The following is a 143371-nucleotide window of genomic DNA, read 5'->3' on the forward strand; positions in this document are numbered from 1 at the left end:
TATCATCTAGAGAATTACTCTCCGGTGCAGCAGTGATCCACGAACAAATTTAAACAGGATGATAGACAAGCTAAAGCTCCTTTTCTTTGTTTTTGTGCAAAAAAAAAAAAAAAAAAAAAAAAAAGCAAAGAGAGAGAACATGAAGGAGACAGAAGACACCCAAAAAACAGATAAAAAACCAATTCCTGTTTCAGTTCACTACATTGTTTGAATGCAGGGTCCACTATGACATTTGGAACCATACTCCATAAGAAAACAACTGTTTTTATTCTATTTTGCATCAGTGGACACATCAAGGATGAGGTGTAACGCTATATTTTAAAAAAAATAAATAAATAAAATAATCGAGAATCACATTTTCCATATGCAGACACTTACTCCCAAACAACACTGTGGTATGATGATTATACAACAACATAGATAACCTTGCAGCAAGCATGAAAACAGATCACATCTTTCACTGTTTTCTTCACATGGGAGCCAATTTCATTAGATCTTAGTTAATACTTACTTTACCCATATGTCAAAGTCTGCCCGAAACCATGAAACAATATCAGTCTATATATCTGAAGTCATAAAGTGGGATGAGAGTGCATCACTCAAATAAATAGCCTAATCAAGTCGATATACTATGTGCTCATTAAATGCTCTTTCTGCTTAATGCAGTCAGTCAGAAATGACAAATTTGTGTGGGAGTTTCATATTGCAGTACAATGGCTCTGTGCTGTGCTATCATCATCATCCACATGGTATCCAAAACACTGTGACAAAAATACAAGAGACAATAAACAATTCACAGCAATATTAATTAGCAACCTCCCTCTCACATAACAGTGACACCTTCTGTCAGATTCCACCAGGGTAAAGATCTCCAATTCAAATCTACAAATGCATAATGACCATCTGTCTGATGGTGCGTGCCTGGAGAGGTTGGAAATCCGAATTTTAGAGTTCCCAGTCGGAATTTGAATCTGGAACACCTCCTCAAGTGGAATTTCCCTCTCAGATAGTTGGAGCAGCCCGTGTAGACCGAAACTAAGGGTCCATGATGGCTGCATTAAATGTACACAGTAGTAAAATTTTAAACTTTTAATCTGTACTGCCACTATTGTATATTTGCGACTTACTAAATAAGCCATGAATGTCTTTTTTAAGCACAAAAAGCAATTATTATGTTATATTGCCTGTGATACCTGAATGACTCTACCTTGCTATGGACAAAAACAAATGCTGTTTTTCGTACACACTAACTTGGGAGTGAAGTCACTCCTGATTTCGCATTAGTGTAAGTATGTAAAGATAAATAACAGTTTGATTAGCATTGCAAATGAAAACTACATATTTTCAAAAAGACTCAGTAAGTACATGACCCTGTTAAACCCCTTTCAGATTGGACTTTTGTAAACAATGCATAGGTGAATTCATCATTAGTACACACTAGCTCTGCCTTCAACAATATAACAAGGTCCACGTAGACCTTCAAATCTCTGGTTAACCCAGTACCACTTATCAAGGCTATTGAATGCCTTGTATTCTTTGTGCCTTTGCAAGTAATCACAAGCCAGGCATGTGTGCTCTGCCCAAAAATAGGCCTTCTTTACTTTAAAGTGTTGCCGCCACTCAAAGTACCTGAGGTACATTTCCTCATTTTTGTCCAGGAGCAGCAGGTAATCAGCCAATTCCTTGGGCGAGCTGAAGTCGTCAACATGAATGAAGGAGTCTCGTGGTTCTCATAGTTCTCATAGTTCTTCCTGGGTGGGCCAAACACCACTGGCACTGTCCCCACATTGAGTGGGTTGTAAAGTTTCTCTGTAATATAATCTTTGTGGATGGAGTTCTCAAACGCCAGATAGAATTTGCAACTGGTGATGGTGGGGAAGTAGTCTTGGTCAGAGATGTATTTCCCGAAGGCCTGTCCATATGCATGAACCTCAATGTGTTGCTGGTTCCAGTTGTTTACAATCCAGCAAATCAGCTTGTTTTTGCTGGGTGGTACAAAATCCTCTTCCCCTTCTGCTGCTACGATGGACCCATAAGGCACTACAATGTCAGCATCTCGATTGAGAGTCAGATTAAACAGGTTCTCTATCCCAGGCAGCTGGGACGAATGTGTCGGTGACTCAAAGTTCATCCATATCCACTTCTGGAACGACGGTCGCTTGAACGGTGGCAGATTGGACAGGTCAGGGCTAATGTCACAGTGATGGATGACGACCCCATCAGACTTTATGTAGTGCTTCCTGTCTGCTGTGATGAAGAAGCCATCAATGTTAAAGAGAGAGCTGCCGAGGCATGGGTCGTACGTTTGTCCGAAGGGCCAGAGCCAGATCAGCAGAGTGGTCACGTTTTTATCGCTCTTGGTGGAGAAGAAGTTCTTGACCCAGTCTGTGGATACTGTTGACTCTACAGGACCTGATAACCAGCTTGTAGAGGGTTTACCATACATCCAAAAAAACAGAGTCACAAAGCATCCCAGTATAAAAGTACCAAGCAGAAGGAATTGCAGGATTCTGTAAAAAGTTGTAGATGCCATATTATGTCCTAAAAAGAGAAAACCAAAGAGAAAGAACATGATCTCATGGACAGCAGGACACAACATCAAGATTAACCATCATATCATATTAAGGTTTTACATATTACCTTACTTAGACTTAGACTTAGATCCTCCCATCGGGCGACAAGAGAACGCCATTGAACTCGGTCTATCGCGGCAGTTGTTGCTTCATCCCATGACAGTTCGACTGAACGTAAATCTTCAAGGAAAATCCTCCTCCGTGTTATTTTAGGTCTTCCTCGCCGTCTCTTTCCATTCTTCGGGTTCCACAGAACTGCAACACGGGCAGGTCTCGGGTCCGGTAGCCGAAGGATGTGACCAGCAAATCTGAACCGACGCTTGGTGACTTGGACATGGAGCGGCTCTACTCCCGCACAGCAATATACTTCTTCATTGGTAACGCGATCCCGATATGTGATCTTGAGACATTATTACATATTACCAACATGTAATAATGTCTGCTGGACCTCTGACTCTGAACAGAATCGATGGCTTTAAACACTTAGTGGTATGAATATCATAAATAAAAATGTGAAGCCTTTTACGCACTATCACAATACAAACCTGGTGGACACAAAGCACTTTGATGACTCTTCCCACACTGCGTAATCTCACCTTATTTGGCTACAGGTATGCTATCAACCCTGTTTGACAGATACGCTATCGAACTGGTTTCCCAGTTTCTTGGATTCCTCCTTTTTTTCTCTTGGGATGTATCTACTTTCCACAATAAACACGCCCGTTTCACTTAGTTGTAGAGTGCCTGCCTCTAAGTGAGCGCACTTTCTTCACACAAGGTTTGATTTCTCTAGCTTCCAAAAGTTTTGATAGCATTTTATGGTGAAATATTGTCAATAGTAGAAATATAATTGACCTGACTTATGACTTATGTAGTGACCTTCCACCCTGTTTTCACTGCAAATCCAAAACTAGCCCATTCTTTTCATTAGTGATGTGTGGATCGATCCTGAAATATCGATTCCTCCAATACCAGTCATTTATGTTCTAGAATCGATTCTCACATTAAAATATCGATATTTTAGTAATTTAGGGTAAATCTGTAGTTTATCATTAACAGGAACACAGTGGAAAGGAACTATAACATTCGGATTGTCTACATTCGAAGGAACTACTTCTTCTTCCGCCTTTCATAGTCATGTGCGAAATACGGCTGTATAAATGTGTGGCAGCCCTTGGCGTGCGCACTCATAACAATGGCTGAGCATAATTGGAGTCATGTGCAGACGTATTTTACCTCCACAAACAGCTGAGACGTGGTTTGCGATACATGTGGCAAAAAAGTGAGGTGTTGCCGCAACACCACTGACCTTGTCAAACACTTCAGAGTAAATCATATCACAGAATATGACGAGCGTATGTTGAGGCGAACTGAAGAGGAGGAGAGGGACAGGTGCTGCTAGGGCGAGACAGACGTCTCTCACGGAGTCCTTTAGTGCTGCAAGCAGGCAAGCAGTTCAAATAGCACAACTTCAGGTTTTTTATTTCTACATGATGAACTCTGCATTATTAAGTGATAAGAACAAGTAATCTGATGTCCTGTAATCATTATGATGCTATAATTTGAGATACCATAAATAAAAGTTTTTGTACAGAGTATCGGTATCGGATCAGTATCGTCGATACCACCCTGAATTTTATTTGGTATCGAATCGGAAAGGAAATCAGTGGTATCGCACATCACTACTTTTCATTCATTCATTTCATGTGTTAATGCTAAACAAGACTTTGTTTATGAAATAAGAGAAATGTGGAAACAATGTGCTTTAGTGCATAGTGTCTGCAGATAATTCCTCAATAATATAGCTGATGGTTGATTCAAACTCAAAATAATTGCAATCACACTTTAACTTTTCCCCACTGGATTAATTATACATGATTTTTCTGATCTTTTTATGATTTCTGAACTGTCAGAATTAGTGTCAAGACAACTACTGTTTGTGATACTTTTTATGAATTGTATGAGTAATGTGTTTATTTATTAATTTATTTATCGTCAATCTTAGGAAAGCAGGGAAGGGCCTCAGCCAGTTGTTGCATTTTAAAATGCAATGTGTTAACTGTCTAAACTGTCAGAATGTGCTGTTTTTGCACTTATAAAGATATTTATATAATACATACAGTACATACATATATAGACACATTTATATATCCATAACTACTGCGGTATTAATTTAGTGACTGAAAGATTGGGCACTTTTTGTGCAGCAAATATATGTTGTTGTGTTTGGAGTATACCTTTTAAAGCATATAAGTATTAAAATGTATCACACTGAGGTGATACACTAATATTAGTGGCAGACAACTGCATCGAATCTCTAAAGCAAGCATGTTGACTGTGACTGATGCTCCTAGGACTTTTAATCGTTCTGATTCCATACATGAGAGGATTGCCTTTAGTTGCAAGTGCAAAGCTCTGGTTCTCTCTACTATAATGCCTCACCTCACCCCAGATTTATTTTTAGACTTTAGAGGTTTTATTTGATTTAGTGCTTAGTTCTGATAAAATAATTATAGTGTGTGATTTTAATATCCATTTAGATGCTGAAAATGACAGCCTCAACTCTGCATTTAATCTGTTATTAGATGAATTGGCTTCTCTTTATCTGATCATTTTTATTAACATCTAAATTTTACAATAATAGATTTCCCTAAGGTGAGAAATAAATTTCATTAGTAGATGTCGTTCTGAAAGTGCTGTGACTAAGTTGAAGGATATAATTCCTCCACTTTTATCTTCTTCAATGCCATGTGCCAACACAGTGCAGAGCAGCTACCTAAACTCTCGAAAGTCACTGTACTCCCTGGTTTAACTCTCAAAGGTTCACCTTAAAGTAGATAAGCTGGAGTCAAATTGGCATGTCAGTAGTTTAGAAGACCTGGAAAAGAGCTTTTTGCCCCTTTTTTTTAAAAAAAGGAAAAAAAACCCCTCTAGTTCTCTTTTCAGCACTGACAAAAATTCAGAGCTCTATGAATTTATTCACAAATAAAAATTCAACCATTAGAGAAAAATTACTAGTAACCATCTCACAGACTCATCATTACGTACAGCTGCTTTAAACACTATTAATATTTTTTGGACTCTTGCACTCTGATTAATTCTTCTGAGTTAACTTCAATAACTACAAATGCTTTAATCCCAAATGTCACCTATCTCTAATAATAGGCTACATCCATTAAGGTGCCAGTAATTAAACCATTACTTAAAAAGCCATCACAACCCACCTGCATGGACTGCTCTTTAAACTTCCCTTTTCTCTAACATTCCTGAAAGAATAGTTATTAAACAGCTAACTGATCATTTTCAGAGGAACGGTTTATTTGTTTTCTCTGTAATATTTTACGTCACAATAAAAAGCCCCTTGAGGCACCTTGGGGTTGTGTTTTGACGCTGTATGAATTGAAATCTTATTAAAATTTTAGAACAGACCCCCCACATATTTCTTTTATATTTATTTAGAACAGAATACAAACACATACATTATTGGTGCGCAGTTTGAGTGCTCTTTTTCTCACTTGCCCTTGCGTCACATCTAAAATACACCTGTCACTGACAATTCAAGTTTAAATTTTGACTACACTTTTTGTATAGAAACATGTGACAGTGAAGTTAAATAGTGGGCATTAAGGCCAGTTTTGAGATCCTTTCCCAGGCCCCTTAACGCCCACTCACATCCTGGGCCATTTGACCTCAGGAAATCACATGATAGGGTGGGGCTAGGTTTCACTGCGGGTTCACCCGAAACCTTGGCTGTATCCCAATTCAGGGTCTGCAGCCTTAAAGTACGCAGCCTCAACGATCCTCAAGGGCCGCGTACTCAAAGACCGCTAAGGCTGGAAGTGCGAGGCTTGTGAAATGGGACGGTCTAGCCTCCGTTGCGCTGCCCAGGTTGCCTAGCAACCATGATACTAACAGCTGATAACGTGTCATACAGCTTTGTTTGACAGAAATGAAGGAGAAAATCTTTGGTTCATTTGTTTGTTTGTTTCTACATGAGCTTTGATCATTCTCTGTAAGATTAAGCTCAGCTATTGAACGGCGTATATTTTAAAGTAAAGGCTTTAAAATCAAGTTAGTACAAACGTCACTAATGTCACATAACTTTGCCGACATGTGGCCAACAGTAATGTTTAATGTTCTTCGTTATTAAACATTTGCACATAAATAAGTGACATAATATTCAGTACTTACTTAAAGTTTACTCTTCGGCCGCCCCTCATCCGCCGTTTTTTTTCAGCAAAATTGTCCACACCCACCGCCGCGCTATGCATTCTGGGATATGTTGGGCCACGAAGTCTACACTGCCACAGCCTTAAAATTCAGGGAAATGTAGGACACATTTCAGGGCCGCATTTCGAGCAGGCTTTGAATTGGGACAGCCTTCGGCGCGCCGCTGTGACATAATCGGCCTTGAAATGAGTACTTTAAGGCTGCAGACCCTGAATTGGGATACAGCCATAGGCTGATTGTGGCCTACACCTGTTTTCACACCTGGGCTCGTCTGATTAACGTAGAGGATCAACAGGGGGTTCTTGACTGACTTGGGGGACACTCCCCTAGGACTTACATCTGGGACTGTCCACCATTTGACCTTAGAACTGAAGAAGCTGTTTGGATGAGAGGTGAAACATCTTCAAGCAACTTAAAGAAGTCCAGATGCTTTTCTTTCCAAAAACTCGTTAGACATCACTTTTTGTCTTCTGCTGTATGTCGCTTGTTCAGTGTGTACAACCTCTAAATTGTATGCTGCCAATTAGCCTATATCAGTGTTTTGAATTATAGAACCCTTTAACATAGAATGGATTAATAAGCAGTGTAGAAAGATGTAAATGAATGAGCTTCCATTGTCACTACCTCTACTGGTGTATACATAAGATATTAGCACTGGTTTTCCTCAGTGCTGTTTAGGGGCATTAACACTTGTGGTGGCTTTATACATATCACAGGCAGGGGATCTCATTGGTCAAGAACCAGCCGAGGATCCGCCAAGGATCCACCATGGTGTTGTCAAGATCAGCTCACCATTTTAAGTAACTGTATTTGTATGTCAATCAGAGATATCCTGTGTTCTCACTGGTAGTCAAAAAAATTTATCTCGGATCCCACACAGTGATCATTTCACTCATAGTCACTGAATATCCTTGACTTTCTGTGGGTTCTGGTTGCCACATTGCAGTAAATTGCTTCCAGTGTGGACATACGCTCCTAGAAATATCAAGTGTGCAGAAAGGATAACTGACAGTACTAGTAGAGGTAAGATAAAAACTTTTTAATAAGTCTACTGTGTCTTTCAATCTACAAGGTTTAATGTGACCCTTTTTGATATTTTGGCTGTTTCATTATTTGGCTAAAACTGGAACTTTTAGTAGATTACAAAATAATATATGTATATGTGGGAGGTTTAGCTGCAGTGATCAGATCAAGCCTGTTAAGTTATAATGTGTGGCTCCACTGTGATTATCATAAGAGGGAGCACTTTTTTTGCATTTTATTTTGATCTGCCTTTTTATCTCTAAACCACCAAACTGTGACTACATGTAGCTCATTAACATTTTAGAATTAAAATATTGAATGCATTGTGATGTATTTTGGACACAGAAAGAGCGATGCATGAATAGTCTTCCATTTCACTCCATCTCTGGTAAGAATTACTTTCCAGCTACTGAAGGTCATTTCAAAATGTGATGCTATAGTAGAGCCACTCATTAAAATGGTTGCCTTTGACACTGCATTGAAGTTGATCTAAAGGAACCCCTTTATTGCCCCTTTACTGTAATAGGAAATATTTTTTTTGCTATCCTACAATTAAAGAATTATGCAACTGATACCAATGTGATTTCTGTCCAAAAAAATGAACCTACAGTCAGCAGCTGTTTAGCTTACATTAGCTTGGCTTAGTTTAGTTTAGCTTAGCTTAGCTTAGCTTAGCTTAGCTTAGCTTGGCTTAGCTTAGCTTAGCTTAGCTCAGCTTAGCATAGCATAGCATAGTTACAGGGGAAACCAATGTATGGTTATTAAACAGCCATTTTAAAATGGCTGTTCTGCTTTTTGTACAGCTCAGCTCAGAGTTGTCCTGTTTTCAGCCATTATGCTAAGCTATGTTGGCTAGCCAAGTTTATATATAAATCCACTTATATATAAACTTGTTTAAAATGTTTAAAAGCAAGCATCATACATGTTTTTTCCAGACAGTTTCAGCATAATCCAGCCTATGTCATGTAATACACATCAGGCATCTCTTTAAAAAACAAAAATAAAGAAATACTACAGTACACTTTACAAATGTTTGCTCATTTGTCCATATCTTTATTTTCATTTTGACACTATCAGACATATACAGTAAAACACAACATTTGGCAAAATACAATGATTTGGCAAAAAAAAAGTATTGATTGACTAACAGATTATTTCAGTGAACTGGCATTAAAATCAATTTTTTTTGGGATACCCAGTCATATAGCATCCAGAGAATCACTTCTGGGTGCATCAGTGAACCTCTCACAGATTCAAACTGGACAACAGAGAAGCCACAGCTCCTTTTCTTTGTTTTTGTGCAAAAAAAAGAGAGAGAAGATAAAGAAGACTTATGCGGCCCAAAAAGATAAAATGAAAAAAACTTTTTTTCTTAAAGTCACCAACCACATTGGACAAGAAAGCTTTGTTTTCATACATGAGATTGGACTGTACAATATGAAACCATGACTGGCAGCTTCATAGTTATCCTGTGGGACGTGCCAAGGTCTTGGAGGACAGTTTATAAACTCACAATAGCTTCATCTAAGACGACAACTGGCACAGTGAGTCACACTACTCGAAATGAATAAAAGTGCTGTATTTCTGCTGCATTTTGGCACAACTTTTTCAATTAGGTCATGCCAACAGGATTGCCACCAAATATAAACAAAGAAGAAAAAAAAATCACTCCTCAAATGTAAAAGTGCCTGCCTTGATGAAAATGTCCACCTCAAAACCGTTAAAAGCATCATTTCAGATGCTCTTAATTCTTTTTCAAGTGTCTCTCCCTTTAACTTAATTCACAGCCACTCAAAGCACCGGGCATTACTTACAAATGTACAGCGCAGTCACAGTCACTTCCAGACAACAACTGCATGATATAAAGAGATTTACCATGAAAAATATATACAATGCTGCTGGAGTTCCCACTGTCTGCTAGACATAAAGGAATGATCTGTGTTTTGGGCTGGTTTGATCCAATTCCTGCTTCAGTTCACTACAGTGTTTATGTACAGAGTCCACTATGGCATTTGGAACCGTACTCCATAAGAAAAATAATTGGTTTCATCCTATTTTACATCAATGGTCCCTTTGAAATTGAAGAAATGTTAACCTCACTGTTTTTATACTTTGACACAGAAGCTCATCTTGCATAAAATGTTGACAAGAATTTGTACAGTACTTTCTGTAAAAAACATAAATCTCTGTTAATAGCTGCTGAGTGCTGTTGCAATGCATTGTTCAATGAATTAGCCGTTCCAACAACATCTGAATGTGATGCAATATCTGCGATATATGCAGATACCGAGCTGTCTTTTTGTAGTGTGGTCTCAAGGGTGTGGTGCAGTGCTAAAACAATCAGAATCACATGGAAACACTCGCTCCCAGACAACACTGAGGTATGATGATTCATACAAAAATACGGGTAACCTTGCAGCAGCCATAAAGATCACATCTTTCACATCTTAAGTTATAATGTGTGATGAGAGTACAGCACCTAAGTGAAGAGCTTAAGCAAATGCTTGTACTACGTGCTCATTTTGTGCTCTTTCTGCTTAATGCAGTCAGTCAAAAATGACAGACTTTCCAAATTAAGATGCAATGTGAGGAGGTGTGTGTGGGAGTTTCATATTGCAGTACAATGGCTCTGTGCTGTTCTATCATCATCATCCACATGGAATCCAAAACACCGTGACAAAATTACAAAAGACAATGAACAATTCACAGCAATATTAATTAGCAACCTCCCTCTCACATAACAGTGACATCTTCTGTCGGATACCAAGGTAAAGATCGCCAAATCCAATCTACAAATACATTGACCATCTGCCTTAGTGTAAGTATGTGAAAATAACAGTTTGATTAGCAGTTCAAATGCAAACTTATAAAAATATGGGGAAAAAATTACAGCTACATAATTCCAAAAATACACAATATGTACATGACCCTATTGAACCATTTTCACATTGGAGTTTAGTAAACAATGCATAGGTGAATTCATCACTAGCACAGATGAGATTGTTTTTTATCATATAATGCCTCATTTGAATAAATATTACATAAATATTTTCACTTTTATGTCAGCCCCTCTTCTCCAGCTAACACTTTCCCCAATGTCAGCTTGTGCCACTTCATAAGCAGGGGATAATAAAAAACAAAAACTTGCATCATGAATGTTATCAGAACATTTATACAATCATGCAATCACACTAAAAAATAGGACAAAATCATTTAAAAAAATAGCAGCAGATGAGGTTATGTTAAGTAAAACATGGTCAGAAATAATTTTAAAAAAAACGGTGCACTTGTAAATCATAAAAAATAAATTAAAAATTATAAATTAAAAACTCAAAAGGCAAAGTAAGGCTTAACTAAAATTCAAAGGACAAAAAAAGAACAAGCTAGATGTGTCACTGGGCCTCTGAACCAATAGAAAGACACCATTCAGCTGCTCACGACAGAACAGCAACGAACCTTTGTGTTAACTGAAGGACAAAAATTTTACAGTACTGCCTTCAACAACATAACAAAAATCACACAGTGTGATGGCATCAGCCACACATGGGTAAATCAGTCCATTTGTTCACTTTATTAGTTTGTTTTGCAGTTTTCTTCATTAATATAATTCATTAATCATTTGGTTAAACCTAACACTGATATTATGAGGCGCGCACATAATAGCGTTGTGTGGTTTTTCTAAAAATGTTTTCTGTTATATTAATTATGTTTTTTTTTTTTTTTTGAGTTACCTGGGTTTGGGCGGTGGCTGTTTCCTGTCTGGGAAAAAGGGACCTTCTTCTTCTAAATTTTTATTGTTGGCCAACTGGTTGTGGGGGCAAAAGGCATGGCTGAGGACTCTGAGAACAATAGGCCTGCTCAGAAGGACCAACCATGTGCTCATCAGGAACAGGGATGTTTTAGGTTTACTTAGGTTATTCTGTGCTTAGTTAATATTAGAGTGTGTTTTTGTTTTCCCCCTATTGTGTGTAAACGGCCAAACCACTATAAAAGCTACTCTCTTGTGTCTTTGTAATTAGGGTGGTTTGTGAGTTAAGTTATGTCCACTTTGTTTGTTTAAGCTTCTGAAAATTACTTTTTGTAGAGTTACATTTAGTTGACCTCTTTTATGGGCTTGCTACTTATGTTTTTGAATTTAGTCTTTTTTGAACTTTTTGAGGGTTAAAATAAAGAAAACCCTTTTTGAAGAAATTTTTTTACCTGTGTTCTTGGCTGCTTAGCCCCTCACACACAGCCCTTCAAATCTCTAACCGCCCCAGTACCACTTATCAAGGCTATTGAATGCCTTGTATTCCTTGTGCCTTCGCAAGTAATCACAAGCCAGGCATGTGTGCTCTGCCCAAAAATAGGCCTTCTTTACTTTAAAGTGTCGCCGCCACTCAAAGTACCTGAGGTACATTTCCTCATTTTTGTCCAGGAGCAGCAGGTAATCAGCCAATTCCTTGGGCGAGCTGAAGTCGTCAACATGAATGAAGGAGTCTCCCTGGATAAAGTTCTCGTAATTCTGCCTGGGTGGGCCGAGAACCACTGGCACTGTCCCCACTGAGAGTGGGTTGTACAGTTTCTCAGTAATGTAATCTTTGTGGATGGAGTTCTCAAACGCCAGATAGAATTTGCAGCTGGCGATGGTGGGAAAGTAGTCTTGGTCAGAGATGTACTCCCCAAAGGCCTGTCCATATGCATGAACCTCAATGTGTTTGTAGAGTTCATTATAATATTTCACCCGCACGTGATCCTGGTTCCAGTTGCTTACAATCCAGCAAATCAGCTTGTTTTTGCTGGGTGGTACAAAATCCTCTTCCCCTTCTGCTGCTACGATGGACCCATAAGGCACTTCAATGTCAGCATCCTGACGGTAATTGAGAGTCAGATTAAACAGGTTCTCTATCCCAGGCAGCTGGGACGAATGGGATGGCGACTCAAAGTTCATCCATATCCACTTCTGGAACGACGGTCGCTGCAGCGGCGGCAGATTGGACAGGTCAGTGCTGATGTCCCGGTGATGGATGACGACTCCATCAGACTTATTGTAGAAGTTCCTGTCTGCTGTGATGAAGCAGCCATCAATGTTAAAGAGAGAGCTGCAGACGCTCAGGTCGTACGTTTGTCCGAAGGGCCAGAGCCAGATCAGCAGAGTGGTCACGTTTTTATCGCTCTTGGTGGAGAAGAGGTTCTTGACCCGGTCTGTGGATACTGTTGACTCTACAGGACCTGATAACCAGCTTGTAGATGGTTTAAAATACATCAAAAACAGAGTCACAAAGCATCCCAGTATAAAAGTACCAAGCAGAAGGGGTCGCAGAATTCTGTGAAAAGGTGCAGATGGCATACTCTGTCCTAAAAAGGGCAAACCAAAGAGAAAAATACCACACAGTCAGCAGGACACAACATCAGGACTGATCATCTTATCGGGCTTTACATACTACCAACATGTAATAATGTCTACTGGATCATTGACTCTGAACAGAATCTGTGCCTTTAAATACTTAGTGGTATGAATATATACTGTGTGGTGTGTAAGGCAATAGTTTGCATCGGTGCTCAAATAAAACTGCTAAATAAAACTGTGATGCCTCCTACAACATATTGCAATACAAACCTGGCGGATTTTACTGAATGCTGAAATCCAAGCAAGAGTAGAGGTTGTGGGAATTTGAGGGAACAGCTCCTACATCGGATCGAAGCTTGGGTTAACCTCCTCTGTGATTCGGTGCTCATAGGAAAACAAATTGCAGGATGGAGCTAGAAGATGCTTCTTTGCTCTTAGGCTGAATAATAACGATCCTTAATGACTGAATGAAGTGTGTTTGATCTTGAATTTACTGGTCTTCTTAATGATGCCTCCTTTATACAAGCAAAAAGAGAAAATGAGAGAGAATCTATTAAGCCAGAAAAAGAGACAAAAAGCAAGCACTTTGATGACCCCTCCCATTTTGCCTACTCTCTCCATACTTGACCACAGGTATGCTATAATCAGTCTTGGCATAACAAATTAGTTTAGTGGCTTTTTTCCTAGTTAGTAGTGATATGAATTTATTTTGGACTTTCCTGTTAGTTGGCTCCTATGAAAGTTTATTTTTTTGGTTTTGGCTGTTATGCTCTTTTGTTCTGGATATCTTACTATTGTCTGTGTCCAGCATAGAAACTTTGTCATCCTTAAGCTGTGTACACACTGGAACTGATTCTCCTGTTGCGTGTCGCTTTAAAGCTGGCAGCTGGTGGCTTGCGGATGTTTCAAATTCTGGTTGCCATATTTACCACCAGATCATATGTTAATTAGTGATATCCTGCATTCTCATTAGTAGTCACTTCAGTCAGTTGCCTGGGATTTGAAAAATGTTTACTCCAGGCTCCACTAACTTCATGCAGTGATAATTTCACCCATAGTCACTGAATGTCCTTGACTTTTCGCCATGTTGCACTTCCGGTTTGAAAATAGCTTTTTTCACATGTGGAACCATATGGAGGTTTGGGATATGACTGTCCAGTTAAGCTACCTAGCATGTCACTGTTTGCTTTCTAGTTATTCCTCCTCTGTCTTGGTCTGTTCTGTTCTCTTAAAAATGCTCCTAGAAGTATCAAGACTGTAGAAAGAGTAGCTGACAGTACTAGCAGAGTTGATATAAAACTTTTTAATAGGCCTATAGTATTTGTCAGTCTATAATCTTTAACATGACAAGTGCCAGAGAAATGGCTTTTTGTAAAAAAGAAGCATATCTGTCATCGCTTGGCTAACTGTCAAATACCTGCATCCACACACTCACCATGACTGAGCTAGGCATTGTACAGTTCTTAATTCAATTGTGGTTCTTTCAAACTCCATTACTTTGTGGGTTTCCCTATGTTCTGTGCCCACTGAGCTACTTCATAGCGCCACAGAGAAAGCTTGTATTTCCAGCATGCATGCAGAGATGAGCTTAATCTCTACAAACAAGTGTATAAGGCAAAACAAAACTTCTCACACAAATAGTCAGGTAGTCCTAGATAGTCCTAGATATCTTTTAAAAGTTTCCAGTTAGGCATGGATGTAGGTTGTTATTTTGGGTATCCACTGTGTGTTGTAAGAGAATGCTGCCATCTTAAGGCTGAGAAGAATAGAAGAGCTCTCTGGGGCTCAGCACACCTGCATTTGGCACAGAGGCCACACAAGCCTGACATGCCAAGTGCAGAATCAAAGCTTGAGAGACGATTTTTCTTCCATGCATCCCTGAAGCATATCTGAATCAGTAAAATCAAAGGAAAGGGTAACATGCATCCATGCTTCATCCAAATCTTTGACTTTGTTACACAGATATGCACCAAGCGGACACACAAGTCAGAGATGGATTGAGATAAGAGCCAAATGAGTGCCACTCATTTTAAAGGCTTATGGTATCAATACATTTTCATGTAGGGACAATCCTCTTACAGCACTCAACCGTGCCTCCTGTGAGCTGCAGTGATAAGCTCTGTGGTTAACAGGATGCATCCCATGCATGCCATGATGTGCTGGTGTCAATTATATAAAACACCCCATAGGATGGAGGTTGACCTGTATTGCAGTGATCAGGTCAGGCCTTTGAAGTTCCAGTGTCTCCAATGTGATTATTTAAAGAAGGTGCACAATGTTTTATTTATTTATTTAGATATGTCTTTCTATCTCTAAACCACCAAAATGAGACTAAGGGGAGACTCCTGCAGCTCATTCACATTTTAAAAAAAGCATAGCTGTGATTTTGTTAAATGCATTGTGATGTATTTGGGACACAGAAAGAGCACCGCATGGGTGAGTAGTCTGCAGCGAGGCCACGTTTGAAGTGGCTGGAGAGCAGTAAGGGGAGGAAAAAAACGCAGTCACACATTTTCTGTGGCAATATCAGTCACAGAAATCTCAAATCCCAAACAGCGTTTTGTAACGGGTATGCAAAGGCTAAAGCTGCACATGTACACCAAAATTGTTGTCTTTAGATTGCAACTCATAATTTCTGGAAGGAGCTCCGCACTGGCTGAAAACGGACACTCCATCTCAGGTGAGAATTAATTTCCAGCCACCGAGCACTGAAGGTCATTTCAAAACGTGACGCTGTAGTGGAGCCACTCTTTAAAATGGTTGTCTTTTGGCGTGACACTGCATTGAAGTTGATGGGAATAATAAAGATACACTGGAATATTTTCCAGTGCTGACTAACAGAACCTAGATAATAGCGCGCCGTGGGCATAATATTTGCAGCTATGAGGGCAAGGTTTGAAATACAAGTCACATTCACGGGAGAAAAACATCCATGTCCCCTGCAGTGTGTGAACTGTCTAGTGCATTAAACATTTAAAAATGCAGTGTACAATCAAACACCCCGGGGAAAACGAGAAGCGGTCTATATTTGTCACATTTGTTTTGCGCATTTTCTTTTTGGCGTTTGCAATTAGCTACAGATGATTTGCCTTTAAAATCAGGTAGAAGATCAGACATAGGATGCAAGAATGGGGGGGAGAAAGACTCAGCCAAGCATTTTACTCACCATCGCGACAGGCGTGAGTCAAAATAAAGCTTTCTTCTCATTTCCTCCTCCTCACTTTCAAAGACACATAGGAACATACGGAAGATGTGGATGCGTTTGGAATAAAAAATCGAGCCCGCACGCCGTGTTTGCAGCAATAGAGCCCGCATCCATCGTCTTGATCCCGAAAAAATGATGATACCTACTGTAGTAATGTGCGCTGAATCTTCTCCGCTACTGCACACCGACGCAGAGAATGATGGCTGCAAGTGAAAAAAAGGGGGGAAGAAAGAAAGAAAGAGGGGGAAATCGCGACTACCTCGTTCGCTTGCACACTAAATTCATATCTCGGTGTGCGAGGGCGCCATGTATGCTCAGGGATGTGATGCGATGTGGAATAATTCCCTGCTGGCTGCCCATGCGCTACCTTGCTCTGTTTACCGTGGATGCAGCTGCAGGCTGTGGCGGAGCGCTAGTTTGAGTGGGATGCTGCGATTCCGCTTTAGTACCATATTACACTTTAATCGTTTGTTTAAGGTTCTCATTTGAATAAACAGGTCAGTCATCTCTGAAGGATTCACCTCAATTGGTCTGTACAAATTAATCTTTCAGTGATGTAAAAGCTGAAGTCTGATTGCCAGTTAGCGAGGATAATGCACCACAGCCACCTTCAGAGGCCCAAAAACACAATTCTGTTAATTTTCAGCGAGTTTATTTAATATTTTTCGCATTCTTAAATCACATGCAAAAACAACTTACAAAAAAAGTAGGTTCAATTATCTATACAGAGGCTCACAGATGCAGTTTGCCCCATTAAACCTTGTGATTTCTTTTAGCCAGTCAATTAATCATTTACGGGGTTGCTCTAGTGGTTTAATGTTGTAATTCAAAACAGCTGGAGTCATCATCACAGGGTTCATTTCAAAATTAACGACTAAATTTCAGAAGTGCATCAACACGATTTTGCATGGGTCAAACTCCAAAAAACTTTTCTTACACAGCGTCGGATTAAAGGCAGCCTTGCACAACAGCAAGGCAAGAGGACATGAAGACGAGATCTTTGAGTTTGACTTCAGTAGGCAAAGCAACACCTGGATGAGCCAGAGCCAATTGGAAAACAAGTGCTGTGTGCAGGTGAAGCTCATTTGGCTTTTTTGGCCACAATCACCAAAGGTACCGTTTAAGAAAAACTAGTAAAAAGCATTTAATTGAAAAATAAAGCAAACACACACACACATAACTTGCCAACTTTTAAGCATGAAAGCTGTTGCAGTAATATTCTGATTTGGGAGCGTCGGGAAAATTGCCTGGATCGAGGCAAAAATAAATTCCAATAAAAGTCAGCAAATTCTGGATGCAAATGTTCCGCAGCCAGCCAAGGACGTACAACTGAGAAGATGCTGGGTTGTACAATTAGACAGTGATCTATAGCAGTCCTTAAAACTTGCTGTGAACTGCTCCAGGAATCCAAGCTGAAGCTGAATGGCTTTCACAGCCATGCTTGCTTATAAACCTGTGGGTAAACATGCTGCATGGCTGCGGAAGCCGAAACACCACCAACAAAAATTCTCACAAGTTCAAGTGATCTGGAAGAAGGACTGGGCTGAAAATTAAGAGGCAAGAATAAAAAGACCACTGTATGTTTTCAGTGGAGAGATGGCTTTGCTGCGGGGGCAGTTTTAACATAATGCGTGATTTGTGCAGATGCAGCCAAACAGCTGTGGCCACGCAGCTGTATGCACTGATAGCACGTCTAGTAAGAGAAGTATCTGTTAGACTTGTACTGTACCATGGCAACAGCTCATAAATAAGAAGGCAATCTACTGCACAGATAAAAACCTATCTTGATTTTGCCCTCCATTCCCTCAGCTACAAATCTGTTTCAACAACTGAACTGCTATCCTTCCATCCCGCCGCTGTTTGCATCATTATGACTCATCTCAGATTTTAAACTGACATGTCTTTGAAATGTCAAAATCTATGTTGCAGGGTTTTTTTATTTTCTTGTACTGTATTTTGGGCTGAAGCCGAGTTGAAAGCAGAATGAGGCAACAGCTTTATTCCACCAGACTGCTTTGTTTACTCGTGTCTCTGCCTCGTTCCAGAGTGCACTTTATTTCTATTCGGGTCTAATATAGTCACAGATCACAGAACTGCAAAACATGCCTATGCTGTTTCGGCTGGTGAAAATCCAGGAATAGCAAAAATGCACAAGGGTGTGCAAACAAGCGTTAATAAGACATCAGTTAAATTCACAATAATTCGTTCAAGTGCAACAAAACGACATACATCAGCGCAGCCAAAATTAGGATAATTAAGTGGTTCACTTGCCTACGGCTTTGCAAATCATTTGGCTTTTCTCATAAAGTTGGTCTTCATTTGCATTTTGCTCTGCGTTCAGCAAGCAGAACTCCATTTAGCTTTCATTTTGTTTATACCCCCATGAATAAACATCTGCTATGGCTTTTAGTCATTTTCATTCCTGCCACTTTCGTCTCTCACCACCAAATATCGCCGCCCATTTGCGAGTTATTTCCAGGTAGATTGATGGTTTGTTGGGCAGATAGTCCAGATACACCGTCTGGCTTGTTTTTGGAATTGCCATTTCAATCTGAGTCCCCTCGTGCCACTCGTTAAAGGATGTGATAGAGATAAAATCAGGCCTGGCTTCCAGTGCTGCACTCAGCGAGGTTTCGTAGTATTTGCCATTGATGCGGTTTCGAGTGTTTTGGAAATTCCAGGGTCGAATGCTCGTGTCGATATATCCCGGGCCTACACTTGGAATGAACATCAGGTTGTTATCTTCACAGAAAGCTTTTATAGAGGCCCAGTTACGCTGTGTGGAACCGTAGGAAAAACCATTAGTGGCAAAGTAGGTGTAAACGCCGTCGAACCCTGCTGTCAGGATATCTCTCTTGTCTTTCTCCTCCACCAGCAGCGCGATGAAGATGGCGTCATACGGGGTATCCCTGATGCTGTTGGTCTCCGTGTGCTTTAGCAGCTTGGCCCACTGCTCCGAGTTCAACAGATATGAGTCATACACATAGAAGAGCGGAAGAAGTTTGCCAGTGTTTGTCAAGTACTTGAAAAAAGCCGGGTGCTCTCCGTATCTGTGGAGGATGGGATGGGAAAAACAACCAGATGTCAAAGGAATAGAAAGATGAATCTAAATATGCAGATAACATTAATGATGACATCTGAATGACTCTGTGGACGAAATCACTACTCACTTCTCAATGATGTATTTAACATTAGTAAACATGTTGACTTCATCCCTTCCTTTGTATGGCTCAATGTGAAAAGCTACCTATAACACACACACACACACACACACACACACACACACACACACACACACACACACCGGGGATCACAATCACAAATCCTTTCATTAGGAATATAATGACGTTTCATTCAAGCAACTGCTGCAATCTCTACACACACACCTTAATGTGGTATTTATGAGCCACCTCAAACAGCAAAGGCACAATGTCGTCTGTTGAGTCCCCGTTGTCATCCTTCATATTGGGAGGATACCAGGAAACAGCAATGACACCTTAAAATAAACAGTTACAGTATCAATATGAAATCTAAAAGAAAAACACCCAGATGGACATTCATAAAGATAACTGGATTCATTTAATGTAAATGTGTAATAAATCTGTATTAAATGTGTGCCTGGAGCAATATTATTAGGCTTTCCTTGTATCAGTGTGTCACTATTATCATAGCTGCCGACACAATTCAATTAGAAGAGTTTTTGTTTGATAGTTGGGAACAATATGTTTATTTTGTGTGAAAAACTAAACACTAACCTATAAATGTCTGCAGCTCACTACATAGATTCAGAATGATCCAAAGAATAGGCAACATGTCATTCCTGTTTGAGCTTAACTGCATTGATTTATTTGGCCTCCTGGTCTCTGAGGTCATCCTCCATCAGCTTATCTCAGCGCCACCTTTTCGCCTAAAAGCCAAAGGCGAACAGGCTTTTCCAGCTGTTACTGCCACCAGGGCAACAACAGCTGGAATTTTCCGTGAACCCACATAAGCACATGTCTAACTGACAATAAACCACTTCTAAAGACATACAGTGTGGTGAAAAAGTATTGGCTCCCTTATATGCTTCAGACTTCAAATACATTTCCACACCAGGATAAATGCAAAAATCAGTTTTTAAAAAAATGATTTCATTTATTAAAAGGGTGAAATAATAATAAAAAAAGCTATCCAAACCTAACTGGCCCTGTGTGAAAAATGTTATTATCTCCTAATTCTAATAACTGGTTGTGCCAACCTTGGCAGCAATAACTGCAATCAAGCTTTTGCAATAACTAGGAATGAGTCTTTCACATCCCTGTGGAGGAATTTGGCCCTCTCTTCTTTGCATTTAAAAAAAAAAATTCAGACACATTAGAGGGTTTTCCCGCATGGACGGCCTGTTTAAGGATTTGACTAGACCACTTCAAAACCTTCATTTTGTTTTTGTTTCATTCAGAGGTGGACTTGCTGATGTGTTTAAGATTATTTTCCAGCTGCAAAACCCAAGGTTCTTTGAGCCTCAGGGAAAAAAAGGATGGCCGGGCATTTTGCTTTAGGATTTTCTAGTAGAGAGCAGAGTTCATGGTTTCGACAATTACAGCAAGTCATCCAGCCGCCCGAGACCACCACACTACCACCGCCGTGTTTGACTGTTGGCATGATTTTTTTAAAATAAAATAATGTGTTAGTTTCATGCCAGATGTAACTGGACTCAAACCTTCCAAAAAGTTCAGTCCACAGAATATTTTCCTGAAGGTTTTGGGGATCAAGATGTTTTCTAAGAAATGTGTACAGTGTGAAAAAAATTAAGACATCAGGAAGGGAGCAATATTTTTTATACAGCACTGTATATATTTTCACTAGCTTTTAGTCAAGTACGCGTTTAAATTTTTCTTACTGGTCTTTTATTTCTAGTGTTATTTCTATTGTTATACTTTATTTATGACTTCTTTTTATTCATATTTTGCCATCATTGCATTGCCTGCCTGGAAAGCACTCTGGCTCAGCTCCTGTTGTTTTAAATGTGGTATATAATTAAAAGTGACTTGATGTCTTACCGATGGCTGCTGTACGCAGCTGCTGCATATGAGCCTCTATAACAGAGGGGTCTCTAGAACTGTAAACCCCTAAAGCAGGGTAAAAGTTGGCTCCAATGTCATCAGGTGGGCTGTGTCTCCCTTGTGGATATCCCTGAGCTACCTTAACGTCCCAGTGTGGCAGCTGTGGATGGTCCCAGTGTATGTATTTTCCATCAATCTTTGGGTTTCCATACCACGTGTAGTAGAAGGCATGGAGGTAGTAATTTGGAGGAGGGAACTTCCTCAGTGTCGCTTCCAGTTCTGCATCCTTGTCTGACTGAGCTGCGCTGCTCATTTTGATCTCCTCTGGTTTTTTGTTGCGGTTTTCCTGGCTCTCTGGTTTGGGAAACCCCTTTATATCGGCTGGGCTGCTGAATGGAGAGTCCCGTGATATTAGCTCACTTAAGAACACAGTTATGGCGAGTATAAGCAACACCAGAGCAATTAATGTGATGCAAGGCTTGCGCTTAAATCTTGCCATTCTTCAGTTAGTGCTTGAGGCTTTCCATAGTTCATTGTTGAGACACCAGTGAGTGACTGTGGTTGGATGGGGAGCCAGTAAAGCTCAGCCGGAGAGTGTTTACCCAGCCTAGAAATTGAATGATATAAGAGATGTGAGTACGTCTGTTGATCTTCCCAGAAGTGCCCAGTCATTAAATAATAGACAAAATTGCAGCTTTAGTTATTTTTGCAATAATGTAAAGCTAAGTAATTTCCCATCTATTAATTAATAAAGCAAATAAAAAAGTGGAAATACCAAGTTTTATTTACACTATAAATACAATAGCTGGTTACAGTACGTCCATTACTGCAGCTTAGCACCACACAGTTAAAAAGCTAGCAGCATTAGCCACATGAACTCTACCTGCACTGAACTTCAGACTTGTCAACACCACACAGGCACCACAGGGCTGACACGACATCCGTTTTATTCGTCTACAGCCTAACAGTTAGCTTCTTCTTGCACTAAAACTATAACATTTTCATATCTCACATGAAACACACCCAGTCCAATGGCTCGACCCAGTCCTCATAAATTATTTTCGCTGCTGGGATGCAGAGGACGAGACACAACCTGCACTTCTGGTTTATTGCCTGTCCTGGAAAACGTCACAGATCTACAAACACACTGACCTGAGACTGCTACTGCACTGTTACCCATCCATGCGGTATAGGAAGCTGCCTCCTCTTTAGCTAACAACAGTCATAGAGGCGGTTTAACTGAATGACAATGAGTGACAGCGCCCCCATCGCCGTGGAGGGTTCATTACAGAAAATAATAAAATTAATACCACAGGAATGAATGATAAGATAAGATAAGATAAGATAAGATAAGATAAGATAGAACTTTATTAATCCCTCGGGTGGGTTCCTCTGGGAAATTCGATTTCCAAAAAGCACAGCACCGACAGAAGTTACAGTTACAGAATATTATATATATATATATATATATATATATATATATATATATATATATATATATATATATACACACACATACACACACACATATATAAATACAGAGACAAATATAAATAAAATATACGAAGGGGATAAATAGAATAAATAGGAATAAAAATAAAAATACAAGTGAATTGCACATTTCAAGTATTGAGGTCTATTTGCACCATTGACTATTTACAAAAAAGTATTGCACAAGGTATTGTACAGTGAGGTGAAGAGGCACTACAGCTTAGTTGTTCCCCCCTCCTTTGTCCTCCTGTTTCCCCTCCCTCTCCCCTCCAGAGAGGAGTTAAACAGTTTGATGGTGTGTGGGACAAAGGAGTTTTTAAGTCTGTTAGTTCTTGTCTTGGGGAGAAGCAACCTGTCACTGAACAGACTCTTCTGGTTGTTTATGGCCGTGTGCAGAGGATGCCCAGCATTGTTCATAATGTCCAGCAGCGTTTTTAGTGTCCTTTTCTCTGCCACTGTCACCAGAGTGTCCAGCTTCATGCCGACCACAGAGCTAGCCTTCCTGATCAGTTTCTCTAGCCTGCATGAGTCCTTCTTTGCTGTGCTGCTCCCCCAGCACACCACAGCATAGAAAAGTACTCCAGCAACCACTGACTGGTAAAACATCCTCAGGAGCTTCCTGCAGATGTTAAAAGACCTCAGCCTCCTAAGGAAGTACAGTCGGCTTTGGGCTTTTTTATACAGGTGCTCTGTGTTGCATGACCAGTCCAGTTTATTGTCCACCCACAGCCCGAGGTACTTGTACTTGTTGACCACCTCCACCTCCTCCCCCTCTATCTGAACCGGCAGTGGACCTTCTCTGGACCCCCCGAAGTCCACAACCAGTTCCTTAGTCTTTGAGGTGTTGAGTTGCAGGTGGTTTGTGTGACTCCATGCGACAAAGTTCCTCACCAGACTTCTGTACTCCTCTTCCTGATCATCCCAGATACACCCCATGATGGCTGCTGTCTACAAACCAAACATCACAGCAGGTCTATCGTCTTGTCTTCATCCACACCGCGCTGCCTGCACTCCCTTAGTCCTCATGTGTACTGTCCATTGCTTTAGATGGTTGACAGGTTTAAACTCATTTACCTTCACTGACTCCACTCCTTGCATATTCATTGTTAATTATATATCATATTGTAATGTTGTGTAAATCAAAGCATTTCTGTGAATGCAACATCACTATTCAAACCAACAAACCTCATTTGAAACAGTGGTTTAACTTCAAAGATCAGATTTGTTTCAGTGAATAATCTTAACATTTAATATGTACAATAATTAGTTTGGAGTGATTATTCAATCAAATGTTATTCCAGAATTATCTGGGTAGTGACATTTTGAATGGAAAAACCAGTGACACAACCAAAGGAGAAACAGAGGACTCCTCCTTATCTGACCTTTTCCTATGTGAAGTCTGTGGACAGTGAATATATCCAGTGATGATGATAGCCTCCAGCAGTGTTTCCACAGGTTATGATTATTTTGTGCACATGTTTACAAATAAATAAAAACCCCATTGCTATTTCTTTATTGTTCTGAAAGTGGTACTATGGCTCATTGTTGCTTGGCTCTCATCTCATCTCCACTTGGACCCTCACTGTTTTCTCTGTCACTGACCTCATTGTGTTCAGGCCTTTTTTTCCAGAGGGCTCTGAAATGGCCTTAGAGTTGTTTGGCATTTTTAGCTGCCTAAACTGCCACACTGGTTCACTTCTGCTGCATACAAAAGGATGGAGATGGAAATGTATGAATGAGTGAAGAGGGTGTGTTGAAAATATGAAAGGAGTAGAGCACTTTGAAGAGCTGTTGAATGAGGGAAATGAGAGTGAGAGGAGGACAAATTAAGGAAAGTTAGTTAGTGCATAGGATGAGTGAAGGGAAGCGAGGCCAGCTATGAAGAAGATGAAGAGTAGGAATGATGGTTGATTCAGATGACATACTTGTGGAGGTATGAAGATGTCTTGGAGAGACTTGGAGAGAGAGCCGTGGACTTTTTTTCCAGATTGTTTTTTGTTTGGGATGGAGAAGTGTGTTAGCACTGACTTTCAAGAAGAAGCACAATGTTCAGACCTGTAGTAACTACAGAGGGATGATAAGCTATATCATGAAGCCATGGGAAAGAGTTGATGAAGCTTTGTTAAGCAGAGGTGGTGATCAATGAGCAGTAGCATGGCCTCATGCTGAGAAAGAGCACCACAGATGTGATGTTTACTATGACAGTGCTGATGGAGAATTACAGAGAAGCTCAGAAGGAGTTGTACTGTGTATTTTTGTAGATCTAGAGAAAGCATTTGATAGGGTGCCAATAGGAATTCGGGAGTGGCAGTGAAGTATCTGAGGGTGGTGGAGTACAGTGAGACAGGGGTGAGGTATGTGGAAGGCGTGACCTTTGAGTTCAAAGTAGGGTTGGGATGACATCTGGGATTGGCTCTGGAGGTTTTCTGGTTTGCAGCAGTGATGGATAGGCTGAAAGATGAGGTCAGGCAAGAGTGGACAAATATTAATGTTTGCAGACAACATTGTGATCTGCAGTGAGAGGAGAGAGTAGGTCTAAGAGAGACTAGAGAGGTGAAGGTATGCTCTGGAGAAGAGAAAGGAAAGTCAGTAGATGCAAAACAGATTATGTGTGTGAATGACAAGGAGGCAGGTGTAACAATATAGATACAAAGAGCAGAGGTAGTGAAGGTGGACGAGTTTAAATACTTGGGGGTCAAATGTCCAAAGCAATAGATATTAGACCAGAGAAGTGAAATACAGTGCAGCTAAGGTGGAGTGGGTAAAGATGAGTGCCAGGGGTGATTGGTGACAGAAGGATAGCAGCAGGAGTAAGAGGAAAGGTTTACAAGAGGGTAGTGAGGCCTGCTATGATGCATGGTTTGGAAACAGTGCCCTTGACAAAAAAAAAAAAAGATATACTGCACAAAGGATGTTGAATATTGACCTGCCAGGCAGGAGGAGTAAAAGAGGAAGGGCACAGACAAGATTCATGGATGTAGTGAAGGAGGGCATGAGAGGGTTGGTGTGACAGAGGATATTAGATATAGGGTAATGGAGGAGGAGACAAAATGACCACGCAAATGTGGACCCTCTCTTATTTAAGCCAGGAGAATATAAAACTTTAACTATATATTGTGACAAATAAGTGTACAGTGTGTAAAAGCTGCCCACACATTACAGTCAATAATTTAAAAACAGCGTTTAGGTTCCATCCATTTTATTGAATTTAAAGACTTTCAAACAAACTTGTACAAATTGCAAAACAGATTTTGGTAACACCTCATTTTATTCTTATTATCATTATTAGGAAATAAATTAAGTGAAATGAAAGTAAACAATGTGAACAGACAACATAAAAATACAACAAAGAGCAAAACAAAGTAGAAAGAATGAAAGAAAAGAGGCAACTGTTTTTCACAAAATTTCAACTGCACCTCATGTGCAGCACACTAAAGCTGACTCACCAACCAAGCTTATTGCTGGCCAGTGTCTAAGTACTTTCTTGTAGCAAAGGACACCCCATGTGTGGACTGCTAATATGATGAAGCTCCATCCTGAAGTGTCTAATTTGAAATCTTATCATTTTTTTAACTGTAGTACTGTATTTACACACCAGGTGGCAACACAATCGTACAGTGATGCTAAAACTGCCTGCTCCGCCACCCACTCCCAACTCGATCAGTTTATCCTGGACGGCTGGCATTTTCCCACAAAGCTTCTAAAAAGCTTTGTGTTTGTTTTCACTGTGCTACATGCACGTTGAACTAAACACTTGTAATATTGTGGGGCATTTTGTCAAGCTTTTTTTTTTTTTAAACAATGTAAGAGCTTATTTAGAATCCTGTGAAATTGCAGCCAGTGGTTTAACATTTCTTATCTTTATTCTCTCCATACAAAGATCCAGCTTTGCAGAGCACAATCTCCTTATATTAGCTGCTCCCATTTAAAACCCACCACTGTCATAAATGCTTCTGCAAGAACTTAACCCACCACAGACATTCAAACATTCAAAAAGTCTCTCTCGCTCACCTTTCACTATAAATCAAGATCTTTTTTTTTTTTTTTAATGAAGGCAAATTATCCTAATCAGAACAAATATTAAATACACCAAAGAAAAGGTTAATGCCAGCTTTCTGTGGAGAGCGGCATGTTTTTGTGTGGGAGTGGAGCTGTGGCGCAGGGAGGCATTAACAGAGTGGAGAAATCGATGCCCAGAGGGCGTTGTTTTCGGGTAGAGCGTGTCACTGCCAGCAGCATCTGATTTAGCCTCTATATTTCATTCAAGTCGGTCTGTTCACATTCTCTGCTACTCATTGGGAGTTGCGCTTTCTCATTGGTTAAATATATAAAATGGGCTTGTGCACAACAACCACAAAGTGCACTGCACATGCTGTAACGAGTTTAAGATGTTAAACTGGATTAAAAGAAATGTTATTTGTGTCTAGGGAACTATCATTGCACAGAAACCGCAGTCTGAACTGAAACACACGGAAAAGATTCTCTCGGCTTTTTCAGAGGTCAAGGCAAAATAACGTTGAACCTTCATTTTGTTTTGAAAAAGATTTATGGTGACTTGGTCATGTTGCCGCTCTAAACAGAGTAGCCATTCCTTTACACAACACAGAAGCCCAGAAAACCAGAGAAGAAAGAAAACAAAGCATTAGAAATAAAACCACCAAAAAAGATTATTTGTTAATAATATCAAAAATACCAACAAACAGGCAAAAAAAGAGAAAAAGATTGGTCACAGCAAATTTATGTACACGTACACATTAAGAAAAGAGCTGTCAGTGGAGTTGACGGGGGGTTGGTTGAGTGGGGAAGGAGGAGAAAAAAAGATTCGGGCAATTAGATAAGCCCTGTATCTTCACTATACAGGGGAGTTACAGAGGGGTGCCATGACGGCAGACGGGGGTTGTATGAGGTGAGAAGGAGGAGGGAGAGCCACGGTTGTATGTTCACCTCTTCTTGGGGGCTTGGGTGGTGCGGGGTGGGGTGACGGGCCGGCCAGAATTTACACCACCGTACTGATACTTGGCCTTCTTCTCTGAGGGCTTTAGGATCTTTAAAACACAAACACAGAGAAATGTGTCACTGTCAGTTCACACACACACACACACACACACACACACACAAACACCCGAAAAAGGCAAATGGTTTTCACACTACCTGGAAGGAGCACATGAGGGATTCATCAACACTCATCATACCGCCTGCATTATCAAACTCCCCGCAGTAGTTTGGAGCAGAGAAAAGTGTGACCAGTTGGCGTTTGGCAAAGAACTCGTATCCATCCTCCACAACCTGTTAAAAGAAAGATGACATTATTCCAGCGCCTACAAAAAAATCAATACCAAGAAACAGGCCTTCAGCTAGTTTCACAATCCAAGTTTGCTATCAAGGTTGAGTGTACGTAACCACCTACATCTGAAATCAATAAGAAAAACCAAATGCAGAGCTGAAATAACCGTGGGTAACTTAGGAACCAGTCTCCTGATTGTTCAGTTGTATGATCAGTACTTTGAGAAAGTCTTATTTGTGACAATCAACAGGCAACAGTGTCATAAGTGGATGACTCTTTATACTACAAGTGTTGCTCCTGTTTACCTTTCTCCATGCACTCCACTCCACTGGTAGGAGATCAAGTTAAGCAAGAGACATCTATTCTATCTCCAGGCCGTAAATGAATAAAGTGCCTCGTCATAGTTTGCATAATAATATTTTAAACAAGAAAAAATATTATAAACTGAGTGCCTGTATGTACAATACATGGGAGGAATACAGAGAACGAATGGGAGCAGGAAATTAGAAAGCTTCTATTAATAGATGTTTTCTGCTCTGTTTTCTGTGTCCTCTCATCAACAACATTAATTAAAATTGAGGATGGACATAACTGAAGCAAATGGATAAACAATTTTAAATCACAGAAAAAAAGAAAGAAAAAGGCTAATCAATATCCTAGCTTTGTGCCTACAGGAACTTTCACTTCACAATCAGACTCGTACCCAATTCCACTCCCAATTACCTGGTGGGCTCTGCAGATGAGGTCCAGGTCATGCCGGTTTAGGAACTTACTGACCACATCTGCTCCGAAGGTGAAGGAGACCCCGCGGTCGTTCTCTCCCCAGCCTTGTACATCCTTGTCTGGATCTGACCACAACAGGTCACACAGCAGACCTGGGATACACACAGGTAGAAGATAGATGGACCCGAGGAACACAAAGCGGGGAAAAAAGTGGAAAGGAGAGAATAAACAGACAAATGGAAAAATCTGCTAAAACCTTGGCTGATGTAACAAAGATGATCTACTGATGAAACAGTCATACACTCAGGAAGAGCGAGGCTGTTTTTTCTATTTAAAAATAAACTTAAATTCCTGGGAGGAATCCAGAGGAAGTGAACATGTTCAGTGTCAAGTACGAGCATACATCTAAGAACATGCAGGTACACACAGTACCTGTGTCGGGCACGTCTGTGGGCCTCATGATCCTGCGGATTTGCTCCATCGACTGCAAGTCCGGTGACAGCCCTGGAACAAAAAGGCAAAAAGATTGCTTTTGATTAAAGAAACTATAGAGCTATTTCAAACACGGGTTAATAAAAAGCTGCAGTTCAGATTCAGGGCAGCGAGTGTCGACGGTAGCTCCCTCACCTCCATGGCAGCAGAAGATTTTCTCATCAATAATAGCAGCAATGGGGAGGCAGTTAAAGCAGTCAGTGAAAGTCTTCCACAACTTGATGTTGAACCTGCGCTTGCCTGGTGAAAGAAATCAAAAGATATTCTCAGAACTGAACTGCACCTGTGTAAAGCCTCAGTTTATTAGTACTTACACTCGTCGTAGAACCCATAGATGCGGTTGATGGAAGCACACTCATGGTTGCCCCTGAGCAGGAAAAAGTTCTCTGGGTATTTGATCTTGTAGGCAAGCAGAAGGCAAATGGTTTCCAGGGATTGTTTCCCTCTGTCTACATAATCACCCAGGAAAAGGTAATTTGCCTCTGGAGGGAAGCCACCATATTCAAACAGCCTCAATAGGTCTGTGTACTGCCCATGAATATCACCTGAAACAAAGGTAAAAGGGATGAGGGGACAGGCAAGTAAGGGTGTTAATTTGACAGTTTAAAGGCAGGATGTTGTAGTTAAACAGAGACAGGCAGGAGGAGAATTCTGCCTAGAGGGAAATAAGACTGAGCCTATATTAGGACTGCGTGAGCAAGCCAAACAACACACACACACACACACACACACAAAAACCATTAAAACTGTCACCAGAGCACGCAAAGTAAGCTACTGAGGCAAAGAACGCTCGCAATCCACATTAATTACAAAAGGACATCCATCCAAAAATCCACACACACACACATATCTACACAAACTTGCTTTAATTTTAACCACTCTCTGAGGATTAACGCTCAATCTCCTTCCTCTTTGACATTTAGACAGGCAGTGATGAGCGGTAGTCGCTCTCACCAGAGCACAGGGTCTCTGCAGAGGAGACTCACTTCATCACCTAGCCAAGACCTGCTTCCTTTTATATCCTCTTGCACCAGCTAAAGAGATGCTCTAATTTGGGCTAAGTGCTCCAGACACAGATGACTACAGAGAGGCCTACCAGAAAAGCGTTGCAATAATAACAGGCTTTATTATGACCAAAACGGAAAGCCAATTCATGCACCACACTCATTACAACATGGCACAAATTACAATGAAATGACAGCCCTTGTTAAGCAGTCCAGCTGTCTGGCCTTAAAATAAAATGACCAATGAAAAAGTAAATTTTATATTGAAGTCATATTGAGGTTGGCTGGCATGATTTTTTCCCCTATTTCACGGTGCCCATCAGGCATCCATGCACCAAAACCCAAACCAAGGCTGGCACCAAATCGTATATGGCTACAGGCCTACACTTAGGACAGCATGCAAAGGCACATTCTTCCATGCAAATAAATAATTTATGGAATAGCTTTAAGTCTGGCAGTATGTTATTTTCTGTTTTTGGTGTTCTTAGCTGGCTGGCTTGTGTTTCACAGCCTCCTACTTTATCTATTTATTTAAAGTTTTGCTCCAGACATGCAGCCCACTGGTCAAGATCTAAGGCATTTACACTGTAGTAACAACTTCATAATCCTTCACATTAATATTACAATATTGAAACGTGAGCGAATTACATATTAATGCAGACATTAATGCACAAAATCCAGGTCACAAGCTGTCAGTATGAAATCAGCAAAGCTTCTTAAAAGTCCAAACTACCACTTTAATTGCTGTTTTTAAAGTGATATCTGGAGTTTAACCTGCTCATCAGAGAGACATGAGGAGTTGGTGGGTGGGCTGGGGTGTAAGAGAGGGATCAGCATTTTTTTTGTTTGTTATTTTCCCATTTTGAGTTGTGGAGGGTGGCATAGTGACATGGTGGTTAGCACTGCCTTTCTGGATGGAAATTGCATGTTCTCCCTGTGCCTGGATGGTTTATAACTGAGTTTTCTGAAGTTCCCAAACACATGCATCCTAGGTTAACTGCTGATTCTAAATTGGCCATAGGCATGAACGGCTGTTTGTCTCTGTTGTGTCTGTTTAGGGTGTTACCTCTTTCTTGCCCTATGACAGGGATAGGCTCATGACCTTGGACTGGATAAGAAGAAGAAAAATGGATGGATGTCTGATGGAGGTCAACTATAGCTTACTATTATGTTAACTTTAGCTGAGGTGTGATACTATGGCAACTTTTTATTTCTCCCTTCTCCACTGATGATGCTGAATATCCAGATTTTACCTGTACAAGTTTAATATATTTTAAATTACTATTAGTACAAGTCACAGACAGTATTTGTTTTGCTCACAAAGGTCTGCCAGGTTCATTTTACACTCGGTATGATCAATTCCACACTAAGAGCTACTGTATGACTAACATGAAAAAAAAGAAAAAAAAATGAAATGAAACATACTGATATGAATGTGAATTTGCAGGATTTTTTTTGGTTTGTTTGTTTTTTTTTAAAAAAAGGGCAGCCTCTGCCTGCACTCTTACAAGAAACTGTAGGATGTCAGTGAGTGAATTATTTACTTGGCCTGTTTCTGTTCCGTCAAAACAAACAGACAGTAGAAGCACAGAGATTATGGGTTCAAAACCAGTGCAGAAAAAGGAAAGCTAAAAACAAAACAAAACACAATGCAGAACCACAAATTAGCAGGATTTATCTTCCAAGAGGACGCAATATAAAAGTTCATAAAACATTTTTAGAAAAACAACAGTGCACAACAGCATGGGCTATGTTGTCCATTTGTGGTACAAGCATTAGAGTACAGGTGTTTTAGGAATACTGAATAATACCGCTCAGAGTATATTTGTAAACACTAAGCTAACAGGGTTATTGTCTCGAACGATAGTATAGTGTGTTCAGGTAAGAATATCACCTTGGGGATCATGACGCACACGTCAAATTTAAAGAAAAACAACAAATGTAAATAAAACAGGTACAGTACACAGATCAAGTTTTCGTGATCTTTAAAATATTACAGTAGCCTAATACAGCAATGTTTCCTCCTGCTTCTAGAAACACTCTTGCTCCACTGGCTGAGGCCAAACCCTGTCACATGTTTTTTTCCCTTCTTCCTTAAGTTTGTCCTTTACCACTTTCCTTCAACAAAAACAAAATAAACAGCTGTCTGGTTAAAGACTGACCTTGCCGAATTCTGTGATTTAACGATAATGATGGTAAATGCAAGAAAAGAATCTATTTTAGCATCGCAGACAGACTTGCAATCAACTTAATCCAGGGTCTTTAATCAAGAAAACTAGAGACGTCTTAATTAAAGGAAAAAGTCTACAATTGAAACTGATTTGTGGTGCAATCTTGTGTTCTGTTCTAACTAACTATCAACACACACCCGCCTAATGTGCTCCCTACTTGGGACAAACACCACAGTCTCGTTAAGAGCAAAATTGCACCAAATTAAAGTGAAGTTTATATTGCACCTTGGCAGAATTTGTAAAATCTTAGTGATGTTTTGCAGTTCCAATAGCTTTAGGTCCTCTTTATGTTTCCATGGATAGTGTGAGAGTTTATTCTAGCTGCAGCAAAAGGATAATAAACTTACTCTATAACTAAACTAAACAGGGGCTCAAGTATCCTCTATCACTCTCATTAAAAACACACAAGGATAGCATGTCTTTGGGCAAGTATGGAAAAGAGAGATAATTATCGTAAGCAATTTCTGTTTCATAGTTCATATCATAATACTTTCATATTATTCTCTTCAATTTGTGAACTGTTTGTGCTGCTTCTCAATCACTCCTTGTAGTCAAGAAGTAATAAAAGGTATCTTATTTGCTAGGGGTATAATAATTCTGAAACTGAGGCTCATAATATAAACCAAGGATTTGGAGAATTGTTTCACATTTACGATTTACCTCAGGCCTGCTCATACACAGAGCACACAGCATTGATGTTTGTGGTCTTTCTTCAACTAATTCAACTGATTAACAAATCTAACCCTTTGGTTATTTTGCAGACAACTCTAATTACAAGATGGTGGGTTGTTTTTTTTTTTTTAAATCATAGATTATTTTTTTGTAGCAAAAAAAAATAAAAATCCTCACCCTCATAATGATGGTTATTAGAAGTCTGTGTTTAAGTTTACACAGTGGCAAAGCTGCAAGCTTGGGAAACATTCACTAGTAGAATTACGATAAGCAGATGAGATCGTGTGCAAGTAAGTTCAGAACCTGATCCATGTGACCTAAGTAAATAATTGAAGACATTCACTGTTTGGTCTTTATAGTCAGTGCTTGCCTGCCATCACAGCTGTGGGTTAAAGGCAGCTAATTAGCCTGAGGTTATAGGTTCAAGAACTAAACATATAAAGTTACAATTACAAACAGCACCATCTAGAACTCATCAAAGTTAGACCTGTATGGAGAAAGGCAGACATGGCCTTTGTAAAGCTAGCTGTACTGATCACTGAGATGTTAGACATATAGACACCACCAATGTCAGCATTCAATTAAAATTCCTTACTGCTTCACTTACAATATAAATAGCGCTATCTGAGGCTGAGTGTTTAGGTGGTATACAGTATTACTTTCAAGGGCAGACACATGTAATAGACAGTTCAGAGTTGTTTGAAGTTGCTGCAATACACTGGAGGAATGAGATAAAGCATGTGGGAGTGTGCAGAGATATGCAGGAGCCAGTTAGGCACAGCAACAGTGATGGCTATTTCAAACGCAGAAAGAAGAAGCTCACTTGTAAAAGTGTATTTCTCTGCTTGTTTTTCATTTATCTATAGTATGTGTGTAATCTGTGCATATGTGTGAATGTATTCTCTGTTACATACATGGAGCAGCTGAGTCAAGAGAGTAACAGTGACTTACTATATGACCCAGGATAAGACAGTGTTACCCGGTCTGGTTACATAAGTCTGAGCTGCATCAAAGAAATAGATTGCTGCTATGCAAAGTTTGTGGTCTGTGCTTTGCAGAGTGGGGGTTTGCCATCAGTGCACCCAACCCTTTGTAGAGTACGTGTTAAACCAATTATTGGACCAAAGGGAAAACAAACAGAGAAAATATCAATGGTGCCCATGTTTTTAGGTTCCTTTAATTTTCTGTGTTCGTAAACAATTTAATTGAGAGTTAGGTCAGGGCAGAAAACACTGACCACAGATCTTCAGGGGCGCTTCCAGCTCCAGCAGGATGGGTTGGCTGAGGAAGATCTCCCTGGATTTGATGCAAAGACCCCGCACCTCCGCCTCTGTCATCTGGACTATCTTCCCCGGGCGACATCCCCGCACTAAGGAGGAGACAAACTACACAGTCAGTGCTATTGTCAAGTGAGTGAGTTATCAACAATCAGTGTGTAAAAAAACTCCCAAAAAACAAAACAACACCAGCAACACAAACTTCATCAAAATTAGGCCATGACAGAATAATGCTTCACCTAAGGGAAAAATACTTGTGGCAGTATCACAAAAGCCAATAAACTGAGGGCGTAATGATTCTGTAGCCTATAGCTGCTTATTCTCAGCCATACTTTAGAAACACGCTGCTTATTCTGTGAAAGCAGCTTGCATCTCAGCACTGGTGTGGGTTTATTGGCTGTGTAGCTGCAGTAGCTTAAGCCTACTTTCTGGCGTTCCGCCACAGCTCTGGGTGAAGATTTATCTTATAACGATAAAAAAGGGGAGTGAGAAATGCAAACGCTGGTTATAGTCAGCAGCTGAAACAGACAAAGATATGAAAAGTGAGATTATAACTTAAGAACTACTTGCTTGCCATCTTATCTGGAGGCTGGAATAGACAAAAGTTAAGTTTTATATTGTTTGAAATAGTCTGTGCCTGATATATTTGACATTTTCAATTTCAGGTCTGAAAAAAAAATGTAATATTTCTGAATATTTCTTAAAGATTGTCTATAAAGAGCACATTATCAGTCACACAGCATTATAGCTATGCAAAATCATACCAGTAATCAGAGTCATCCCTGGCTTAGAATCAGCCTTTGGGAGATGACTACGCACGACAGTAAGCGTGACTAGTCTATGTAAAGTAAAGGCAATTGGACTGTAATGTCCTATTTGACAGAAATCTATGCATTTTCTTATTATTACTGACAATCTGATAAAAATGAAACTTAATTTAACAAAAGTAGTTAAAATTATTTAATTGCAACAGTGGAAGAGAGCATAAGAATGCGTTTGAGGGAGGCAGCTATGGTTAAATGAGAGTTGATGAAAGTCAAGATACAAAGTATTTAAGTGTACGTTCTGCTTGTTAAATGGTAATTTGCTGAACTGCTATACAGCTCATGCAAAGAGGGTTTCAACTGCTATTTTTATTCTCAGTTCTTATCATTCTGGCGCTAGTCATGTTCCTTTGGCATTGGCTAAAAACCCTGTAGGCGAGGCAAACATTTCTTTACGCAGGAAAAACCACTTGTTATGGTAGTAACTGTGAACAAAAGCTGAAATGAATATAAATGGATAACAGACTCAATAATGATCTCATAATACTCTCTTTTAACTCCTAGGTTGACATTACAAAAAGCAAATCAAAGCAAGGCATGAAAATATTCTCTGCATGGAAACAAAAGTGATGAACAAATCCACAACAGAGGAATTATGCAATAACTAACCATTTTGTTATTGCCTTTAAGCTAGACGCCCACAAAAGAGCCCAATAAAGGGTAGCTGAGCCTAGTGAAGCGAATGCATGTTAGTCAGAGAATGAGTTTCTATACCCTTTTTCAATGTAGCTTTTTCTGTTGTATTTAATGGATACCATTACAGAATGACCACAGAATGACCCCACAAGGGAGCAGTTCAAATTGATGTGTTTGTGTGGAATTCCTAAAGCTTAGTGCCTGATGTTTCTGTACATATATAAACATTTATATGCATTCTGTTTACACTGAGAGTGAAACTCCCTGACTCTCAGTGTTTCATTAGCTAAGAAATCCAACCAAATCTGAGTTTAAGCGAGTAAATCACAGGAATATAAACCAAATCCACAGTGTCAAAAACCGTTCAACGGCTCCTCCGTTAATATTTCTTATTCTCCATCTACTGAATCAGCACTGCTACATTTCCCATCTGCTTCTCAGAGTGCGGAGCATGAAATCGCAGAAGTAAGGCTCTTTCCTCAACAGCCCAGCCTCATCAGAGCAGAGCAAGTTAAGCTTGGATGTTTAGCCTGCTCAGCTTTAACAGTGAACCTTTTACTGTTCGCACTTGCACTCTGCAGGCTGGCACTTTTAAAAGAGATTATGTACTTAATACTACTGAGGGGGCAAAGGCCAAACTGAAGCAATGACAAGGATTTTGCAACAATCAGAATCAGAATCATTGTTTGTTTGTCTTGCTAAACTGTGCGAGCGTTCACATGTTTTATAAGAATGAATAAGCAGTCTCAATGACACTTTTTCTCACACAGAAAAACAAACAGTAAGCTACTTTGTTATGCTGGAATGCAGAATAAAGGCATTTCAAAGGGCTTTCTTCAGAAACTTGACACAAGACCATTATGAGTCTCTTGATATATAACTGGGAATCTGTGGTAAACACTGGGAAAACAGAGTTTGTGTTTTGTATTACTTTAGTATTCTAATCAGCTCTGAGGCAAAACCTTTGATTAAAGAAGATGTGTCATGTATTTATTGCTTAATTAATACTCAGTTATAACTATTTATGATGCTCACATCAGTAACTGAAAGGGTAACCAAATACTTATCTATGAGACAATAACATAATAATAAAATAAAAAACTTTTGTAGACCGCAAAGATTATTACCAAACTAATCACTTACGAAAGACGTCAAATGCCAAGTTCAACTGGCATTACAAATATGAGCAATGTAATCAACAAGTCACAGTTGGAGCTGAGTGCCAAGGAAAAGTGCGTCAGCGGAGGACTTTTGAGCAGAGATAAATGGTTGGCCAAAAGTCACACACACAGCTGTCTCAAAGTCACCTTTCTGTATTCAAAACAACTCTTTAAATCTGAAATGGTAAGAAACCCAGGGAGATGCAGTTACCACCAAGAATTATCCTAGCATCCTCCACCAGAGTCAAAGACAGCAGTGGAAAGTATGCCAAGGACAGCTGAATTCGCTGTAGTGGTCTGCTATGACTCAAAGGATATCTCAGGGGAACAGAAAACTCACGGTCTTCTATGAAGCAGCTGGTCAGCCATCATCCTTCTTTCTGCTTGGCCCAAATATCCTCATTCTTAGACATCACCAAAATTCCCCAAAGTATAAAAGCAAACAACGTCATTGTGAACACAGTATGACTTAAACATCCCTGTAGATGAGCCAAAGAAACACATATTTCACTAATATTCTTTTATCACATGTGTGTTTCTTAATTCTGATGTACCTTTAGTGCGAACAAAGATATATAAAGGTAATATGTGAGCATGAGTGTCCTGAATCACACCAACCTACCCACTAAAAAAGACACCTCCAAACCAAGTCACTCCAAAAAAGGTAACTTTATTTAAAAAAACAACCCAATAGTTAACCAGCTATGATTCATTCAGGATCTAGTGATAAACGACACCCATTAAAGCTATTTGTGTTTTATTATTATTATTCTTTTCCACTTATTTATAGAGCACACCTAATAACCAGGTCACTAATACACAAAAATTTGTGGGGGCAGCAAATAAAATAATGACAACCGTCAGCACCGCGGATGTGGGGCAAACGCGTTTAAACCAAAGGGAGCTGCAATACTACTGCGTAACAGTACAACGATTCAACCTACAACAGTAACAATGACTTTATACTATGCACGCAGGACGAGGAGGAAAGAAAACGTCCCCGCCCCTCCTTCTTGACATCAGCCCCACATAATTTGGCAAATGGGGTAAAACGAAAAATGCCGCAAACACAGCAGACCGAAAGTTTAATTACACACTAAAGTAAAGGCCACGACACGATACGTTATCTGCCAAACGTAACCGCAGATTACTGCTGCGCAAACACACGCTAGGCTTTCAGCGCTTGCAGTGTTTATAAACACGACCAGCTAACGGTAACGTTGGCCGAAGCTAGCCGGGCATAGCGTTAAAATGGACTGACGTTAGCCCTACCAGCTAACACTTTCCTGCATTTTGCGAGGCAACCGCGACAGTTACCGGATATTATTTAAACCCCATTTTTTGAACACCGAACCCTTCACCTGTTCCCCACAAAACACACAGTAAATATAACTCAAATTGTTCACCTTCCAACAGCCGAGAGATGAGGCTATCCACGTTCAATTCACCCTCCGCCATCTTCACACTGCTGTTGTACGTACAGTGTTGGCCGCTTCAGTTCCCCCAGCCGACACCAGGGGGGGTTGTTGCTCACAAACCGGTTGCCAAAGACCTTGACCAGGGAGCAGATTAGTGAATAATCCACTTTATTTTTTATTTTTTACCTCCTTTATGTACACCTACCATCTACTATAACTATACAAAAATATTAATAAAATTACAATTGTTTAAATAGGAATTGGGATGAAATCTAAAAACGTACGAAAAGTATGAAAGGTACAGTAGCATGTTCAAGGTTCAAGGTTCTTTATTTGTCACATGCATAGTTATACAAGTATAACACACAGTGAAATGTAGCCTGACACGCTCCTCGACATGTGCAAAAATGGGGGGGGGGGGGGGGGGGGTAGAGGAAGAACATTATATATATATATATATATATATATAGTATATACATTGGGTGAATGTGCAGTAGTAGCAGCAAGCAGGCGAATTTTGTACATTAATATGAATAGACATCTGACTATTTTACAGGATAGACAATATAAACATATTTAAAATTAAAGGAATTTGGAATGTACATTGTTCCTTGGTTTAGAGTGTCTGGAAGAGAATCTTGTCTCAGTCAATTATAGATGATGTGAGAGGGCGGGTGTGTGTGTTTAGGGCCCGGATGGCTTGGGGATAGAAGCTCCTCTTGAGTCTCTCTGTCCTTGCCTGGATGATGCGGAAACTTCTACCAGATTGCAGAAGTTTGTTGCCAGGATGGGACGGGTCCTTCAGTATCTGCGCTGCTCTAGTCCGGCATCTCCTGGTGTAGGTGTCCTGGAGCGGGGGGAGAGCAATCCTGCAGCAGCGTTCTGCTTTACGGATCACTCTCTGGAGAGCTTTTTGGTCCTTCACACAGCTGTTCCCAAACCACGATGTCATGTTCTGTGTGAGGATGCTCTCCACAGCACCTGTATAGAAAATCCTGAGGATCTTTGGAGAGACCCTGAACTTCCTCAGTTGTCGTAGGTGATACAGGCGCTGCCTAGCCTTTTTGGTCTGGACCTGAATGTGGGCAGCCCATGTCAAGTCTGAGGAGATGTGCAGTCCTTTAAGATACTTGAAGGACTGCACCCTCTCCACTTGATGATGATAATGGGCTTGTAGTCTCTGTGCTGACCCCTTCTGAAGTCCACCACCAGCTCTTTGGTCTTGCCGACGTTCAGCTGGAGGTGGTTGTCCTGGCACTATGATGCCAGATTCTTCACTTCATCCATGTAGGCCGCCTCATCGTTGTTGGAGATGGCACCCAACACCACTGTGTCGTCAGCAAACTTCACAATGGTGTTGGAGCCATGGGTGGCCACACAGTCTGAAGTGTAGAGGGAGTAGAGCAGTGGCGAGAGGACACATCCCTGAGGTGCTCCTGTGTTGATGGTGATGCTGTTAGAGACGCATCCACCCAATGTAGATGTGTAAGCAGCCACCCCTGTATAGACTTGCTACATTATTACTGATTAAAAAAACAAACAAAGTAAAGGTTACATCAGGTTACACATAGTAAACTGATCTGGTTTGTAATTATGTCTGCAATGTGTCAAAATAAATACGTATGTAAGTGGCGTAAAGTATAGAAGAAGAAGAAGAAGAAGAAGAAAGTGTACTTTATTGGTCCCCGTGGGGAAAATCCCTCTCTGCATTTAACCCATTCACTCAGTGAAGCAGTGGGCAGCCACTGGGCGCCCGGGGAGCAGTGTGTAGGGACGGTACCTTGCTCAGGGGTACCTCAGGGTAGCTGTTCAGGGGAATCGTATTTCAGGGGAATAGTATTTCAGCTTGTGCTGAATGAAGGGGGAAACCGCAGAAAATGTTTCTCAATGCTTGAGTAAATGTACTTTTCACCCTGTCACAAGTTTGTGACATAATCAACAGAAGCTGTCGGCATATTTCATCACTCTAAAGGGATCATAAACCATTCCTGTGTATATTTTATCAGCAGGCTCGGCCTTTGGAGGTAATAATCAACCTAACCAGCTGGAGCATTAGTAGTTTCTGTTTTGCAGTGCTTTTTCTGCACAAACAAGTGTATTAAGCTGGGTCAGGATTGAGCAGTCACACTACAGTACACTGTTTCATGAATTATTGCCAATTAACCCTCCATTTCCCACCACCCACACCATACAGTCCCACTAGTATTTGTCTCAAAATGAAAACACATTACAAGTATACACAAAATTACCACAGAAACTTAATTCAGTGTTTATTTTACTGCATATATTTATATATACATAGACATATGTATTTAAGTTACAACATTAATTTATCAAAGCAAACAGGATCATATATAACATTGTACAGTTTTGAAAAACAGCCTCATTGTCAATGTTTGAGTAGCTCTTTATCCCCCCCCCCTCCCCCCCCTAGTTAGTCCCATGAAAAAACATAACAAAGTTAAAATTCTGTGCCCTTCATCTGCCCCGAAGTCATCATCTTCTTCTTGTTCTTCCTGGCTTTGTAGGAGAAGAGGAGCCAGGTGACAGCTGAACCAATCAGAAGGCCAACAACCGCCAGCACAGCAGCGAGCCATGCTTGCACAGTGTTAGGACACTTTGGATTGCCCGAGGCTTGTGGTGTGATGTCAGTTATGGGTGGTGTGGCTGTGACTGCAGGAGCCACACTGTTTATCTTTGTGAAGATGTAAGGATGTTCCTGGAACATATAAATAGGATGTCAAAGTTCAATTCCATAAACCTGTAAGAAAGCTGCAATAAGAAGTGCTTCTGCAGCTGATTCCTTACCTCAGTGGGACACTTGATTCTGTCTCTGCCATTTGAAAAGGCGTTATATGTCTGTTTTTCCCCAACTGGTTCCATCTAGAGACAAAACCACAAATGCATGTCTGTTCAGCATAAATTGCAGGGAGATGTTGTAATTATAAAGGCAAACAGTTATCCCTTTACTACCCACATTAAAAGACTCACCATGTTATTCCACACAGCTACAGCCATGTCAGCATGTCCCCGTTCACTGAAGTGGAAACAGTCCTGGGAGAAGTATGTGACATCAGGTTGGCCTTCCTGCACGAGGGAAAACACACAATCATCCCTGTTTGTGGGTAAAATGCATCCTGAGCACTGACAGACGTGTTACTGTCCGCAAACTAAATGTTTACATATAAATACATGTAGAGCGTAGTGGAGGGTGATGCGCACACGGAAGACTTACAGCATTGAAAGGTAAGATGGTGCTTTTAAAAAAAGGCTGGAGAACCACAGCAAAATCCTCTTTGTCGTCATAGCGACCTCCATCCAACAATTTTTCGGTTTCAGTCTGGGAGTAACAGATGGCTGATGTTATTAAGGTAATGTAACAATCCTGATTCATCAACACTTGTTCAGAATCAAACATTTTACTATCAAGGCTCCAGCCTGCTAACCTGGTATTCCCGATTGATTCGTTTTGCTTCTGCCAGCTCTGGTGAATTCTCTCCCGGGTCCAAGAAGCATCGGCAGACAAACCTGGGGATACACAGGGAAAAATCACTGATTTGTTATTCATTCTGGTATGAGGCAGTTGTGTCATACAATACAAATTATATCTGATATTCTAGTTTTTCTCAATAGACAGTGCAATGAAGAGGAGGGGATCTACAGGAAAGGGCCTCAGGTCGGAGAACCTCGGCTGTTGTATTTAGCCTTACAGCATATAGTCGCTTGCTCAATCTATCACCTAGACCTGATGTCTTATGACAGATTCCCTAGATATAGACGAGAAGTGATTTAGACTGCCTTGTAATCAATGGTCTTATTCATGAAAAGTTGCTTAGATTGATGAACATACTGTTGCACCACACTGCACCCTAGGGTGTCCTTATTGATCTTGCGAAGACCTTCAATTTCCAGGATCCCCAGCACGTTCACAATCGTCCTGGGAACCTACAATTAAAAAAAAAATCATAGAAGAGTGGAGCTAAAAAACTGGATGAACCCAAATATTTTTTTGGTTCAGAATCTCTTAAAGGTATCTTCACTTATGAGCTTACTATATAATATTATTCTTTTTACGTCAATAAAAATAGTCTCACCTCATTGTACAGCATGTCCAAGCTTGTCATCATATGATAGCTGTAGTTCTTAGGTGAGTGCATGGCCTGTAGTTTGGAGAGATGCAATCAATAAGGCTATTTATTAACACATGAACTTAGTTCAGTTCAGCCACGACTTTTTGCCCCACCCACCACACCCCATTAGTGTTTTCTTTTCTTTTTGTTGTAGCCAGCAGCATAATTAAGGCAGATATGAGGGGAATGTGGCCAAGTTTGAATCCACCAAGAGAGAGCCATGCAACATGTAAGAGCGCACTAGCAACAACTAACCCTAAGCTGTCACTACAGTCTCAGAGCTCATCTTAAATTGATGCTGCACTTTGATATTCTGCTTCAAAGCACAAACATTAAAAGAGAGACTACCCTGACAGTGGAGCTTGAGGGGTGTAATGGGAGAGGGGGCGAGCAAGCAAGACAGAGACAGGAAGAAGAGAGTCTCGGTTGACTTCTGTGTTGTTTATGCCTCTTAGAGAACAAGGCCTGTCACTGTGTTCTGTGTGCTTGTTCAACGCAGACATAGGCCGGGGTAGAGGAGGGAGGGGGTGATCTGTGTTGCAGGGCTAAAGCGACAGAATGTGCTTATTGAAAACAAACCATGTCTGCTCTCATCCCTGTCTGACACAATAAAACAATAAACGGGGGGGTGCTCACAAGGCTTAATTATTCTGCTCCAGTGCTTAGTTCCATTTGGGGAGTGATGATATCTCGAGAGGGCGTTTAACACCACTGGATGTTTAAGCACTACACTTGCAGAGGGAAATAATTTTTTCCCTTAGAAATGCCCTTCAAACCACATTTCCTGTGACGACTTAAAGCAACTCACCCGATCGTTGCAGTATTGACACAGGTCATTCCCTCCGATGAAGAGGGTCACAAGCTTCCAGTCGTTCTCAAAATCCACGGCCTAGTTTGATTGGTGGTGACAGATTCAGAGAGACAGGTTTAATTACATGTGTTTTCCCGCAGAAAACGTGGCAAGGCTTGAGACAAGGCTACATTAAAAATCACTTGGTAATGCATGTTAAACTCACTGGGTCCTCTTTCATGGCATCAATAAGGCTTCTGACCTGTGCAGGGATTTGTCTGCATGGAATTGCACATAATTAGCCCATGCAATGCTTCCAAGATAGCATAGTAATAAAGCCGTTTATATATCTGATAACACGTCAACGTCAGAACTCACGATATTTTAGCGCCCGATACGGCCACATTGAAACCAGCCTCCTTTTTTCCTGTCCCCTTTGACATTCCTTGGACATCAGGATTAAACTTCTTAAGGATATCTAAAGTATGTATTATAAAAAAGTTAGGGTACAGAGTTTACTCAGTTAAAGACAAAATACAATTTTTTGTCAGATTATTTCTGCCATCTAGTGGTGCTTATGTGCACTACAGTTCAACACAGGAGGTTTCTGACTTACTGGGTAATGTTGTGACAGTCTCAAGAGTATCATCACCTCCAATGCTAATAAAAAAAATAGGCAAACAAAGAATGTGTGTTTAGAATGCAACGTTTATACTTTATAATGTGCAAAGTATTGTTTTGGTCTCTCACCTCCACGACACTCCTCTGTACTCAGTACTTAGCTCCACCAGACTTTGTGATTTAGCACCAAAGGCGGCCTACATTTGGGAAAAGGTGATTTTACAGCTGAATCATTAACAGAATTCCCCCGTTTCAACCACTCTCTCATTAAGTTGATATTACTCTATCTGTTTATACATTAACTGATTTATAGGTACCTAGAAAAGGTGTGATGTGTAACACTGTTATTACCATTATAAATTATTACAGATTAATCTACTCGCTATTGGTCCCAGAGACCAAAAAATGTGCCAGTGAGTATTTTTCAGCTCTTAAGTACTTGAAAACAAAGAAAATCCGTCCTTTAGACAGTAACTCTGTTACTTTGTCTATTAGTGACGTGATTTATGAAATATTACAGTATTAATGGGTTTTTCTGGCATTCAGTTTTTATTGTAGAAGCAAGTACGTTTGATTTATTTAGAAACTTTGAAATAAATTAGATTTGCAAGAACTGAGAACAAACAGAGAAGAAAAAACAAGACGCATAAACCACAGGCAGATAACTGCATAGCTGCCAAATAGTTGACTATGGCTGTGAGAGGCAAATGAAGGATTTGGATGAAAAACAGTGAGCGGAAAATTTTGGGAGTTATTTAGAGGATTTATTCAGTTATGACAAAATTTCAGTCACGCTCTTGAGCTTACCGTTAAAGAGTCTCCCAGAGCAGCCACTACCTTGATGTCTGCTGGTCGCACCTTGTGAGCTATTAAAAAAGTCAACATGAGTATATTTGACATGTAATCACTGTATTTCAGAACTGAATTATAACACAGGATGAGCACCTGAAGTGGGCACAGAGTTGGACGGTGCCGTGTTTGAACAGGAGAAGTCACTCCCCCAGTTCTGTAATATGATAAAGATATATTTCATAATTAAGACTCAATCATTTTCCATTGTGCATAATGTAAATAATAAATGTTTGCCACAAGTGTTTGGGGGGTATGAAACACCTAAATTATAACATACCTGGACTGGAGCAGGAGTGGGTGGTGGGCCTGGAAAGGTGTAGCCGCTATTAACAGCCGTCCTAATGAATGGGACTGTCTGTATTTGGAAAGAAAAATGGAAATTAAAAAAAAAAAAAAAGCTAATGAAAGCATAAAAGTAATAACATAATAATGCAGAATGTTGAGATTTAGATTCATTTTTACCTCAGAGGGACAAATCAAATCAACACCAGCTGTGAAGTTTTGTGTAGAAGTCTTGCTGCCCAGTGGCTCAAGCTAAAAGAGCATGAAAGTCGGTTACTTAGTATCAGAGAAGTTAAATAACAAAACAAAACAAAAAAACCCGCATGGAGAAAATTTTGATGTCATAATGGCCGTAGAAACTCCTACCATATTGTTCCACAGACCACGGGCCATGAGTGTGTGAGCTTTCTGGCTGAGATGAAAACAGTCAGGGGCAAAGTAAGAGCGATCGGGCCGGCCGTCCTTTTATAAAGAAGCCAAAGAAAGGAAGACTTTTTTTTTTTCAAGTTAAACAAATTCCTAAATGAAAACAAAAATATTGTAAAAGTGTGGTGTTTCACATTTGTAAGACATTACCTGTAACTTGGGAAGAGAAAGCCCTCTAAGGAAGGGCTGCAGTATCACAGTGAAGTTACCATGCGTGTCATACCGCCCAGAGTCAACGAGCTGTTGCATGCCAACCTGAGAGGACAGACAGTCATAAGATGACCTCACAAGAATAAAAAGCAAATAAAGTTTTTGACTTTGCAGTGACAGTTATATTCAGTGGACAATGACATCATAATATCGCCCTCTTTAGCCTTTAAAAAGTCCACTTATTTGTTGTAGCAAGCTTTTAAACCTCAAGATAAATTCATTATGACCTCATGAAATTGTTTAAAATACAGAGGTGTCTTTAATTTTTAGTCATAATTATTCAGTTACTATACAATGCAGCTATTAAACCAAAGAAACAAAGAATCTGTTATTATAATTGAAATCTACTTTCATTCCTTAATAGACTGACTGTAGAGTCAGTCTATTTATGCCTTTGAAAATGCTGCTGTCAGGTTTAGTAAGCTTGAGAAATGTGTAATGCACATAAGAAAGCACAGAGAATTGTAATTATTTAGTTTATTTATTTTCTTTCTGTATTCATCTCTTATTTTATCACTTTACTCCAGAGCCATTATTGTAAGCAGTGGAGGAGTAAATTTTGTTTTTTTTCTTCAATTTTTTAAAATTGTACAATGACAAATAAAGGAACCCTGAACCTTGACATGTGGAAATTATGGAAAATCCTTCTTTTTAACTTCTTTCTCTTTCACACCTGGTAGCCTGTGTTGTAGGTCTCAAGCATCTCGAGTTCAGCTGATCCGTCTTTAGGACTCAGGGCACAGGAGCAAAACATACTGGAACATAAATGCACAGAGTGTCAATTAGTGCTTTACGATTTTTGGTCAAACTGTTTGTCCAACACAAGAAAATATTGCTTACTTTGCAAGCCAAGTTGGACACCCCAAAGTCGAATCACTGTGCAGATCACGTAGCTGTTTGACGCTAAACAGCTCTACCAGATTAACAACGGCACGAGGCACCTGGAAAGATTTCGACATTGAAAACATTCAGGGATACTGAATGGCTGTGGCAGCAAGGTGCAAGAAGATGAGAACATACTTCACGGTGGAGTATGTCTAGACCTTCACTGATCCGACGGACCACGTTCCTGGGTGAGTAATAGATCTGTAGGGGGGAAACAAAATCTCTATTACAAAAGATCCCAAGCATAAATGTGAAAAACAAATATCTGGTAAATTATTGAATTAGTTATTCCACTGAAACGTACAATTAAACTATTTTGATTATAATTTGAATGCCGAATAATTTCTTCTAGCTTCACTAATGCAGGAGTTGGCTATGATTACTTGTCTTTAATGATTATTTTGGACTGTTGATCAAGTAAAGCAAGCAACTTTTGAGGCTTTTGTCTCTGAAAGATTGTTATGATAATGAGGATAATTTTAAGTTGTCATTAAAATAATAAAATATTTTGGATGAACAACATGAAAAATATCTCTAAATTTGATTTCGACCAAAAATTGACATTTGAAATTTAAACTATATTTCTAACAGCTTTTTTTCTTCTAATTCAGCAGTTTATGGCAGTTCAATGGTATGAAACCGCCTGATTATGATGGCAAAGTAAGTAAGTACAATATATAAAACAACAAAGACAACATGTGGAGCGCTTACAGTGTCCTTGCAGTAGTTGCATATGTCATTTCCACCAATGAACATGGTGATAACTTTCCAGTCATTGTTGAAATCGATACGCTGGAGGACATAAGAGGTAAAGTTCTGTGTTTAATTTGTTCATTATTAACTTAAAGCTGTGACAAAATACACATGACACTGTGTCTGAATGTACACCCACCGGCCACTCTATTAGGTACACCTGTTCAACTGCTTGTTAAGACAAATATGTAATCTGCCAATCACATGGCAACAAATCAACATGTGGCCAAGGTGATCTAACTGAGTGTCAGAATGAGAAAGAAAGGTGATTTAAGTGGCTTTGAATGTGGTATAGTTGTTGGTGCCAGTTGGGCTGGTATGAGTATTTCAGAAGCTGCTGATCTACAGAGATTTTTACACACATCCACTACTAGTGTTAACAGAGAATGGTCCAATGAAGAGAAAATATGCCATGTTGATGCCAGAGATCAGAGGATAATGGCCGGACTGCTTTGAGATGATAGAAAAAGGAACTATAGCCACTTGTTACAACCAAGGTCTGCAGAAGAGCATCTCTGAATATACAACAAATCAAACCATGAAGCAAAAAGGGCTACAGCAGCATCAAAAGATCTCACAAAGTGCCACTCTTGTCAGCTAAGAACAGGAAACGAATGCTAATGCTTTATGAAAACATGGATCCATTCTGCCTGGTATCGACAGTCTTGGCATTTTCTTGGGTCGGCTTGTGCTCCAATCCAATAAACCATCTTTGTGATGTGGTCGAGCAAGAGATCATGGATCATGGATGTAAACCAGACAACTCATGATGCTGTCAATATGGAGCAAAATCTCTGAGGAGTGTTTCCAGCATCTTGTTGAATTCATGCCACACAGAAATAAGGCAGCTCTGTTGGGAAAAAGAGGTCCAACCTGTACTAGGAAGGTGTACCTAATAAAGTCCCCAGTATGCATATTTCTCCTGCAGTTATTGCTGACTTACCGAATCGCTTTTCATTTTGTCCACTAGGATGCGCACCTGTCCTGCCATGTCACTAGAAATAGCAACAAATGTTATCTTTAAAACTTGCTGATTATGTTTTTTTCGTATAGCATGCTGCAAATCCTGCTAAGGTTGAAAGTAAGTACAAATGTGACTTACTCGCTCTTTGCTCCTGGAACAGCCTGGTTGAGAAAGGCTTTAGCATTGTTCTGTCCACTGATTCCTGTAGAGAATCCAGTCAGGGAGGGGGAAAACTCCCTCAGGATGTCTGAAAAAATGATTAGAAGTTAAAAAAACAACAACCCTCAAATAATGATTTAATTGTTATACTCTTATATTGTAATTTAGTCATTGTGACAGCATTTAGATTTCTTAAGTATACAAAAGTGCCCTTTCATTTTAGCAACCAAACTCATTTTGTTGATTCAGGTCATTAGATTGCATAAAAGATAGGCCTGTTCAAGCCTATATCCTTTAGTGATGGTGATGAGAACCACAATTTAGTTTAATAAGTGAAATACAACTACCATTTTTTCAACTTCAAAAACATGAGTGCAAAATAGAGACATACTGGCCAGAGTTGTCACAGTGGCTATGTTTTGGTCACCACCAACGCTGAAAGTTGCAGAAATTTAGTTAGTTTTATAAAGTAACTCTTCCAAAATGTAAACAAATTTGTATTTTAACTTGTCTTACCTCCATGACAATCCTCTGTACTGATTAAGCAGTAACAACAAGTTATCTGATTTTGCACCTACGCCATTGGCCGCCTGCAGGAAACATCAGATGCAAGACAATAAAAAGCCGGGCTAATAAAACCCAAAGGAATGAATTGGTTGGTCCTGCAAGGTACTATACCATAGGTGTTAAACATATGGCTCCTGGGCCACAACTAGCCTGCCTTGCATCCTATTCTACCCCAAATGTATAAAGATTGCAGAGAAGTCATTAATAACTGCAATTTTTCAAGAAAATCCAACGTGATTACAAAAAATTGTAAAAGTATGACAGTAAAAAAGTTAAAAACATAAAATCATAAAATACTTTTATGATTGTTTACTTCTAAAATATTTTTTAATGAAGGTTTTATGCCTTTTTAGATCTAGTGGGTCTGTAAATTAAGTGCAAATGAGAGATAGAGTTAATTATTTTTCTTAAGAATCAGACTGCTCACCCTTTCCTACCTTTGAAATTATTTGTTTATTAAATTTTAATGTTTTTGAAAATTATTAGTATTATCATTATTATCATTACCAGTAGTAGTAGCAGTAGTATTATTGATTTTACTGTTTGGACTCCCATTAGATGAAATTGGGCTGTAGGAGAAGGGAAACACTCACTGTTAGAGAGTCACCAAGCGCTGCCACCACCTTGATGTCTCCAGGTTTGAGCTCATTAACTGTACAGTGGAAAGAACAATGTGACTGAGCATGACTGGACTGAGAAACATATCCCTCAGTGTAGTAGTGGAATTTAAAAATCATTTCTCACCCGATGTGGGTACGGTGTTAGACGGGTTACGGTCTGTGCAAGGTATCTCGGTACCCATCTCCTAAAAAAATATACTCAGGTCAGTTTATCTACAGATTTAAATTATCTTCTTTACTTTATTTCTTTCTTTTCTTTCTTCTTCTTCTTTTTTTTTTTTACATATCTGACTCTTACTTGAACTGCTGCTTTGTTGTAAAATTCCCCCACTGTTTCAGGAGGGGAATTAATCTGTGTACGCAGGAAAGGACGCTCCTGGGATGAGAACAGAAAATTCACAGTTTTAACAGTTTAACATTGAATTTTATAACTTAAAAAGTCTACTCTATGAGATGAAAGCATAACACATTAACACTTCAAAGGCATTTTTCAATAGACTGCAGTGACTCACCTGGTTAGGGCAAGGAAAAGTTATGGCATTTCTGTCTGTAACCTTGGGCTCACTTGTCAGTGGCTGAAGCTGGAGAAGAAAAGGTCAATGAGTGGTTAAGATTTGGGGTTATATGTGCAGCTATTTTGCATCCAGCAGCCTACAAAGTACAATCCACTCATCTGTGCATTCAGAGTGAACAACATTGAGAGGAATCATCGTGTAGATAATCCCGTGAAGTAAATCATTAAATCTTTTGTCAGGCATATTAACACTTTAATCTGTGTTTAATCTGACACTTGTTATTTCTGGCCTTTAAATTGAAGGGATGGTTTTAATGTCAGAATAAAATGAATTTCTAGAAGTCTGCTGCTCTTTCACACTGCCTATTTTCATTTTATACATTTTCCTTTTTGCATCTAAGTGTGGTTTAAGAACTTACCAGGTTTGTCCAGAGTTGAATAGTCAACTGGTCAAGGCTAGACTGTGTGGAAGCACATTACATATGCAAGGTATACATTAGTCAGCAATATTTGATGAGTTGTTAATAAAGGAAAGATTATGCAACGTAGCTGATAGGAACAATGTTACTTACAGAGTCTGATTGGGGCTCAAGGATAGTGGGGGCTGAATGCAACAAAACAGTGAAGTCTGCACCGTTGTTATTCCACTTTGGATTTTTGAAGACATGGCTCAGAGTATCCTGAAAACAAATCCCAAATAAAATAGTCAGTTAGGCAGGAAAATATGTCAGAGAGAAAAAAAAAAGGATGCACAGAAAATGCATTTATTTACAAGTAGTTTACCTGCAGTGCTTTCAGGAGAGTTGCTTTATATAGGCGTTTGGCATTACACTCACACGTGCTACAAAATTAAAAACAATCCTATAACTGTACATGCATAACACAGAACAGACTTGAAACATGTTTTACATGAGTTTTTAACACGTTGCTTTTGGTAGACTTTTATGGGAAACACTCACTTATCTTGCTGATGATATCCACTCCAGGTGACCACATGAACTAAAGTACGATGCAGCTGTAAGCATACACCCAGAGTGTTATTTTTGATTGCCAATCCATATGTTCATGGAAAAACTGAATCCAAAAAAAGGACCATACCCGTTTCTGCAGTATCTGCAGAGCTGCTTCCACTTCTTGCACTGCAGCCTCAATATCTTCTTCAACCTGAAGAACAAAGAAATGGCAACATTTTGTATTTTTTCCTTTTCGTCACATGCGGCACCAAAAATAGAGCCTCAGCAGAAATTAAACAAGAGATCTTACATGTGACGAACAGGCACATATGAAATCTGCGGGCACAAACAGCAGCACAAGCTTCCAGTCTTCCACCTGAAAGGACATGCAGTATAATGTATGAGTGTCTAAGTTATTTCTTTTTCATGCACACTTTGTTAGATTTGATTTTCTTGGATAACACAGTGCGCCTCAGTTGGGCGAATGCTTGCAGTTTATGAACTTAACCTGTCATTGTTCACATCTACCCAGAGAAAACGTAACAGTTTCCATCAATCTCACGTTGACTTTCTGTTTCTGTTTGATGCTTTTGTTCATTCCTCTCGTTGTGCTTCATAGGATTTTATATATGACTGATTTTCACTCATGCGTTAAAATGTCTTAAATTAAAGTGGCCTCATTTATCAATACGTTTTTATGCCTGTGAAGCTCTTTGAACCTCTGTATGTGATATTGGTTATAAAAATGAAACTTAAAATTAATTAATAACTGTGGCATTTCACCACCAGAGACATTCCTGAATAACCATGACTGGGGGATTTAAATTAGTTAGTGATTATGGGAGTACCCAAGCACACCATGTCTCCTTGTTGAGATATCAAGCTGAGATTGAGGTTTTAGTGAAAGTATCCTGTCATCTGTTTCATTTGTATTTATGTATATGCCATTGTTTTAATAGTGGATAAGCTCATTCACTGTAAAGGTCACAGAAACATTCAGATGTTTAAAATGCATAAATTAATATGACAGGGGTTAATTCTACCTGATGTGAAAGGGAGAGTGAAAGATCCTCGGCTTCTTCCAGTAAACTCCTGCAAACACAGAAACTCTCATGTAAAGAACCCTGCATCTGTCTTCTTAAACAGTATTTATCTGTAAAATGGGCATAATGTGTTTTACCTGGACTGTGATGAGCTCTGAGCTGATTGTTGAGCAATCACCGTGGGGTTAAACATGGACAGCAACTCTATTCAAACCACAAAGACATTACAGTGAAGACTGTGGTAGGCGTTAACACACAATAATAATGTACAGACAATGTACATTATGACATAGATGATAACTGACGATAAAAAGAAAGCTTGCTTTCTTTTATGTTCATGTGAAATCAGGGTCACTAACCAATGTTTATGGCCCCTATCTTATCCTTACAGATAAAGGAAACTATATGTTTATTAACCCTGACCTTGAACTGAACTATTAACTGTAAAAGTACATAAAACATAATCACAAAGGCCTTAATGATTTGATAAGCATTTTTAAAAAAAGCTTTAATCCACTTGAAGTTGGCAGTGAAAGGTGAAATGATAAAGCAGGTTTATAGTGGTTAACTAAAACAAGATTAATGGTCAAGTTCTAGGCCTGATAACATAATTGTCAGGTTCGACGGTGCCCCGACCGGCGACCTGTGTGTGTGTGTGTGTGTGTGTTTGTTCTCCCGCTCTGTTTTTGTCTCCGTTGTAGTTGTTACGCGGTTGCGTAGCAACGGGAGATGTCCGACCCGGAAGTTCCGCCACTCTGAGTGGTCCCACCTGCAACTGATTCCTCGCCAGCTGCTGCCAATCATCCACCATTGTGACAGAACTATTTAATGGTGTGGCTGAGTGACAGACAGCGCTGGAGTATTCCACCAAGCCGGGTAGTGACTCGAATTCAGCGAGTGTTAGACAAACGTTTGATAGCGGAGGGAGGCTAACCGCATCTGTTTGCCTTTTTTCCAGGCTACGAGTGAGACGGAGATACGAGAGGAGAGACGTCACTGTTTACAAAAGTCGTATGGACACACGAGGGGAGCACGGAAGGGACTTAGCACTATGGATTACTTTGGATTTGCTTCACTGTAAATAAAGACACTGTTCAATCTTAACGAGCGATCCGCGTCTGGGTTCTCTTACTCATCACTCCCGTAACAATAATAGGAGATTTAAATGATATAATAATAATTAGTTGGGAAATTATTAACTTTGAAACCATGAAACCGAAGTTCAGTCATAAAGTAACAAAGTATTTTGGGAAAACAGTTTTGTGATTACAAATACTACATGTAAAAGTAATTTCAAAGGTTAACAGTTGATAACCAATGTGATTATTTATATTAGATTGCATTGTACATTTTTCATTTTATACATTCATCTCTTGATATTTGAAAATAGTACAACTGGCTGTAAATGAGACTTACCAGCTAGTCTACTGATAATTCTGGAGGCTTCATCCCTAAAAATGAAGACATACACATTGTATAAGACGGTGGTTGTGTTCAGTTAGGTTTACTTTTAAAGCCATAGTACGTGCTGACCCATTCAGTGTTCATTCGTCAGTATTACTTAGATTTGTGCTTTTTTTGTTTTGCAATATACCTGTTTGAATCTGGTATTCCCAAGGTATAAACAGTGGTGATATCAGTAGGTGTCAGAGCATGAACTGGTGTTGGAAAAGCAAGGAAATGAAATGTCAGCAATCTCATAATGCAACACTAGAAAATATATTTAAAAGCAGACCTATTATAGAAGGATGAAAGTAGTGACTAAGCGCCTTCAGGCAACTGTTGTTGTGATTTGATGCTATAGAAATTGAATTTTAACTCAGTGCCGTCACTGATTATGTCTGCAGGGAGCATTACCTGAAGAAGATGGAGACAAGTGCGGTGGTAATGGTGAGCAAAGTATGGACATGTACATTTCCGTCTGAATCACATAAAAAAGTCTGTACATTAGTACATTACAAGAGCAATATACAGATGATAGTATAAAATATGAATGTGCAGACAAAAAGGTGTGATAACTGGCAAAAAGTACCTCTTCTGTTTTTACTTTTGTCTGGTCGCCACCTTCAACACCATCTAGATGGGACGTAAGTCAAAATTAACACGTTTAAATTTCTAAAATACTGAAATGAAACCAAACCCATGAAATTAATCAGTAGAAGTTAGGCGGTTTATAAAAGTTGAAAATCTTAAATTAAAAAGAGTTAATTAGGTTAAAAAATATTAGCAGGTAACAATAAAAAAGTTGCATTTTTCTTATTTTAATTTTGTAAAACTCTTTGAGATTTTTAGTGAATAATCAACTAAATTAATGTTTGCGCACTCCAAATCTAAGCCAGGTGGAGAGATGACTGATTGGCAAAAAAACTCATTATATTTATTTGAGTTCTACTTTATTTAAAACAGAAAGATAAAGTATTAGCTTTGCTGGGATAGCTAATACACTCTCTCTGAGTGCCCTCATAGATGCTTCTCAGATTTTAAAATTGCAACTTAACAAGACTTCTGTGTAATTTACTACATTTGCATTTTCAACCCAAACATTTTATACTCAGTGTATAAAGTGTACATCAGCAAACACGAGATAATTCTAGTATAAAACACAGCTTAAACACAAGGCACTCTGTAAAGGAAACAATGCTGTCAAACTGGTCAAATTAGGTAAATCATGCATGAGCCAGCAGTGACCGCTCAGTCAAAAGATCATTCTTATTTCAGCTCATGCTGTGCCTTCTTGCCCTTAAAATTCGCTACATAAGTGAGCACATTAAAGTAGTCCAACCTGTTCAGTACTTACCTGAATATGTCATGCATAATCCAACAAGGATAGCCACAATCAGGAGCGCAGCTCGAGCCATGATGTGGTCAGAGTGTTTTCCACGCTGGGGAATTTGTGCAGTTCTTCCTTATTTACCTTTGAGACTCAGAGAACGAAACTCTCACTCGCTGTAAAAGTGCAGCATATCAATAAAGAGTGTGGAAAAGACCGGGATTCCAGAGAGAGCAAAGTTTTAAAAGGCAAAGAAGGGAGCCAGAGAGGAAACCCTGTCAAACAGAAAAGAAAAGAGTCCTCCCTGCTATGTTTGTCCTTTACACATCTGCTCTTATTCTCTTTTATAACCCCTTCTTATCAGTTTATCCAAATGACAATCGATCACATCCCTTTCTCTATCTCTACAGCTATAATTGTGCTGTGTCACCTATTGGGACACATAAATCAAAGGACCATGAAATGAGTATCAGTTTTTGGACTTCTAAGTCAGAGATTAAATACCTTTATATAACAATGACTGGCATATTAGTGAATCAACTGAATGAATAAAATCCATATGTCGTGATTTTAGGTAATTTTTTGTGTGTAATTTGCTTATTTTAAACCAAATTACCAGTTTCTGTTCCATTATGTCATGGAAGGGGTTTGTGGACACAATGACACATCGTGAGGATCACATTAGTGATTCACAGTAAAACTCACGTGGGTGTAAAGACACAACTAAGAAAATTATTTGCAGGTTTATAGTTTTCTAGCTTTCAGGGATGATTTCTGTGTATTTTAAATATGCTGCCCCACAATTTATAGTTGGACTAATGCTTCACTTTGTTGGAAGACGGTTCTTAACCAATAATGATGAATGGGAGTTCCTGGTGTTGTATGTGTTTCACCCAGGTTATATAATTTTATGCTAACAACCAGCAAGTTCGCTTTTGGAGATGTTTTGAGATAAGATTAGATTGCTAAATACTTTATGAGTTGTGTCCTTTGAGATGGCTGTGCAGATAGACCCGACCCTTGGAATCAGTGCAGGATAATCATCAAGCAAAACATTTTAGGTTTATAATGTTATGACATGTTGTATCAAAACAGGCATAAACAGCCAGGTTATAAATAAGGACAAACTGAATAACTAAGCAGAAAAAGATAAGAAACAGCTTCACTAGAGATCGGGACTTTTTTGATCTATGAAAAATGGAGCTAGTCCAGTTGACTGATATCTTACTTACACACACTACATATGTGTTACAACTGCTGATTTAAGGATGTTGCATTTTGGAGAGCCTGAAGGTGTATTGGGAAGGAGCTGAAAGAGCTAAGGTCTACAACTTCAACACAACTGCCTTCTTTTTTCATGTTCACCCAGTTCTCTCGCTGCTGCAGCTTCTCATATTCCATATCAGTGGAATATGGTAGCTATTGGATCTGCAGAAAAGTGTGACAAAGAAGGTGCTTAAGAAGTACAGCCTTGGAAAGACTCACAGCTTTGGCCAGCCGCTTGAAGAGATACACCAGAGAGATTGAAGGTGTTACAGAGTATAGCATGGTGGAAAAGGATGGAGAGAATCCCCCACTAAGCTTTTGGGTTGGCATTTCTTTAGATTTTGTTTTGTATTAATTGCATGCTTTGGTGTTTGTTTGTGTTTGATGTGAGGTGTGGGCCACACCCATGTGGGAGTGGAGATTCTACTCTAGTCCAGCTGCCAGCTATTTGGAGTTGAATACAGGGAGCAGCTGATTGGGGAGGATTGGAGCCCTTCTCTATAAAGGGGAGAGGAAACAGGAAGTAGGGGTTGTCGTTGTTTTTTTTAGTAGGACATTAGTGTAGCAGGGAAGCCTCGAAGATCCAGGATGAAGTGTGCACATTTTAATGGAAAAGATTTTTAACCTGGCCTGGTTTTGCTTTTAAAATAAACTGAGGATGTTGGAGGGAGGACTCATTCTTATTGGGATGTGAGTGGATGTGCTGGAAGGCAGGAAAACAAACACTGGACTGGAGACTCTCTGTGCCCCTGACAAGGAAACTGGACCAGTTTTGGGGAAGTTCCAGCTCCCAGGATGTGATGTGGAGACCCAGCCTCGAACGAAGTCAGGCCTGAAAAGGCTAACAACCCTGACCGTGGTGGCTTTGGGCCTTGGATTCCTGGCCAGAGTTGTGTCTTCAGCCAGTAGTTTTACCCGGAGAAAGAACAAATAAATCTTGTGTAACCCATTACAGTGTGCGTGTGGTGGTTCGTTACTGGTCAATATTAGAGCTACTACTTTCTTGTACGGAGGCCATTTTGGGCCTTACGTAACAAAGGCATGAGAATAAACCAGCTGTTCTCCACAGAATACTAAAAGAGCATATGGGAGAAGGACACAACCCAATACTCAGTGGATGGTGGATCTGAGAGCAGACCACAGCAACCACCCTGAACAGGGTCCAGTAGCCATCACAGTGGCAGACATCCAAGAAAGGGTCTCCAGTATGAAGAGTTGGACAGCACCAGGCGCCGATGTGGTTCACGCCTACTGGCTGAAGAAGCTGACTGCACTCCATGAGCGTATGGGAGCACAAATGAACCAGCTGCTAATTGACGAGAGACCCCCGGAATGGGCAGCACGGTGGCACGGTGGTTAGCACTGTTGCCGCACAGCAAGAAGGTCCTGAGTTCAATTCCACCATCAGGCCGGGGTCTTTCTGTGTGGAGTTTGCATGTTCTCCCCGTGTTTGCGTGGGTTCTCTCCGGGTACTCCGGCTTCCTCCCACCGTCCAAAGACATGCAACTTGTGGGGATAGGTTAATTGGATAATCCAAATTGCCACTAGGTGTGAATGTGCGAGTGAATGTGAGTGCGAATGGTTGTCTGTCCCTATGTGTTAGCCCTGCGACAGACTGGCGACCTGTCCAGGGTGTACCCTGCCTCTCGCCCTATGACAGCTGGGATAGGCTCCAGCGCCTCCCATGACCCTGAAAAGGATAAGCGGAAGCGAATGGATGGATGGATGGACCCCCGGAATGGCTAACTGAAGGCAGGACAGTCCTGATGCTCAAGGACCCCCAGTACGGTCCGGTCCCATCCAAATACCGGCCAATAACCTGCCTCAGTACTACATGGAAGCTCCTGTTGGCTAAAATGAACAGGCACATGGGTCAATACGTAAGCGGGGCACAGAAAGGAATTGTCAAGAAAACCAGAGGCGCGAAACCTAGCAGTCAGCCAAGACTGCAAGACTAGGCTGACCAACCTGTGCACTGCCTGGATTGATTACAAGAAGGCCTATGACTCAATGCCCCACACCTGGATCCTGGAATGCCTACACCTATACAAGATCAACAGGACCCTAAGAGGCTTCATCAGGAACTGATGCACAATCCAGCACATAACAGCAGGGTGCAAGATGCAAGCAGGCAGGGCATACATTGAACGCCATTACCAAGTGGCCGGCATAGTGTACAGAAACATCTGTGCCGAATATAGCTTGGAAGTCCCGAGGTCAAAATGGGAGACGCCCCCAAGGGTGGTGGAGAATGGCCGAGCTAAGATCCTGTGGGACTTCCAGATACAGACGGACAAAATGGTGGTGGCTAACCAACCGGACATAGTGTGTCACGGTTCTGGGTCCGTTGGACCCAGTATTTTGAGTTTATTGTGTTTTGATTTAAGTTTGCATCAGGGATTGTGTTCTTGTTCTCTTGTCGTGTTATGGTGATGATTATGATGTCTATTATTAGAGTTCCATGTTTCTGTTTATCTGGGTTTAAGATGTGGGTTTAGTTTCATATGTCATTTCCTGTCTGTCTCTCGATGTCGAGCCTGCGTGTGATGTTTTATTGTGAAGGTCTGCGTCTCATGTGAGTGTGTTCAGTTTTACCTCTGTCTCATCTTACTGATTGTTCCCAGCTGTGTCCACCACCTGTGTGTAATTCCCGTGTTTCTCTGTGTGTATTTAAGTCGTGTCCTCCGTCATTGTAGTTGCTGGTCCGTCTGTGTAACCACCGTGTCTCACTCGTGTGTTCACCCTGCTGTCTACCATCGTCTGCCTCTGCTCGCCCTGCTTCATGTTCATGTTCTGGTTTCTGCGCTATAGTTTAGTTGTTTCCCAGTATAGTTTAGTTTGAGCTCCATTTGCTGATTGTCCTTATTTTGTGCTCAATAAACCACCCTCACTTCTCCACTACTGCCTGCGTTTGGATCCTCCTTCATTTCCTCCACATGGCTCATCCCACTCACCGTGACATAGTGGTGGTAGACAAATAGAAGAAGACAGCCATATTGATAGATGTAGCGATTCTGAGTGATAGAGACATCAGGAAGGAGGAGCACAAGAAGCCTGAGAAGTACCAAGTGCTCAGAGAAGAGCTCAAGAAGATGTGGAGGGTGAAGGTAACAGTGGTCCCCATGGTAATAGGAGCACTAGGTGCGGCGACTCCCAAGCTAGGCGAGCGCAGTCCTAGGTACAGCTAAGATACAGTGCATGACCCTCAACCTTCCAGGCCTCTGGTAGAGGAACCGAGCTTGAAGGATAGACTGCTGGGGGGCTGGGGCGACCGTGGCTCAGGGGGTTGGGAAGCGTATCTGTAACCGGAAGGTCGCCGGTTCGATCCCTGGGCTCTCTGTCCTGGTCGTTGTGTCCTTGGGCAAGACACTTCACCTACCGCCTACTGGTGGTGGCCAGAGGGGCCGATGGTGCGATATGGCAGCCTCGCTTCTGTCAGTCTGCCCCAGGGCAGCTGTGGCTACAACCGTAGCTTGCCTCCACCAGTGTGTGAATGTGAGAGTGAATGAATAGTGGCATTGTAAAGCGCTTTGGGTGCCTTGAAAAGCACTATATAAATCCAATCCATTATTATTATATTATTACTGCCCGCAGATCAGAGTTACTGTAGTTTAGCTTTTCTTTATTTATTTGGTATATTAAAATTTTTTGTTATATCCAGATATTATGTTTGTTTTTAAAAAAAAATAAGCTTCAATATTATTTTTTAACGATTTTAATGAGAACGGAGCATATTTTTCAGAAGTTGAGAATAGATGTTATATGCTGACACCTGGCGGAAAACCCGTATGTCGCTGCTGCAGAGGGAGCTACGTCACAAACCGGATGTTGATACTAGTTTGGAGCTCAGCTCAGAGGACAGGAACAGCTGAAAAAGAAAAACAAAGCCACGACGACGACAACGGTATAAACAGCAGATGTGCGACTGAAATTTACTTTAAAAAGTCGGTGACACCATCGCTGGGCACGACATTTTGTGTCACCAGACCGAATTTGAAAAGGTAGGCAGCCGTCATTTGGAGTTTAGTAGAATTATCTGTTTTGTGGTCGCTTGTTGACTCTGTTAGCTGAATGGCTAACCTGGCGTTAGCTTCCATTCACACGCTGGCTCGGTGCATTTTTACGAAACCAGTCGGTTAGGTTATCTAAAATCCCAATGAAAATCCTCTGAAGTATTCTCTTTAGGTAGCTGGGAAAATCTCTGCTTCGTTTGTTTTCCATTATTCATAATTGCATCGACACCATGCAAAGCCCAGCTGCCATCTACAGCCAGTATTACTCATAACAAGGCATCCAGGAACAAGAAGTACTTCTGTGGTTGTAACGACTAAAGTGTTGAAACAGGGAGAAACTGTGCCAAGGCGACTGGAGTGCTCTTTGTTAAGATTATTTACACCTTAGTTTCCACATGTTCCACTGACAAACAAACAAAAGAAACCAAATTTTATACAAAATAATGGGAATTGATGAGCATTTTTCAGAGGGCTGGGATGATGTGCCACTGATCCCGGTTCTTACAAAGCCTGACCTGAGATGAGAATAGAAAAGACGAATGAAAAATTAATGAAATGAAAATGTTTTTATCCTATTTATAGGAATTTTTTAAAACATAGACGGATGTATTAAGCTTCTGTAAGCAGTTATATAAAGGACAGTATTTTTGATAATAAATTAGACAAATGGGCAAAGGCAGCTGTTTGTAATCAAAGTAACAATAAGCAAGTTGAAAAAGCCATTTGATTCTATTTTTTGTGGCTTTTTGTCTCTTTGCTCCTTCTTTTTGTTTATCTCGATTATTATTATTATTAAGGATTATATTTGTGTTTTAAGGGAACTGAGAAAACAGTACTTTTTCTCAGTATCAGTAGAAACATTCATGTTTTTACTGATACTCTTTCAGTGGCTGTGCTATCAATTTTACCAAAGTATTGTATTATGTGTACAATTCAAAACATAGTTAAGAATCGTAAGCTAGTGCATTCATCTTCCCCAGTCCATATAGAGAGAATGCATAATAGATTTTTGTGATAATAACAGAAACTGTTTTTTTGTTTGTTTGTTTGTTTGTTTGTTTGTTTGTTTTTCCATAATCATGCTTAAATTATGCTTATGCCTTAATATCTCTGAGAACAACCCTCTTTTTTTATTTGGTACAATTATTTTGGATATTTCAAGTTTCTTTCTTTCTTAACTTGTAAAACAGCTATGATAAGTGAGTGACTGAGCTCAGATAGTTTTCCACATATTCCTAAACAAACAAATCTTTAAAAAACCCAAGTTTTAATGTATTTATTTTTATTTGATGAACAGAGATTGAATGACTCCTTTATATATGTGTATTCAACTTGTATTGTTAATGATTGATTAAAAAACAATTCTGTGTTGTGGAACATGCCAGAAAAAAGTTAGAGACTGATGTGCATTATTACTTTGGCCAGCTAAAGGGTATTATTTTATAAGGGGTCACTTTCTTCATACTGTTTACAATCAGTCCAGAATACAGTCTTAGAATACATAGCGTACTATTTAATTTTCTCATGTTTTAGCCTTAATTTAGTCAATCCCGGTAAACAGACAATGGGGCGCATCTTCTTGGACCACATCGGCGGAACACGTCTCTTCTCTTGTGCCAACTGTGACACAATCCTGACTAATAGGTCTGAGCTAATCTCCACACGATTCACAGGAGCCACAGGCAGAGCTTTCCTCTTCAATAAGGTACAGTGAAATTAGCCATGAACACACCATCTGTGACATGTTTCTCTAAACCAAATGAAATACAGGCATTCATTAGTTATACTTTAACTTAAACTCCTCCCTATAGGTGGTGAACCTCCAGTACAGTGAGGTGCAGGACAGAGTGATGCTCACCGGCAGACACATGGTGAGGGACGTCAGCTGCAAGAATTGCAACAGCAAGCTGGGTTGGATCTATGAGTTTGCTACTGAGGACAGTCAGCGGTACAAGGAGGGCCGGGTCATCCTGGAGAGGGCATTGGTTAGGGAGAGTGAGGGCTTTGAAGAGCATGTCCCCTCAGATAACTCCTGAGTCCTTGAAGTGGTATTAGGTTGAGTGGGAAGGCTCAGTCCTGTGCCCTCCTTTCCTTCTCCTTTGCCCCCTTTGCCTCTGTGCTGCACACCACCACCTGCAGACTTAGTGGTCAGTGAAGTTCTGGCTTCACCCTCCCACTCCCCTTCTCTCTCTGGCCAATGATCTTAGATCTTTGCTGACTAAAAGATTGGTGTGCTTGATCTATTCTTGCTGAATAGACTTCCCCAAAATACCTTTTGATTGATGTATCACAGGGCAGTCAATTGAAACAGCTGGAAATGCTCTTAGAGAGTTCGCTAAAGCATTTAAGCACTGTCTCACACACAGTTGTCATCACTGATCCACAAGGCATGTGCCACACTTTCATGGTAATTAAAATACATTCATGATAATACGCAGATCAGTCACATTTTAAAGAATATTTGCTAGCTGTTTTATTTGTTTGTGTAACAGGAGCTAGTGGAGCTTAGTATGATCATTATCCAGGCATGGGCAAAGCGACCAGCCAGTGCTCCATACCGCTGTTAAATGAGCCGAACATACTGGTTTAGTGGTATTTGTGTTTCCGTATTGTGAATGTTGACCCAATGTATCTGTTACTGGTTGCACTGAATGCATTCAATATCATGATAGTTGATTATGTGTCAGTTACCTTTTCTTCGCTTGCAGTGTAGTGGATGTAATTGTGTTCTCATCCCACTGATACAGTGAGGACTGCACAGATTGATGTCATATTTAAGTATTCATTGTTGTGCCTGAACAGTAGTTTTCTTTAGATTAGGCTCATTATTTTAAACACATGACGTATTTCAAATGAACAGAGTAGACAACCTGTTTACTTCAGTTCCACCTGTGTTTAGCTTACCATGGATTCTGTGCCTCTGCGTGTGAAGAGCAGCATGCCACTTTAGTGACTTGTCAGGAGCATGTTCCTTTCAGCCGTTCGCCTTCAGTGTGACACAGTGCGTCTGAAAAATGATGGAGACATTCTCTGACTGCGTGGCAGCTTAAAGGAAAGGATTTTTAGAGAATAGGTCAAATTTGAAAGTCGCTCAGTGATTGTGTGGGACAAGTGTACAGGTTTTGAAGGAATAACTAAAAACACAATGCAGTGGGCATTCATCAAACAGCATTTTCTTGAATCTAAAAATATGTTCAGTACTGTATTTGACCATCGTACATGTATTTAAACCGTTAAACATATCAATGCAAATGCTGCTGAGCTACTTTCAGGTTTGTGACACATCCTCTTTATAATCCTAGGCTTGGGGCATGTTTGGTCATAAGATGAATCGCTTCTTAGAACACAAAGCCAGGCAAGCTTTGAGTATTTATCTTCAAAGTCAAGCCCTTGCTGTTGGAGTAGGCCAGAGCCTGCATTTTATATTGTCAAACTGTAAAATAAAATAATTTACTTGACATTTGAGGTTAATTTGGGACTGGGTTGGAGCACAGCCACCCAGCCCTGATGTTACCTTGTTTATGCTTTGGGCGTTACCAGAATGGTCCAGCCTTCACTAATGACACTTAATGTTTTGCTTGTTTTTTGCAAGGTCATGCTTGACGGTGCAAGTTTTAATTTCCAGAAGACAAAAAAAAATATCCAGGACACTGAAACCACTCATGTTCCAAAGTCAGTGCAGTGTACAGCTAGTGGCCACAATTGAATATCATCATTTTGTTGTTCACGTTTAGCATTTTATTGATAGCAATTGTCTTTACTTTATATTATCTGATTATTGTTTTATTGATCAATTATGTTTATGTTATGACATATTTTCTTGTTTGGGGGATTAATATGATACTTGTTTTCCTCTATGGCTATGGCTAGATTTTCTCTGATGTGATTTCTAAATAAAGATGTAGTACCTGGGTTTAAACCTTATGACAGTATTCACTGAATATTTTAATGTATTAATGCTCTTAATAGAAGGCAGGTGTGGTTGTAGTTGCTATCAATTGGCAAAACCTTCTTACGTTAACATTTCTGAAAATGAAAGACACATTGGGACATGAAAATACCAGGATTTGGTAGGTGCCATCATGATCAAAACCTAAGCATTTCTCCGCTAGGTGGCAGCAGAATACAGAGAACCAGGTTAAAGATGTTTTCCTTGGTAGGGTGATGCTGAATCCCTTGCCTGCCTCTGACGTAAACCTGCTTGGCAAGATCTGTAGAGCTTCACTGCAGTCTGGCAAGACATATTAGAGATGTTATTCCCTGAAGCAGATAAAAACAAATAAGAGAACTCAAAAATGATATATTTGATTAGATGTCTGACACTTGAAAATATTTACTTAACCGTTAGAGAAAATGTCATTTAAAAAGGAAATCAAGAATGGACCACATCAAAACAAGTCCCATTTTAATCCCAGCTATTCACCACTCAGTATGAATCACCCACGATGTAAAATTTGACTGCATTTGCTTTATAAATAGGAAGTGACGACTAACTTCTGATCCACCCACTAATATTGCATCTCCGCTGTAGAGTTATTTATAGCTCAGCTCCTGTAGGAGGGCTTCTTTGTTGGTGTGTCTGTAATGGTCTGTGTCACTGTGGTGGAATCAACAACAGGTCTGCTTTTCTGCAGTCACTCCTGCAGGCACAATGCACTAAACCCAGCTCAAACAAATATTAAGTTAGCTGAACACAATATACTTTTCTGATCACGGCTATTTTCGTACCCATCGTAGTTGCTTGTTCTCCATTTTTTGATGGATGTGCGAGGCTTTATGGTTTCCACAGCTATTTACACCCATTTAAAAGCTGGATAGAACCAGAGGCAAAAGTGAGACTCCTAGCTCCAGAGAAGTCACAGTGCTACTTTATAATTCAGTGACTTCGGCTGTGCCTAACCTCTGGATTGTCTGCTGCAGTCGTTATTGAAAAAGCTATCCGGCTAGATAAGGATAATTACACTGTCTTGATCCTATTAGCCTGCATGCAACTAGATAGTCTAGATGTGACAATCTTTATGTAAGATGGCTGTATTTCTATTTGTACAAGTGCTCTAGGGGAGAAATTTGGGATACTGAGTTTCCTGAAAACTTTGACCCCAGATGCCTCCTACATATCCATCAAAGTACTGTTCTAATAAAAGAGTCCGACTTTTGGAAGCTAATCTAATTGAGAGAAAAAAGGTAGATGATAGCCTATGCGAATCATCCATCTTCCTTCCACCCACTGTCAAACCCATCAGGGCAATTTTGAAGTTATATTCAGATACAGACGAAGATACATTCAGATGAAGAGGTGGAAAAGCGAGGGGTGAGGCAAGAGAAAAAGTGGGTGGATAAATGCATCTGTAATTGTCCAATGATTCATCATCTGCGGACAGCTAATTTAGTATGTCCTCACTTTTTGTCTTTAATTCGACTGGATGTGTCTGCCCGCTCTCCCGTGCCCACAGGAGAGCAGATATGTATAATATAGAAATAAACTTTTCTTTCCAGCTCTCTCTTCACACACACAAAAGGAGTGACATCATTCTGTCACTGGGAGAAAATGGCATGCTTTCCACTGACATCACTCCACATACTGTTGCCAGGAGACAAGGGAGTCAACATTAGTTACTATGGCAACTGCACTTCACCTTCAAAGCTCCTGACCTTTTTGGTTGTCTATGGTAGACTAGAATGTGTGTGACATGTATATTTGTGACATGTATATGAGTGTTTGTGTATGCGCACAAAACACACAAGGCAGGACGGTCTTCCATCCTTAGTGTTGTGCAACATGAGCATTCAAGGTCTTGTTGAGTCATCCACTGCAATACAGTAGTTGTTACAGGACATGCAAGATTAAAGGACTGCAGTGGAAAAAAAATGCAATGAATGAAACTGCCGATCACATGACACTGGGGCACCAAAAGCGCCGTTACTACTTAAGTTGGGAGTCAACATTTCCTAAACTTAAAAAAACAAAAGATGACGGGAGACATCAGTGAGTCGATACAGCATATTTATTTAGATATATATCTCTTCATTTAAAAGACTGACTCATAACAGTGTCCACTGCGTTTACCTGAGGACAGTGATTTTTAAAGAGGTCCAGCATCGACAAGTAAATGTAAAAATGAGCAACACAAAACGGCACAGGTGAAAGAGACAGATTTCCAGCTGGTTTGGGAGTTTTAAGTGGTTTGAAAAAACAAAACATTTATATAGTACCATATTTGGTAAACAAACATGCTGATGATCGAGTTGTTAACAAAACTATATCACAGTGACTAGAAACAGCCCCTTTTGACATAAACTCGAGGAGCTTCGGATTTGCATAAACCAAACAAAACAAAAAAAGACCCCATTGTCGACTCTGTTGTGTGCCAGACAATTAGTACTTCAAAAGTGGATTGAAGTCGTCAGCTAGATCACACATTTCACAGTGTTACAGAAACTGCTGTAGACCTCCAAACACAAAAAGCTTCTTTACTCACTCAAGTAAAAATGTAATTGAGTTTGAACAGAGAGCAAAGGCAAAGAGAACAAGAGGTGAAACATGCAGCTGAAGAACTGCTTCAATCTTCTTTCAATTTCACTCCTTTTTTGGCACAACTGGAGTCGCTTTCTCAGCTGTCATTTGCTAATTGAGTTTAGCCGGCGCATCAATGCCAGTCCTCTGGAGAGGGATACCAGCAGTGGTGGGCATTACAGGGCTTTTTTGGATTAGGTTGAGTTCAGGGCCAGTTTTCCACTCCAAGTCTGGTTCTCTGTGCCACCCTGCACATTGAGGGGTAACGTTGTCCCAACAGGACATTCTTCCACCCCAGCACCACACACATCCCGTCTCTACAAGGTGTCTCTTCATCCCCAGAAAGGGCACAAAGCCCATCTGCTTCTACAGTAAGCCAGACTTATCAGTCAGATCTTTAATTTTGATAATAATACAAGTGCTGCCTCAATATAGCTACAGGCAACCCTGCCACTGACATGTAGATCTACCGCTTCCTCACATGACAGACTACTTGCTTTTGATTGCTTTTTGTTTTTAAAGTTGACATTTGCTTTTCTCACTGCTGGGTTTACATGGAAAAGCTGCATTGTCATATTGACTTGAGCAATTGAGACATATACAGTGAAACCACCATATAGGCTAAAAGGGTAATTATACCCACTAAACGTAAACAGTTTTACTCATATGTGCCTTAATAACTCTCTGGGAATTACATCTGTCCTTTTTTTCCCCTTGCTGAACACTTCTAACAGAAGCTGATTGATTTAAACAATCCAGCTTATACTGCTAATGTGAATATTAGCAGAAGTCAAATCATCATACATACACGTTCTGTACTATGGCTCTGCTCCATTCATGATTTAAAAAAATTATTACAGCATACAATAAAATACATTTCAAAAATATGAATATCTAACAAGTATGACAAATACCAACAGCAGTATTTTCTGACACAGGTCCATACCGAGGTCCCAAACAACAAACCATGATAAACACCTACTACATGAAACGGATAAAAATGGACAGACGGCAAGCTAAATAACAGTGATTACACAAGAAAAGTCACAGAAAGGGCAAGTGATACATCATTTACGATGAATTCCCTAAACCCAACACAGTTTAATATGGTTAACATTCCTTCCCCCCCCCCCCCAGAAAGCTCTTTCCACTGAAGCCATGCATACCATCGTGGGTGCACTTATTTTTGTCTTTCTAAGGCATGGAGCACTAGGTCCCACCATGGGATCCTTTAGCTCACTGGACTGAACAAGTGTAGACAAATGAGTCCTCAGTCTTTGCTGAGTACAGGTGGTAACACGTCATTGTTCATTCGCAACTGTATTTCCTCACTTCATTTTTCCATCTAGCAATTTATTGTTCTCACTGACGTCAGCAGACATCGACTTCCAGTATCGATGGCAGGCCATCTCCAGCATCTCAAGCCCTCCAAAGCGCTTGTGCTGAGCTATGTACACTCCAACCATGATCAGGAAGTAAAGCCTGAAAGGAGCCCAGAGCCACAGGCCAGTGAAACACAGAGCAATGAAGCTGCTCCAATACAGCAGCGAGGCCGCTTTGATCAGAGTAACTCGCAGCTCTGACTTACAGGGTGGTACTCGTGCAATGCCATCCCTGTCAAAGGCGCGGGGCTGCCCTGAGTAAAAGTCCCGTAACCGGACCTCCTTTTCAGCCCAGCGCTCCCGACACCAAGATTCTAAGTCAGAGGAAGAGGTGGGAAGTGCAGACACTGGATAGCGCCGGACATGGAAATGGATCTCACGTGGGAAATGGCCGGATATGAGGTGGCGTTCTGTCTGTGGGATGTTCTTAGGGTAGGCGACTGTAATGTCATGGACGGCATCCAAATTATCACCTAGGAAAAAAGTAAAAAACAAGTACAATTTAAAATGATGAATGGGAGAATAACACGACTTACTATTTTAAAAAGATGAAAGCAAATTCATTTAGAAGTGTGAAAAACTCTACTTCCGATCCAGAACCACAAACAGTAAATCTTTTAGACATGAAGACAAGCCACTGCAGGGAGAATTATTATCTCTCTTACAAAACCACACTAGTTCACTGGCCCCGTTACTCAGACACCTCCAATTATCCAGTAACTCGCCGTTTTAAAACTACCGTCATCACTGATCTACAGTGCCCTTGTATACACAGGGGGAACAAAATGGATTACCAAAAGCACAGGATGACACCCGCAAGCGCCTGCTCTCACAGTAAAAATAGAGCTTAGAGGGGCACAGTGGATATGGACAGGGAGAACATGATCAGCATGAGTATGTCAGTCAGTGGCATAAAGAAAGGGAGATGAAAATTGGCTTAGTCTGACGATATCACAGTGTTTCACAACACCTGCTTGGAGAGTCTGTGTCACTGCTGAGCATGCAGGGTTGGTGGTGGGGGGGGGTGAGACAGCAGGACCAGAGATGGTATTTATTTAAGACCTTTGGAAGACTGCCAGGTTGAGCTCACACAGAAATATGATAATATCGGGTAGCTGTAATGACTGGCATTGGGATGAAAGCATATGTCTGAGACTCTGAAGAATAATAGGTATAATCCCTCCTTGTATGAACAGCGTCAGTGGAATAAGTACAGTCATCGTAGCAGCGTGTCATTTTCAGTTGGTTTTAGAGATAAAATATTTCCATCCTCATGACAGGCTTTGTGTCCTGGTTATTTTCATGTGAACGCATTACACTGTCTGGCTGCCAACTATCCTTAACGTGTCTATTACAAGTAAATCGGTCACGTGTTTAATGTAGATGATTTCAGAAGCTGTTAAAGTCCTTCAAAGCTGACCTTTTCGTAGTCGGTCCACAATGAAGGTGAATCCTGTGGTGCGGGGATGAAGAACATACTCAAACTTCGGCAGGCTGTTCTGTGCAGCAAACGCGTCGCTCTTTGCCCTTGTATTTTCTGCAGAAGACACACACCATAAAACTTGAGTAAAAACTCTGTAAAAACATATCATGTTACTCATTCTCTCCAGGATAAATGTTTTTACTGGGATGCAATCAAGACTCTAAGTTTGTATCATATGACTGCTTTAAGAAGAGTGCATAAACCTTTATGTAGGCACAAAAAATAAGGTAAATAAACCAAGAATTGTTTTAAGATGCTAGGAGTATTAGCTGTCTGTATTCATTTTGACTTTGTACTTTAAAACTATTAAACTTAGAGTACCTTTACGATGAAATTTATACTGTCAAACCAAAATACCATGGACAAGATTAACTGTTGCATATTAGATAGCCTTAATAATAACAACAGCCGAACTCATGGGGATACATAATCAAAAAATTCCAGTGTACTATTATAAAAATAGAAGTAACAATAACAACATGGGTTACGGGATATGATTAGATTCATTAATACACCCACTAAAGATAAACATTTATCCATTTATAAAAATCCATGGGGGGGCATAAACACAGGAAAGGTGACTATTTATTAGCCAAACATTCCTCGGGAACTTGTTGCTGGAACATGTAAACTATATCATGACTCATAAGTTATATTATGCAACAAGAAGCAAATTCAGACAGAGTACTCAGACAACAGACAGCTCTGTTGATCACACCTGTTCTCTTAAACAAAGCTGTTTGTCATTCCTACACAGTCTCTTATTCAATTCAGTTTTAAAAGCTTTATTAAAAAGTTTGCTCTGACCTTGATCCTTTAGTCTGTATGCCTCTAGGATAAGCAGTGTGGGACTAATGAACTTCCACGTAAGAAGTCAACATACCGTGTATATATATCCCCTTGTTTCTTGCGTCAAATCAAGCCTTGAAGTCTAAGAGGCTTACTTGCAAACACACTCGCAAGGGTGCAAACATAACACCAACTGTAAAGTAATACTTAGACCCTACTGGCTAATTATGATGTAACTACATTCAGCTCAACATGACATCATGATATGTAAATGGGAGTTAAGCTTCTCCCAGTAATGCTACTCAGGACTTTGACTGGCTCAAATGGGATCTGAAGGGCCTTTAGGCACAAGTGTCACTCTTGCTTAGACCGAGAGATCAGAGCATTCTTGCAGAAATGGCAGTGACAAGAGATTTAGATATGTCTTATCACTCTGAAATTGTGTTTGCATAACAGTGTCGAGCGCAAAGGCATGCAACAGGTGGAGCGCTACGCTGAGCTCTGGAAGCCGACTGGTGGGTAACACATTTTCAGAGTAATAACTGAAATATGGACAGACTGCCCCATGAATGAATTAAACACTGCAAGGTTTACACTTCACCGGTAAGGTCGGTGCCTTCTGGGAAGAGCAGCAACTGTAAGGGCTCTCTGATGTCACAAAAGTAGTCCAGCATGTTCTCCAAATGCTTCTTGTCCTCCTCCCAACGACGCTGAATGAAGACAAAGCAGGCAACCTGCATTGCCCAACCTGCAAAGCAAATATTAAGTTGTCACATGTCTGCTTATCAAGGTAAACTGGCTAACATCTTAAAGTAGGAGCTGAACTTGTATAACACATTAGTGCTCTAACTTTACATCATAATGTTCCTCTTTTATATTTACATTCAGCCAAGTCAGTCTTAATGGTTTTATCTCCTCTTTCAGCATATATTACATTATAGTTTGTGTAAGTGTACACGAGTGTCTTTGTGTGTAGGAAAGGGCAAGGCACCCACTGTATACCCACCAAAGCCAGGAACAGCCTTAAGCGCAGCCTTGAGGCAGATCTTTTCCAGACGAAGGTAGCTGTACCTGAGCAGACAACACCAAAGGAACATCCAGTCCAGGCGGGTACGGTGGTTCATGATGATCACGCTCCGCTCTCCGGGAATGAAACCATCACCTGTTATTACCACCTTCACTCCAAATACTAGCTCCAGCAAGGACTAGAAAAGAGAGACAAGGATGGAGGGAGCATAAAAGAACCGAAAGGGAAGCGAGGGTGACAGATAGGAAGGTGGTCAAGGATGATGACAGGAAAATCATAGAAAGGGAGGAGGCGGAACTAGGAAGAGGTAAAAGAGCCAAAAGAATGAGAAGATAATAAGATACTGGTACTGGTTGGATATTATTGCCATTGTTCATGGTCATATAACCAATCACAGGTGATTTTACATGGCACCACCTTGTGTTTCATCTGATAACGAGCAGGTATACGATCATCAATTGTTGCAGTCATGATACACAAGACCTTTGCCTTGTTCTCAGGCATAATTGGAATAAATGAAGTATAGTTTTGACAAATTAAGAGAAAAGGCATATTTTCATCAGCCTATGCACAGGTAACTTAAGACCATCTGTCGCACACAAGTAGGTTAAGAAAAGGGTAAGCTGGTGTACGCACCACAGGTAGGGTGAGCCAGGTAGCCACAATTCGATCACTGAGCCAGCGGTACCAAGCAGGAGACAACAACATGAGGGGTAAAACTGGCCCCAGCATGAAGACGCTCCCGAAGAAACTACCCAAAAACAGGGTCACCACAAAGTACAGGCCCCGCACTGACACAGCCATCTGCAAGAGATGAACAAGACAAGATTAGCTGAGTACAAGTCCATACAGAATAAACATAACAGTTTTAAAGAAACACTGTTTTATTAAGTGGGTGGATGATGACAGTCACTGTATTCCAGACTTGGATCTCTGCTATGGAAAGAAGCTAAGAAGAAGAACATTGATAATATGAAACAAATGTGGTTTTTAGCGGTCTCGCCAAAAGCAAAGATTGCAGTTCTGTTGCTCTTTTAATATATTTACCCACAAACAGTGGAAAATCCAGGGCAGACATTCCTAGGGTGGAATGTAAATGGGGGAACCTTTTGGTCTGTGGGTGACAGATTGTGGGTGCACAGTCACTAAATCACGTTTTGTTGTGGTTTTGGAATTATTCACTGAATGTACTGCTGGAGAAACTTTCTGTTATTCTTAATAAAATGGCTTTGTTGAATGAAGATCTTAAACTATCACTCAAGTATAATCAGGAACAGAACAGAAGAATTAAAATATTGTAACAGGAACTTGGATGCAATCAATATGGCAATATATGGAGTGTTAAGACACTGAAAGCAAAAAAGCCTGGAAAATGATACTCTTACATTGAAAGTCTCAACTGATTAGGAATGCTAGGTATGTTTTTACTGCATTGGGTGTGTGCTTAGGATCACTGTCATGCTTAATAATGAAGCTATTGCTAGTCAGATGCTTTCCAGATGGTACTGTATGATGGATGATGGAAAACCTGACAGTCCTTTTCAGTGTTCATAATCCCATCAGTTTTGTCTACATACCCAAATCATGACAAAGCCTCCACCATGTTTAACAGATTGCTGTAGCTGCTTGCTGTTGTACCTCTCTCCTTAACCTCCAAACTGATGACTATTTGAACGAAGGTGCTATAAGATTGATTGCCACCGATTTTTCCAGTGATTGCTAGTGATCTTTGGTTCAGTCCACTGAGACCATTTCTGATGGGGCAAACAGTGGATGGACTGGTTCATATATTGTACTTTTCTGCTCTTTTCTACTCTAGCATTCAAAACGCTTTATACAACATGCCTTATTCAATTCACACAAGCACTTTTTTTCTACAGCTATGTGCCTTTCTATCTAACATTCCTACTCCGATGGGGCAATTTAGGGTTCCGCATCTTGCCCAAGCGTACTTAAGCCCCTTTCACATAGAAAGCAACATGTGCTGCGCTGCCCGCTAGCTGGAGAAAATGGCCCAAAAATTGTGTTACACTCCACTTTTACTTGTTTCTTCATCCCTTGCATTAGGGACCTTTTTTATGCTTGAATTATTTTATAAGTTAGTGTTAACTGGTCTACCAAGGAATAGAATGGAATGAAATGAGTGAAAAAGTAGCCAGTGTATAAAGTAAAGAACCTAAAGACTACTTTTAAAGGTTAGAAGTAATGAGTACAAATACTTACTTACTTAGAATTTTCTGTAATTGAGTAGTTATTTTTCTGACAACTTTTTACTTTTACTCCCTACATTTTTAAACAAATATCTTTACTTTCTACTCCTTACATTTTCAAAACAGGCTCCTGGTTTTTGGTTTAACATTTAAGGGGAGTTATTATTTCACGTCACTGCAGGTCTTCAAACAGCAAACTGATTTGAGCCTAAACAACACATGAAAGCCAGTCCTATTTGTATATTAATCACCAGGCGACATTGCATAAAAAGGGATCAAAGAGGCAAAACGGTGTGCCATAGTTAGGAGTTAAAGTGGGCCTGGAACAAGTGCAGATGTCCATAATTTGCAGTTGTGGTACTTCAGTATTTAGCTAGCTCTAAGAAAGAGGAGTGAGTATAAAGGGAATACCTTTTTTTACGTGGCAGGTAAAAAAATGCAAAATTTCTATCACCTCAACAAACATCAGCAAACCCACAAATTGTTTCTGTGCAGTTTGTCACAATATGCCTTCTACCTTAAAAGCTACAGCTGCTATATTTCACAGGGGAGAGAATGAGAACTAAAACCACTCAAGATAGAGAAAGACGGGACCGGAGAGGAAGAAGAGAGAATTCTATTTAAAGGTAATAACTGCTCATGATAGTTGATCAACTGGAACTTGAAAGCTTACATGCAAGTCCTGATTTTTTTTATGTCAGATGTTATCTGTATATGTGAAGCAATGACTTTTCATATTGTGAAGCGTTCTGCAAAACAAACTGAGGTATGCCAAGTTTGTGTTATTCAAAAGCGGCATGAAAATACTCTGCAGCTTAGTGCAGCATAAACAATTTAGATTTGCCGTACTGTGATGGATTTAAAGCAAAGAACGTTGGGTTACTTAACGTAATCCCTGGTTCTTTGATAACAGAGTGAGGTGTTTCACTATGGGAATCGCCTCGGCGTGACCAACTACGGAAGCTCCAATGACACCACGTCTGTCTATGACAGACCTGTCGAGCCGTGCTCAGGGCTCCGCCCCCTCGTACTAACACGGCCGACCAGCTCCTAACTCATTCCAAGCAGATTTCTTTCCGTGCCTAAGCAAGGAGGGAAGTGTTGGTGAAACACCTCACTCTGTTATCAAAGAACCAGGGATTACGTTAAGTAACCCAACGTTCTTTTTCTAACTTCGCTCGGTGTATCACTATGGGAGATATGGCCCACTCCCGGATTGCGCCAGCTCCCGAAGCTACTCTCCAGTGCTACTCCAGGATCTCAGGTCGAACCTGAGGCACCAGAATCCAGCACCGTCTGAGCCAGGGATGACTGTGCAACATCCAGCCGATAAAACCGGACAAACGTGTGCGGCGTAGCCCAGCTTGCTGCCGCACAAATATCCTGGACTGATACACCTCTGAACAACGCCCAGGATGTGGCCACACCCCTAGTGGAGTGTGCTCGGAGTCCCGGGGGGGCCTGCAAGCCCTTACAGCTATAAGCCAGAGCTAAGGCCTCTACAATCCAATGAGCTAGTCTCTGGCGTGATACGGGCCTGCCCTTGTGAGGGGAGGCCCAGGAAACAAACAGCTGATCCGACTTCCTGAATCCAGCTGTTCTGTCAACATAAGTCCCCAAGGCCCGGACAGGGCACAAAGTGTTCAGCCTCTGCTCCCTCTCGGAAGAGAATGGAGGGGGGTGAAAAGCTAGGAGCTCTACTGTAGGGCACCTGTATGATGTTTCCAACACTTTAGGGACAAAGGCTGGGTTAGGCCTCAGGAGTGCTTTAGTGAGTCCCGGGGCCAACTGTAGACAAGAGGGGTGAATAGACAGAGCCTGTAATTCACTAACTCACTTGGCTGTGGTTAGAGCCAACAGCAGAGTGGTTTTAAGAGAGAGAAACTTCAACCCCACTGCCCCAATAGGCTCAAAGGGGTGGTGGGAGAGGGCGTCTAAAACGACTGACAGATCCCATAAAGGGACCAGTGGTCTAGAAACTGGGAGCGTTCGACGCGCTCCTCTCATGAAGTGACCTACAAGGGGGTGCTGCCCAGCAGGTTTATCACCAAACCCCACGTGGCAGGCTGAAATAGCTGCTAAATAGACCTTTATAGTGGAAAAAGCTTTCCTTTTGTCCAGCAAGTCTTGAAGAAAACACAACAGCTCCACCACTGAACACTGAAAAGGGATAATCTGCTTTTCATGGCACCACTCTTCAAAAACACGCCATTTACTGCTGTAAATGGAACGGGTGGAGGAGGCTCTGGCATTCTGAATGGTTTCAATAACCTTCGGAGGCATGCCTGCTGCCTTCAAATTCCACCTTTCACGGGCCAGGCCCAGAGAGCAACCTGGTCTGGATGGGGATGGTATATCTCCCCACGCGCCTGAGACAGAAGGTCCCTGCGGATGGGGAGTGGCCATGGCTCGTCCACCAGAAGCTGGATGATTTCTGCTATCCAGTGTTTGGATGGCCACCGTGGAGCTATTAAAATCAGAGACAGCCCCTGATCCCTCACTCTGATCAGTGTTGGGGAGATCAGGCTGAGGGGAGGGAAAGCATACAGCAGAGTTTTTGGCCAAGGATGGGCCAGCGCATCCACGCCCAGTGGCGCGTGTGCGTCTGACAGGGAGAAAAACAGGGGGCACTGCGTGTTTTCTCGCGAGGCGAAGAGATCTACGGCAGCCCGGCCGTATCTCTGCCAAATCTGCTCCACCACCTGTGGGTGAAGCCTCCATTCTCCGAACAGTGGATTTCCTCTGGACAGGAGGTCCGCCCCCCTGTTCAGAATTCCTGGCACGTGAGTTGCCCGAAGGGAGAGGAGCCGAGTGCTGCTCCACATAATTATTTCCCTGGCTAACCTGTGTAGCTGCCGGGAACGGGTGCCGCCCTGGCGGTTGATATAAGCAACTACAGTGGAGTTGTCTGTTTTCACTAAAACATGTTGACCCCGGAGATACGGCAGAAAATGCCGTAAGGCTAGGAGCACCGCGCGGAGCTCCAGCACATTTATGTGATTCAGAGTGAGTCTCTGTGACCAAACGCCATTCACTGCTCTGCCCATCATAGTTGCACCCCAACCTGACAGGGATGCATCTGTGGTCAGCGTCACCCTTGATGATACTGCCCCGAGCGGTACCCCCGCCGCGAGAGCTGTCGGGCTCCTCCAGGGCCGGAGAGCCGCAATACACGGCTGCGTTATTTTTACACCACGACTGAGATGTCGGCGAGGGCACAGCTGCAGAGAAGCGACCCACCGCTGAAAATCTCTCATCATAAGCAGCCCCAAGTGTACCACCGATATCACCGAGGCCATGAGGCCGAGGAGGCGGAGACAGAGTCGGAACCGCACGACTTTCCCCAGCTGAAAACGGGAAAGACAGTGAGTGAAGGATACGATCCTCCGCTCTGAAAGTGCGATACGATAAGAGATGGAGTCTATTCTGAGCCCCAGATACTCTGTAAACTGTGCGGGTTCCAAGTGGCTCTTTTCCAGGTTGATAGTGAACCCAAGCTCCGTGAGGTGATTCACCACCACCTCGGAGTCTTTGATCGCCTGCTTGCGCGATCGTGAGCATATTAGATAATCGTCTATGTAAGAAAATATTCTGATGCCGCTGTTCCTTAACGGAGACAGCGCTGCCTCCACACATTTGCTGAACACCCTCGGAGCTAAGGATAGCCCGAATGGGATAGTTTGAAACTCGTACGCTACGCTCTGATAAGCGAACCTGAGATATTTCCTGTGTGGAGGATAAATGGCGATGTAAAAATATGCTGATAGGTCGATTGTAACAAACCAATCGCCTGTGTGAATTGAGCGACAAAGCATCTTGTGTGTGAGCATTCTGAACGTGTACTTTCTCAAATGCTTGTTTAACACACGCAGATCCAGAATAGGACGGAGCGACGTTCCGTCCTTTTTCGGGATGAGGAAATAGCGGGAGTAAAAGCCCTGCTGAGCTTCTTCGCTCGGAACCGCTCCGATCGCCTGTTTGTGTAACAGGGAGGATATTTCCTCCTCCAGCACATTCGCTGAATCGCGACTGGCCACAGAAGCTAACACTCCGCCGAATCTCGGTGGTTTTGCCGCAAACTGTAGTCTGTAACCATGGGAAATGGTTGACAAGACCCAGGGATGAACTGCGCATGCGCGCCACCGCTCCAGCCGCTCTGCGAGCGGGCCTCTGAAGAAGCGGTAGCGTGACGTCACCCCTGTCTCCCGGAAGGAGTTGGGGCTCTCCCCCTCGGGAAGAGCGTGAGCTCCCCCCGCTGGGAACAAAGACAAATTGCAGTGATTTTCTTTTGTTTTTATTTTGAAACTGGGGGGACATTCTGCCCTTGGCAAACTGCCTGGCTGCAGAAATGCACGTTTTATTTCTTTTGTTACCCCCAAACCACAGTGAAGTGTCTGGTGACTCTGGGCAGTGCTTGGTGACACAGACAGAGTGTTTAGAAGTGTTTGGTGACACTGCGCCATTTGTCCACAAGTCTGTCCTCCCTGAACTGGAGGAGGAGACTGAGAGGGTGCTCCTGGTGAACTGGAAACTTCCGGAGACCCTGAACTTTGGAGTGATTTGGTTACCCCTTCTAACACCTTCCTTCTCTTTGGGGAAGAAAAGAGGGGTGACACAGAATGCTGCAGGTGTGGTAGGCTGACCGCTTCTTTTTCCCCTCTCCGGGGTGTGACGGCTTGTTCTTTGCAGCAACTGCTGCAAAGGAATGCTTGCCCCAAGGTCTTCGGTTCTCTACCTTGGCCTGGTGGGCACCCTGCTGGCCATGAGGCGATCTATCTTGTTGGGCAAAGAAATGCTAGAAGAAGCTGAGATTGCCCTGCGGTTAGGGTGAAGGTGATACGCCACTGAAGGCTCCACTGCTGGGGGTTCAGTCAGCCCCAGTTCACCCATCCCCTGGATCTCAAGCTTAGAGCAGCCCTTGGTCGGAAGCTTGCTTTTAAAAGGGCTTGACCAATAGCGACTCATTTCTTTCATGCAGGCTGGGACTGCTGGCAGAAGCTGCTTTGATGGCGGCAAGGCTGGTGGGAGCCTCTTGCCGTCATACAAGTCACGTTCTGCCCCTTCGGCATCCTGGGCGGCTGGCCTTGGATGAGGGTCCCTGCCCGAGATGGTGGCACCGCATGATGCGGGGCACGGGCGGGATGCAGCCTCTTTAGCCTTCGGCTCCGACCTTTTGGCGGGAGTAGGAGCCGTAGACATGGTTAGCGGAAAGGGGTGAGACTAGGCTACACCAGGCTCGTCTCGACACGTTAGCCCGTAAGTAGCTAGGACTAGCAGCGGGTGTTAAATCCGATCTAGTCGCGGCGGGAGTCAGCTCGTCGTGACACGTTGGCTGCACTCCGCTAGCCAATATCGTTAGCAACTTAATGCTAACCGAACCCTACGTCGACCAACAAGCTAATGCTAGTGAGACGCTAATGTGGTTCGTGGCCTGCTAACAAGTTAATGCTAGCCGGACACTGAACGAACAGCTCGCCGTAACGCGTTAGCCCGAGTCACACAACGTCGGCTACCTCGCTAACTAAAACCAGGAACCGCTGGGACAGCTCGCCTGACGCGGTTGCTGTTCCACAGTGCAACTCTAAGTACACTTCTTTCGAAGGACTTACTCAGCACGATCCAAACTGGAACCGGAAAAACTGCGTTCGGCGACGTACTCCTACACGGGACGCCTGAGAACTGTTAAGCAGCTAATCAAGTTAGCCTGGATGCGCTGAGGGAGCTCAAAGTAGTTTCTCACGGGAAGAAAGCGAGAATGAGTTAGGAGGAGCTGGTCGGCCGTGTTAGTACGAGGGGGCGGAGCCCTGAGCACGGCTCGACAGGTCTGTCATAGACAGACGTGGTGTCATTGGAGCTTCCGTAGTTGGTCACGCCGAGGCGATTCCCATAGTGAAACACCGAGCGAAGTTAGAAAAAGAACTGTGTGTGACTAGTGCACAGTGGCTGTGGTGCTCAAGGTGAGAATTCGGTTACATCAAGTGTAGCACAGTTGAATTTGAAGTTAAGCTGATGAATCTTAGATTCATTCACTCAATTCCACCTTCATACCAACCTTATACAGCCTAGTATAAAAATAACATGCACAATATACTGTCATCACAGAGGATGCCAAGACAACTCATGAGACATGTGCTTATATCTTGTTGAATTCAGTTGTGCAAATCCACAAAGACGAGTAAACCTCAGAGCTGCAGTGGCCCAGATCACCTAATCACAGCCTGTACCATTAAGAGTTATTACTCATTTCCCCACATTGAGCCACTACAACCCCACGCGTTGAATCCCACTTTAACCCCCAACTGTACTCATTTTTCAGTTTAAAGGTAAAGTCATCCTCTGTTCTGTAAGCAACAGAAAACAGAGGAATTTCTTTATTTTCTCCAATTGTTTGTTCATATTCTACATAACTGATTGTACACAGAGACTTACTCATTTGTGTAATTTCCAGGTAGTGGTTATTATTCATGAGATATACACATTTTTTAAAATGTGCTTTTATGAACCGGTAGTTAAAAAAAGCAAGACTAAAAACTTCACAATGGAAATGACAAAAACAACACCATAAACTTCGGCTGTTATTGAACCTTTGAGCCACTGACTGCACTAAAAACATCACAAGGTGATAAACTCGTGGAAAAATTGGTTGAACCACACTTAAACTTTATTGTATTGTAAAGTTTTTCCTCTGCTTATCAGATTCAGGGTCTCAGGTGTAGGTGGGGTCAGGAGTGTGGGTAGAACCTATCCTAGTTACCATAAGACAAGAGGTGGGGTACACCATAGATAGCTCTCCAGTCTGCTGCATGGCTTCCAAAGAAAGACACACAATCATTCACCATTGTCTTTGGATTGTCAGGGGAAGTTGGAGTACCCGGTGAGAGCCCATGCAGGCACGAGGAGAACATTTGTAGGCCGCTAATGAACCTTTGACCCACTAACCCTGCTACCAAGAAGCATTAAAACATTACATGATAATGAACCAATGGAAAATTTGATAAACCACACTTACATTTTATTGTGTTAGGAAAATTATCCTTTGAAGTCATTATAAGCCCACGTACAAACTGTCATTGACATGGTTGCAAACAAAACTGAAACCTGATGCTGTATGTACTTTGTAATGGTGTCAAATCACAACAAAACGCTCAAGAACAATCGCATCACTCTAACACAAGGTAAAAGGGACTTAATTCAGCCATTGTCTTTTCAGAGATATGAGAGGTAAACATTTCAACTTCCAATGGTAATTGAAAGTTGAATGTTAATTTGTGCTTCGCAAACTTTCACACAGGTGTTTTCACTTAGTTTTCCTGATTACACCCCTTCTTATGCTGCATTAATGGCACATCAGAAGTGGAAGGTTGGAAAATCTAATCAGGAATCTCATTGGATTTAACTGATTTATGTAATTTCTTGGCTGCCTCCTGGTTTGCTTTTTAGCCATTTTATGAATAACAACCCCCATCACTTAACTGAAGAAACAGATGAGCTAATAAGGCTTGTTTGTTTGATTTTTTTCCCTGGGGAGAGATAAGAGTGGATTCCCCGTGTCCACTGAATGCAGCATTAGTACCAAGACTGGAGACCTCCATGTATTTCTTAGTATGGTTCCACCAAAGCCTGGGAAAAGGCTGAATTAGCCTGAAAAATGTTAAACACCTGTTATTGCACAAGGCATTGACATAAAAATTCAATATTTATGAAAAAAAAAATCACCTTTCGAAAAAAACGACAAAGTGTAGACCAATGTCTTTTGATCAATCAAATACAAAATAGTTGGTTAATTTAAGATGAACTAAACCTGTCTTACAAAAGTTTCTAGGGTGATCTAGTCACACAGCCAGTGTGATTACGATGAAAGCAAGCATTATACCAGTTTGCTGCTAAAAATAAATGTCATGGCCAAGCTGGTACTATCCCTTCTGATACTAAACACAAAACAAGAGTTCATTATTGATCTGTCAGGCAGTCATAGTGGAGGAGCAACACTGTGTCATGCCATTCCTTAAGTATATAGTTTACATATTGTTGTGACTTGTGAGGCTCATTCTCCTTATCTTGCAGACAGAGATGCAGAGATTACATTTACAAAACAGCTGGGCTGAAAAGAAATTCTACACAGTGATCTAAGGTCTCTGCATTTTTTTTTTTTTCAGGAGATAAACAACAAGATATCAAGCCTCAAAACAGTGTGCTTTCTATTTTTTCAGAGTAGCTGGCACTAGCTGTCTGCCTATTGTTTTGTTGTAAATGCATCAAAAAATGTAAAAAAAACAAAAAAAACAAAACACAAAACAAAACACCAGCAAAGTAGAAGCGATACAATCTTGTACAGTCTAGGGCTGTGCGATATGACCAAAATCTCATATCCCAATATAAGAAATTCTATCGTCCTGATAACGATATAAATCACAAAAATGTAACATTTTCTGTAAATTCTGTGAATCTCGGGCAGCTCGTCTTGCGGGAAGTGTTTCCAGCTGCGCGTCATGTGGCTGGAGTCGAGTGTTTTAACCGATGCATGAAACGATACATTTTTAGACATAAGTTGTAACGGCCGCCGTTTTCTTTGTATTTATTACACAGCGTGCTGCGGGGAAAAGCCCGTTCTAACGTTTGAGTCTAAGGTTTATTTTTTAGCACCTGGCAGCTCTTTTTTAATTCTCATCTGTAAATAATCTGCTCTTTCACGTTATTCCGTTTATTTTGAAAAGTCTCAACAGGATCTTGAGCTTTATTGTGAAAGGTTTATGTGGAACATATACAAGCGGACACGGGATGCTGTTACCGTCGTTGTTGCTAACCACAACGCATAAAAACAGGCGCTTATCCGTCCATAGTGTGGTTATATTAAATATAAGAGAAAGAGAGAACTTTAAGAAATTAATATAGCCACTACAGTGACCATCAAAACGATGAAAAAATATTGCCGTAAACAGTTTATTTTGCGACACCACGAAACAAACGATAGCGTAAAATGAAATGATAGACGTTTTTATATCGTCATCCGATATATATATATATCGTTATATCGAACAGCCCTAACACAGTCCATGCGTATCTTAACAGTAGGGCTGTGCAATTAATAAAATGTTAATCTCAATCATGATGCTGGCTTCTCACAATTAAAGGAACATGATTGAGTGCCACTGAAAATGTATGCTCTGCCAATAGAAAGTAAAAGCAAATCAAGTGGTCGCTAGATTAACATGCCTCCATGAGCCAATCACAGCTGTTCCCTGCACTGTGCAGCTTCAGGTTTCCTGGACTAGACGGGCTTAGTAAAAGTGCGTTAAAAGAGAGATACATAACCAAATTCAAATGTGTGGCACGGCAGGAGGTAAAGAGCTTTTCCCTTGAATTGAATCGTCATTTGCTGTTCGGAAATATTGCAAATTTAGGTCAAGTGATGTTAACCAGGAACAAATTATATGCAAAGAGTGCTGTAGAGTTGTGTCTGCACCGCAAAACCACACAGGTAACTTATTCAGCCACCTGAAAACAAAGCACAAACTGCAGGCAGGTCAAGAAAATCACTGTTCAGCTCGGACTTCCATAAAAGTGAGCAATGATGCAGTGAAATCACCAACGCAGTCGCATTTGGGCAAAGATGCAAGGGTCAACCAAACACGGAGCATAACGATGGCTTCAGGGAAAGGTTTAACATACTGGTCAAAAGATGCTGGCCATCTTTTGATTGAAAGTGTCTTGTGTAGCTGTGGGAAGACCATATACACTCCATGGCAGGGTGCACACAATTATTTTTCTAAAGTGGAAATACCAGTGCCGTATGTAAAACACTACTGGGGAAATACAGAGGGATCTCACAGCTGTCAAGCACTTTGCTATTAGTTTTATTCAGATCAGGTACAATGAATGAAGGGAAAGACTATTTTATGCACTTCACTTGGTGCAATTTTTAAAAAGATACATTTTTTCTTCTAACACATGTGCTGAATTTGGGTATATAAGGAAAAGCTATTTTACTTTACTGAAAAAAAGCTTTTGTGCCAATAAATAAAAAAATAATTACATTTATAATATTTATTCTGTAGACGAAAACTATCAGACTGCAAAGAAGATAACATAAACAAGTCTGACTAATTTAACGAAAGGAGTTAGAAATGTTTTTGTATTGCTGATCAGACGGAGCCTGTCATTTTCCACCACACCCCGAGGTTTTGGTGGAAAGCAATACAGGGTACAGTCACCTAGATACTGTGAGGTTATCTTTACTGATATCTGCATGATTTCAGACTGAGTCACTAGACAGAAATCTAACCAGAAAACATTCCAAGGGATCGCTTGTGATCATCTCCACGCAAGCCTTGCTCATCTCAAACAAGCCTATTGAAGTTGGGCAAGTTGAGACATTACACACCTTCCTGTATTAGTAGTTTTTAACCTACTAAAACCGCACGTAAGCAAGTAACCTAAGTGTCAAATATTTTGATGTAATGCACCTTTGCATGCTTGGCAAACCTGATTTGATGCTCGATGAGAAAAAGCCATGCCAAATGATTTGTGTACATTACAGAGAAGGGCGTGGAAACCCTTATAATCTGTAAGACTTACTAGTTTTACAGTTAAGCCCTAAAGCTGGTCAATTACTATTAAGAAGATGAAAGGTTTAAACGGAGAGGCACAGCAAGTCCCTTGCTGACACTGGCATCTCCGAGCTCGTGCTACTGGGAGCAATTTTCTCCTGCAGGTGTTTTCCTCTCTTACGTGAACTTCAGCTCTCACCTTACACCTCAATTACTGTTATGACTGTACAGGCTTCTGGTTCAGACTACCTTCCCCAACACTTTCATCATCCTGCCCTTGTTGACACCTTCTGCGGCATCATGACACAGCAGGTCTCATGGCACCAATCAAAGTGGCAGAAGTTGCATTTAAGCAATCCAAGAGTGTTTGTGCATGATTATGTTGGCATTTAGGGTTTAAGGGTTGCTGGTTTTAACAACGGAAAATGTGAAGCATGAGAGGGCTGAGGACAACAAGCTTGCTCAGCACAATTGCCACAATTAGGCTACGTCCCTTTCCACTCACACACACACACACACACAAATAAAACACACACCCTTGGGTGGCTGCTGAAACAACTAGACAAGGCTATTCATACATGCAGTAAAAAGGCCTGACACACCTGGAGCCAGTGATGTGAGAACTGAGTGGAATTATGAAAATTAAATTGTTATATAAACATGTTTTTTTCCTGCTTGGCATATACACATGAGGCCTGGTAACACTATTTGTGCAAGACATCCAGGGAAACTTGTTTTCATACTCCAGGGCCAGCATTGCTTGTGAGTTTGATTTATTCCCGTCTACTTGGTTGGTTTAACATTTATTTAATCACCATAGTAATGATCCTGAAATAATTTCCACGCACACACACACACACACACACACACACACACACACACACACACACACACACACACACACACACACACACACACACACACACACACTTTGGACCAAAATATTCATTCTAAGGGCAGAAAAAGAAAGCAGCGAGGGAAGATAATAAACATAAAATCAATACACAGGATACATTTGTTGTATCAGAAATGTGACAAAAGCTCCTGGAAAAACACAATTGACTATAGAAGGCTTAATAGAGGAAGCTGGTGGCTGTTGTCAAAGAGGATGTGATGGAAAATCTGGTCTAAACTTTAGTGACAAAACCATTTTTTGTCAATCAACTTCCACATTCTTTGCAAGCATACTTCCTGCACGCAGGTGAGGAAGACATATTAAGTAGTCCTGCTCGCTTCTCTTATTTTGTGCCCACTTGGCTCCTGTCCTTCCCATCTTTCTTTGGCACCACATTTAAGAGGTGTGGCAAGCAGCTTGCAACATTATGCCACATTGTAAATTAATTAATTAATTGCACTATTTTGTACATGCAAAAAAAACCCAAAACAACAACTGAAAATAAATTAAAAATGCAAGGCTACAAAAGCGCTTTCCAAACAGGTAATCAAAGAAAACAGAGTTGCTTCCACACAAACTAAACTATTCAGGCTGAAGTATAAATCTGTTTAATCACAACTCTGGTCGAGCGGATTTGAGAGAAAGTTAGAAAGGCGAGGCTGAGATGGTTTGGGCTTGTGCAGAGAATGGATAGTGGATATATTGGACAAAGGACTTTGAATAAGGAGCTGCCTAAGTCTGGTCCCAAGAAAAATGTAGCCAAAATTAAGGAAGGTGTTTGTGTTGGTCCTGAAATCGGTGAAATGATGCTTGACAATGAGTTCAGAAGCCAAATGGATCAGCGGCATGGGAAGCCTTCGTGCAGGTTGTCCAGAATTTTCTTGGAAATCACAGAATTGTGCTCAGCTTATGGATAACATGCTAAAGGCATTTCAGCTAATGACTGCAGAACTTCACTTTAGATGCACTTCTTACGTTCTCATCTCGACTTTTCCCCCCACCAAATCAGCGATGAGCATGGAAGAAAGTCTTCATCAAGAATAAAATGATATCAGGGAAAATTCAATCCTAGCATAATGGGTGACTACTGTTGGTTCTTGCTAAGTCAAGCGCAAAAGCAAATGTATTAAACATTGTTTAACATGTTTAATTTTGAGCTAAATTGACAGGAATTTGCTTTAGCGTCTTTGTCTGGTGTTGTGTTTTGGTTTATTATCAGAATACACACATTAAAACTATTTTGTAGGGGAAATGCTTGAAATTCCAGATATTGTGTTGCTATATTGATATTCAAAAGTGATGTGTATCTCAAAAACCTGACGCAAGTTGGTTGTACTTCTGAAATCAGTGTAAAAAACAAGAACAAAAAAACAGATAAAAAGCAGGTGTGAGGTGCCCAATAGCAAACAAAAAAAGAGTTTTTTGTAGAGCAGTGTTATCAATAACTATAACAATCTCATGTTAAGCAAGTCTTTATTTTAGATAAGGGGAAAGCTCAATCGCCTCAGATAAAATCTATATGCTGGTTTGTTTTGAAATTATAGAAATTTATTAACCCCTAAGGCTGCCTGAAAAGGAAACTGATATGCAGTTACTTTGGGTACCTGTGTTTCCAAACTACGATATCTTTTAACTAATATCATACAAGGGCAACTGACAGCAACTTACGCCACCTTTAAAGCAACAATAAAAGTAGCTAATGGACCATCGATCGTACCATACTTTTTCCACTATACCAGGGTGGGGCGAGTAAGGAAGGAGGACTTTAGCCAGAAAGAAAGCCTCGATTAGCCTAGATTTAAGTTTAAGCTAAGAATTGTGCCATATTTTATCTGTAAATAATAATGTTGCTACGTAAATATTGACCTAGCAGCAGCCTTTAATGCAATAAACCACGAGGAGATACTGCAGTCAAATGGATTGGCTAATGGAGACGCTAATGTTTACATTCTGACAGTGTGTGCTCTATTACGGTGAACACATTATGAGGAAGGGGTAACCATACAAGCACCACTTTGCCTTTCCACAAACTGCCTTTAAAATCACTTGGCTACAGAACAGCTCATCTCCCAACGTACACGCTAACTGCTACATTTATTAAACGAGAAGCTACCTTAAGGTAAACTACTAGACTTTCAATGGTGATGGCTAATGCATCGAGTTTTGTGAAACACATACAATTTAAACATACCCACCTTTCGTGCTTATCCTTCACAATCAACGATCGGTGCGGGTGTGCTAGTCACGTTAGCTCCGGTAAGTCCAAACGCTGGGTTGCGACATACTAGCAGCTAGCTAACTAGCAAACATTAGCAAGAGGAGCTCCGCCAGAACACGAGAGCTGGCGCCGGTAGAACACCGGCTGAAACTGCCTCGCACCCGCTTTGTTTCGTGAAGTATTTGCTGCTCTAATTACGGAGCCGAGGCAGCTTCGCTTTATACGAAAGCATTTACTTACTATTAAAACAGAAACTTGCAGCATCAGCCATAACGTTTAGCTAGCTGAAGCCGACCTCTCAACTTGCTACCTCTCACCTGTCTTTACAGACAGGAGTCGACGGGGGGTGCTGTTTGCACAGGATAGCTTCATTAAGGAAAATGACGGTCTCAAAACCGCAGACCTGTGCCATGTGGAGCAGGTTTTGCCAAGGAGAGCCCTCATAGAGAACGCAGCGTAGATTTCGCAAGCTGATAGTGACTTTCACTGACACATTTCTTATATTTTTAGCAGCAGTCGAACTAGTTTGCACCTTTGAAGTCGTAGGTTGTGCAAAAAGAAAGTAGTTGACAATAGAGAAAAATCCAGCAAAGAAGTACTTAAGTACTTTTTGTGCACAGTATGGTTTTATGCATTTTACGCTTATTCATCATATATAATTTCAGCAGTATTATGGTTTAATTAATAAAAAGGTCTGAAATGCTTTTTATTGCTGCTTGCCCAGGGTGAGCTGCTTCAACTATTTTATAGAAAAGCATGCAATGCATATTTAAACATTTTGCTCATTATCTATTGTACAAGTCCTCATCATAACGCATTGAGAGGTCAGTGCATCATTAACAAAGCAGCAGTCACAGGCGACAAAGGGTAAGAACAGATCATTTGAAAAGTAAACAGTTATGCAGAAATAACCAACGGAAAACATAAAAAAAAAAACCTGTGTTTTGATTTCACTAATCAAAACACAATTCCTTTAAACATTAAAACTGGTTAGCATTAAACAGGGAAAGTACAGAGTACACTCAGAAGTTTAATCATTTCAGGCTCTTGGTTGAAGCTGGATCAGGCTTTCTTTCAAGATATGCAGCCTTTGCAGTGGCCTAAATTTCTTTAAATTCAAACAATGTTCAGATATGAACAGATATGTTTCCATAGATAACTGCCTTTGTGCACATTAAATCTCTCTCTCTTCAGAGCTTAAAATCTTTTTACTTATGTTAAATTGTTCTTCAGTAGGATTCTTGTTAGTCATATATCAGACGTCATTCAGGTACTGATGATATACATCTCAAGTCCTCCAACGCAGCCTTTTAAAGTAGTGTAAATCTTTGCATATGTCATTTGTTTCTTTTACCCACAGTTATGGGCTGTTCTACTAATACAAATTACCTCAGCATTGAGGGATGTGTGTGCACAGAGCGGTCGATGCGTCTTAGTGTGTCAGCGCATGCACACGGCAGCCTACTCTGTGTGCACGCATGGGGAGTGAGGTGGAGATGGACTGACAGACAGCGTAAAAGAGAGAGTGCACCTAGTTAAACTCAAGACTTTTCCATGACTTGCTCCCTGTGGCATGCACTCTATCTGAGAGACTAATTGAACTGCATGGCTTTATCAGTATAAACTTTTCAAGGGTCAGCTCCATCACTTCAGAGGACGATGGAAAAACGTTGTGTTTTTTCAGACTGGTGGCAGCTCACCTTCGAATAAAAAGCAGCAGCTCCACAAGATTGATGACGGTTGTTTAAGAAAATTTAGCAAAAGAATTTTGCTCATTTTCTCCCAAACATATTCCCTAAGAGAATTCCCCTTATCTGAGAGCTCAAGTATTTTTAATCCACGGAAAAGTTAAAACACAAACACTTGTTTGCTGATAAAAAGACAACTTGGGAGGTAAGTGTAGTTAGTGTAATTCACCTTTGTTTTCTTTTTTACAGCGAAAGTTATGACCAAACTGACTGATAGCGCTCGACATGAGCAACAACACTGATTTAAGTTAAACATGCCTTTCCGCTTACATAAGTCCATGTGGGAGAGAGAGTGACTTTTTAGGCATAGTACGCTGTGTTTTGGTTTATTTTGAATAGAATCTATTGATAGCCCTTTAATGAGGTTTTACTGGAAAGAAAAAAACCCCCATTTGGTTTGTTTTTTTATATAACATTCTTGCCTCTGATGACCTATTGCGCTTTTTTGGTTTTTCAAAGAGGGTTAGATCTAAATCCTCTTCCCTTTCACTTCTCTTCCTCTACAAACTTACATGTCTCAGCTCTACATCTGTAACAAGGCACACACAACGCTGTCACTCCATTTTTATTTTCTGTCTGTTTAACTCCATGTCCCCGTCTCTCTGTCCTCACTTTTTCCACTCTGATCTCTACGGAATAGCAGCAGCCTGTGGCTTAGCACATTAACGCACAAAACTCCGACACAAAGTGGACGCCAGCGGTCTTGTATTGATCAAAGCTTTAAAAGCTTTAAACTGAGATGCACCTTGCATCACTGTTAAACAGAGAGCTCAGTCCTGGGGTGCTCTGACTCATCAGTCCTCTGGGCTTTTAGCTGTGCATCCAACTGTTGCATTATGTCTTGTCTGATGAGTTTCAGAGAGCGGATTTGCAGAGTTGCGCATGTTTGAGTCCGGTTATCTTTGCAGGGATGCAGGATTTGTTTCAAATAGCAATTTGTGGTGTTTTGTTCTCGATTGGTTTATCACATGTATCAATGCTGTAGTGTAATTTGGAAAGTACATTGGTTACATTTTATTGGGCAATAATGGCGCTGAACAAAATCACAGGTGTCACTTTTACTATGGTTGCCTTTTACCTTATCTCACTGAGCCTTATTTAGATTGGCCACCAAGAGAGACGAAAGTTCTTTGACCTATGATTTAGCAATGTCAAGGCGCAGGTGTCATTATGCTCTCCCTCCTCATCATCCTTCATTTTACCCCCCTGACTCCTTAATCTTTTAGTCCCCCCTTCTTGTTTGCATCCCTCTCCATGTATCTTATTCTAACTCTTCCCTCGCAAACAGTGCCAGATATGTGTCTACGCTTGGTAGGTCGACTCCAGACAGGTTATAAATAACTATCTGAGTTTTTGCTTCATGTCCTGAGAGCTCTACTTTCTTCTCACACTTGAGGAACCATGGGAAAAGAATCTTTCCCTTACGCACATGGTGCTCATAATAACAGACACAGTTGTACATAAAACCTTCAAGCCCCTGCACCCCTTTGCAAGCTTCGCACAAACACAGAGGCACAGTTATGCATGAACACAAAGAATAAAACTCAGTGGCTTACAGAGTAAGGTTGTAGCACTAAAATAGCAAGGGAACTGTTTATAATGAAACAAAACCTGAAGTGTGGGAATGCAGAGAGCATTTCTACTGTTGTGTAAGTATGGGAATGTTGTTGGAACAACAGAATAGATTAAAAGTATGGGATAGTGAAAGAACAAGAAAACAATCAAAGTGGAGCAAAAAGGGAAAAATCTAAAGTTGCATCAAGGGTAAGCGTTTTGTTTAATGATATGTTTTAGGAAATAAAAAGGGGTTCTTGTGAGTTTATGCGCAGAGGAGTGATAGTGAAACAGTGTTAATGTGGACTATAGCTGGGAGTCGAGGCGAATTCAGGGGTTGGCAGGTCAGACTCTGCTGACACACCGGGATCAGCGATGGGATTGTTTCCATTGGAAAGAATTCCAAGAATGAGCTAGAAGAGCTATCAGTGACTTCACTCGGAGGACTCTGACAGCAGTTTTAATACACAGCCAGGCGCACACGCTCTCACACACTTTTAAAGATACTGCATCTCATGCCAACAATGGTGTGCGAGACACACTCCCCCCCCCCCCCCCCATGTCACAGGGTTCTCAGTGACTCTGACCAAGCAGTCATCTTACAAAATGAATGCTGTCACCTCTGACCACAAACGCTACAGTTAGCAAAAAAGATTTACAGTGTGAAGAAACTTTGACTGAATATAAGATGAATCTAGTTAAATTCATACAGGCCACAGTTAAATTTAATAGAAAAGTATGCTTAGAAATGATGCACATTTTGGGAAACATTTACTTTAATTTACCTAAAAACAACATAACTGAGTAAGTTGGAGCTGAGTTTTCACTGTTTTTTCAGATAGCAAAATGTTGGTGTGCTGTAGAAGTCCTTAGTGATAGGTTTAATTCACAGTGGCTTTGCAACACAACAAAAAAATCTGATGCAAATGGTGTTAAGTCCTGTCTTTTCACTTTCTTACTTTTCAGCATTATTAAAAAAAAAAACACGAATGAGGAAACAGCTTGAACTTGTTTCAAGGAACATTTTAGGGTGTTACGGATAAACATTTCTGCAGTCAGATCTTAACTTGTCCTGATGAGGGTATTATAACTTTATTGTTCTGCCATTTGCTTGTCTCAGTTTGGTTTTCAGAGTTAGGTTTGAAGGGGGAAAAACAAATACAGTTTGCAGGGTTGCAAAAAGTCTAACTTCAAAGGTTCTTTACTGAGTTAATCAGCTCCAAAGTGACTGACAAAAAAGAGCTGAAAATAAGAACTGCTTAAAATGTCAAAGTTCCATGGAAAGATGCTGGAGGGCCCGCTTTCATATCTCCCTTAACCTCGGAAACACAGGACCTTTCTTTATTAAACCTGACGTATATTGCTTTCTTCAGCAATATTTGACGGACGCCGTGGAGTTCAGAGGTCTTTGGCTGACGTCATATGATTGCGTAGCTGGATGCAAGTTCAGTCAGCTTCCCCAAGGGCTGTAGTTATCCTTTTCTAACTTCTTGTAATTTCTTCTTTCCATGATCTCATGACTTTTTCCACTGAGATCAAGAAACAGCTATTAAGAATGTCACAAAGGACATTCATTTTCTAGTCTATTCAAAACCAGACGTGGCGGCTTCCTGGGCCAGACACACACATTCTGCAGCCGACCACCATTATCAGCTGGGGGGTATTAATAACTCTTTATGTTCCATTTTTTTCCAGGAAGAAGGAAGCGGGACAGAATGACCTTTCATTGTTCCATTTCCAGGAAGTGACCCTAAGGCCCCAAGAGTACCACCTTGGCCAGTATATGAGGCCCTTGGCCCCCAAAGGGCCTACTGCAGCAACTCTTATGAACTATTCCCAGTACCAGGCAATCCAAGCTGACCTCGAGGGTCACAAATAGAGCACATGGCAGCAAATCACCTGAGAAGTTTCCATTGTAACAGTGATCAGAAAGCTTTTTGCTTAGTCCCTTAACTCCCCCCCAGTTCCCGGTTACAGCTTTTCCACTCAACCACATTTTATTAGTCTCGTTTCATTCTGGAGAGTGTTTATGAGTAGTGCTTGAGGAGCTGCTTCCTCGGGGTAAGACAGCGTTCTATCCTTAATTTTGCAGAAAATGGTGAAGTCTTTCAATAAAAACTGGCAGGGAAACCCATCGTTCTTTATATTGCTGGATAGCACCACCTTATTTTAAACGTACCATTTAAAAAATAAATACATTTTTAAAGAACTTAAAATGAAGTCGGTTCAGTGTTCAGGAATGAGGTTTTGCTTATACTAGGTGTAACACTGTGTGCAAGCTGTAGACAGGAAGTAACATGCAGCCTGCTCTCGCTTCTATATATACACACACATATTTGATACATGCATCTGTTTTCGTAGAGAGAAAGAGATTCTGTATGCGAAAGATGCGAAGCAGGAAGTAATACCGCTTTTCTCTAACCATTGCAGGTGAAGTGAATAGAGAGAGGGGGGGGGGGGGGGGGGTAGGGGTTAAGATAGAGAATGTAAGTAAACACTGAAGTAAAGTCTCTTGGAAGATACTTCAAATGTGCTGGAGGACTACCCCTCTAAAAACAGCCATTAACTTGTACTGTAAACATGGAAGTCAGACTCACACAGCTGGATAGCAAATTCAAATGTTTATTTACAGCCTTTGTAATAGTCACTGAGAAGAGTGGTCTAAATACAAAAATAATAGGGAAAAAACAAAAAAAAAAAAAAAAAACAAGAGAAAGATGGCGGCTTATCTCCCTGAGCTTTACAAAAACAATGTGGGACCTGCAGGTGACAGGAGAGAGAGATGTTCTGTACACAGCCCTAATGCCACAAAATGAGAAAATACAAAGACAATATCTCAGACATGCTTCTACAACAGTTAGAAACTGACCCCACATACACCAAGTCATGATGACTGAGTGGAGAAGAACACAGAAACACTGTAGGCAAATAAACTGACATTACTACCAGAGAACCAGTAACAATATTAACAGCGTTTGGCAAACATCAGGAGTTCCAAGAGCGACGTGAACAAAGATTACTTCTGCAAACTGTGGCCCACGGTGCGAATTCTCTACAACCTGTACTTCATGGTGTTGCTTCAAAAGTATGGCTGTTTAAAAAAAAAACCCAAAAAAAACACCAAAACAAAAAACAAAAGAGGAAGACTGGGAAAGACAATCAAATGTGTACAGCTCAGAGTGAATCTCAGACTTTGTCTTTCTAAAAAGTTAGAAAGAAATCAAGAAAAAAAAAAAAAAAAAAAAAAAAAAAAAAGACGATCAGTGCACTACAAGGCCTCGGGAGTCGGCTCACTAGGAACAAGTATTTACATATCCTTCATTGGGTCTGTGCATTGCTTTATTAAGTGCTTTTCAAAATTTAACATTTCCCATCCTTATTCAGCTTTTCTCTTTGAACAGCAGCCTGTCGGTGACACTTTTTGTTCTCAGTCAGATCATTTTGCTGCATCATCAAAATACTGTCCATCATAAGGCTTTCAGGAGGCCAGTGTCATGAGGGGGATCATAGCATAACTTGACTTTGGTACATAACTGGGGAAAATGAAGACGTCCCACATATATTTATCATGCATACCATTTTTCACCTCTGATTTTCATAACACTTCTTCCCCCCCCCCCATTTATTTTTTTAATTTCTTTAAATGCGAGTGGCTGACAGTGAAGGACACACCCCCCCCCCCCAAAAAAAACCCTCCCAAAACTAAAACATTCCCAACAACATTTTGCACAAAACCCATTCAACAGACAAGTCACAAAGTTTCAGCTTCTCCAGAACAGACAAGTCTACAGCAGTGGCAATTACAATAATAATAATAATAACATAGCAAACCAGATTCTGAACACAAACATTGACAGTGTACTGTACAATAATTCCCACGGGTACCACAATAGTTCTGCATACAAGTAGGAAGCCTCTGGGGTCATGACGCCAGCCATTTTGAAGTTGGGTACAGAGCAGTAGTAACATCCTGCAGTGCGAGACCTGTCCATGGAGCACTGAGCTGCCGCTGTCCAACAGGACATCTGGTCTGGGCCGAGACACACACGGTGGTAAGAAGTAGGTGAAGGTTAGAGGTGTGCATTGTCTGATCTCTTCCAAGTCTGTTTTTGATTGATTTGCAGTCCAGGAGGATACGTTACGATGTCATAAAAGTGTGTTTATGTGTGCATATTGCTTCTCGCGTGGAGGGATTTGTTTTTCTTTTTTGGTGTCATGGGAAACGAGACGGCATCTGTCAGTTGAGTGAACTGGAGTGCTGATGTGAAGTATAACCAGTGTATGAAACAGGACAGTCCATCAGAAAGAAGAAAGAGTGTATGGGTGCTATAACACAGCCTCTAGTGCTGCGAGTTCTGTGCTGGCTGTCCATTTTGAATGCTGCTATTCTGTTCCTCTTCTTCCTCTTCGTCCTCCTCCTCCTCCTCACTGACCAAAAACTCCTCTGGAGGCCAGCGAAGCTCCCCGCTCTCAACTTCTCCTTCTGTCGGCTCAACCACAATGGATGGGAGGCGATCTTTGAGCTTACAGCAACGGTCAAAATCCGAGGGGTCTGGGAATATCTGTAGAGAAAATACACAAATGGTTATTCATCTGTCATTAGCTGAACGGGGATACTAGTTGGGCTCTGAAATGTAGTGGAGCGTCAGCTATCCCCCCCCAAAAAAGTTATTTGTAAGCAAGACTTTTGGATTCCTACAACTTAACTTGAATCTTGTGCAAGTGTTGCAGGCACCACTATAGGGCTGCAACGTAGGAGGAAGTGATGCGAAGACTAAACATCTGCGATAGGAACGGGTTGATTAAAATCCCAGTGGCATACCTGTGCTTACCCAACCCACATTCCTTCAGTTATACCAGCTTTCTGCATAGATGCTGCACAAGGGTCTGTATGGGTAAATGAGGCATCTCTAGCAGGACTTAGGATAAATGCTGCCTCATGTTTAATCTCAATGTCTTGGAAGGAATTGTGCCAAGCAGCTCATAGCCGCTTATGAGCGTCACCCGCAACTCTGAGGATTATACAATAGCATAATCATAACATTTTAAACCAAGAGTTAAAAAAAGTAAAATTTCACTGCGACATGATTTGTGCATAATTAGGAAACCTATCCCTGTAACAGTCAGCTTTTGAATATTGAACACTTCTGTGGATGTAAAGTCAAAAATCTCCTCGGAAAGAACACGAAATCTGTTGCGTTATCTGCAAATCCATGTATGCTGATAAATGTGGAGTGTCACACTAAAATATTTGGATCTGAACTGAAGGGCATGAGAGACAGACTGACAGAGATTACACGCATTCCCTGTCCTGGCAAGATTTGACATCAACCTCAGACTTTCTCTGTTCTCAGAAACAGGAGGAATGGCCCAGGGGAAAAAAGCCTGCCACTCCTGGTCCAAGAACAGCATTTTTTCCCCCCCTCTTTTTTGCTGTTGTTTGGATAAAGTGGATGAATATTTTTAGACCTGCATATTTCATTCCTAGACATTTGGGGGTGGGGTAAAGGGGGGCGATGTCGCTGTCTGGGCATAGAGCCGAGTGGAAAGAAAGCATTAGATGGGGCAGGAGAGAAAGTGAGACAAGAGATAGAGGAGATCCAGCTGTGTCCAAGTCTCCATGAATTCCATAGGAGACAGATGAGAAGGGAGGAAAAAGAGCTAAGAAAGCAAACGAGGAAAATCTCCCAGGTTATAAAAGGTTGTACGTGTCCATTAGTCATTTTTGTTTTACATTCTTCAAACCCAGGTGCATAACAAACTGTGCCAAGTAAATGCCATGTAATTATGTGTGCACGCAGATCCGTATTTATGTGTAATGCTTGAGTCGATCTGCATTTCTGGCCAGCATCGCTAATCCTCACTGTGCGTCAGCACCAAGGGGAGTTGGGCAGTGAGTGACCTTGCCTTCGGACCCCTAGCTAAAACATGTAATCACTTTCACTTCCAATGACAGGAAGTGAAGACACATCACCCAGGCACAATGTAGGCTATTTTAAGCTCTTCTAGCGTGGTTAGTTGTGAATCATGACATTGCCTTGTGATAATTCAGAAAGTCAACATCTACTCAGTTTTCACCATCTAGTATCATAGCTCATATTTATTTTAGTAGCTTTTGTAATAGCATCTGGGATTTCATGGCCATGGTTACTAGAGTCAAAGTCCTAGGAACTCATAATAGAGGAAGCTACTGATGGAGCATCACCAGTTCATACAGGGCTTCTCTAAGGAGATCCTGGGACATTGGGCAGGATAAGGATAGAAAGAGTGAGGGAGTGACACACTGGCACCCTCCTTTTCTCTTGGCCCCTCTCAGACAGACTCACAGCTGTGGTGTGAATTGAGTGGAGAGGAAGTGGGCCTTTTCCTCTAGGTCAGTCTACATCCTCTCTGAGTCATAGTCTTCACACACAGCTCTATACGGTTTATAAATGCACCAAACACACAGTTTGACACTATAATGAAGTTTTAAATGATCAAAATGAACTTAACAGGAGATGACCTCTTTGATAAGTATTCCATCTTCATGTTAATTTCCCTCCCGTAGAGTATTGACAGAAAGCCTTTTAATTTTTAGACAGTAAAATAATGAAGCAGCTGCATATTCAAATAATTTCATTTCTAAGATGACCCTGCTCAGCTGACAGCAAAACAAAGCCTTTGGCTACAACTTGTCAAGACCACCTGATAGCCGCTTTTAAAAACACTAATCTGTTGAGGGTTTATTTTTGTGACGGACCTCGGATAATTTGAATGTGCAGACCTCGGACAAGTCAGTCGGATAGACAGACTTTTAGGCTGTAACAACTATAATCTGCAATGTCCTTTCCATTACATATTAGAATTTTAAAGAAAGAAACAGCACAAGGGCTGTGCAATTTAGCTATAATGCTTTCTTATCATTGTAATCTCAGTATCTAGGTGGGCATTCTTGCTTTATCTTAAAACACAGATTTTTATCTGTAATAATTCTAATATTTGCTTCGCTCGTAATGATGGAAGAAAGAAAATAATCACTATATCATTAGATGATACTCAGATTCAAGATAATAAATGGATAAAAGCAGATATGAAATGACAATGCTGCATAAAAATGCACAGGCTGGGAATTTGGAAGGAAGTGCTGTTTATCTGTCATGCATGCACGTGTGTCCTACCTGGAAGGAGAGTCTGTCCTTGCTGGGGCTGAGCCTCATGTCCTCCATGGGGGTGCTGTTGATCATCACCTCAGTCATATCTCGGCTGGGCACAAACACTGGACTGTAGGGTTGAAAGAAGAAGACAAGCAATGTGATTAGACACAGTGACGATCATAGCACAGTTGCCCGGCATCTGCAGAGAAAATAAAAACACTAAGAAGATTTATAGTGTTGAATTATCCAAATGTTTCTAATCAATAATAATGTAATCCCCGTGTATTTTGTATGGCATACTACTGCGCAGACTGTATACAGTGAAGATAAACGGATAAAAGTTCAAAGGCTATAATAACTAACACAAGCATGCCAATGAGAGAGAGAGAAACACTTATCAAACCATCTATTTGCAGCCCAGGTCTGAAAGTTATGGTTGATCTATTTCCCTGCTGATGTTTGACAGTTTTGTTTATACTCTGCACATCTCCACCACAACACAACACGCATCCAGTCCGTCTGCTTTGCTAATGCACTGCAAAGCTGCAGAGCTCATGATGCGGCTTGCATAAGGTGGCCGTTTCTCAATACAGAGTGATGTGCTCTTGCGCTAGCAACGAGAGAACAGTCATTGTGAGAGTGTGCTGGGGGCGTGCTGTGGTATTTGACTGGGGAGGAACTTGATGCACTCAGTTCCATCAAAGCTTGGCCAAACTTTCCATTTTAGATGAAAGTAGCAAGAGGTTGTTTATCCAAGCTCAGTGCATTCACTATCCAGCATTGTCGCAGTAACGCTTAAAGCAGGTCCCAAGACTCGCATAGATGCTGTCTTGAGACAAGATGCTGAGCGGCCTTCTCACGCTCTCTATTTAAAGCCTGGTGCCTAGTGGTCAGTGGCCACAGGCTTGTGGTTTGTGTGGTCACTGGCTAAAAAGGACAAAGAAAATAGAGCATGCCAAGAAGCTCACTCACATGCTCACATTATCCAGTTTGATGGGCTTGCTTATTTATTTATTTTTTGGGACAAGATGTGTGGGCTTCACTTAACCTACTTTAAATCAGAAATTCAGACGGAGGGTTTATTTTTAGATGCATCAGAAGCATGAAAATTATATTTTTTTAAAAGGTAGGCTTTGGTGAAAATGGTATTATGGTATAACTTTTCTTTTTTAAGGATCTGCTGAATTCTCTGACAGACATATTTTATTAAAGAAATAAATATATATTGATAAGGGGAAAAAAACTGAAGTCTCTCTACAAACAAATCTGTCAAACCCTCACTTTCACTTCATCTGCCATTACATGGAATATATTATGTGGAATTTCTGCGTAAAGTACTGTTCTGCCTTATTATCTCCATGCATGACTCATTCAAAGCACAGCGTCCTGACAATCCCCTCTGCATTGCTTCAACCTCGATGTTTGAATGGAAGATTTTTATTGTTGACCTTTGTTTTTGTTTGAGAAATTGTCAAGATGACACCAACCCACAAGAACTAACATTAAAAAGTTAAGAGAGCCACAGGCTAGAACAGCACTCAGATCATTCACTGACCCCTGGTACAACCCAGGATTTCTAGGTCTCCGCTTTGTGTATCTGAACCTTTAATCAGTACCGTCAACTTTTGAATGTAACACATGTACCTATACACATACTGCAGTTTCTATGTAGCCTAAATTAAGATGGGATTATTAACAAGGGGGACTGAATCATGAGATATAAGACCGAGATCTTTAACCCCTGGGGCATAGAAATAATCAATTTTTCCATCCCTAAATATACACAACCTCTTGTTGTTTCAGGAAGAAAGACTGCCATCATAGCAGGGTGTACAATGGCTCTGAAAATGTTAAAATTAAAAAGCTTCCGTCTGAATCACTGTTAAGTAACCTTTTCTGCGCTAGTGAGACGACTGGCCAGAAACAATAGCTGGATATCCAGAAATAAACCGAGGAGGCTTGAGGGATATGCAAGGTTTAGGATGGGAAAAAAAAAGTCAGCTCAGGTTATTCTTTAACTAATATCATCGCTGAGTGGGGTTCAGAGGAGCGTGAGGCAGACATGCAAAAACAGCAGAGGTGGAGACAGAAGGATGACAGTGAAGACCTGAGCAGGAGGAGAAGAGGGGAAAGGGAGGGAGAGAAGGAAAAGAAAGATAAACACTTAGGACTTGCCAGTCATATTTCTGTTCAGGGATCTATAAACATCCTGCTCAGCTAAGAATAACAGAACATCAGCCTAATAAAACACAAAGGGGCACAATGAGGAGGAAGTAGGGGTGCACGAGTAACAAGTCAACCTGGGAGGAAACAAACATGCACAAATAGTCCTGGAATTACTGCTTCAGGTGTCAGGGAGGGATCGACGACATGCCCCTCTCAAAGAGGACGCAGGAGTTATCCAAGCAACCAAGTGGTATAGATTAGATGCATTCAGCATGACCGCAACTCGCACGCTTACATGTGACCTTAGAGTTAAGGAACAGACCGCCTATTTCTGTAAGCAAGAAACACATTAAAGATACATGATCTCAATGATTAATCGGTGAGGCTGGTGGTGCAGATGGCACTTAATCTCTTACCTCTTGACCCAGTCAGCCTAATGCATACCTGGTCCTGCCAGCTTCCTAATGCCTCAGCGAGCCAGGCCACAGATAGATAGCCAGTACCATCACGAGGCCACTACGGTCCAATATGTTCTTGACCATATGTCCAAAGTTTAGAGCAATTCAGTTAATTAGTTGATTGCTGGGTTCAAGCATAGCTCTTTAAAGCGCTTGCTGTACCAAATCTGCTCTACTTATTCCTAACAACGCTGACCTTACGCTGGAGCCTTTTCACATACAAACGACATGAACTTCTTTGGGTTTCTACAGGAAAGCCTTTCCAACTGCTGTCAAAAATCTTCCTTTTCAAAACGTGAACAAAAACTGAGTCTGCTTGTTAAACAAATGTGACGGTTGTTTTATTCACCTGTCCCTGAACTACAAAGAGGCTAGCTCCATGCTAGTTCCTTGCTTCTCTGTAGTGACGCTGACTGGAGCCCAAATGGTCTTTGCAACAATCTCACGCCACAAGAGGAATGTGCAACTTGCATTATTAACATTGTTTCCCCTCTGAACACCCCTGCTAGTCCTTACTACTACTACGACGATCATAAATCTAATGCAACGTGGCAAACACAGAGCAAAGCTGATGAGGTTCAGTGCCAAGTGCTGTGCTTTCCACCACCCAAGTCACCCAGCTCTGCAGGTATGCGGGGCTCAATGAGTAGGACCCTCAGAAGTGAGCAGGAACAAATGAGTTGAATCCAGATTCCTGTGGGCTGACCATCACTGAAAACACATCATATATCAGTGTCCTCTGCGATGTATGTGGAAAATTATCTCTTTACACTGTTGCCAAGTGCTTACTCATATTGAATAGTTTGAGAAACTCAACCAATGGAAGACATTTTTCTCTTTATATGTGATGTAGTATTTTATACAAGATGATGGCATTTTGGGAGAGAAATGTCTTCTTGTTGGCACAGAGAAAGGCAAAGACTTCAGTGCAGCATAACAATCTTGTTTCGCACTCTGAAACAGTTACACCACTCTGATAAAACTAAAGAAGTGAAGGTTTCTGACAGAAGCGCAAGCCTACTGTAAGTAAGCTCAGGCAAGAAAGCAACGTGTGGTTAAAACAAAGAGGTCGATTTTGAACTTCCTGGTAGAGACAAACAGAGGCCTACTGAGGTTTTAACAGTGCTCGCAAAACCATTTTTTTCAAAGCAGCTTGCATATCCTCTGTAAAGAAAGGAAAATATTTGACAGAAGAGAATTAAAAATGCCCGAACAAACAAAGACACATTCCTTATTCCTCCATCAAAGAGTGAATTATGGAGTCATGGTAGGCTACTGATTGCCGGCTATGGAAAATGTAACACTGATAACAGATATTAGTAATAGATAGGGCGCACTTCTCTTTTTGCACGTTCAGTATTTAAGACCAAAAACTGAAAGCAAAGGTCCTATTACATTCACATACAGCAAAGTAAGCCTATTTGTTCCGAGCTTCCAAAAATGGCATGAAAGTGAGAAGAGATCAACTTACATTTACTGTCAAATGGACTGAAATAAGCTGAAAATGATGACAGCACAGTGAGACTAATGCACCTTTCTAAACTGGCGCATGGAGCAGTACCTAAACCTACCGAATATCCTGGTAACCATTTGATTTTTTTCTTTTAAGACCGAGACCTACAATATTCTCGTTTTCCAATCTGAGTGCTGTGACATTTCCAATTTCAGGGGCAACACCCCACAGAAAATCTCAAAGGAAACATGAGTGGGTGTAGCAACAAAAATAGGGTGGCTGATTTTAAGGGAAATCACCAATCTAAACGAAACAACTAAATCCTTCATTGTTCTTGTCTGTCAGGTGCAATGCCGAGAAATCCAGCGCCTGACATATAATTAGTTACGATTTTTAAAATGCATAAACAAAAGCACACACATAAACAGGTACGAACGGAAAACAGAGTACTCACCAGTATATCTGCGGTGAAAATACAGACATGAATTCACACCTGCTGTCACTTCTGCTGGGGGATCTAATTGCTGCCGCTTACTTCTCTTTACTTTTATTTATTTATGTATGTATTTATTTATTTTTTCTCTTTGTCTACCACAAAAGCAAAACGGGATGCTCACGCAAAGCGAAAGTCACTGTTCAGCGAAGTCTCGAAAGCCTGCCCTTCAAATTGGTGCGTCTGATCAGATCCACAGCTGTGGCGGAGCATTTATGCCAGAGGCGTGTACTCGAGCAGCCAGAGACACACCTCTCCTCAGCACGAGCCAAAAATCCTCAATGGCAGCTCATTAACGACAAGAGCCAATCAGAGCACAGGCTGACTGGAGCTCATCCAGCCTCCAGCCCTGATGACGGCAAACGCGGCTGAACCCGCTCATTGGGGACGGGCGAAGAGATGCTGCGCGATGATTTGCAGTTTCTAAGGCAACTAAATGACAGCCTTACCTCCCCTTGAATGACAAAAGCACTCCAATTCGCCCGCTAGTTTATTCGTGACATTTATCCAAATGAGGAGGAAAGAAAGGCTCATTCATAAATATATTCCAAGGGCAAGTCAATGTCTGTAGACTTCGGCAACAACGCAGGATGGTATTTATTTATTTATTTTGCAAGCCTTTACTGTGTTATATCATAGAATGCAAGCACAAGATGACCACAGATTATTATCAAATTATTGTCAGCGGATTTTGTTTTCCATGACCTCACCATGCTTATTCTGTGTTTTTGGTCAATATCACATAGTCGACCTTCATACCTCACAGAATGCCTATTTGCGTTTTCCGAGCACGCCATGTACTGTACATTTATTTCAGAAAGAGCAGGTGCACTCTTCAGGGGCTGGTGATATAATGCAGGTAGGACTCCACTGCCCCCTTGTGACCAACTAAAAACAAGTTTGATTTGTTGCCCCACTCATTCAAAACACTTTGAAATAAACGCCTTTATGATACAGCAATTAGTATCTACAATATTTCTTATACGGTTCTCCTATTTAAAAACATCTTCAGTATGCCATTGACACAACATCTTGTTTCAGGCAAATTCATGTCAAACAGGCATGGCTTAGTTACTAAAAAAGAATTTGGATTGCAAAGTCTATATGCTATATTTGGCACTTGCCAGCTCTTTGAGACTTAGGTAAAAGGTAATGCCTCAGCAACAGATAGAAAGCTGAGCATTACAATATAGCTCCTCTGGGTATGAACTCCTGTGGTGCAAGCACAAAGCTGTTCAACAATGTGTCCATGTAGTTTTAAGCCCCTGCACTGTGGGCACTGTGTGGGTGTTGGAAGGGCTGCATATCTCACCGCAGTTATATTTTATTTAAAGCCCCTGCATAGTAAAGGACTTTAACATTCACACCCTTGAATAGGCTGGAGCTAAAGTTAGCAGCATTTGCCACTGATGTCATTGCAGCATATTGTTACAAATATAAACAGGTATTTTCACTTGGTTCTTTGCCATCCTTTATATTTATATACCATTAGCAGCTACCTTGGGTATGAGTGACTCAGCCAGTTACATCATCACATCACTGTCACATGATGTCATGGGCAGCACTGAGTTTGGCATCCCCTAACAAGACATCAAGAAACAACATATGCAAGATTTAAGATTCACTGACACCAAATGCCCACATGATGTCACCAGTGTCAAAGAAGTTTCCGAGAAGGGACTGAACAAGATGGGTGGCAGCCAACAGGAAAATGCTGCTAGCCAGGTTAAACTCATATTTAGTAATTGCATGAACTAATTTAAACTAAAGTGATTTGTTTTACAGCCCTCTCAATAACTGCATGAAACTATAACTGTAAGATGTTACCGCATTCACAAGTAAAACTGGATGCTGTGCTGTAAAACAAACATAATCAGTTTATAGTTACTTTTTTAGGATAACACATTTAATTTGAGTTTATAAAATAGAAATATAAAAAATATTATTTATGTTAATTGTCCTCAAAGTTTAGCACTCAATACCTCTTTTTCCCCCCTTTATTACAGCCCTTATGCCTTTTTTCTGTAAAAAAAAATTGATTTCTAAATATAGAAATAAAAAACCTGACCTATCAAAGTAACTGTGACAAAAAAGGTTAAGGAAAATATTTACGATGCTGCAAATGAATAGGTTAGAAATGATGTGTCTGTGAAGTGAGCTTTGCACTGTTTGTCAGCATAAAGCACAGTGTTTGAATACATGATTTATTTTGCAACCACACTGCATGAAACAAAAAGACCCGCTTCTATTTGTGCATCAATGCCTCTCCTAGCCCTGATACTGGTTAATTATAATTGATGACTAGTTAATTGTAAATGATTTTAGGATTAATTACATTAACTTATCTCACAACCATGAAAAGTTAAATCTGATAATGTGAACAGTCCAAATACACAGTAGAATGGATAGTGTGTCTAAAGCAATCCTTTCCCTCACTGAAAAAGCACAGAATCAAGAGAATGGCGACCCCCACTGTTCAATTTGCAGATGTGCTCACCAGCTGCTTTTTTTTCATGGCTTCACAAAAACAGTTGTACATCTGGCCAGGCATGGATGTCTCGGTGGAGCAGAGGGGAGGCCGAGGACCAACTGCACAATGTGTAAATGAACGAGGCCCTGAAGGGGACGGCAGTCAACAAGCACCCGTTGTGTTCCTGGCTGCTTTTCAAAGTAGGCTTAGGTTTCTTCTTGGACTATGATCATACCAAGTAATGCTGCATCTGTCATGGTCTTCTTTTATTTATTTTCGTTCTCTTTTTCATCATCATGGTTCTCTGCCTTTGCTGACATTGAGCACAGCTTTGAACAGAAACCTACTGGAGAAGCACAGTAAAGACATATTTCTCAGTCTCAAGAATGCGCAGCAGTTCTGTGTGTTACAGCCAGGAAACATGTTTTTGCAGAATAAATCTCTCCTCCATACATCAGCCTGACAGTTTCCATTTTCACATTGCTTTTTATCCCCTTTCTTTTTTAAAAAATATGTGTTTACATCCATTAGTGTAAGCATGTGCATTCCTGTATGTTGTACCCTGTTTGAGAATATGAGTGCTTGTAATTTTTTCTTATTCATTCATGTGTGTTTGTGCATGTGTGTTGCTTAGGGACATCTGATCACCGGGCTTGCCGCACGCCACACCGCTTGCAGGTGGTCTGTCTGCACTTAGGGGCCGAGAACATTTAATATTTCATAGGAGCAGAGTACACCCCTGGACGCCGTCATTGAGTCCACATGTCCTGCAAAAAGAAAGCTGGTCTGTGAACACTGAAATATGCGGCCTGCCGGCCCCCTCTCCACCATGCTGCTCGCTCACTTGCTGGGCCTCACAATTAAAAGCTAGCCACAGCTACAGATGTTGGCAGCTGTCTTTAACCCTTGATGTGCCACTCTGTTATTACAATCTGCTATTTTATCCTGTGTGAAATGTAGATAAAGGTCAGGTAACTTACCAGAACGTGTGTTGGTTTACAGAGAAAGAAAAGCAGAAGCCAAGAAAAAGCCAGACAAAGAAAAAAAAGGAGAGAGAGAGAGAAGAGAAAACAGCAAGAGTTTCCCAAAGCATTTCATTTTGAGAGGTTCCAGACTGAGTGTGCGAGCATGCAAGCTAAACCCTCAGCTCCAACAGTTTTAGTGCCCCCTCCAACCTCTATTCACCATATAAACAGGAAACCAAAACCAAAAGTGTTTATAACCACCTTGCAAAATCCAGTGTTAGGAATTTCAAGCTCAGGTCAGAATTTCTTTCACCATTTGTCACATTCCAGCGAGGCCAAACCTTGCTCTGTATTTGCCGTCATGTACGCAGTGGAATTGGACTTCGGCCAAAGAGAACAGAAGGAACTTCACCGGCACCATTATTCAGCAAGGTCAAACCCGATTTAGGTTTGAAACCAAAGCCAAAACAGGGCATCTTGAAACTGTTAGGAAACTATTCCAGATCTTAAACAGACCAGGGGGACTGTGTACATCTCCCTAATTGCACATGTCAATTTATGTACAAGCACTTGGTTTAGTCAAGCTCCATTACCCCCCCACCCTCCATCCCATCCCACCTCACTTCTCTTTTTCATCTTATTCACAAACTGAGCTCGGTGGATGTATATGAAAATTATAACACATGATTATGTGTGTCGCTCACACCATTAAGACGTGTATTCTTTAGTGGGGTAAACGGTGAGGTAAAGAAACACACACACACACACACACACACACACACACACACACACACACACACACACACACACACACACACACGCACACGGGCGCTCAAAACAAGTCGCTGAGACAAACCATTTCAATTCACAGCTTGACAGCTTGTTAATGTTGTGTGACTTGTCTGGGAACAAAAGATGCATTGCAGAAACTCAAGATTGCATGTAATTAATCCAATCCCAGCAATAACTCTCTCAGATGTTTACTGTATTCCGCTATCAGTGCTTAGGGAGACAAATGAAGACCTCACACATCCATGGGAGTCTGCTGCTTCCAGATAGAGCGGATAGCAGGGCAGGTGAAAGAGCTGTTGCTCGCTTCTTAAGCCGCCGAGCACTATATAATGTTTTAACACACTTATTATAACCCTTTAGGGATCTAACTACCATAATGCTGTCATCACCTGGTCTCAGAGCTGTGGCGCGTTTGTGTGACACAATCGTCCGTGAGAGAGAACCATGGGAGACCGACCAAAGCAAACACAAAGCAGAGATTATGTAGGCTTTCCCCCATGAGATTTGGTCTTTAATAGATCTTTAATTCACATTGATTGCTGACATAAATATTTATATATATATATTTTACCCAGTTTCATCTTTACATGGCAGGGCTGGAGCGCATATTATTTCAGACACCAGTCCTAAGCGATACTAAGTAAACACAGGGCCAGTATTGACTATACCAATATTGATACCAATACTTTTAAGCTTTAAATGCAGCTTTTGTAGGGCAGAGCAGTGTCTCATGATTTATGAGATGAATCATAATCCAATTTGCAAATTCTGAACACAATAACCACTAAATCACTGTGATTTTTACTTTCTATAATAATAAGGAAGTTAACAAAAGAAGAAACACCTTTCAGTTTGTCATATATTTTGAAATTGTTTCATTTTTAGACCTTAAATGTAAATGTGCCTGGCTCTTTCTATAGACCACAAAAATGCATGCGACAGTAAGAACAAAAAGGTTCTGATATTTTTTAATAGTCCTTTAAGATATATTTTTAAGGTCAATTTGATATCAGTCTGATACCAATACCAGCGTCAGTATCAATGCTATCGATATTTAGATAGATCTGCTCAGCTCTAGCAATGGTTCATTATATGGTGCCCCTGCAGGTGGTGGATTACTAGTGGGAAAATTAAGGAGCTAAATAAAAATGGATTTTTATTAAATAAAGTTTACCGATGCGATCATGCAGACCTTTTCTCCAGAAAAGTTCAACTGGATTCTTTAAAAAAAAAATCCTAATAAATGTAAAGAGAAAAAAAAACTTTAAAATTGTGATGTATGGCTCGTGAAATTGTTCCTGCTTCTGAGGTGGAGCTTGCCAGGAAAAGTTCAAGAACTGCTGCATTTGGGGAAAGGAAAAAAAATCTGTCAATTAAAAAGAAATCTTTTCACAACAACTTCACAGTGTCTGTACCCTGGCTATTTTGGATTTTCGAGTAAATAGCCATGTTTGCAAAGCAATCTTCTGGTGGACACTTTTAAATCTAGATGTAGGATGAAAGTGAGGCAAGGCTCCAGCACGGTGACCTCAAAAACAAAAAACAACAAGGCTGTAAAAGTCAAATCATCTTTCTCTGCATCTGGATCTGTAGGACAATAAGACAAAAAAAAAAAACTAAACTAAATTTTAAAACTGTAAAAGTTATATGCTTATTATGCAGGAGAGAACAACCATCCAGAAGCATAGCGTTGTTACAGTCCTATCTGTGATTCAGCTTTGGTGTGTTCTTGATTTGTGGCACTACATGATTGATCCTGGTTGGTGACTTTCATTGCCCTGTTGCGAGCCATAATGACTTCAAACACTAGGGTAGCCTATTCAAACAGGATTAGCTGTTTTCCCCACTTCACACAGGCAAAATTACCCTACCCCACCAAATATTTCAATAGTGGGTACATTGGGTTGTTAAAATACCTTTAAAAGGTCACCCAAAGCCATCATCAAGGTTTGTTGTCTCACAAGTTCTGAGTTACACTGAGAGGCGGTCAGGATGTCTTCTGGGCTTTGCAAAGAGGGGAGTCACTCTCCCGGTTCACAGGAAAGATGGCCAAACATGTTTGCTCATGCCATGGGACACAGTGTTTTCAGTGGAACAGCAGGAGCAGCACAGGGTGGGGAGGAGTGAAAGAAAGAGCGAAGGAGTCTGGTGGCCACATGTCGCTGGTGCTGCTCAGTGCTTGGATATTGCAGTCTTTCGTGTTAAACATCGACACATAGGCTGAAAATAAACCAAATACAGAGTTAGAGTTGTGGACTGACGTACACAGGCCTCAGCTAGGATTTCTTCACAGTTCAGGGCTGAAAACCAACCCTGATCTTCAAAGTTTCACCTCAAAACACTCTGAATGACTTAAATGCTTCAATATTTCTATTCATCTCCAGATTTCACTATAATACCAATGACTTAGTTTAGGTGATGTTGCAGCCTGATGTTTATGAATTTGGATATAAATATTTACATGACCATAATTCTGCTTCAGATCTAAACATCTAAACTCTCTTAAAGTGCTGCAAAACACAGTTATTGATTCCACTATAGCTGAAAAATTATATGCTGGTACAATGCCAGCCCTGTTGCCATATTAAGAGCAGACATGCCTATATTAGTGTCAGCGACACAGAGAGGTACGTCTCATTACCACACAGTAAAACCGGTAAAAGAAGACTTTAATTGCTTGGTTGCTGTCCTTTGAAAAGCCAAGTTTTCCTTGAAAAAAAAAAAGCTTCCAAAAGCAGACAAACAGAGGTTAAAGCAGGAGGAGAGAGCCACATCAAACGAGGGGAGTACATGAATCTGTCAACAATGAAGGGCTATTACTGTAGGAGCAGCACCCAGCCTTTGGGAATATGCTGTCAGCTTTGTCATTAAAGGACTGACCTGCACAGGAGAATCCTCAGGCTAGCTCGCACACTGCTGCTGATTTGCTGTTACTTAGCAAAATTTTGTGATCACAGTCATGCAAAGAAGGTTTCAAAATCGCACTCTTTTTTCCAGGTCTAGAAGAATGTGTGTGCGTGGTAAAGGGAGAGAGAACAACAGCGCGATTAACAGCATATGTGTGTGTTTGCATCCTGTCTGTGAAATTAGAAACACAAACACATCCGATCTTAAACAAGCTTACACCATCCAACTTCTGTGAGCAATTACAAAAGTATCGACAACATTACACACCGACTTTGACATGCTAGGCTTAAACCCTTCACCTTTCCCAATGAGTAAACACACAGATCGGTGATAAAGCTAATGGGGCTCCTGCAAACGAGCCACACGGGGAGCAAAGAGAGAGGGAGTGATCCATCTCCATTGTAGGTAACCTTCTCCTCAGTCCAGCCTGGGGACAGGGGAACCACCGCAGAGCTTGTGCGGTAGTTCATGAACCTGTCTGTCTGCTGTCAGACTGCTGTCACACACACATCAGGGAAAGCATCAATACACGCTGGCCTTTCCCCTCGTTTTTCCAGGTCTATGTGTGCGTGTTTTGATTGCTGACGGCCATGTCAGGAGTCAAGTAGAGCCTCTTAAAATGTGGCCTAGGGGCAAGGGTCATCCGCTAATGAGTAGAAGCTTTTTTTCCCCTTTGTTGGCAGGGAGGGAGTAAGGAAATGTGCTCACTAGGTGGTAGCGAGGTGAAGAGGGGGAGAGAGGGGAGGAGAGAATGTGTGAAGAGATGGGTAGTGGCAGGGGAGAGAAAGGGTGAAAGGGCCCAAAGGGGTGGACGGTGGTGGGGGGTGTCAGGAAGTAGAGCGAAATGGGGAGACAAGAGGTGAGGTCTCAGGTGAGAGGGGGTGATAATGATAAACTGTGCTTCTCTGCCGTGTCTCACAGACAGATGGAAAAAATGGGACGAGAGAATAAGATGATTAAAGTGAGTTTAGGTTTAGAAAGCACTTGATTGAATTACTTTTAAAAGCCCAATTCTACAGCACAGCCAGCAACCATGTGGCTGTGGTGGTTAAAGTGAAAGCTTAAGTCTGTTTGTCTGGTTCTCAATCCCTATGACAAGTCAGACTTTAAATGACCAAAATAACTACACTTGACTAGCTCACTAGCAGCTCAGGTTTTACTGTATCAATGGGAAATTTTGGCAACTGATGAGGAGTTTTAGAACTTTAAGCCGCAGACATTTACAGAAACTGTTTAAATGTCTAGTGTCACACTGAACATGCTTGCTTTTTACTTATTGCTTGTCTGTTTTTTACATTTTATCCTTGGTGTTTGGCGAACTGAAGAAAAATTTCCAGAACAAACGGAGAGTAAACATATATTGTAATCTACTCCATGCTGTATGTGGATGTGTGATAAACAGCTACTATTATCAGGGATCCACATGCAGCACAACGGTTATCCCTCCCCGCTACACACGAGGTGTCGTATAGGAGCTTGTCAGAGGCCAGACTGACCGACCCTGACATACTCATAGTGTTTCACAAGATGCACCTCATACCTCACGGTCTGTATCCTATTGGGTCTGAGACCCTGACAGAGAAGCATGCATGAGGATGTGTATATGGGACCCTGGTGGAGAAGAAAGCTAGCCCTTGTGCTTGGAGAGTTAACCTAAAGTGCTGCAATATCACACAGTGCAAAGAGATGCTTTTTGTTCCCTTGGTTCATCTGATATGACCTTTACCTCGGCAGCCAAGAGGTGTATGTGTGTGTGTGTAGCTTTGTGAGCGTGTTTGTGTTAGCAGCGGCGGGCCGTTTGAAGACGCCTTGATGGTTCTTTTGGTGCTCTCCAGGAAACGTTTGTCTGTGCATTGGATGAGCTCCTCCAGATGTTCCCATAACTCCACCGGTTGTGTGTGCGCGCATGGTGCAGCGTATATCTAGATGAGTGAATGCACGTGTGCTTATTCGTGTACATGTCTATGTGTTTAGATAGAAAGAAGAGGAAGGTGGGCCATGTTCCAATTAGAGATGGGTAAATTGTTGATGTAAAAGAAACTAAAGCTAACATTTACAGGCCGTGACTCTGTGATGTCTCCCATTGTGCCTTCGCTCTGCACTGTGGCATTGAGCCTAAAGTACCGTTCAGATGAGAGACGGGCCTGAAGGACTGTTTTTAAATTCCACATTATAGTTTCCAAAGTGCACTTCGGTGCTCTAAACACATTTTAACATAAAATCACCACAGAAAACACTTAAGAGTACTCTTTTTTTTCTTGTCTGAACTTTAAATGCCCTGCTGAAGTGTCAATGAGCAAGACACAAACTCCTATTCAGCTCCAGGCAAGCTGATCTGTGGCTGATCTGGGACTTTGACCCCTCTGCGGACAAGGGAGCAAGTTAATATATGATTTTCCTTTGTGAAAACAGAGAACTACAGAAGAGCCATAAAATCACTCACAACTTAATGGCCAGTAAGAGACAAACCTGAATGCACCAAAGGTGCATATACGCTGCCACAGTGTGATGGTGAGAAAAAAACACAGTCTTTTTGGAGCAGTGAAGTAGTTTAACCAGGAAAAGTTGAAAACATTTCTCACAGATGCCACTTTTGTGCAACACTAAACTATTAACAAAGTAAACATGCTGCCTGTGACATTGCCAGTTCATTGCAGACCATTAAAACAACAGCAAAACAATCTTCCCTTAAGACCCATTTATCATATGGTCTTCGTCAGCAGTTTGAATTACCTCGTTATTCTGAACATATTTAGAACTTGAGTAGTTCATTTTGGCTTTGGACTTATCAATTAATAATGCAATAATTCATTCTGGAAAGTTCCAAAGCAGTTGAGCAACATTCATCTGCTGATCAAAACCATGTGATGCAGCTGAAAGCTTCAGACAAAAACGAAGTCACTTCCCTTTTCTCCCTTTTGCTTGCTCTTCTGTTTTAATCGCTTATATTTAGGAGACTACCTATCTTAGCGGGTTCCCCACCAAAACTTCCCGTATTTGAATGCAATTAGAAATCGAGTGGTTAAAATGTTCATTCACTTCACTGCATGCAGTCATGCTCGCTAGCAATGGCCATATGGTGTCACACCACAGACAGTCCTCCATTTTTAAACACGTGAATGACTTATAAAGTCATGCAGAAAATAAGTTCTCAGTGGCAAAGGATGTTTTACAAGCTATTGAATCATGGAATGTACTTAATTGTTTTTTAAGCTTCTTCTCGTACATGATTACATATAGGAAATGTCTGTTTGCTTCTTCTCACTGAGGTACAGCAGTGTGTCTTAGAAATTATAACAGATACAGGATTTCTAAAGACAAATTCTAGCAGAAGCATATAAAAAAATAAAAGAGGGCATCGGATTGAGGCATGGGGTGCACCACTGTGATGACTAATCTTGAGTGTTTACCACATCCTTGAGATTTTTTCAAAAGCAGGCCAAGTGAAATTAAAATGGCTTGGTTTCTGGCACTAAGAAACATCCAAAGCCATTTGGCTTCTTAAGAAAAAACATTTTCTTGACTTTTGAACTGGTTTAAACTGGAGGTGTAATATTAAAAAGAGCTATGATAGTTTTTTTTTTCTTCAAGACTCAGTATAGTGGTGCAGGAAACATGAAGAAAATACCTGCATGTGATCATCAAAGGTACTGAACAATAACATTGAACAAACAAAAACACAATGCAATGCTTTACAAATCTCGTAAACCCATATTTTATTTACAAGAGATCTGTCAAGGTACGGCTGTGTGGCAGGCAGGATGTGGGACCCAAACGCAAAACACTCAACAGAGGAATAAACTTAAAGAGGCTTCTTTATTGCAGTAGCATATTTTACAAAACAAAAACTTGCAAAAACAATACCAAAACTAGAAACTGGGAACGAATAACAAAAACACTGGGAAACCTGGAAACTAGGGATGGCGCTCTCAGGGAGCACAGAAGGAGACACACACACACACACACAATATGGAGCGGGGATGACACAACACTGACTGAGAGAAACACAGGGCTAAAATACACGGAGGGATAACGAGGGAATGGGACACAGGAGGTGAGCACACCTGGGAGTAATCAAACACAATGCGAACAGGGGAAGCCAAACTAGACATGAAACACAGACTTACAAAGTAAAACAGGAAACATAACACATAGACGTGGACTTGACAAGGGGATACAGAGCAACCATGGAACACAGAGACATAAACCAGAATACTGAGAACGCTAACATTGAAACCAAAAGACTAGAAATGATAAATACTGACAAAATCAAAATTCAATAAGAATGCACAACTCAAAACACTGGGTCACCGACCCAGGACCGTGACAAGAATATAGAAAACATCAAATGTTTAAACTCAGAACATGATTGCAGGAACACATCTCTAAAAAGTTGAGAAAGGCTCACGTGAAGGGAATGTGAAGGGTAGTGTCACGATCCTGGGCCATTTTGCCCCAGTGTTTTGACTTTTAGTTTATGTTTAAGTCCTTTAGGTTTCCTAAGTTTATTTCTGTCATGCCTAGGTTGTCATTATAGCTCTTTGTTATTAGCTTCCCCTTGTGTCTTCCTACCCCTATGTTAAGTCTCCCTTGCCCTTCATGTGTTTCATGTCTGCATGTCTTGTGTTGTCAAGTTCATGTTGTCATATCTGTGTCTCATTATGTTTCCTGTTTTATTTTGAAGAGGTCTTGTGATCCTGTGTTCATTGTGTTTAGTTTTACTCTTCCACTGTGACATTGTTATGTTCATTTGTGTCAGCTGTTTCCCCGTGTGTTTCCACTTCCCCTGATCACCTGCTGTGTGCTTTTAGTCTGTGTGTGTTCATTCATTACGTGTCAGCGCGTCTGTTATGCTATCTTGTCTCCATCATTATGAATTTATGCCAGGTGTCCATGTTTCAGTAGTGATGGGCAGATGAAGCCTCATGAAGCACTGAAGCTTTTCATCCAATTGGTTCACCCCAACGCGAAGCTTCTTGAAGCTTCTTTTGCTCTAGCAGGACACCTACTGGACGTAAAAATATTAGTTGGCATGAATTTGAAGAGTGTGGCATTTTGCACACAGCCTGTAAATGTCAACAACAAAAGGAGTGTGTAAAACATCTATATTGTAGTGATGGCAGTATACTGTGTATATTTATGCTGGCAGTATGGAAAATGATTATTTGCGGCAAAGTTCGAACCGCTTCCTGAACCAGTCACGTGGTACAGCCGGGCAGCGAGGCTTCGGACGTCATCATTTTCAGCTCCTCCCATAAATGAAGCAAGCCTCGATACGCGCTTCGCGGAAACGCCCCCTCCATTACTCGACACACGCTTCGAAGCCTCGATACAGAACGTCACATCACTATGTTTCAGGGTTCTGTTATGTTTAGTTCACCCAGTTTAGGTTATGATTTAGTTTTGCCTTTGCCTTTGTTTTGTATCTCTTAATCCAGCCTCTAATAAACGGCTTGTTTTCAGTTAATATTACGTTTTGTTATTTTGCGTGTCTGCACTTGGGTCCACCTTCTTCACTTCTTACAGTCTGCCTCACCCAGACTGTGGCAAGTACATGGGTGGCTGTAGCTCAGGTGGTAGAGCAGGTCATCTACTGATCGGAAGGTTGGTGGTTCGATTCCCGGCTTCCCCTAGTCTGCATGCCAAATATCCTTGGGCAAGATACTAACCCGAAATTGCTCTCCGATGCATTCATCGGAGTATGAATGTGTGTGAATGTCAGTTGTGCTTGTGCGAATGGGTGAATGCACAAGTTGTGTAAAGCGCTTTGAGTGCTCAGAAGTAAAAGCGCTATATAAGAACTAGTCCATTTACCATTCTTACAGTCTGCCTCACCCAGACTGTGGCAAGTAATTGCAGGAGGTTTGAAAGAATGGGAACGTTGTTCTGTTCTCGGCCGATATAAGTAAAGGTACAGAATATATTGCTAAAATATGCAGGGCATTCCATGACTTCACCAATGAAGGTACCTTTCCAAAAAAAAAGTTGCCAATTCCATAGGCACAGATGGACCCCTATACCATCAGTGATGCGGGCTTTTGAACTGAACCTGATAACAAGTTGGATAGATCATCTGCTCTTTAGTTCAGAGGATACAGCATCCAAGTTTACCCCAAAGAATTTCAATCCCTATTCATCTGAGCACAGAAGAGTTTCCTTAGTCCATTTTCAACGAGCTTAGGCCAGAGAAGACAGCAGTGTTTCTGGACCATATTCTTTTCATGACTTTGTCTTTGCATGATAGTTTTAACCTGCAAAGAACTGGAAGTGTTCCTGAACCCATGCAATGATTTGCATGACAGAATCAGGCCTGTTTTTAAAGCAGCACCACGCATAGTTCTGACGATCATGGGCTTGTCTTTTATACACAAAAAATCTCTCCAGATTTGAGGAATCTCTTGATGATTGAATGTACTGTAGCAGATGAAATATTCAGTCTTTTAATTTTACATTAATGAACATTATTCTGAAAATGTTCCACAACTTCTAGAGTCATTTGTCTTGCTAATCCGTGAACCTCTGCCCATCTTCATTTCTGAGAAACTGTCTAAGATGCTCTTTTGTACCCAAATATGTTACAGACCTGTTGCAATGAACCTAATTAGTTGTAAAATGTTCCACCAGGTGTTTCCTTTTAGTACTACTTACTTTTTCAGCCGTGTGGAAAGTAAGTAGAACTAAACTGTTTTCAGACATGTTGCTTCAAAATGAGCTAATATTTTTTCACAAGTTATACAATTTCTCTAATCAAACAATGTTTCATGTGATATACTGTTAATAAAATATGTACTTATGAGATTTGCAAATCATTGCTTTTGGTTTTTATTTACAATTTACTCGGCATCCTAAGATTTTTGGTATAAATTTGAGGCGCTAGCCTGTAGGACAAGCACCACATCACTGACTTATTTAAAGCACATACTGTAAATGGATCGACGATAAGTTAACTCAGTGTTACATTTTCCTCTGTTAGGCTGTCTTCTCAACCCACTAAAAACATCTCCTGCCTGCCAATTTTTAGCCAAAAATTTTAATCCTTCCCTACTACTGAAAAGCCACATTTGAGTGTGGACCATGAGCATCTGTGGAGTACAAACAATTAATCCATTAGTATTAAGAACTGCTCTTGCTCACCTAAAGGAGCCCATATCCTTGCCCACACCTTCTGTACTAGCCTCTGCTCCCCAGCACACACACACATACAAAACACCTCCATCCTCCAGACAATCTTGGGTTTTGCATGCTCCCACGTCTGAGGCTGCATGGGAGCATCTTGGTATCGTGAGGTGTGGTACTTCTCTGCAGGGGAGGGGGTCATGGGGATCAATGGTCCTCTCCTGCTTGACAAAGCGCAGACAAAAAGGGCCTTCTCTGACTGAGACAGGCGGGCCAGCCCACACACACCTGGATAGCCAGGAATATCATAAGAAGGCTCATAGTGCTTCAAAGCCACTCTGCCACCTGGCTGTGTGTGTGTGCGTGTGTGTGTGTGTGTGTGTGAGGATATGACACACACCCACACCAAAGAGGTTTAAATGTTAAGTCTCAGCGAGTGAAGGCCTACTTATCTCAAAGTGGTAGATACACACAGCCACCAACACAAGCAGCTATACATCTACATGTACAGACCAAACAAACACTTAACCACCAACGCACACACGCTCAGGCACATAACCATCCGCACACACACACAGATACAAATGCGGCTGGGAACCTGGGTGCAGGGCTGCTGTAGGAGCTGTTTGAAGCCAGCTGTCACAACCTGACAGCCTGTTGTTTTAGAGGCCTTTGGTATGGCCGAGGGGCCGAGGGGAGAAAAACAACACCAGGAATGTGTACAAGTCAGGACCCAACAGTAAATCCTTCGTCCGTTTCCTTTCTCTCAGCGCAGACAGAGGTGAGCAGGGTCGTCCGAGGGAGAGACCAGAGGGACGTGGGAGCACCTCAAGTCTCCCAGATGCGCCACCAAAGTAATTTTCTCACACCTTTTAGTCTTTTTGTCTTGTTTTGATTTCTTTTTTGTATCTCATATTCCCCCTCAGCCTCTTGCTATCTGTGTTATACTTCACATAAAGTATTTGCTTACGTATAGAACTCTTTCATTATGTGACTGTATCCATTTAGATTAGACACACAAGCAAGTGCTTAGAGGGGAAAAAGAAAAAAAAAAAGAAGATAACAGACATTCAACACATGCACATTCTCTGATGATGCAAATGGGCTGCGCTAATCCAGCTAACGTAACACAAATGCACAAACAAACATTAATATACACGTTCCTCTGACACGAGCACGTACAAGAGCTCACAGATGTGAACTCTCGCTCTTGTGGGAAAACAGGTCCTGCTGTAACAATATGCAAATAGGTCAAGAATATGCATGGTCACAGAATATGAGAACATGCAGACACAAGACTCTAAACAGGAAGGTGGAGACCACAGTCTCATGAAAGCACCTGGGAATTGGGTGTGATGTTGCATTGAGTGGTCACTTCACTGCTGAGTTTTTGTAACATTGTCAAAGAAAATAAACAGATTAAAACAACTAATATCAATATTGATGTAAATAGAGGGTGGCACAGTGGGACAGTTTGCCTATTACTGATGCCTCACAGTGAACAGGTCCTGACTTCATATCCATCAACAGTCTGGGGCCTGTCTGTGTGGAGTTTGCATATTCTGTGCCTGTGTGGGTTTGCTCCACAGTCCAAAGACATGCTTATTTGGTTAACTGGGGATTCTAAATTGCCAGTAGTTGTGAGTGCAAGCATGAATGACTGTCTGGTTCTCTATGATAGACTGGCACCCTGTCCTGGGTGTACTCTATTCACCCTATGAGAGCTAGGATAGGCTCCAGCACTCTCATGACCCTAAAATGGATAAGCAATTAAAAAAATGGATGGATGGAAGCTACAGTGGGGGAGACAATTATTTGAAGACCTTCAGAATTAGTTTGGTTTGCTCACTTACGAAGAAATGAACAATTTCTAATATGTTAGTCAGTTTGTCATTGAGTAAATTAAGTATTTGATCCCCAAGTGATACATGAATTTGTACTTGGTGGAGAAGCCCTTGTTGTGTCTTGCTTGCTACTCCATAGTAAAGCATCCCTGTCCTTCAAGTTACTCATCTCATTGTTTTTCTCTCAGTTTGTTCCAGTTTCCATTTTTTCCAGTACATCACTGTTTCCTTTTAAACCCTATGGGTGTATATTCCAAGTAAAGGAAGAAAACAAGTATAAAGTATTACATCACATTAAACTACATTTTCCTAAGTGGGGAAACACCACAAGAACACATGAAATTCAGTTTGTAACATATGAAAACAACAAAATTACCCCTAGTTCCAGCTCAGCCTGAAATATAATGATGTTCAAATGATTTTATACAGTACATGAGATTATCTTTATTTTTTATATGTCTGACAGCATCCAACCATTTAATTTAGAGAATTAAAAAGTCTGATGGCTGATGAATGATTTTCTGTATTTCTGTTTTACAACGAAGAGAGGAGTACTGGTGTGTGTTTGGTTCATAAATGTGTTATAAAGTAGTGTCTTCTAACATCGCTAGTATACATCTTTCCACCCACTCCAACCCAATTATATAAAAAAAATGCATTTAATGATAGTCTCAGATGTTGATCCAATACAGTTGAACACATTCTGCAACAGGTTCCTGGATATGTTTAATGTTTATATGAACAACATAATGTAACTCTCCGCCCTAAATTGGATTCTGTTTAGCTGCCTCTAATCTTCGCCAGATTATAAAATTTCTCGAACGACAATTAAAGTATAAAAATGCCGCTGCAATAATGAGCAGGTTGTTATAGAGGCTAATTCATCTTCTATAGTGGATGTTTAGGATGTTTAAGCAAGAGTATTAATTATTATTGTATGCGTGTTTGCATGTGTGTGTCATGGGAGAAGGTGTATTTGCAGATGTAGACACACAAGTTCACAGGCACAGAAGGGTTACACTGAAGCAGTAGGCCTGGTGGTCCACTTTGCAATACATCATCTTCCTCTACACTCCTCAAGCTCCTCTCTGTGCTTTGAACTGAGCTCAGTTCACTGAGCAAGCTGCCGCCTCCCTATTGGGATACATAGAAAAACCCGGAAAAATCACCATAACACTCGGTGGTGAAATTTTATGGGGCTCTCAAAGGAAAGCTGGACAGATGTTTAAGGCAGGCCTTAACTTTCTCTAGTGTATATGCAGCCCCACAGTAAAATAGGAAACAGCTTTTACTTCTACAAATTATTGTTGTAGTTGTGACTGGCATTCATCATATAACAAAGGAAATGATTCAGATTTAGACGCATGAAATGGTAAATCCCATTTCCAAGCTGTGCCTGCTCCACGTCTCTCAATGACTAATTAAGTTCCTTGGTAATTACATCATGGTCATGAGAGAAAGCAGAGAGGAGGTAGCGTGGAAGGTCTGAGAATAATATTGCCGTATGCACAATTACAGTGACAAATCTTGGTTAAGTGTGAGTATGCTGTGCCGTGCCTGCGTGTGTGGTCAGTGAACATTTGTTTCCACCTTACCCTCCACATAAATACAGCGTAAGTGAGAGCTCTGACAATCAAGCACCTGAGCTAACATGACTCCCTTTTCCCTTCGTTCGCCGACGGGATGGAATGAGATATTCAGGCAAAGACAGAGGGAGGGTGCAAAGATGGAAAAGGGAACATAAAAACTGATATAGAGAAACAGAGGACGAAGAGGCAGTAGGGGAATTTCTTTTTTCTTACAGAAGGTCCCATATGTGAAAGAAAAATCTGCCAAGAAAAGAGCTTTTAGCCTCCCCTGGTTATAGCAGAATCAATACCATCCACCATAACTTTTAAAAGACCCTGGTTTTGAACATAAATCCATGACTTTGTCTTCAGGCATCAATTTAAAATGTGGTAGAACGCAAATGTCTGACATAGCTGATTAAACCATTGAGCTCAGACTTATCTCTGTATTGTACAGCTGAGCCTATGGCATGGCTTACTGTCCTGTGACTCTGACTGGATCTGTGTGTCCTACCTCCTGCACAGAATACCCTCACCCCAGTGAATTAGACGAGTAGGGTTATTTTGGGGCTTAACAGATAAAATTTGGATAAAAATGTATAAGGGTGCATTATTTGAGAATCTTAAGCTAGTTGTATGCTAGACATATATATTGTTTCCATTGCTATATTTAAGTCTAAAATTATCTTGACCACACAAAACACAATATTTCCCATTCTGAAAATGTATCTGAAGCAGACTATCTCCTGCTGCGCGCTGTTCTGTGTATGTAAGTCTGGACTGCTTCAGCTTGATTCTTCTAACACTGTCTGGAGTTCATTTGTGAAAATATTTTTGACTCTCTTGAAATTTGACTTGGTAAACCATAGGCCAGGAAATAACATCGTAAAATCAATTTACAGCATGCTAGTAGTGTGTATTAATGAAGTCGTTTTTGTTCCAGGGCATAATCACATACCTTTGGTTTGGGTGGCGTACCAATCATAGGTTCGATCTTTGTCTCCTCCTATCTGCATGTCAAAGATATTACACCACAAGCCATAGGTCAATTAACATAACTCTGCTATATACTACAAATGTTGCTGGAGCTTTGACTTTTTCACATCCTTGTTCCTCTCTGTGTGCCTTGGAAGTAGGCGAAAATGTGTAAGAAACTTCTCTTCTGTTTTCAAAGATACTAAACCCCAGTGCATCTATCGTGGTGTACAAAGTACCCCACATTACTCGCAGGGCATCTTTTGTCACCAGTGCTTTGAGGCATCTGCTGCATCGACGTGGGTTGTAATACTGATGCAGGTAAGATAATGACATCATTTTAGAGATCTACAAAATCAGCATTAGGAGGCTGGGTGATGGTTGCATAAGTTGCAAATTTATGAAGACTTTGGTTTGCATCCCATTTGGATTTGTGTTTTGTGCCACCTTTTTTGGTTTAATTTCATTATAATTCACTCATCAGGTTTGTTGCATCCAGCTACCTACGCTAGGGTGAGGAAAATATTGTGTTTGAGTAGAAATGGAATTTTTACAACATTAACACTTTGTGTTTGATATATGCCAGTTTCTGAGCCCAGTATCACTAATGCCATGATCAGATTGCATTAATGGGACTGCTTCATCTAGCATTGAAGCGCTTAAAAAAAGGAGATAGATTGACATATAAATTTTTCAATGTCCCTTTAATCCCTTAAAATTTTTCACTAAACAATGTGCTTGCAAAAGTCCACTAAGCTTAGCAAAATACTTAACTTTAGGCAAAAGTGTCATGCCAATGCACTTCCTTCATGACAGAATACAGTCACTAATGATTAATTAAACGACATGATATTGTACAAATTCATTTATGTCCTTGAGCAGGAACTAATACAGAGCGCTTACTGGTTAATATTTATGAATATATGTAATGCAGAGCCTTCCGTTAGAACTCTAATGACCTGTCTACAATCTGACCTACATACAAATATATTTATTTAGAAAGTAACACTAGCCAACTGTTTCACAGCCGCATTCTTAATCATGATGTGAAGCCGTCTATAGGGACACTGACAATAAATACGTACCACGAGGATACTGCACACTCTCGCGACAGCATCTCTCAGTTGTTTATACGCAGCTTGTACATAAATGCTAACATGGGGGTCTCCTGATTTTACAGTCTCATATCGAAGCCTGACACTAAGACTAAACCTTCTTTCCAGACTGCTGCACTGGTCTCAGTCCTGGGGGATGATTGCTGGCCTCGACTGCTGCGCCCCGGCCCACCCCTCTGCGGGCTCATGTATTGCCTCGAGTAGCCTCAGTCCTCGGGGAGCCATGTTAAGCAACCCCCCTTGTCTGTGGCTCTCTCACCACCAGGAAACAGGGGCCTTCTCGCGCACCTCTTGGCTGCAACATTTGACAGCTAATATTTTTCTGCCAAATCTGCGTCTGTAATCCGCACTTCAATGTAGGGATCCCGTTACGACCTGTCTTGAGGAGGCCAGCTGTTCAAACAGGGTGATTAATTAAAGGAATTCTGTTTGTAAAACAATCCCCGACCTCTCTCTCTTGCCATCCCATTCTATCCCTTCCTGCACTCTCTCTCTCGCTTCATCAACACTCATTTTCTCTCTCCTCTCTCTCTCTGGTTCTCTCCCCTCGGACTCCCTTTCCAGTTCTGGCCAAGCTCGGCGAGTGGTTAGTCTTTATTAAGACCACAGAGCGCAGAGTTTGTGGTCTCCTTGCATTAACTCTGATTCTCCCAGAGGTACTGCACATTAGCAAGACAAACATCTCAAATAAAGCAGGTTGAGCTGGTGTGTGTTTGTCTGTGTGTATGTGTGTGTGTGAGTGTGTGTTTCGTCCATCTGTGCGCATGATAGCGAGGGTGGACCCGAGCTCTCAGGGAGGCAGGAGGGGAGGTTTGCAGGGAGGCTGTTTTTTATTGCTCCATGCCTTATAGCAGGTGAGGTCTCTTGTTGCCAATTTCAGAGCTGAACATTTACTTTCTTTCCTCCCTTCATCTCCAGCTCTCAGTCTTTCTGCTTTCCGTGAGTAGTGCAGGTGCTTGCTATTCATCACTGCAGACAGATGCCTCAATTCCCATCAGCCTGTAGCGCACGATGACCTTGCTCGTTCACACCGCAATTCTGTGTCAGAGCAAAGGGTCACATGGACGATGAGCAGGACCAGGGCGGCGTGCTCACACGATCACATTTTTTATAAATGTCGCACACTCCATTGCACAGCTGACTCATCACAGGAACACTGAAGCGCACAAACCCCTGCCTGAAGTGCTTAGAGAAACTAGACGCTGGAGTGCTCACAGTACATGAACCACTCTGGGGAGAACACAGCACAGATCCAAGATGTAAACAGCTTTGGCCACACCTAGCACACACGAGACATGCATACACCCGGTGCTCTCAGCTGTAGTCTGTCCACAAATCGGCACAGATGTTTCATCACAAGACACAAAAGAGGTCATAAAACCAATTGGACCAAAACCCATAGCACACACGACCTTACACATGCCTCGCAGTCGGTTCTCTCCCTAAAAAGCCAACGGGGAGTTTTTGAAACTATTTCTATTAGGAGTCTGGGTTTTGTCTCTGTAACAACATCTGTTGTGAAAACAGACTTGGTGAAAGAATTAAGGCAAGGTCCCGGATGAGGGGCCTCGCTACCAGGGTTACTGAACAATGCTGCTTATGAGCAGCAACTACACCACCTGGTCAGCTCAGGGCTCACACACATCAAACACATCACGTCACCTGGGTTGTGGCTGAGACTGTGCACCTGACCTCGTTCACACCAGTGTAATTAGGGAGATTGTGCCAAGTGCCTGTCATGGAGTTTATTAGCAAAATGCCCAAACTTGTTACAAATAAGAATCCAGCCTTGAGAAAAGCACAAATTTAAAAAAAAAAAAAAGCTGGGAAGTCATAAGCTTTGTGCTTTTGTTCCTTTATAAAACTCGAGAATTTACTTTATCTTTGTATTCTTGTCAGTGAAATCCACTGTTATTTCCTTCATCTGAGTTAAGCTGCCAGACAGGGAGATGTTGAGCCTGATGCTAAGCCTAGTTTAATGCGGAAAGGAGAAACTTAAAAGTGGAATTATATTGCTGCTTTGTGGCTTACAGCAGCCTGGCTCTTCCACAACTCTGGATTCCAACCCTCTGAAATTCCAGGGAGGTATTAGGTGACTCTAACCGGAAATCCCCTTTCTGTGACCGCTGGCGTTTGTTTTCCTTTGCTGAGCTCCGAGATGGGTGGCATTGTGGGTCTAGGCCTCACTCGTTCTCTCTCTCCCACTTCCAGATGCATAGGAGGGAATCGTTAGAGCTGCCTTCATGCCCGGTTGGCATCGTGTGGATCAGGTCCAGCTTCTTACATGCTGGGCTGCTTGGTTACATTTTGCACCCCTCCCTACCTCACTCCCTCCCTTCTTCCTTTCCTCCATCCCTCCCTTTTCCATCTGGCCTTGTAGCCAAGGCTATACCACCAAAAAGGAGGCTCGCTATTCTCAGTGTCTCAGAAGCTGCAAGACCTTCGTGGATAATTACAAACATGCACATATTCATGATTTTGGCAAATTGGTGATATTACGCCTCTGCTCTGTTGGCTGCCTGACTGTTCATGAGGAGTTAGCCAAGGGGCACGCACTGATGACTGGTGCAGGAGTTTATTCCTGACTGGACAGGGTAGTTGGAGGGGACAGAATCCTGTTTTTATCAGGGTGAATAAAGGCAAACATTGAGGGTTTAAAACAAACAAACAAAAAGGCAAAAAAATAAGCAAACCCCCCCCCCCCCCCACTATGCTTGGAAAGAAAACAAGATAGAGATATGTATTAGGAGGCAATGGGCCAGTTTGGGCAATCCTTTATTTGTGAAAAGTCACAACAAACATGAATAATAGAAAAAACCGCAGGATATCAGAAATGAGAAAACAAGAAAGGGAAGGGAAGGAGCTGGTTGAGGAAAAAAGAAAAAGAGGGGGAAAAACATCTTGAGCTGGAAACATTCCTTTATCCTGGCCAATCTCGGCTGCACCTGTGATGACAACCCCTTGTGTGCAGTGCAATGATTGTGTAACCTGGAATAAAAGGAAGGGGGACTGTGGATGGTGCAAGGGGCTACAGAGAAGGAGAAAATGACATAAAGCGTTCCCCTGACTTGTAAATCTGTGACAAGACCCAAACAGTCACCCTGAAACACCCACCCAGTGTCACCCTGAAGGGCATAGATGGAAGAAAAAAGGGAGGGTGTCCAGGCACACATCCAATGCATTCCTTCTTTATTCTTGTTACCCATATTTCTCCCCTTGCAGACCCTCTCTTAACCGCCAACACACACACACACACACACACACACACACACACACACACACACACACACACACACACACTATGGGGCAGTGCGTTTCTTCCATTCCACACAATCTGTTGTTCTAAATCATAATAGTATCCAGACTGTAATCACATTATTGCACACATGGTGATTTTGACAAGTGGTGGGAGTCATGTGCTGAGGCTTTGGCAAGGTTAGCACACCATTCTCCCAGCTGTGATCTCAGCCCCAACCCACCCCCCTACACACACACACACACACACACACACACACACACACACACACACACACACACACACACACACTCTACCTCCATCACTCTCTACCCCCCTCCCAGGCAATATGTTGCTCCACTGTGTTCCGCTGCAAACTGCATGCATTAGTGCAGCCTCATCGAAATCCCATTTCTGTAAATTGTACTTACACATGTGCCTGTCCTCTCCTGAAGACAAAAGCGTCAGTTGTTTTGCTCAAACACTTAAAGTAAGATGTTTTACGTATTACTGTGACGCGTCCTCTTGTGGTCAGGCAAATAATGATGGAAGAAAGACAGAAATGTTATAACATTTCTACAAAAACACAAAACCTTACAAAAACAGAAAAATCTGATTTATTAGAACTTGGGCTTCTTTTCATAGCTGATTCCCTTAGCACTTATTGATACATTATATCATGAGAGATTTCACCTTAAAAATCCAATTACAGCTAAACTGTTTAAGCTGTTTCCCCATACAATATTCTTGTGCTTCTTATTCAATTCAATGTATTTTTAGCAGTGTCATTTGGACTGTCAGCAGTTACTTCTTTGACTACAATATCATCATAACCAATAAGGCTGATGGCCCAAGCTGTGAAAACGAAACCCCTGCAATAGACAAAAGTACACAAGTGTTATGCTGGAAGAGTGTCGTTGCATGTGACACACAGATAAGAAGAACTCAGTACGTGGGCTGTACGAGCATGTTTAGACATGTTGGCAAAGACTGCAAAGAGCTGCAAAGAGTTGCAAAGATTTGTAAAGATGCGACTGGTGCGTAGGCTTGCATAAAAGGTGCTGTGTTTTGACAAGCATGAAGCCAGTGTATTAACATGTAGAGCACAAAGTATTAATTGTGATGATGGCAGAGTGCATCATCTTGTATTAACTGTGAAAGACAGTGTCTTCTAGTTGTGATTACCATCTTCCTCTAACGTCATCCAAGCAGTTTAATACAATTATTTAAATCTAAAATGCATGAGTCATCTTTCAGAACTTGTCTCCGGTAATGGTGAAACTAAACGGTTGTGTTAGTGACTTTCTCAAAGCTGTAGTGAAAGTGTAAAAAGTGTGACACAAACAGAAGGCTTGTTTAACTTCAGAGTCAAATTTCCAACTTTTGAAATGTTGTCTGCATCATTGAGCTACTTTTGCTTAAAAGGCAAAACTCCAAAACTCCATTTGCTCTTTCTGAAGTTTTACTGCTGGGTTAGTAGTTAGCAAATATTTTCAGAAGAATGGGAAAAACTGAAAAACTGCAGGCTACTGTCACTATCTGCTAGCAACCAAAGCAATCACCAATAGTCTTTTGGTGCGCCATCCTCTTTGCAACTGATTAAACCCACTGATAGCAGCAACCTCCATGATCTGCTGGTCAGTTGTGGAAAACACATTTTTTCCCTAGCAACCAATTGTTGTGCCTTGTCTAATATGCTAGGCAACTCTTGAGCAGTGTGCCCACGATCTCATGTGAGAAAGCTCAATTGCCTAAACTTAGGTATGAAGGCAAAGTTTTGGGGGAAAAAAATCACATTTCCAAAGTTATTTCTTAGCGAATAAAACAGAAGACGTGCATTTTTGCACAGTGCAAACAGATCTATTCCAATATGTCCCATAAAGTAGACTCCCTCCTGTGCTTTTGTTGTACTGTTTCTTGATGATTTTTCAGCACAGCAAGAAGTGCCTCAAAGTCAGAAACACTGCCATGAACTCCAAGTAATTTTAATATATGCTCCAGAGCCTTTGGCGAGGGAAGGTAGATGTGAAAAGTCTCATCGTGTCTTCCTCAGGTCACTAGTCTGCAGCCTCCTCACTCAACCCCCTGGCCGTGATAGCTGATTATCCTGGCCAGGACATTTGGAGAGACTGAACCAAATCAATCCCTGCCATCGCCAGGCCCATGACACAGCCACAGCCATGCACTGCATCCCTAGAGAACCAAAGAATAAGATGGATATCTCCTCTCAAATCATAGCAGGTGGCCCATGCCTTGAAACAGCCAGGTAAACTGGGATTATGTGGTTATAGTAACAGGTGGAAGCCATTAGCTTTGACGGCTAGCAAATAGCTAAACAAACAGAAGCTTAGTTGATGTGCTAGCTTGATAAGATGCAACTCTCCAATAATACAACAACTTATCAGAAAAATATATTCTTGTAATGAAACTATAATTACAGTGTAATAACAATTAATCCTGAAACCAGTAAAACCCACATTAAAAAACTACATTAACAGCTGCGTGTTTGTTAACAATTAAACTCGTGCTCCAGACCTCTTGAGGAGCTTTCATAGGGTAGAAAACGAAAAAGCAATACTATCTCGTGTCGAGCCAGTGGCTATTATAATAAAGGGGTCGAGGAAAGCCGTGTCCTTGAACTCACTGGTCTATCTTGGGCTTCTGTGATTGGTCACATCAGAATCCCAAAATAAGATACGGAGTGAGGTTTGAAAGAGAACAACAATAACACAATACTGTCACCATGAGGTCAAACTGAAAATTTAATTATTGGTTCACATTTTTTTTTTCCAAAAGTTACACTTACTGAGATAACTTGTGTATTTTAGGTTGCAGTAGCCATTCAGTTTGATCACTGCCACATGTATTGGTGTACATTTGCTCAGTAAAAAGGCTCACGAGAAATACAGAAAATTAGCAGTCTTTTTGACTAGTGAACACATTAATCTAATGTTGACCTAAATCTCAGCAGATCCATCTAATATCAGAGTGAAGAACTCTAATAACAGGGGGATATTCTGAGTACAACAATCCAACTGAGAAACAACCCACAGTCTCAGTTCACACATCGGGATAATGTGAGAACGTCAAGGGCTCGAACCCGCCGCACTGCTTTCTTTCTGCCCCATCTTTTCTCTTATTTCTTCAGTGGTGTGGTTGTGCTCTCCACTGCACCGCTAAAAAGATCAGACTGTGGAGTGGGCCTCATCCAGCTGGCTCTTTATAAGTGTGTGTTTGGAACAGACTTGGATATTGAAAATAGTTGTAAGAGAAATTATACTGAAAACAGCTTTGTGCTAGCGAGACAAAGAAGAGAATAACTACCAAAACAATGGCTTACCAGATCTTTCCACAAGCTTAATGCCAATCAGACAGCGGGCATACAGTTCAAAGTCAGAAAGGAAAAATGACGGAGGGCAAATTGATGATATCCGCCACAATTTCCCTAAAACATTTAGTTAACAAGGAGAATGAATTTAATCATCTAAACTAACAAAGGCATGCCAGTCCACTTCACCCCACTGCAGTGTTTACTTCCTGAAACAAGCATGCCAAGTGTTTTTAAAATGAAGATATTTTAAAAGATGGATAGACGAGGCTGACAGACAGACAAGGAGTCAGCGCAAACAAATGTATGAAAGCATAAACAGACTTTGCTTTTGCGAGTGAGATGTACAACAGAGCTGTGCTGTCCCTGACTTTTATTCACTGCGACATTGTGGTCTCTGATTTATAGCGGAAGAAAGAGATGAGAGAGAACATTTCCGTCCAAACAAAGAAAGCAGATGTACTTTATAAACTCACCGCACTAAAAAACATACAGTCCCCCTGGTTGTTAAAGGTTTTCGCTTGACACGTCAAAAACATTTTGTGCAACTCCAAATGCTTAGATGTTCATCTTTAAAAGGTTGCCTCCTTTTTTGCACTCTTGCTGCAAACAGCAGATAATACTCAGAGCCCAGGAATCCCTGGAATGGTTTTGTTAAACTTTGTCTGCAGGGAGAAATATATTGTGACGATCCCTGGAAATATGATGCCTATATTTTCCTTCTGTCTGAGAAGATGCAAAGTGAGACCATCAGTCTATCAGATTTGAAGAACCGTAATGAGATAGTAACGGTTTTTAGCACGCTAAGAGTGTAGCTGTTAACATTTTGAACCCTCACAGGCTGTTATCTGGTCTCCAGCATGCAGGATTGGCACTGTGCATGCCACTAATCTCAAGCAGTAAAGCAAAGGGGAAAAAGGTGTCAAGATAACTCAACACATGTGGGTATCCTAGCATTAATCGAGAGAAACATTAATGTATAGCAATGAAATGTCTGGAAAGTTTTTTGCCACAGATTACGTTTGCTGCTATCACATCAAGAAATCACCTGAAATAAAATAAAATAAAATAAAAAAAGTCCATATCCTTTTGAAATGAAAGGAAAAACAATGTCTTTGGGCTGCAAGAAACAAAAACAACAAAACAAAACATGTGTTTCACTGGTTTTGTATTTGCCTGTTTTATATTTGTGGGTGTATTTATTTCAGATGAAGGAAAGCCAAGGAGAAAGCCAAGGAGAATATGCCAGGCCCCAGTTAGTATGCAGGCTATAATTTCTGTTTCCTTTGAAGTCTCTGTATGTGTGTGTTGAGCGCGTATGTGTGCCAGTCCATTGTGGTGTTGGGTTATGTGGTGTGGTTTTTCTGAAATACACTTTCCTTACATTAGAGTAAAGGTATTCAGTGAGGGTATCCTTAAGATCGCTTGTGTGTAGGAAACTGTGTGCACTTAAGTTGTAGCAAGAGTATCGATCGAGTAAAGCGCACATACGATACAGTGCTTTACGACATAAGAAGTGAAGAACAAAAGTTTCCATGGAGACAGAATATCAACACTATAACCTTTACAAAGAGGGCTGTAGCGGAGTCTTTTATACAGTTGCACAGGTGGTTATAGTTTCGTGTACACCTTGTATATGCATATTGTCTATTTTATCGCGTCGAAGCAAACACTGGACAGAACTGAATTGAAACCTAGTCTGTTATTAATGTTAAATAAGAAAAACAACAAGAAAAAAACAGTTAGCAGCAACAGCGCAACTACTTCAGCAGATGGGCCGATTCTTCCTGTCTGCAGCCACTCAGGCTGTGATGATAGAGCCAAAATCTCTCCTCTCAGCACCCCAGAGATAGAGGTGCATAAAGGGGATGAAGTGTGCGAGGGTGCAAATATAGGTGACTTGGGTCATGTCAGGAAAGCTGACTAAACTCATGTTTTCCTCTCTGTTTTGGCTTTCCATCCACATTGGGCAACCATTATTCACACCCAATAAATTGGTTAGTAGATGTTTATATGGATGCAGTCAGATCAAATTACTGTTGTGTACTCATTTAGGTTAAAAAAAAAGGTTTTTGGAAACAGGCACATACCAAGGAGAGGTAATCAGATGGTTTGCGTGATCACACTTGAGTCTGCATAGAAAAGGATATTTTCCATAAGCTAATGATTGTCTCAGCAGCCTTAATTGTTTCTGGTATAAAGATGAGAGCAACAGCAGTTTGAGATATATTGTGTAAATGCGTCCAGCTGTTTGTCTTATGAGTTGATAATGGCTGTACTCTTTTCAGTTCGCAGCTTAGACTCGCCATGTGACAACGGCAGCTGCAGAAACATCACCGAGCCTGATCAAAGTCAGATACACGGAAACATTTCAATCAAATAAATATCCGAGCAGTTTACAAGACAGAAGTTTAGTTCAGCAGGTCTTATGAAGCAGCTTCCTATCTATTTCATATCATCAATATAGTAATAATAGTAAGATAATATTAGTAAGATATTCTTTATGATTTATGCAAAAACATGTTTTTTTCATGTATACATGTGGTTTAACACAGGAAAGGTTCACAGTGACTTGAGGCATATTTTTTTTTCCTTTGGTAACATTTAACCGTGCTGTGTTCATTAATGAGACGATATAGAGGTCACCAAAGTGCAATCTTAGACTAGCACTGCCATTTGGCTCTTGTTTCATCTTTTAAATTTGGGTAGAAAACTCAGAAAACAACTTGAAATTCTGTTTCCATTAAAAGCAATATTCTCTGACAAATAAGGTTTCCAGATGTATCCACCTTAGTGTGGATGTGGCTTCAGTGACTGTTTACTTACTCACTTGGCTTACTAACTTACAACAACCCATGGAGTATTCATCTAATTAATGTTGCAGTTTTGTGGCTGTGGCTTTAGGGTCTCCTAAGAAAATACTTTAAAAATACCCCCACCACATCGTACCATTCAGAAGTGAGAGGCAGAGACTGTCATTAGTTCATGTTGCCTGCTGAGTGACACAACACAGACAAAGCCTTTAACTGGGAACATCAAAGGCGAGTCAATTAAGGCAGCTATTGTGTGGGTACCTGGAAGGAACAAGAAAGTCTTTTTGTGTTGCGGGAACAGCTATGGCTTGTTTAGGTGACTCAAAGAAAATGGACCCAAAACTGAGTCACAAACACTAATTGACACTTAGAATAGAAATTGACTCACCTTCTAAACGAACTCTATGTGACCTTGAGAGGGAAACTACTGCTTCATGCCAATGCGGTAACTCATGTCAGTAGAAAGGTGTTATTGAATAAAGACAGGAGATTAGAAACATATTGTAACCATGACACACATCATGTTTTAAAAACATTATAGCAGCCTTCAGTAGCATGGAAGATGGAATTATGATACTCTACTGCAAATATGTGGAACAACAAAAATGTGGATTAGTGTAACACATCTGTGTTTGTGCGATTTTTGCTTTGTAAATGCTTCTTTTTAGGTATCCATAGTGATCGATACAAAAAAAGATAAAAACATGCATTGTAAAATATATACATTTTCCACTGGAGCAATTGCCTGTGCATAAAGTTGCCTCAACATTGTTGGAATACCCATAATCTATCTCTCTGTATAAAGGGAGAGCTAGACAAACAAACACCAACACAGTGATTATGATTTTTAAAAAAGTATAAACAATAATTGGAAACTTACATACAATGACAGATCCTATTTTAATTATATACGCATGCTCTCAGACAGATTTAATGATCAACTTCAACTTTGCTTATTAAGTACATTTCTATAATTAGCTCGGTGTATTTGAATGATTTTATCTGGCCATGTTTGGTCTTCGTGGGATTTTTTAAATTCCAGCTTTGGAACTTTAATCGGAGCATTAAGCAAAACGATCTTTTCTCAGTTACTCAGAAAAAAAACAATGTGTCAGATAACCCAAATAATGTTCGACTTCACAACCTAACATGTCGTTATTATTTTGGAACCCTTGCCTATCTCAGAGTAACACCAACCTGCCTCATCACATGCTTGATATCGTGAATCTGCTTATCTGTGAGGTTTGCAACATCGCCTTAGAGGAGGCATATCAGGGCACGGCTTAGTTCTGTGTCTGATCTTGTGAGCTGTGGATATGTCCGCCCTCTGGCCCACATGTGAACACAGTTGTTTAGCACGAGTCCAGATAGTGGCCCCTGAGCTGTGAAACCCCACGCTTGGCAGGATGCAGGACTGCAGCGATAACACACCTGTGTACTGATGGAAGGGGAGACAATGTCCCAAACAGATTAAACGCAAACTGATTGCAAAACAAGATGCATAGTTTTACTAAAGGGATAAACACGAGATGGAAAAATTATAAAAGAAACCAGATGAAAGACGCTGCTGGATGTTTTTATCTTACTGCCTTTGAGTCATTTCTGTATGTGACCATGAGTACATGTGCATGCCTGTCATTCATATAGAATATCAGGGTCTATTCAGGTTTCGAAATCCTAAACAGCCGATAAAGCGAGACACATTCAAATCGATTTTCCACAGCTAAACCTCAGAACCACAGTGTCAGTGGCATATTTTCAACAACCACATTCTGACATGATATAAAACACTCTAAAATGTCAACACTGATGGACGATGGGAGCGGAGAAGCTGAGAGTCTGATCTCAATCTTCTCTTTTCTCTCCTCACCTCCTCTGCAGCCTTCAGGAGATGCTCTGTTGTCACGTAAAAGTCTTTACAGTCTGCTGGCAAAAATGCCATTTTCAAAGACGTATCTCTTGAATCCTGTCAGAGCAGGCAAGAGATAGCCCGACTAATCTCTAACAACAAGGGGTGTATGATGTGTTTAGGAGTTTTGCGCAGAATGATGTGTGAATATTTGTGTTTATCTCGGCAGTAGATAAACTGCAGGTGATATGATACAGATGGTGTCCCTGAATTTCTCTGACATTCCTCTGTCACGATCAAGTCCAAGTTAGTGTCTACAGCTGTTAGGGTGATGTTTTGCATGAAAGATTTCATCTGCTCATGCAAAAATAGTTTGACAATTTAGGGAAAAACAATTTAGTTTTCTTGCCAACAGTTCGATTAAAAAAGTATACTACTTTCATGACTGTCAAATATAAAGCTTCTTCCCATCAGCTTAACGTAACATAAAGATTTAAAACAGTGGAAACAGCTGCCTTCCATTGCTATTTAACTCATTAAAATCCATTTATTTAATAGTTTTACATTTAACATGTGTGCAAGGATCTTTACTTTTTATTTTCTTTGTCAGGGCGAGTGCCCTCCTGGCATCTCTGCACTTTGGCTTAGTCCAGAACTGTTAACGAATTCATTTACTGTGGAAAAACAGCAGCATCAGTTCACTTCCCCTCAAGGTCTGGTCCGTGTGCACCTCTGGTTCTCTTTTTACCACTAGTTCTAGACTTGCATCCGGGATTTCATCAAAAACCTAATATTTTCAGAGATTTCTAACATTAACTGTTTCAAGCTGACCTGGCTTGCATGTAATGGATGATCACTAGCGATGAGATTGTGGGCTATTCACTCAAAAGAAATGATTATTTCCCCTCATACACATGAAGCTGTAATTTTAGGTGAAGTTCAACTGGAATATATAAAATGTAAAAAAAAAAAAAAATAGAGCAAAAAGGTTTTATTTAAATAATTTAGTTGAATTATTTGAATTTGTTCACGTAATAAATCGTTATGGTGAATATGATTGAATATATACCAATCAAGTACATTTCATTTGACCTGATTCCATAAACTTTCACATTACACATTTTAACTATGTAACAAAATTATCTGGAATTTGCATGTAATCAAACTACTTATTCTAACTGGCAGATTCATGGAACTATGATAACAACTCTAGTGGTTGCAATAGAAATTGCCTGTGATGTCAATAAAGAATGTCATTAAGGATCTGGAAGTACGAATATTCAACAGTCTTAAGTTACAGACACAACGATACCTCTTCATAAATTTCACCTCACCCTGAAATAGACTGGTGACCTGTTAAGTGCATACCCTGCCTCTCACCCTATGACAGCTGGAATAAGCTCCAGCCCCAAGCAGTTAAGAAAATGGATGGGTGCACATTGCCAGTTTTGGGTTGCACACCCTTTTAGCTTCAGAACTGCCTTAATTCTTCATGGCATGGATTCAACAAAGTACTGGAAACATTCCTCAGAGATTCTGGTCCACACTGACATGATAGCTTAGCACAGTCGCTGCAAATTTATCAATGATGTGAATTTCCTGATCCACCACATCCCACAGGTGCTCTATTGGGACCTGGTGACTGCGGAGTCCTTTTGAGTACAGAAACCACTTTTAGGTGATTTGAGTGTTGTCATAAAGGGTTGGACATGGTCAGCAGCAATAGCCTATGTCACTGAAATTATACTCATTTGGTACTAAGGAGTTCAAAATGTGCCAAGAAAATACCCTCCATACCGTAACACCACCGCCAGCTCCCTGAACCATCGATACAAAGCAGGATGGACGCCAGTTTCTGAAGATACCATCTAAATGTTGCAGCAGAAGTTGGGTCAGACCAGACAACAGTTTTCTTCTGTTGTTCCATTTTGGTGAGCCTGTTCTAATCATAGCACCAGTTTCCTGTCATTACTGACAAGCAGACACCTGGTGTGCTCTTAGGGTCATGTAGCCCATCTGCTTCAGGTTTCGGTGTGCTCTGCATTCACAGATATTCTTCTGCATACCTTGGTCTTAACAAGTGGTTGTTTGGGTTACTATTACCATCTTGTCAGTTTGAAGTAGACTACCCATTTTTCTCTGATGACATCAACAGGATTTTTTACCAAGAGGACTACCGCTCACTGGGTGTTTCCTCTTTTTTGAACCATTCTCATTCTGCATTTTCTGAAATACCTAGACCACCGTTCTTCCCAAATCTGATGCTCAGCTTGAACTTCAGCATGTCGTCTTGCTGCCATGCGACTGGCTGATTTGAATTAAAGAGAAGGTGTAAGGGTGTAAGTGCCACTAATGAATTTGATACTTATCAAATAATTCAGTTGTGTGTGACATATCTGAATATAAGCTATGGATAACATGCATTACAGCTGAAGTAGAGGATAAATGTTGATCACATCACTGCATAACTGTCAGACTGTTTTTATCATTTTATTACTTCTGTATCACTTTGTTGCTTTCTTGGATTAAAAGTGACATCCATGGGAACACAAACAAATAACGGCAACAAAAACTGACATTTGAAATCACACATCATCCTCTTCGCTATGCTGCTAAACCTATCATGGCACTGCATTGCAGTTAAAATGGTTTGAGGTCATTCAATGAGTTAAAGGAATATGTCAGACCGCACCCTTGCAGTGTACATGAATTTTATGGCATTTAACATAATGCAAAACTAAATTACACAACGCGGCGTGACATCATTTCACACAGGCGTGGACTGCAGCTTTGGGGATTGTACAAAGTCATGAAGCCATGCTGACGACCAAAGATTCGTGGAGGTAGCTTCACCGCAGGTTTAACCACTGCCGGAAAACTCAACGGGTTACAGTAAAAACCCTTAAGTTTAATATGTGAATGCTGCCACACACACACACGAGGTTAGGACAGCTCTTAGGGTGGCTCAAAAGACATTTGGTAAATCTCATAAAACAGGCAGCCAAATAAACAGCACTGAACCAATACACACACAAACAAACAAACAGATTCCTATTAAGAAAGGAATTAAGGAAACTAAGTGACTGCAGCCTCTGCGGAGGAGAACATCACGCTGCGGGCCTGCCTGAGTCCTCAGAGTGTGTCTCTGTGCATCTGAGAGTGTTTATGGACTGGCTCTAAGTGGAAGTCATTATGGGATGTTTGAGTACGCTTGCGCTGATAGCAATGGTTCTGGGTCCACCCAAGGCTCAGAGCGTAGGTGGTCTGAGCTGGGGAGGAAGATGAGCGACAGAGCGAGGGGGCGGGGTGGTTCAGTTATAACGAGTGCAGAGACAGAAACAGAGAGAAGAGAAAGACAGAGGAGAGCTAAAAAGTTTGGCCTCCACCCTTTTCTACTATTTGCCTCTGCTGCAGATGTGGTTGTAAGAAAGGGAGGGGGAAAAAATCAACATAAAGTTATAATTATCCACATGAATGCAGACTGAATTTTGGGAAACTGCACACATACACACACAAACACATACACACACTTTTACTTGTGCCAAGAGTGGCTGTACCTTTGCGCATACTTTAAACACACAAACAGAGCTCTTATTTCCATAAGACATATATAATACGACATTGTGAACCACAAAGAGTAAAAGCTCCGATCCCAGGCTGTTGATGCATCATGAGAAAAAATCTGCTATTTTTGATGTTGGAAGGTTTGAAGCAGACAATGTGCAGCACGCTATTCCAGTGCAGGCAGCAACCATTTCATGAGCGGTTACAATCTGTTAACTATTGCATGCCTACAACTGGTTTGTATCAGCTAAGTTTACTTAACAGTATATTTCACCTCAGGACATTTGGAGAGATAACCAAATAAACCTTTCAAAGTAGGAATGTTCCCTGGAGCTGCCAGGTTCAAAGTGAAGCCCTTGAAGGCCCCAGAGCAGCTCAGGGTAGGTGCCTATACTCAAGGTGGACACGTTTTACTGAGGTCTCACTGATCACTAAGACATGGCAGTGTAATGGGGAACAGGAAGTACACTTAGCATTGAAAAGAAGAGTGTAGCAGCACTGAGGGTGATTTGGCTTGAGGGAATTGTGGTGGTGATCCTGGATTGTCGGGGAGGGGATGGGGGGGGGAGGGCATTACCAGCAGCAACCACCCCAGCTTTGACACTTTGCCCAGAAGAGCGCACTGAGAATTCAAACATAGTCTCTCAGATGTTCCACTTCCTCTTGTAAATTTCAGGAATTCTTTCATGTTACAAGTGCTTTTGTTTTATGGCCACAGCACTGGAGAAGTGGCTGTGCAGAGCCCCACAGCTCGCAAATTTCTCCTTTCTCCCCAGGTTTCAAGACGGGTGTGTATATGTATGTGTGTGTGTGCGCGCGTGGATTAATTGTGGGCGTAAAGGGGAAGAGAAAGAGGGAGGAGGTGAGTTTGTGGGCATATCCCTTCCTCACTAGCCACTCTATTCATCACTTTGTTGTCGCAGCTGCAGAAGAAACCGCAATGTGGTGCATCCCTTTTGAAAAGTCAACATGATAAGAATTCCTGGATTGAAGTGGCACAGCCCACACTTCCTTGGCATATGGGCTATTTCCTCCTAACACTGGTCTGCACGGTGGAGTGGACTGTGACAGGACTCTGTGGTCGTCTTTGTCACTCCCTAAACACATCATGTCCTGCCTGATCACGCCAATGATAGGGTGTCCAGCATCAGACTATGATGTCATCTTGCACAGAGGAAAGGGAAGAACCCCGTCTGGCCTTGGCAAACAGTCGTCTGGGTCCCCCAACCATCTAATTAGGAAAATGTATACATGCGTCAGCATGACGACAGCCGCCAACCACCAGAAAGGGCGGAGCTGATACTAGCCAGTCAAACTGCAATCAGAAAATAGAGAATATGTAAACCTCTTTAAAAACAAAAACATGTTGTACTTCTGGTTTAACATAAAATAGCAGCTCTCAAACCATCCAAATCCACATGAGGAGAACATTTAAACAACTAAGATCTACAGTTGTCTCCCACTTTTGGGATTTCCTCAACTTACTGACCTCAGCCGTTCTGTGTTTGGCCTTTTTTCCAGATAGAATCCATCATTTTTCCCACAGACAGTTAAGGCCAGACAACGGCCAGATGGCGTAGCTATTTGCTTCTCTTTAACTCTAGTCTGTACACCAGCAAGATAGACACAGGTCAGCCGAAAGAAGAACTCTGGCACAGCACCAAAAAGCCTGTGCAGTACAGTTTAGAGAAAAGGGGGCTTAATTCAGGTCCATGCTGACAGGTGGGACTGTGTCAAAGGTAATCTCAGGGCAGACTGACGTATGGTCCGCTCTCTTCGACTACTCTCTTCTTTGTTGGACCGTGCTGTTCTCTCCCTCCCGTTCTTGCTCTCTTGTTTCTCCTTCTGTGTGCCAGTGCACCTGTGCTCAGCAGGGGGACGTTCAGAAACGAAAGGCATTAACAGAGACTTCCAGAAAGTCTGTTCTCATGACTGATCTTTCACCCAAGTCATTTGTAAAACTTGTACAGAGGATGGTGTGCAAGAGTGTGTGTCTATCGGGGGTGTACAAATATGTACTCTTGATGTTTATTTGATGTGTTGTGTATGTGTGCGGGTGAATTTGTACTTTTGTGTAAGAGATCGAGCATAGCTGAGTTGTGGATGTGTGTGTGTTCTTTGCCGTCCATGTGCAAGAAGCCGGGTGCTGGAATCTATCCAGTACCAACTACCCAAACACAATAAATCAAAACAGGTGTTTCAATATGTCGACTGCTGTAACATGAAGGCCAGATGCTTGCCAGGCAATTCTTTTCCTCTCCTGCTGCTAAATCATAAAAACAGAGTCTCAGGATGCCTCATAGGTTCTAACCACAAAAATTCAGAAATTCTAAAATTACCTTAATAAATCAACAATCAACTACTCTTTGCTACAATTAAATCTGACAGTTTGCTGCTGTTCTTCAAATTTTCGACTGTCTGGATATCGGCACACCGCCTCCTTGGTGAACTTACCAAAATCTGTTTGAATTTTTGCGGCTGAATGATGAACAGCAATGACTCACATGCTTTTTTGTTCAACCCAAAAGCAATACTATTTTAAACGTGGAGACTAAAGGGCACACATGTTTACTAGGAAAAAACAGCTTTTGTCTGGTGAAATGGCCATTGTTGTAAACAGCAGCATCCCAGCTGTGAATTTCACGGCTGGCGCTAGATGAATAAGTATATTTGTGGCGATATCATGCAGTTTATTCTGCTTGAGATGACTTGGTGCAGCGTGAATCAGCTCGACTCGTTTTCCATTACAATTGAGTACCACCTAATGTGCGTGGGGTCATTATAGCGGCTGAACGTCCCGTGACGTGATTTGCATGTGACACAAACGCCACATCAAAGGTGGACCTAGAGGCAATGATATACCTGCTGCTCGGTCTGTGGCTTTTCATCAGACTCGGGGACCACGGTGTTGGTTTTTGTGCCTCCATTTCCCTCGTTGCCAGGTTTCAAAAATTGTGTTTTTGTTTTTCGTGAAAGAAATGCTCTCATAATTCATTGTGTGACACCATTGAGTGGGCAATTGGTGGCACACAATCTGTTGACATCACATTTTCAGATCGCCTTGATGGCTTGGAACCCCAGCCAAGTAGTACCTGGTACCAGGTATTATCACTTAATGAGGAACTCTAAAAACCATGTCAATCCATGTTGCACCAACCCAAGCAGGTAAAAATGGAAAAGGGCTATTTGAGATCTCATATTATTGTTACTGAAGTACATTATTTCAGTGAATAGTTAACCCTGTTTGGCAGCGGTGGTGAGTGCAGACGTCTAGGCACCAAACACTTCTTGGTTGGAAGAGTTTGTGGTTTTGTTTTAAACACAACACCTCTCAGGATTGATCCTGTTGAGAAATGATGCTTATAGCTACACACTTCAAACTGTTGAAGACTATAACCAAGATTATTGCAACCATGTGAAATGAACCTGTGTTATTGTTGCCTATGAAGTGGTTACTTCACAGATAGGGACCAGGTCTGCAAACACTCACAGTCTGTTGCTGTCTTCAAAGTGGTTTCAGTCATCAAGACGGTAATAAAATGGCAATAAGACGGAGTCAGGCTGCTATCAGGTTGTCATTGAATTGGTAGGCAATTACATGCAATTTGTCTGTAATAATATGGCAATTAACAGTGAAATCTGTTGCTGTCTCTATATTTAAAATGTAGGTGTGAGTGTAAGTCCAACTACAACCTTACAGATTTGAGAAAAAAGATCAGAAAAATGATCACAAAGTTGCTGTACGATGGTGATTTTACTGTAAACTGTTAACTCCTTGGCTGTAGCTCAGATGGTAGACCAAGTCACCTGCTAATCGCAAATGTTGGTGGTTCGATCCCCCGTCTGTTCAAGGAGGAAACCACTACTGACCAAAACCAGAACACGAGGCTCGTTTCACATTTCCCCCCCCCCCCCCCCCCAAAAAATCTAGATGATCCCCAAGATTTTTGTGAAAATATTCTGTGGACTGATGGAACAAAAGTTGACCTTTTTGGACGGTTTAAGTCCCGTTACATCTTGAATAAAACTAACAAAGCATTTTATGAAAAGAACCTCATTCTAACATGTAATCAGTCAAAGAATGACAAAAAATTCAATGCAATCACTGGCCGACCCCCAATTTCTTCTCAGAGGTTGCTGTCCTACGTTTACTCTAGAGTCACTGAGATGCCAACATTAACAAGCATCCATATCTGACAAGTTAGGTGTGAAACCTGTTGCACAGACTACTTACAGCAATTTATTTGTTCATTAATTATCTCATAGATATGCATCACTTCAAGAAAGTTGTGGCTCAGGAGGTAAAGTAGGTCGTCTACCAACCCAAACACTAGTGGTTCAATCTCTGGCTACTACAACCTGCATGTTGAAGCGTTCTTAGTCAAGATACTAAATCCTTGCATGAATGTGTGCATTACTGGGTAAATGAGGCTTGTATGATCTAGAAAGTTCCACCAATCGGCTATTTCACTTACGGCAAACACACCAAAGGCTGCTCACTTGATCATGATCATGCACTGTGCGTATCTATCCACAACCTTGAAGAAAGAATGCACTGCTAAAAGATAATCCAGTCTAGATCTGTGCAGATGTTTGCTGCTCGTCTTATGGAGTGCTGTATTAAAGTCTAAAAGGTGAACAACAAAGCACAGGAACCAGCTGTTCCAGTGTTACATAAGGCTTTCTGTTAGAACTCATTTGGAGGTACTCACCAAATACCATTCATATTTTTTCCCCCTGTCCACTGAACACTCTCTCTTTTCTTTTTGTTCATCCCAAAGTCTTTTGCCTGTATGCTACACTGCACATCTTTTTCCTTTTCTCTCAGTTGGAGTTTCTACGTTCTGGGCTAAATCATGTCCATTTGATGTTATGTCCAAACCTAAACAGAGGTAATGTAAACACTTATTTGACACGGAGGACCAAAACATGTCAAATTGTTGAGAGCTGCAGTCAAAACTTCCGTTGTGGTTTGCATTGCAGCACTGATTCAGCTGGGGCTTTATCCCGCTGTTGGTCTATAAGCAGCATTGCATGATATTTTTTTCTCTTCAACCTCTTTCTTGTTCTCATCATCCTGATTTGAGAGCATCCTCTGCTTGTAAGAGTTACTGTACCCAAGCTATAATGCACACCAGACAGCCTGACTTCCTAATGACTGGTTGTGCTCCAAGCCTTTCCGGGCACAGCTATGGCCGGGAGCCTCACACAAACTCCCACAGAAAAAGAAATGCAGCCACACACACACACATCATAGTGACATGTTGCTAAATAGCTTTAAGTTATGTGTCGTCTTACCATATCACTGTATTGACTCCCATAATTTGTGCTTTTCTCTTTAAGAGCAAATTCTTTATACCATTTCAAAAACATCGATCGTTCATCTCTGAGTTGTTTCATCTGTTATTAGATGTTGGATCGCAGGTAGCATAAGGTTAGCATGTGCCAGGAGCACATGTGAATACCAGGTGACGTGAGTAAGTATGTACATCCTTTCCCAAACGTAAAGGACAAATAACTGGAAGTATTTTGTAAATCCCCTGGCTGTGTCCAATAGAACAGACCATCCGCTGTGATAGCCTGGACTTAATTAGTACGGTATTCTTCTCTACCTTCCCTCAGATTTTTGCAGGACCTCAGAACCACAAGAAAAATTTTGTTTCTCTCTCTCATTCCACGTCTGTCAGCCATTACAACTCTTTCCTGTAGCGATCTTTTACTTTTTAGATATAACTCATTTTGATAGCACACGTGCACCACCTCAGCAGGGGCTTTGCTCATTACCAAGGCAACATGTCTGTTTGTTTGGTGTGACTGTTCCTCTGCCTTTTTATTACTGGCTCAAATGTTTAATTGTATGTTTTCAGTGTTTTCCTCTTTTCCACGTCTTCACAGTCAGTCAATCCTGGGGAAACAAAATCCTGCAAGAAAGGTAATTTTGTGAAGACTTCAAAGGGCAAATGTTCAGTTTCATAACATTCATCTTAGACAGGGGTTAAAGTGGGATCTGGCAGGTGGGGGAAACCAAAGATTGGGTGTAGCAGTGCACCACAGGGAAAAGAATTACTTAGAAATAAGTCATATAATAACTTGTTTTGTGAGCTCCAGTGCATTTTTCTTTCTGTAGGCTGTGATCACAGGACATATGAAGCTACTCCAGTATTCACGGCTCTTTGTGGATTTAGTCAGCTGAATTCAACAAAATATAAGCAGATGTCTCACGAGCTGTATGGCTGTTTTCCAACCCCTAGACACTATAAAGCTGCTATAAAAGTGTAAAATTCAGTGAGTGAGTCTAATCAGCGTCATCAGCTTAAACATGACTTGA

The 143371-nt window shown here is 41.1% G+C and overlaps 8 protein-coding genes and 1 pseudogene across 13 annotated transcripts; 1 reads left to right on the forward strand and 8 right to left on the reverse strand.

Annotated features, from left to right (window-relative positions):
* Positions 1-1427: 1427 nt before the first annotated feature.
* LOC146686335 (4-galactosyl-N-acetylglucosaminide 3-alpha-L-fucosyltransferase 9-like) lies at positions 1428-2533 on the reverse strand (annotated as a pseudogene).
* A 6323-nt stretch (positions 2534-8856) lies between these two features.
* On the reverse strand, positions 8857-16875 carry LOC146686336 (4-galactosyl-N-acetylglucosaminide 3-alpha-L-fucosyltransferase 9-like). Its single transcript, XM_085440951.1, has 3 exons — positions 16322-16875; positions 13426-13670; positions 8857-13163 (listed from the first exon to the last, which is right to left on the reverse strand). Exon 3 carries the CDS (start codon positions 13153-13155, stop codon positions 12073-12075), a length of 1083 nt encoding a protein of 360 aa, XP_085297077.1. The 5' UTR covers positions 13156-13163; positions 13426-13670; positions 16322-16875; the 3' UTR covers positions 8857-12072.
* A 616-nt stretch (positions 16876-17491) lies between these two features.
* Positions 17492-22605, reverse strand: manea (mannosidase, endo-alpha). 4 transcript variants are annotated; one of them, XM_085440950.1, is made up of 5 exons: positions 22555-22605; positions 21400-22009; positions 19747-19856; positions 19531-19607; positions 17492-19410 (listed from the first exon to the last, which is right to left on the reverse strand). In XM_085440950.1, the coding sequence occupies exons 2-5, from the start codon at positions 21899-21901 to the stop codon at positions 18777-18779; spliced, it is 1323 nt and encodes a 440-aa protein (XP_085297076.1). In that variant the 5' UTR covers positions 21902-22009; positions 22555-22605; the 3' UTR covers positions 17492-18776. The 4 variants fall into 4 exon arrangements, with proteins under 4 accessions (XP_085297076.1, XP_085297074.1, XP_085297075.1 ...); XM_085440948.1 differs by lacking the exon at positions 22555-22605 and adding an exon at positions 22426-22537; XM_085440949.1 differs by lacking the exon at positions 22555-22605 and adding an exon at positions 22415-22537.
* A 4050-nt stretch (positions 22606-26655) lies between these two features.
* On the reverse strand, positions 26656-38715 carry LOC146686338 (serine/threonine-protein phosphatase PP1-beta catalytic subunit-like). Its single transcript, XM_085440789.1, has 8 exons — positions 38603-38715; positions 34537-34668; positions 29707-29937; positions 29528-29632; positions 29333-29404; positions 28901-29052; positions 28045-28179; positions 26656-27938 (listed from the first exon to the last, which is right to left on the reverse strand). Exons 1-8 carry the CDS (start codon positions 38652-38654, stop codon positions 27834-27836), a joined length of 984 nt encoding a protein of 327 aa, XP_085296915.1. The 5' UTR covers positions 38655-38715; the 3' UTR covers positions 26656-27833.
* Positions 38716-40872: 2157 nt separating this feature from the next.
* On the reverse strand, positions 40873-55447 carry LOC146686339 (phospholipase B1, membrane-associated-like). 2 transcript variants are annotated; one of them, XM_085441967.1, is made up of 43 exons: positions 55181-55447; positions 54416-54459; positions 54241-54304; positions 53978-54041; positions 53800-53834; positions 52521-52587; positions 52384-52432; positions 51651-51716; positions 51486-51551; positions 51347-51402; positions 51171-51228; positions 50960-51067; positions 50807-50848; positions 50386-50454; positions 50172-50249; positions 49998-50058; positions 49847-49905; positions 49203-49276; positions 49078-49121; positions 48666-48774; positions 48507-48558; positions 47522-47602; positions 46946-47011; positions 46766-46866; positions 46599-46680; positions 45866-45970; positions 45656-45751; positions 45470-45541; positions 45285-45362; positions 45101-45161; positions 44963-45021; positions 44285-44352; positions 44151-44194; positions 43913-44012; positions 43761-43812; positions 43553-43633; positions 42709-42774; positions 42465-42559; positions 42061-42142; positions 41850-41954; positions 41606-41701; positions 41423-41497; positions 40873-41333 (listed from the first exon to the last, which is right to left on the reverse strand). In XM_085441967.1, exons 1-43 carry the CDS (start codon positions 55239-55241, stop codon positions 41076-41078), a joined length of 3249 nt encoding a protein of 1082 aa, XP_085298093.1. In that variant the 5' UTR covers positions 55242-55447; the 3' UTR covers positions 40873-41075. The 2 variants fall into 2 exon arrangements, with proteins under 2 accessions (XP_085298093.1, XP_085298094.1); XM_085441968.1 differs by lacking the exons at positions 53800-53834; positions 53978-54041; positions 54241-54304; positions 54416-54459; positions 55181-55447 and adding an exon at positions 53153-53209 and having other exon boundaries at positions 40875-41333.
* Positions 55448-60236: 4789 nt separating this feature from the next.
* LOC146686340 (protein yippee-like 5) lies at positions 60237-64356 on the forward strand. 2 transcript variants are annotated; one of them, XM_085441061.1, is made up of 3 exons: positions 60237-60420; positions 61966-62137; positions 62244-64356. In XM_085441061.1, exons 1-3 carry the CDS (start codon positions 60245-60247, stop codon positions 62466-62468), a joined length of 573 nt encoding a protein of 190 aa, XP_085297187.1. In that variant the 5' UTR covers positions 60237-60244; the 3' UTR covers positions 62469-64356. The 2 variants fall into 2 exon arrangements, with proteins under 2 accessions (XP_085297187.1, XP_085297188.1); XM_085441062.1 differs by having other exon boundaries at positions 60361-60420; positions 61994-62137.
* A 2062-nt stretch (positions 64357-66418) lies between these two features.
* Positions 66419-87873, reverse strand: lclat1 (lysocardiolipin acyltransferase 1). Its single transcript, XM_085441060.1, has 6 exons — positions 87475-87873; positions 72264-72431; positions 71607-71805; positions 71202-71348; positions 69749-69865; positions 66419-68801 (listed from the first exon to the last, which is right to left on the reverse strand). The coding sequence occupies exons 2-6, from the start codon at positions 72429-72431 to the stop codon at positions 68275-68277; spliced, it is 1158 nt and encodes a 385-aa protein (XP_085297186.1). The 5' UTR covers positions 87475-87873; the 3' UTR covers positions 66419-68274.
* On the reverse strand, positions 75709-79036 carry LOC146686342 (uncharacterized). The gene is made up of 2 exons (XM_085440980.1): positions 78590-79036; positions 75709-78426 (listed from the first exon to the last, which is right to left on the reverse strand). The coding sequence occupies exons 1-2, from the start codon at positions 79034-79036 to the stop codon at positions 76132-76134; spliced, it is 2742 nt and encodes a 913-aa protein (XP_085297106.1). The 3' UTR covers positions 75709-76131.
* A 6602-nt stretch (positions 87874-94475) lies between the features above and the next one.
* On the reverse strand, positions 94476-102709 carry lbh (LBH regulator of WNT signaling pathway). Its single transcript, XM_085441769.1, has 3 exons — positions 102464-102709; positions 97957-98059; positions 94476-95361 (listed from the first exon to the last, which is right to left on the reverse strand). Exons 1-3 carry the CDS (start codon positions 102490-102492, stop codon positions 95140-95142), a joined length of 354 nt encoding a protein of 117 aa, XP_085297895.1. The 5' UTR covers positions 102493-102709; the 3' UTR covers positions 94476-95139.
* Positions 102710-143371: the final 40662 nt, after the last annotated feature.

This window comes from Copadichromis virginalis, linkage group LG19 (assembly GCF_057382275.1).
Source record: "Copadichromis virginalis isolate Kocher_CV1m ecotype Utaka linkage group LG19, C_Virginalis_male_GT1.1, whole genome shotgun sequence".
NCBI classification, from domain to species: Eukaryota; Metazoa; Chordata; class Actinopteri; order Cichliformes; family Cichlidae; genus Copadichromis; species Copadichromis virginalis.

Coding starts and splice junctions, on each gene's coding strand:
- LOC146686336 (XM_085440951.1), bottom strand. CDS start 13,155: ATGCCATCTGCACCTTTTCACAGAATTCTGCGACCCCTTCTGCTTGGT.
- manea (XM_085440950.1), bottom strand. CDS start 21,901: ATGGCAAGATTTAAGCGCAAGCCTTGCATCACATTAATTGCTCTGGTG. Junction 19,857..21,399: donor GCTGCGTACAGCAGCCATCG/GTAAGACATCAA, acceptor GTTTATTTTAAG/GTGTCATTGCTGTTTCCTGG. Junction 19,608..19,746: donor CTCATAAATACCACATTAAG/GTGTGTGTGTAG, acceptor TGTGTGTTATAG/GTAGCTTTTCACATTGAGCC.
- LOC146686338 (XM_085440789.1), bottom strand. CDS start 38,654: ATGGCGGAGGGTGAATTGAACGTGGATAGCCTCATCTCTCGGCTGTTG. Junction 29,405..29,527: donor AATCTTCTGCTGCCATGGAG/GTGAGGGAGCTA, acceptor TTTTTGTTCCAG/GGCTGTCACCGGACTTGCAG. Junction 28,180..28,900: donor TCATCTGCAGAGCCCACCAG/GTAATTGGGAGT, acceptor TTCTTTTAACAG/GTTGTGGAGGATGGATACGA.
- LOC146686339 (XM_085441967.1), bottom strand. CDS start 55,241: ATGGCTCGAGCTGCGCTCCTGATTGTGGCTATCCTTGTTGGATTATGC. Junction 45,162..45,284: donor CCACTCCTGCTCCAGTCCAG/GTATGTTATAAT, acceptor ATCATATTACAG/AACTGGGGGAGTGACTTCTC. Junction 45,022..45,100: donor CAACTCTGTGCCCACTTCAG/GTGCTCATCCTG, acceptor CTTTTTTAATAG/CTCACAAGGTGCGACCAGCA.
- LOC146686340 (XM_085441061.1), top strand. CDS start 60,245: ATGTTGATACTAGTTTGGAGCTCAGCTCAGAGGACAGGAACAGCTGAA. Junction 60,421..61,965: donor ACCAGACCGAATTTGAAAAG/GTAGGCAGCCGT, acceptor CTCATGTTTTAG/CCTTAATTTAGTCAATCCCG. Junction 62,138..62,243: donor GAGCTTTCCTCTTCAATAAG/GTACAGTGAAAT, acceptor TCCTCCCTATAG/GTGGTGAACCTCCAGTACAG.
- lclat1 (XM_085441060.1), bottom strand. CDS start 72,431: ATGGCTGTGTCAGTGCGGGGCCTGTACTTTGTGGTGACCCTGTTTTTG. Junction 71,806..72,263: donor CCTGGCTCACCCTACCTGTG/GTGCGTACACCA, acceptor TCTCTTTTCTAG/TCCTTGCTGGAGCTAGTATT. Junction 68,802..69,748: donor TGTGGACCGACTACGAAAAG/GTCAGCTTTGAA, acceptor CTTTTTTCCTAG/GTGATAATTTGGATGCCGTC.
- LOC146686342 (XM_085440980.1), bottom strand. CDS start 79,036: ATGTCTACGGCTCCTACTCCCGCCAAAAGGTCGGAGCCGAAGGCTAAA. Junction 78,427..78,589: donor ATCGCCTCATGGCCAGCAGG/GTGCCCACCAGG, acceptor TCTTCCCCAAAG/AGAAGGAAGGTGTTAGAAGG.
- lbh (XM_085441769.1), bottom strand. CDS start 102,492: ATGTCTGTATTTTCACCGCAGATATACTG. Junction 98,060..102,463: donor TTTTCACCGCAGATATACTG/GTGAGTACTCTG, acceptor TCAACCCTACAG/TCCAGTGTTTGTGCCCAGCC. Junction 95,362..97,956: donor AGGACAGACTCTCCTTCCAG/GTAGGACACACG, acceptor TTTTCTCTACAG/ATATTCCCAGACCCCTCGGA.